At 37.2% G+C, this 123,897-nt stretch overlaps 7 protein-coding genes, 1 long non-coding RNA gene and 1 pseudogene across 11 annotated transcripts; 5 read left to right on the forward strand and 4 right to left on the reverse strand.

The window, feature by feature from the left end:
* Positions 1-11,783: 11,783 nt before the first annotated feature.
* Positions 11,784-16,278, forward strand: LOC115972056 (annotated as a pseudogene).
* Positions 16,279-25,248: 8,970 nt separating this feature from the next.
* Positions 25,249-48,211, forward strand: LOC115970968 (protein ENHANCED DISEASE RESISTANCE 2). Its single transcript, XM_031090610.1, has 22 exons — positions 25,249-25,862; positions 26,002-26,076; positions 26,215-26,268; positions 26,722-26,787; positions 27,043-27,146; positions 27,859-27,926; positions 28,014-28,130; positions 28,299-28,339; positions 28,432-28,532; positions 33,204-33,299; positions 34,190-34,254; positions 34,343-34,414; positions 34,542-34,697; positions 38,682-38,917; positions 38,995-39,034; positions 39,160-39,314; positions 39,424-39,525; positions 42,227-42,271; positions 42,374-42,514; positions 45,871-45,966; positions 46,101-46,202; positions 47,822-48,211. Exons 1-22 carry the CDS (start codon positions 25,716-25,718, stop codon positions 47,927-47,929), a joined length of 2,187 nt encoding a protein of 728 aa, XP_030946470.1. The 5' UTR covers positions 25,249-25,715; the 3' UTR covers positions 47,930-48,211.
* Positions 48,212-48,665: 454 nt separating this feature from the next.
* LOC115971614 lies at positions 48,666-49,373 on the forward strand. The gene is made up of 2 exons (XM_031091616.1): positions 48,666-48,921; positions 48,967-49,373. The coding sequence occupies exons 1-2, from the start codon at positions 48,666-48,668 to the stop codon at positions 49,371-49,373; spliced, it is 663 nt and encodes a 220-aa protein (XP_030947476.1).
* Positions 49,374-49,795: 422 nt separating this feature from the next.
* Positions 49,796-53,459, forward strand: LOC115971439 (39S ribosomal protein L41-A, mitochondrial-like). Of its 2 annotated transcripts, none has more exons than XM_031091364.1 (4): positions 49,796-49,985; positions 52,418-52,574; positions 52,811-52,875; positions 53,111-53,459. In XM_031091364.1, the coding sequence occupies exons 2-4, from the start codon at positions 52,430-52,432 to the stop codon at positions 53,177-53,179; spliced, it is 279 nt and encodes a 92-aa protein (XP_030947224.1). In that variant the 5' UTR covers positions 49,796-49,985; positions 52,418-52,429; the 3' UTR covers positions 53,180-53,459. The 2 variants fall into 2 exon arrangements, with proteins under 2 accessions (XP_030947224.1, XP_030947223.1); XM_031091363.1 differs by lacking the exon at positions 49,796-49,985 and adding an exon at positions 51,685-51,903.
* LOC115971440 lies at positions 50,596-51,572 on the reverse strand. The gene is made up of 2 exons (XR_004087318.1): positions 51,486-51,572; positions 50,596-50,921 (listed from the first exon to the last, which is right to left on the reverse strand). It is a non-coding gene; the product is annotated as an uncharacterized LOC115971440 (long non-coding RNA).
* Positions 53,460-53,553: 94 nt separating the features above from the next.
* On the reverse strand, positions 53,554-55,620 carry LOC115971438 (UDP-glycosyltransferase 73B3-like). The gene has a single exon (XM_031091362.1). The coding sequence runs from the start codon at positions 55,286-55,288 to the stop codon at positions 53,852-53,854; it is 1,437 nt and encodes a 478-aa protein (XP_030947222.1). The 5' UTR covers positions 55,289-55,620; the 3' UTR covers positions 53,554-53,851.
* Positions 55,621-58,448: 2,828 nt separating this feature from the next.
* LOC115972391 (scopoletin glucosyltransferase-like) lies at positions 58,449-60,377 on the reverse strand. Its single transcript, XM_031092671.1, has one exon. The coding sequence runs from the start codon at positions 60,147-60,149 to the stop codon at positions 58,623-58,625; it is 1,527 nt and encodes a 508-aa protein (XP_030948531.1). The 5' UTR covers positions 60,150-60,377; the 3' UTR covers positions 58,449-58,622.
* A 6,234-nt stretch (positions 60,378-66,611) lies between these two features.
* Positions 66,612-73,965, reverse strand: LOC115971428 (protein LOW PSII ACCUMULATION 3, chloroplastic). 2 transcript variants are annotated; one of them, XR_004087316.1, is made up of 10 exons: positions 73,648-73,965; positions 73,185-73,232; positions 73,055-73,094; positions 72,817-72,917; positions 69,886-70,078; positions 69,717-69,815; positions 69,038-69,155; positions 68,711-68,839; positions 67,017-67,074; positions 66,612-66,901 (listed from the first exon to the last, which is right to left on the reverse strand). XR_004087316.1 is itself a non-coding variant. In XM_031091346.1 (9 exons), the coding sequence occupies exons 1-8, from the start codon at positions 73,897-73,899 to the stop codon at positions 68,719-68,721; spliced, it is 972 nt and encodes a 323-aa protein (XP_030947206.1). In that variant the 5' UTR covers positions 73,900-73,965; the 3' UTR covers positions 66,612-67,074; positions 68,711-68,718. The 2 variants fall into 2 exon arrangements, 1 of the variants encoding a protein (XP_030947206.1); XM_031091346.1 differs by having other exon boundaries at positions 66,612-67,074.
* Positions 73,966-90,921: 16,956 nt separating this feature from the next.
* LOC115972455 lies at positions 90,922-99,013 on the forward strand. Of its 2 annotated transcripts, XR_004087480.1 has the most exons (6): positions 90,922-91,295; positions 91,381-91,511; positions 91,873-91,998; positions 92,105-92,232; positions 96,207-96,292; positions 98,469-98,554. XR_004087480.1 is itself a non-coding variant. In XM_031092747.1 (5 exons), exons 1-5 carry the CDS (start codon positions 91,079-91,081, stop codon positions 98,779-98,781), a joined length of 915 nt encoding a protein of 304 aa, XP_030948607.1. In that variant the 5' UTR covers positions 90,922-91,078; the 3' UTR covers positions 98,782-99,013. The 2 variants fall into 2 exon arrangements, 1 of the variants encoding a protein (XP_030948607.1); XM_031092747.1 differs by lacking the exon at positions 96,207-96,292 and having other exon boundaries at positions 98,469-99,013.
* Positions 99,014-123,897: the final 24,884 nt, after the last annotated feature.

Raw genomic sequence — 123,897 nt, forward strand, 5'->3', positions numbered from 1 at the left:
TCTGTGAGAATTAGGGCCAGGATCCTCGTGACTGAATCATTCTCATGAAATTCACTTACATATATGTATATGTATTAATATATATATATATATATATATATCCTAATCTAAGAAACTAACAATTATTTGAAGATATGTGCATTGTATAGTTGTTCTTGTGTAGGACCTATAGAGATAAAAGGAAAGGACAAAACTCCATTGCATAACAAGCATGGAGAAAGATTGTATAGTGCAGAGAACCAGAGATTCTGGGTTCTTACAGGCCTCATACGCCCCGGGATCCCACGACAGTACATCCCGGGATCCCACGACAGTCCGGGGTACCAAGTGAAGGAATTCTTTAAAATGTTTATACGATAAAAGATAAGCCTTAAATATTCTATTTCAATCTCTTTCTCATTGTGAATATTATGAACATCTATTTTACTTATTTTGTAAGAGTAAAGGGTCATTTTATGATATAAAACACTTATAATGGTATTTTATTGCTTAGGAGGAATCGCATTTTTGCCTTGAGGAGATTTATGTGACTTGTGCACAACTTGGTTCGTAATCAGCCCCCATTTAGCTGCGGTGAACCAAGCCTAGTCCACCAAAATACAACTATTTAGCCCAGGATCCTTGGGCCTGTGTGCTAAAGAAAAAAAGCACTCTCACATTTTGGCGACTCCGCTGGGGACTGGGAAAAAGGAGAGGGAAAAAGCAGTCCCTTCGCAAGCATGGCTCCAAAGCTAGGAAACACCTAGAGGAAGGAAAGTTCCTCTTTGTGCATTCAACATCAAGATCCCAAAAGTGCCGGTTCCTCCAACAAACGTTCTACCGAGGGACTCTATATGGAATTTTGGGGAATTTCCCAACACAAGATAAGTTTTATGCATCATTATTTTCTCCATTTTATATTTTGAACATAATGGACTGAAATCTATGGTTTTCAAATGGATAGCTTTCACTATGTTGCATGAAAGCAAAAGCATTGTATTGTTTAGTAGACACTTGTTCTACACAATATAGAATCATAGATAAGTTTGGTTGTCATACTCATCCTCCAACTAAATGGACCTCATTTTAAAAATATTCATAAAAGATACTGCAATATTGTTTTATTTCAACTTATTGGTGGTTGAGACCATGTTGCTAAATGGTTTTGACATTGATCAAAAGTTCACAATGTTTTGAACATGGCATGGGATTGGCTGCTAATGACTCCACACCCTGAGCAATTGAAAGGGTAGGAAGGAGTGATGAGAAGAAAGTTGGTCAGTTTGATTAGCATTTATGTAGTTAGTTTAGTCCTAAACTTTGAAGTCCAAAACTTGAAGATGCTTGTTAAATGAGGTATTGGTGGTGTGAAATTACTTTGTACCACTGGTCTCCAAAGGCAACTCATTGGTTTCATAAAAACTTAACTAATACTAAAGGTGTTTTGAGAGTACAGCCAACCTATAGAGTACAACCAAAAGGTTGAAAAAAAATAAAAAAAATAAATATTAAACTCAGCTAGAAGAAGCAAAATCATTTTTTTCTCATGAGGATTCTACTCTTTACAAAAAGGGGTAAGAGGGGTCATGTAATAATATTTTAACAATCAAAACATTGTCTCATTATTAAAAAAAAAAATGGAGAAGTGTGCAAAAAAAAAAAAAATAGAGATTGAGGAAATGAAGATTGTATGAGCTACATAATAGAGAAATGGCCCCACATTTGGGGGCTAATGTTTTCTTTCTTTAAAAAAAAAATTCATGATATTGTTTCATTTGTTTAAAAAGAAAAAGAAGAAAGAGAGGTAAGTGAATCAATGAGATTTGATGAAATGTAAATTACATAGCAAAGCAATTTCCTCACGTTGTGGGGCTAAATAATTTTGCAGCAACTTGATAATAATATCATATGACGCTAGTTAACAAAATGGACAAGTTCCTTGACTCCACCCACGGGTTTAGCAAAATGGAGTAGTTCCATGATCCCAGCAAAGCCTTGGAGATCCTTGATCCCAGCAAAGCCTAAGAAATCCTTGGTCTCAACAAATCTGAGGAGATCCTTTATTCCAGCAAGGCTGAGTACATCCTTAATTCCAGCAAAGTCTAGGAGATCCTTGACTCTAGGAAAGCAAAGCTTGGGAGATCCTTGATCCCAACAAAGCTGAGGAGATCCTTTATTCCAGCAAGGCTGAGTACATTCTTAATTCCAGCAAAGTTTAAGAGATCCTTGACTCCAGGAAAACAAAGCCTGGGAGATCCTTGATCCCAGCGAAGCCTAAGAAATCCTTGGTCCCAACAAATCTGAGGAGATCCTTTATTCTAGCAAGGCTGAGTACATCCTTAATTCCAGCAAAGTCTAGGAGATCCTTGACTCCAGGAAAGCAAAGCCTGAGAGATCTTTGATCCCAATAAAGCTGAGGAAATCCTTTATTCTAGCAAGGCTGGGTACATCCTTAATTCCAACAAAGTCTAGGAGATCCTTAACTCCAGAGAAGCAAAGCCTAGGAGATCCTTAATCCCAAAAAAGCTGAGGAGATCCTTGATCCCAACAAAGTTGAGGAGATCCTTTATTCCAGCAAGGCTGAGTACATTCTTAATTCCAGCAAAGTCTAAGAGATCCTTGACTCTAGGAAAGCAAAGCCTAGGAGATCATTGATCCCAGCAAAGCCTAAGAAATCCTGGGGCCCAACAAATCTGAGGAGATCCTTTATTCCAGCAAGGCTGAGTACATCCTTAATTCCAGCAAAGTCTAAGAGATCCTTGACTCTAGGAAAGCAAAACCTAGGAGATCCTTAATCCCAACAAAGCTGAGGAGGTCCTTGATCCCAACAAGGCTGAAGAGATCCTTAATCCCAACAAAACTAAAGAGATCCTTTATTCCAGCAAGGCTGAGTACATCCTTAATTCCAGGAAAGTCTAAGAGATCCTTAACTCCAGGAAAGTAAAGCCTGGGAGATCTTTGATCCCAACAAAGTTGAGGAGATCCTTAATTCCAGCAAGGCTAAGTACACCCTCAATTTCAGCAAAGCCTAAAAGATCGTTAGTTCCAGCAAAGGCGACGTATTTCCACGAATCCAGCAAAGTAAAATGGTTGTGAAAAAAAAAAAATGGAGGCATCCGGAAAATGGATAGAAGTTCCATAATAGCATCAAGAGAAAGTGGATCAAGCATGATTCAACAACCGCCTCATGTCTTGGGGGCTAAAGCCTATTATGCAGTGGACCTTAAATATATTTTGAAGAAAATTAATAGAAACGCTATATTGCAAGTCAGCAGCAAAATGAACATTATTGAAAGCTCAACAACTATACAATGCATCTATCATTTCTTATAGCTCAATAATTGGGCTCACCTATGGAAATAACAAGGTTTGGAGGAGATACAAAGACCACTGGAGGACACCTACAACTAGCTCTAAAGGCCAAACATAACATCACAACTACTGCTTAATCCTCTCAATGTACCACTAGTACGTGAAAAAGGGATTGAATGGGAAGCCCACAAAAGTCGCTGCCAATCTTAGTCCTTTCATCCAGTACAAAGTAAACTTTGTGGAAAATATACTTTATGGTGAATCAGCTCCAACTGGAGAATATCCCATTGTTAGGATCCCGAAGGGCTCTCATCTCTAGGATCCCAGGGGGCTACCATCCCAGAAGAAAGAAGCAATACCCATGGTTTGAGGGATCCCTTGGACAGAAAAAGACAGAAGGAGGAAGGTTAATATACTGCTTATGAAGGTCCTGGAGAAACTTACGGATATGGAAATGAAGGCATAAATCCTACCAAAGGAAAAACTAGAAGAGGTGAACTTGGGGGCTGACCCAAGGAACCCGGGGCCCATCCTAATCAGCAGTCAGTTATCAGTACAAAAAAAAGAAGAAGCAACTGGTGGAGCTATTAAAAAGAAAAATATATGAAGATTTCTTGGCGTGAACTCCTTCAAACTAAATAAGGCGCGTCCAAAGGATAAATTTCCTTCGCCTAACATCAATCTCCTCATAGATCCAACTAAGGCAACAACAATATCAACCATGAAGAGGCATACCACGATCAGGGAACTCAAGAGCTTCTTAAAAAGAGTTTCTTACATTAAGAAGTTCACACCAAGACCAACCTTGGTCATTAGTGGACTATCCAAACTGTTGAAAAAGGGAAATGTTTTCATATGGGGAGTTGAGCAATTAAATGTCTTTCATAAAACTTCAATAGATCATGAGTCATTTGCCTACCATATGGGTACTAGTCCATGGCAAAATCACTATTGTTGTATCTGGGATCTTGATCCCAAGCATACAAAGTATTGAAGGACACTGAAATGAGGTATCCCAACATAGAAAGGGCGTGTATGGCAGTCATGCATCTCAACAATTGAATCATTACTTTTCATCCCACCAAATCCTATTGGTGACAAGCTCTCATCCAATAAAAGCCCTCCTCAATCAGCCCTTACAATCTTGAAGAGTAGCCCGGTGGTTAATATTAATTTCCCAATACAACATAGGTCTAAAGGATCCCCAGAGTTATCAAGAGCTAAGTTGTAACAAACTCACTAACCCAGTTCCCCGAAGAAGAGAAATTCCTATTAAGTGAGAAGATCTCTAAAAAAGTAGTAGCAGTAGAGATCCTTGTAAAGAAACAGACTATGAGGTTTGTGAAGACAGCCTTCAACGAGCATGCCTAGAGGAAGCCATCCTCTTTCAGGATCCCCGTAAGAAGATCCCCCACTTGAAGAAAACACCATGACAGAATCATCTTGGTGGAGCTCCTGGCCATCAGTCCACCAGTGAGAGCAATCTTAGATGACTCATAAAAGAAGATTATTTCCATAAAGGATTTGTTCACAGCTAAGAGGGGATATTTTAGAAGATCTTCGGAGAAGAAAACAAATCCTCAACCCTTTAAAGAAAAGAAAAGAAATCAGTTTAGTGAGCCCACTTGAAAACGAGGGGCTATGAAGGAACTTTTTCTGAAGATCGAAAAATTCAATGGTCATGAACAAATTTTCCAAGTGGCATGGCCTAGGACTTGGGAAAGGGAAAATTTTCCATGTACCTAGCCCAGGACTTGAGCAAAATAGAAATTTTCCAAGTGGCATGGCCTAGGACTTGGGAAAAGGTAAATTTTCCATGTACCTAGCCCAGGACTTGAGCAAAACACAAATTTTCCAAGTGGCATGGCCTAGGACTTGGGAAAAGGCAAATTTTCCATGTACCTAGCCCAGAACTTGAGCAGAGCAGAATTTTTTCCAAGTGGCACGGCCTAGGACTGGAAAAGAGCAGACTTTCCATGTACCCAGGACTTGACCAAAATAGATTTTCCCAAGTGACATGGCCTAGGACTTGGTAAGAGCAAACTTTCCATGTACCTAGCCCAGGACTTGACCAAAATAGATTTTCCCAAGTGACATGGCCTAGGACTTGGGAAAGGGCAAATTTTCCATGTACCTAGCCCAGGACTTAATCAGAATAGAATTTTTTCCGAATGGCATGGCCTACGACTTGGTAAGAGCAAACTTTCCATGTACCTAGCCCAGGACTTGACCAAAATAGATTTTCCCAAGTGACATGGCCTAGGACTTGGTAAGAGCAAACTTTCCATGTACCTAGCCCAAGACTTGGCCTAGAACAATTTTTCTAAATACATGGCCCAAAAATTTGCCAAGAGCAAAAGTTTCCAAGTACGACCAAGAAAATGGTCAAAAGCAAAAGTTTATAGGTACCAGCCGTAGCATGTCCTAGCAAAGGATGCAAATTGTTAGCAAAACCTAACGAGGGGTACAAAGAGAAAGAACCTTGAGTGGGTATGAAAACCCAAAAGTGGGTGTGTAAACTGCACAAGATTGACCTCCTTGAAAGGAATTGGTTCAAGGGAGCCTAAAGAAGCAAGGAAGGTGTAACTTAAAAAAATAAATAAATAAATAAATAAAATAAAATTCTAAGAGTACATCACTCAAAGCCGCACAAGCATGGATACTTTTGCAAGTCTCTATACAAAGTAATTAGTCAATGACATTGCAAACCAGCTAGCGACATTTCCCTCCCCCAACAAGGTGCAAACTCACCAAAGGTTTGGAGGTATTTCGACTCAACAAAAGAAAGTTCATCCCATGAAGGAAGTGTAGCAATTCCTTTGGAGTTTCCCTCAAGAATTTTTTGATCTACACATTGGTTCTACAAACCAGAAAAGTGTCCAAAAACAATTTATTTTCTCACGCATGGGCTACAGGTAACCCACGAGCTCGGGGGGCTAATGTTGAAGGCTAAAATTTCACAAGAAAACCCATTCCATGAAAAGTAAAGAAGACCCAATTCAAGCAGCAAGAAGAATCAACATTAAGGCCCTATTTATGTTCAGATTTCCAGCAAAAATGTCATTAAAAAGTCCAGCAAAATCCAGTAAAAGAACTGGACCGGGTATGTACCGTCAGTAGGAGTGTATGGCGGCCAGAAGAGGGCCGGGATCCTCAGGTAAATGCATGGCTCCGGTGGTACTCACATGGGAATGAGTGTGTGCTACTTAGTGGGAGTTGGAGAATACTGAGGGCTCAAGAGATGAGATGGTGTGACGTTATCATTGAAGAGCTGACATGTAAGACAGACTGAGAGAAGCCTACGAGATGTATCCGTGTAAGTACAGTAAGCTAGGACGTTAGCGGAGGCTCGCAGGTCAGCGTCCTGACTGCCTGGATCTGTCAGCGACGCAGTTCATCGTTTCATGTATTATTGGTGATCGCATCTGAGGCGCATCTTGTCGGTAGGTTCTGGAGAAGTATTTCGGAGTGGTATGACTTTGGTGGAATGATTGTGTGAGGCTAAGATTATTTATATAAGGCGAAAACATCTCATAGGGAATCCCACACGGGAGCTGCTGTACGCTCACAAATGTAACCTTAAGAATGAGAAAATCATACGTAGAAGCAACTGGAAGAGAACTTTCAACCCAACAGTAAAAGATTCCAACTATTTGGGAATAATGACAACAAGAAAATAACACCGACAGCCAATTCTGAAAAAAGAGAAACCTTGAAAGAAGAGAGATTGAAGGCTAATTGCTGAGGACGCCCCGGAATGGAAAGTCAGCAAATGACTTTTAGAGAAAACAACAATAAAAGATGAAAACTATGAGAAAAAAGGGAAGAGACCAGCCCTTGAGCAACTGTCGCAGCACGAGCTCTGAGGGGCAAAAGAGAGAAATCACTAGTACCATGAAACCCTAGAAAACACACTATAAAAGGAAGAGAAAACCCATGTTGAAGAGGCAGAGGATTTTCAGTAGGAAGAATATCATAACAGAGTCATTAGAACTCTGTAAAATTTAAGAAAAATAGAGGAATGTCTCCCGGTATCCTAGAAACAGCCACTATAGCACATACTTGGATTCAAAAGGATTCAAACTTTGCAAGTCTTAGAGGCTTGAATAGCCATCAAAGTCTGTAATTTTTGAGCTTATTTGAACCTTGTATCACGTCTTAGTGAGCACATTTGTAATCCACAATCAAGAAAAATAATGAAATATCTCATATTGATTTGAGAATTTCTAACAATTACTTTGCATATTTCTTTACTGCTTCTTGCTGCTCAATACATATATATTTTTGCTTGTAAAGCTGAGTCCCTACCCAAGCAAAGCCACTCGGACTTGAGTTCCAAATCCCACAAGTCTTGTGCAAAAACATAAGTCTGTGAGAATTGGGGCCAGGATCCTCGTGGCTGAATCATTCTCATAAAATTCACTTACATATATATATGTGTATTAGTATATATATATATATATATATCCTAATAGTGCAGAGAACCAGAGATTCTGGATTCTTACAGGCCTAATACGTCCCGGGATCCCACGACAGTATGCCCGGGGTACCAGGAGGAATCGCATTTTTGCCTTGAGGAGATTTATGTGACTTGCGCATAACTTGGTTCGTAATCAGCCCCCATTTAGCTGCGGTGAACCAAGCCCAGTCCACCAAAAATACAACTATTTGGCCCAGGATCCTTGGGCCTGTGTGCTAAAGAAAAAAGCACTCTCACAAACACATTAGAACCTAAGACTTAAATACAAGTAAAGTGCTTCTCTGTATTGGGATATGCCAATTACAAATATGACCCTTATATGTTTGGCCCAAATTTTTAAATGGAAAAGGTAAAGCACATGAAATATAAGGCATTGTCGGATTTGCCAAAGATGAGTTTCTTAAGGTTAACAGCGAGGGGCATTGTGTTATCACAAATCATAATCATTTGCTTAGTGTAGGTGCCTTTTTTGTGTTGTTTATAGGCTTAAGCTAATGGTCTGTTTGGATTGAGGGAGAGGGAGGGGGAGTAGAGTAGAGTAGATTTAACACAAAATTAGTTTATTTTTACCCAATTATACTCTACTCCCCTCCATTCTCCCTCCTTCCCCCCTCCATCCAAACAGGCCATAAGGCTTTTCAAATTTGAGGGAGTTGGGCTTATTTCTCTTTGCAGGATGGGCCTTATGAACCAATCTATACACAAAACAACACACTCTAAGATACTTAAAAACAATATAAATATAACCCATTGGTTGTTATTTTGGGTATTATTAGCCCACATATTCAAAGAAGCAAATAAATACACTAATACATATGTAAATACTTATGAAATGCACACTAGAGGAAACAGACTAAACATATCTCAACCCCAACTCACAAAACCTTATTGCCAACAAGGGGCTATAAAGTCGTGGGGTTTGGAGCGTGAGTCAAGATAGTTATTCTAGTCACTAGGAAATCTGTAGAAGGTATGACTTTTTGTGAGGGGGGGAAAGATTTCTTAGTGTTTTACACACAAACTCTCAATTGTTCTAGCCATAAATACCTTAAGTTTTTTTACCATGTCACTTAACGATTTTTCTTCCTTTCTCTGTTTATTTCCTCATATGTTCACCTCAATTTCTGTGTTACCCATTCATGGATACTGCTCCTCCTTTTATACCCAAACTCAAGTGAGTGCTTTCACCCTTTTGCCCTTTCTTCTCACCCACTCTTTTATTTGTTCTAAACCCTCCTTGGGCATCAGGCACCCCACAAAGGGATCTTTGGTTTTGGCTGTAAGACAAAAAACTCACCTATTTTGGATTGATGCTAGTCTACAACAAAGCCACCCACTTCATTCTTCCAAATTAAAACGATAGGGAAGTCATAAATGCTATTTGGCCATACTCTCATGCATGTATCACACGACCCCCCACCGGCCCCATTCATGGTAAAGATATCTTCCTAGAAAAGCATCTCCCAAAAGAAGTCTTGGCAGGATGTCAAACTAAGACCTTTCCCCTCTCCACCAGATCATTCCCTCTGAGCCTCAATAGTTGTGGGCCCTAATCTCATTACATGGTTGAGATGCAGAAGGGCAGAGCCCAGACCTTAACTTACTCATATGTCTTGGAGTTTTGGCTTTACTTGATGTTATGTGTTCTTCATTTTCCTTTCTCTTTCTCTTTCTTCATATTTTTTTTTAAATTTTCTCTTTCTCTTTCCTTTACCATGCCCATTTTTTGGAGACAAGGGTTTGATTCTCATCATTTTATACAAAAATAGTTGGGCCTTCGTGGGCCAAATATCACTAGAAAATAATGGTATCGGCCCCAATTTGCTCAAGTTTGCCCAAGTAGTTTTGTAAAATGGGTCTTTTACACTAGCTCTGGACCTAAGTTAAAAGAGTGAGTTTTTTTGTGAAGTTATGGATTAATGTAAATGTATTATTACAATATGCTATTGAAGGAATGTAAATATAGTGTAAAGAAAGTGAACTATGGTTAGTTGTATGACACTGTGATGGATCTAAATGTATTAGAAAAACATGCTTTTGAAGGAATGTATATATGTTGTTGTGTATAATTATGTAAAAATAATCTCCCAATTTGTGTTATTAACTTATTATGTGTATAAAATCAAGGTAGTGTTTATAAAAATAAAAAAATAAAGGTAGTGACTTGGGCATATTGATAGGAAGCAATTTATTCTTTCCTATTTGTACATTAACTTGTATATGTTCATATTAATGGTCAATGGAATATATACTTTTTAGTCAAACTGTCATATATGCTTGTCTTTTGACTTCAAAAAAATGTTTACGATGATGATTTGTTTAAAAACAATTAGTTAAAAAATGATATGCTTTAAAAAAAATTTAATTTCAAATTATATTAAAATTTTTTAGAATGATAATTTTTTTTAAATGGTTAAAAAATGATGTTACTTTTTTTAAATAATTCCAAAGTAGATAAATATAATGATCAATCATATAACCAAACTCAAACTTTGAAAAGGAAAAAAAAAGGTCAAAGAATTTGCAAAAAAATATATAATAAAAAAGTGGAAAAAATGTCATAGGTAAATAAGGGTATAAAGGTAAAAATCCAAACATTTCATTTCTCTCCCCTTTATAAAACCAAAGAAAGTTTTCTTTAGCGTATCCCAACACACCTAAGAGTATCTCCAACAGTCTTTGTATAGCTATTTTTGGAGCACCAAAGGCTACTATTCATGCTGCAGCCGATTCTCCAAACGTCCAGATTCTCCAAATTTATTTTTGAAATTGCTACAGTGATTCTCTTAATTTAGAGAACACTGTAGCAACTCTAAACCAATTTTTCTACTTAAAAAATTATCTCAGCTACTATTATATCAATTATTTCTCTCTTCTTCGGATTTCTTTTTCTTTTTCATTTTTCTCTCATTCTATCCGTTTCTCACATAATCCAAACACAAAACAAAATCCAATTCTTAAAATAAAGTTGAATCAGAACAAGCAAATATGGGAAAAAAAAAAATTCATAACAATTCTTTCTCTCAAACATCTCTAAAAACTCAAGCATAATCAAAATACAACTCAAAACCGTAATCTTAAAATTAATCAAACCATAACAATAAAAGCTAAAAAAAAGAAAAAGAAAAAAAAAAGACACAAGCTATCTACCATCTGGGCTACATTGGGAGGAAGATGAGCGATGGCAGCGGAGGAGTGGAAGGCGCGGCGGCACAAAGAGCGAAGTGAAGGCGCGGCAGCACAGAGAGCAAAGTGAAGGCGCGGCGAAGCGGAGCCATTTAACCCATCTGTTCTTTCTCTTTCTACCTCTTTCTCCGTTTGGAATGAAGTAGAAAAAGAAAAAAAAAAGTAGAGAAAGAGAGTTGGAGAAAGAAAGGAAGAGGGAGGTTCTGGAATGAAGTGGAAACTAGAAAGTAGAGAAAAAAAAGGAGAGAGTGGGGATAAGGGTATACGTGTGTGGTGGAGAAAAATCAAGAGAAAAGGAGAAAAAAAAAAAAAAGGGAACGTATGGCCAAGTTAAGAGATACAAAGGAAAAATACAATTTAGAAATGCTATTATAATATTTTCATAATAAATTTTCAGTAATATATTGTTATTTGCTAATATTGGTGAGTAAAAATATATTTTCAGTTATGGATTTAAATTAGAACTAGTAACAACTTTCCACATAAGATTTTGATGTGATTCTTGTGAAAATATTGTGAAAAATATTATGAATATAACAATTTTTTATTGAAAAATATAGTTGTTAAAAAAGAATAAATAATGATTAAAAAAGAATAAACAATTAGTAAAAAATAATATTTAAATGAGATAAAAAATCGATTGAAAATATATTTAAAAAAAATGATTTAGTAAAAAGTTAAATACCAGGGTTTATTCCCCAAACCGTACACTAGATACTCTAAGGAAGCTTCCTTTCTTTTCCTTTTTTTTTTTTGACTGAAGAAGGTAGAACCTTTCTTTTTCACTTCTCCTGATAAAGTAGCAGACATCCTGAGGTTGAAACTCAACCAAACAGTATTAATCTTGTTAGTGTAGAAGAAGTCACGTGCCAAAAAAAAAAAAAACTCTCACAAGACTGAAGAGGGAGAGATGCAGAAGGAAGAAAGGGCGGTGCAAGTGCAAGGCAGTGTGCGCCGAATGCAAGCGAAAGACGGCAAGAGTGAAGAGTGAGTTTTGTTTTGTATGTTCACACAGACACTCTTCATTTTGCTCTTCTTCTTTTTTTTCTTCTTTTTTTTAAAAAAAAAAAATTTATTTTAAATGTGTTACTTTAATAACCATATCCCTGTTTCGAATTTGTAAACCTGAAAAACGTCCTTCTTCTTTTTCTAGGATTAAGGTTTTGTTATTTAACCGATCTTTCATTTCTTTATATCACCCACCTTTGCTTTCCCACCATTGTCGCTTTGTTACTCCTGCCGAGGATGTCCCTAACCCAACCCCTTCATTTTCCACCTTTATTCACTCTTTTAAGAATTTTTTTATTTTTTTTCACAACAACCTCTCAAATTTACTGCCACCCTCTATGCAGACTATGCCAAACTCTTTTCTTCTTCAGCATTTAGTGATGATGAACATGGTGTGTCTAATTTGACTATGGTTGATTCTGAATGTGATTTTGATGCTGATGTTAGGAAAACTGCTGAATTGCATGGTGTAGTAGATGATGATGAGGAGGAGGAGGGTTGTAGCAATGTTGGTGATTCAACCACGGTTGAATTGGAAAATGGTGATTGTATGGTGGCTAGTGATGATGATGATGATGTGGGTTTAGAGAGATGTGAGGGTTATTTGCACATTGCATCACGGAATCCTGTCGAAGTGTATCGCGAGTTAAGAAATGCCGAAAAGGGTGCAAAGCAAACGCGGTGTGATTGGGAGATGATGCAGCAAGTTTTCAATTACTTTGGAAAATCAGGTTCTCGCCATTTACATTGGTATGTCATTCTTTCCTACTGCAGTGCATAAGTTCCGGAACTTTTTCTTCAAGAAATGTTCTGCTGACATTTTTAAGTATGTGGCGTCACTCGGTCCATCCAATGATTCTGTCAAGTTCTTGTTTCCTATATTTGTGGAGTTTTGTCTAGAGGAGTTTCCTGACGAGATTAAGCGGTTTCGGAATCTGCAGACCTTACCAAGCCCCACACTTGGTTTCCGTTTGCACGGGCTATGAAACGGAAGATAATATATCATTGCAGTCCAACCAACAGTGGTAAAACTTACAATGCTTTGCAACAGTTTATGGAAGCCAAGAAGGGTATCTGTTGGAGACTTCTCAGATTATTGGCTATGGAAGTCTTTGACAAGGTGAATGCACTTGGGGTTTACTGTGCTCTACACACAGGTCAAGAAAAAAATTTGTCCCCTTTTTCAAACCATATTGCCTGTAATGTGGAAATGGTGTCGACAGATGACTTGTGCGATGTGGCTGTTATTGATGAAATTCAGATGATGGCAGACCCATGTAGGGGTTATGCTTGGACACGGGCATTGCTTGGATTGAAGGCTGATGAGATGCATTTATGTGGGGATCTGAGTGTTTTGAGTATTGTTCGAAAGATCTGTGCAGAAACTGGTGATCAGTTTGCATGAACAGCATTATGAGAGGTTTAAAATGGCAATTGAGAAACACACCAATCACCGTTGTTGTGTAATTTATGGTGCCTTGCCACCAGAAACTCGTAGACAGCAAGCTACTTTATTCAATGATCAAGATAATGAATTTGATGTGCTTGTTGCTAGTGATGCTGTGGGAATGGGTTTGAATCTTAACATTAGAAGGGTTGTTTTTTATAGCCTTTCAAAATACAATGGAGACAAGATTGTTCCAGTTCCAGCATCACAGGTGAAACAAATTGCTGGAAGAGCTGGTCGTAGAGGAAACCGCTATCCAGACGGACTCACAATGACCTTGCATTTAGAAGATTTAGACTACTTGATTGAGTGTTTGAAGCAACCTTTTGAAGATGTAAGGAAAAACGGTCACTTTCCTTTCTTTGAACAAGTACTATCTGCTGGGCAGCTGCCTAATGTTACATTCTGCCATCTACTTGAAAAATTTGGTGAAAATTGCTGTCTAGATGGATCATACTTTCTGTGTCAACATGATCATATAAAGAAGGTCGCAAATATGTTGGAGAAGGTACGGGGATTATCTCTTGAAGATCGTTTTAACTTTTGTTTTGCCCCAGTTAATATAAGAGACCCAAAAGCAATGTACCGTCTTCTTAGGTTTGCTTCAGCATACAGTCAGGATGTTCCTGTCAATATTGCAATGGGGATGCCCAAGGGTTCTGCTCGAAATGATGCAGACCTCTTGGATCTTGAGACTAAGCATCAAGTGTTGTCTATGTATATGTGGTTATCACACCACTTCAAGGAGGAAAATTTTCCATACGTGAAGAAGGCTGAGGCAATGGCAACAGACATTGCTGACTTATTAGGTCAGTCTTTAACTAAAACCAATTGGAAACCAGAATCAAGGCAGGCTGGGAAACCAAAGCCTTAACAGAAGGAAGATGGTTATGAGAGGCTAAGATCACTTATTAAATTATATGAGAAGTAAGTACCTCTAAACTGTAATTCAGTTTGGGTTCTTCTTGAACTGAAAGAATTTTCATTTTAATATATATATATATATATTTTTTTTTTTTTTTACGAGGCACTATTTTAATTTTTCTTCTCAAATAAGCACTATTTTGTGGTTTCCATCATCCTGTGGTTCTATTGTACTTTGCCTTGTATGGCTATAAATGGTCAAATTTCAATTAAATACTTCCAAGATTTGATGTTCTTTCTCTTTACCAACTTGTGGTTGACACAAGGCACATATGCATCCATGTTTGCAATGGGGTAATGGTGGGATAGGTTGATGTTGCATTTTTCTTTTTCTTTTTTGAAATGCAAGGATGGTATGCAGTTGTGGTTAATACAATTGCAGGTGGCCTGATGGCGATGTGGTAAGGATGATGATGGTAGTTGGTGGAGTGATTGTGCTGGGGTAAGGGGGTGATGGTGGCGGTGTTTGCTTGGATATGATTGTGTTGGTGAATGGAATTCATTATTTAGATCCTCTTTGACACAAGGTTAGATGCTTAACAGTTGAGGCCATTATAGAAGAATAAAAAATTAGTTAAATAATGTTGATAGCTACCAGTGTTTTAATGATTCTTTCAGTATTTTTTTCACATTCATTTTAGGTGCAACAATAGCTTCCAAAGGTTACAAAACTTATAATCTTATGTGTAAAGGATTTGCCTTAGTCCTGCTCTCCAAATCACTGTTGCAACTGGAAAAGAAAATTAATGGTCCTATGTCATTGATTACTTGCTTTTGTGGTAACCAATTGCATCATAAAACTCTCTCTCTCTTCCTTTTGTTAACATTTTCTTTAGTTTACTTGCTTATGTTAGGCAACAGTAATTAGCATTTGCAATTTTCTCTTCTCTAAAAAAAAATGGATTTATTTCCTCTACATTCTTATATGATCATTTTTATTTTTTGATAAATAATAACTTTATTAGGAAGAGAAAAGCTAATGTACACAAAATGTGTACACAGCCTTTCCTTAAAAATTACAACAGAGTAAAAATGAGCCATATTATGCTTTCACATTGATATATAAACCTGAGCACCATTTAGGTTAATTCACCTTCATTGTCAAATAATCTCTCCTATATCTTTTCTGCCAAAGGAATCCACTGTGTCTGCTCTAATTGATGGTGTTCCATCCTAATGAGGCTCAAAAAATAAAGGGCATTCCGTTGCCTATTTATCCCCAACCTGATGCCTTATATTGGCCTTTATGTACTGATGGGTTATACTCTGTTAAGTCAGGTTATAAAGCTGTGTGTGTGGAGACAAATCAGGACAGTGCTTCTAGTTCAGTTTCGGTGCCTTCAAAAAAAATTTGGTCGAACCTATGGAAGCTTAAAGTGCCAGGCAAGGTGAAACCGTTGTTATGGAGAGCATGCACGGACCCACCAAATCAAATCTGTGTAAGAGAGAGATTCTCGGTGATCCAACTTGTAGTACTCTTTGTTTGAAGGAGCCTGAAACCATACTTCAAGCACTGTGGGGCTGTGAAAAAATTCAAGTGGTACGGCCGAGAGGCTTTGCTGGGCTGCAAAGATCCCCATGCCATCTTCAGTACTATTATTGGAGACTTTGGCGGCTAGAAGAGCTGTACTATTCGTTCTTGAACTTGGCTTTCGTAGTTCCAGCTTTGAAGGTGATTCGGCAATCTCAATAAAGGCTTTATGTCAAAATAATTTGCTGCAGTCTTCCTTCGGACATATTATTATAGATAAATTGTCTTGTGCTAGTTCATTACGAAACTCTTTTTTTTTTCTCTCCTACTTTTCGGCAAAGTAATGCTTTAGCTTATGCCTTCACCAAAAGAGTGAGAATTTTTTTTTCTTATTTTGGTCTGGATGGAGTCTGTTTCTCCTAACCATTATGACTGTTTTGTTCAAGATGTTTCAACTTTGAATTAATATCAGTAATCATGTTTTCTACCCGAGAAAAAAAAAAAAAAAAAAAAAAAAAAACCTTTCATTGTCAAATTTAAGAATTCATTGAGCTTAGGAATAAGCGCTTAATTTTCAAGTACAATGAATGATAACCTCTAATAAAAAAAATCCCCAAAATATAATAAAAATAGTTAATAAACTCAAACTAGTAATATATTTGACCTATTAGCTCAAATTGATGGTGCATTTGCACAAAGTTTATAAGTTGAATTTTCCATAATTATTTCAGCTCTTAAAAAATTTAGTAAATTTGAATACAATTATCAATGGAAAATATGATAATAATTGTAGTGGGCCTTTTTTGTGTGATATGGTATGTTGGGCTGCCTCCTGCGGTGATGGGTCCTGATGTTTCTGAGTAAGGGAGCTGAGGCCGGTCCAATTGTAACTCAACTTGGGCCGGTTTGTGCACAAACTTATGCCTTGTCTGTCAGGAGCAAATTTACGACAAGCAGAACTGTTACAGAGGAGTTATGGCAGGCAAATACAATAATAACTAAAACAGAGTATTTTGACTTATTTAAATAAACGGCTATGTATTTCCTACTGATAAAGCATGATTACAGTCATAATGATATCAATCATAGAGAAGAACAAATAAAATAATACTGGCTAATTTAAATGGGCATAAATTAAGTTTTAAGCTTAGTCTGCTGCAGCAAAGCCAAAGAGGAGAGAACGCCTCTTCTCAATGCAAATAACCCCCTCAGGAAAAGGATCCTGCCGTGGGGATTAATGGCTTTGAGGGAGTCAAACCTGAATGGTTGTTGCCCAAAAGAAAAAAGTCCTTATTTGCGTTTTGGAAGAAGGTAAGATTTGAAGGGGGAGAGAGAGGAACCGATCTATGGGTGCATGCCCTATTGAACTAACTCTCATTTTTCTTAGTTTTTCTTTATTTTCTTTTCTGTTTTCTTTCTTATCTTTTTTCTTTTCCTCTTGCTCTGTTTTTTCCTTTTCTTCCCAAAATATGCTCTGTTTTTCGATCCCCATTACAGGGCACGGCAAGAGCCTTTTTATAGTACCTGCCGCGACCATGGTTTTACCATTTTGCTCCTTAACCGCCTTTGTTTGGTCTGGACGTACTTGCCGACCACCAGAGGCGTGTGCCACTCACCCTTGCCAGACAGAGGCAGGTTTCAGTTCTCCCCCTACCGTAGCACTTATTTCCTGCCACGATATAAATACTTTCTCTCTCTACTCTCAGAGCATGTACCAACAGTTCCCCCTCAATCTTGCTTCTTTTGGGTGGTCTATCATCCCAGCAGGATGTACCTCCCAAAAGAGGCTTGGGCAGGAGCCGTAAATAGATTTTTTTCCCTCTCTCCACCACCAAACCACACCCACTTTACCTCTTACCTCTAGCCCATGGCCCCACCATGTCCTATATTGGCTAGGTACAGGCTGGTGGTGCCTGGGCTTTGTGCGTGCTTCCCTTTCAAGTTTGTCCAAGAGTCTACCTGCTACTCATGCATCTACTGTGACCTGGAGACTCTCTGTCTGCCTTTCCTGGCCTTTCATGTGGGTTTTCCTTTAGTTTTTCGCTCCATTCAGGAGTTGGGCCTCATATGATAATGGGTTTCACATTTCCTTGGCCCACTTTTGATTTTCTCTACTGCCTGCCACTTTGAATTGTTATTCCTGCCATAATAACTTAATCCTGCTGGACCTCCTTTTGGACCAATCGTTTATCCCTTTTCTCAGTGGCCTATTATGGGCACTGTTTTGCTTTCTACTCATACGCTCCTATGTCCCTTTGGGCATCCATAACCCGATTGCTTTCTTTAGGCTTTCTCGGCCCTTTTGCTAATTCTACACTCCCATGGGCTTTTTACTAACTTCATTGGGCTTCCCCGGCCCAATAACTTTATCCTTATCTTTGGGATTCATGGACCTGCCATAAACCCCTTAGTCTCTTAGTTTACACTGTTTTGGGCCTGCGGCGGCCCTTTCTCACTTTTCTAACTCATACTCTGCCTATGGGATGCTATTTCTTTCTTTCCTGGCTTCTTTGAGCCCGCTTGCCTTTTCAAGACCCATTTATATATTTGTCGGGCCAATGACCCATTATTCTTGCCGCTTGGGCCTAATGGGCTTTTTTGCTATTCATCTTGTCAATTCTTTGTGGCCCTCATCATTGGGCTATTCTGTCTGTTGGGCTTCCACAAATGGCCCTCAACAATAATATAAATAAAAGGGGGAATTGGTCTATGGTCTCTTCAGTAACAAATGAATAGGAATTTCTAGTTCTACCTTGTGATTAAAAAAAAAAAAAAAAGACTTCTTTTGTGGAATTAACCATTCCCTTTCTTTTACTTTATAAAGAAATGAAATTATGTTTATTAAAATAAGCAAAAGTCATTTATGGCATATAGGAAGGGCTCGTGCAACTACAGTAGGATTTGAAAAATGAATTGATTGTGATTTTTAACCTGTTCCATAACTCCTCTTAACTAAGACAGGAGATCTAATTCTAATGCTTGAAGTCAAAATCTATTTGATTTCATCAAACAGATTTGTTTCGGTGGGTTAGGTCGTACGTATTGAAAAAAAAATCCTTTATTTTCATTTTTGACTCACATATTGAACCCTTTTTTTTTTGGCTTAGCTAGGGGGATAGCCGAGCCATTCCCTTTTAGAATACTAATACTTATCCATACAAAACCAATAAATAAAAACAATTTTTCGATTTGACTGTGATAGGGTCCGTTCAATAAAAGATTATATATTTTAGCTATTTCTTAGATTCATGGACCTAATTCAACTCAGTGGGATCTTTCATTCACATTTATTCGATCAAGAATGTTTTATAAAACTCTTTGACTCCCGAGTTTGGAGTATCTTACTTTCATGCAATTCACAGGGTTCAACAAGCAATCGATATTTCATGATCAAGGGAGCTAGGATTGAACTCTCCATGAGATTCATAGTTACATTACTTATAGCTTCCTTGTTCGTAAACAAATCGGATTCAGAATTGTCTTTCATTCCAAGGCATAACTTGTATTTGTGCCCTTCAGATTCGCCTAGAGTTCGGTCCGAGAAATATAGCCGTCCCTATCCCCTCACGTCAATCCCAGGAGCCTCTTATCCATTCTCATTCGATCACAATAGGAGAGCAGGGCAAATGGAATCCTATACATAAATCAGTTACTAAAAGAATGGAAAAAGGCTTTGATTGTGTCACTTAAGTTATAGAAATTCTTGAATCCCAATAGTTAAGAATGACAAGTTCTTCATTACCTAGCATGGAATAACCACTTAGAATAATGAAACAAATCATATAAAGTTAAAAAATAAAATTTCTATAATTCTTTATAAAAATAGCCAAGAGCTATAACTCAATTGGCATTTCTTGGTGTTTTCTAACGGAGGTGTCTAGAGTTCAAAACTCCCCTCCTTTTTGTTTCAGCTATCTAATTAGATATATATAAATAAATAAAAATACATAACTGTGATAGCTGTGATCAAAATGAAGTATATGGTTCAATCAAAATATATCCAAAAGTCAAAAACCAAAAAGCACAAGATTTGTAAATATCCTTGTTCATGCCTTTTGGTTTTTTTTGGATAGGTAATAAGAATTTTATTGATATATAAGATCATCGTGTTCACAATGATAAACACTCCCGAAAATAAATAAAAACATAGAAATCAAGAGCTAAAGGTAGCAAATCGTAGAAAAGTAGAAATGGAGATACATTGTGTAAAATCCCATATACAAGCCCACTGAAACAAAGTCCCAAGAAGAAGAGATCTTAAAAGATCCACAAATCTTTCCTTATCTTCAAAGGTATGGCTTCCAAACTTACTACATAAGACATGCTGGAACCATATTCCAGGTATTTGACAGATTTTGTCCAAACTAATTCCTCCATGCAAACAGAAAAGAGCCATTATCTTCAACATCACCCACTGGATCCCAAAAACCCGAAAAACTTTACTCCATAAAGTATGAGAAAACTTAAAGTGGATCAAGAGATGATCCATAGTTTCCCCCTCACACTGACACATACAACATCAATAACTAGGGGTTGGTGTCTAGATGTGGCAAAATAGGCGGGTCGGGTCAATCGGATTTGCGAATCAATCGGGTCGCAAGTCAAAATGAGTCATTTTTAAACAAGTCAATCGGGTCATAGGTCAGGTCGAGTTGACCCGTATTTTTCAAACAATTATTATTATTATTTTTGAAATAGATACAATCTATCAATTGTTTATGAGTTCCTTAACTGTAATTAGATTCTCACTTGTGATACTGTTACCACTTACCAATTACTACTAAACACTTGTTACCCAAATTTGGTGCAACTCTTGTTCCAGCTTTCTAGAGACTAATTTTGGTATAATTTTCGATCTATTTAAAGCAGAAAGAGAAAATGAAGGTGGTAAGTAAAGAATGACAAACTATAATGGAGTATATAAGGACTCAATTTATAACGACCCCAAGATGGTATTGGGTTCGTACGTTAAAGGCCCAAACAATATAATTTATAGAGCGTGGGTTTGAAAGGCTAGGCTTTGATCACTAGACAGCGGTTTAGGTGGCTCCGGTCACTGAACCTCGTCTGAGGAGTTTATGGAGCTTCGTGCTCTTATTATCCTCCTTCTTTAGGACTCCATGGTTCGGGAGACGATTTGTCCCCCCCTTTTCTGTATTGCTTCTCTTTCCTTTTTATACTAGCATTTACCCTCTCTCCAGTGTCCACGTGTAAGCTCAACTTTCTGGGGTTGAGACTTGTCCTATCAGTCCATACCTAGAGTGGTTAGGGGTGGTTGTAAAAACTGAAGAGCATGGTGAAGAGCATGGATCTGTTAGACGCAGAGTTCTTTATTGCAGTATTGGCAGCCTTTTACTTGGGCCGCTGCTGCACTGTGCTCGCCCTTTCTTTTAGGGGCACTACGGGATGCCGAGCACAAGATTGTTCTCGGCCATATCCTTAGGCCTTTTTGGAATTTCATTGTGCGTCCTCAGCAATATCTCTCCTCGGCTCGAGCCTTGGGCCTTAATATAAAATGGGCCAAGGTCATAAATTCTCTGACCCCACAGAGTACAAAACATATTAAGTAAATATTTTATAAGAATTACACCTCAATCTCAATGTACTCAATGTTGATAGACGTGGCAAAACGGATGGGTTGGGATGGGTTCGAATTGGGTCAATCGGGTTTGCGGGTTAATTAGGTCGCGAGTCAAAACGAGTCATTTTTAAACGAGTCAATCAGGTTGTAGGTCAATCAGGTTGGGTCAAAAAATTCTGATCCGTTTTGCCATGTCTCTCTTTTAACAAGATTATCAATGGCAAGTATCGCACCTCGAGCTGTCCATAAAAAGAAAGATACACTTTTAGGCACCTTTATAGACCAAATGCTCTTCCACGGGAAAGCATTAATAGTAAGACTAGTCAACAAAGAACAATAAGAGTGCACATCAAACACACCAAACCAAGTGACGTGGGACAAGGGGGGACAACAAAAATATGACTTAGAACTCTTGTGCAGATCTGGTAATGCTTCTATTTTGAAGGTTTAGAGTTAGGTTTTGGTGGGGAAAGGTTTGGAAAATAATATGGATTATGGTTTCCATGAGAATAAGGATTAGTAGGGTTTAGGGATGAAACAAAGGAGCTCAATCAAGGTTTCTTGTGTTGTGAACAATAAATAGAATGAAATATAAATTCTAGGCATCACACCTAGACTTCTTAAGCACCACACCTAGGGTTCCTTTCCATCACACCTTGGAGAAGGTTGCAACACATAAACTATAAAAGAAAGCTTCATAGCTTTTAAATTCTGAAAAAATTAATCATCTCTATAGAAAGTATTACAACTTCTTAAATAGAAGACTAGTACCTATTCCTAGTAGAACTAGGATTTCTTAAAACCCTAATAAGACTTGAACTTGGACTCCTTAGGCTTTTACTACTAAGCCTAACTAAATCACCAAACTTAAAATAAAAGTAAAGTAAGACCCAATGGACTATAAGCACAGCCCATTCCACAATATTAGGAAATTACAGAATTGCCCTTGATACATAAAATCAAATAAAATATAATAAATCCTTTTCACTGCCTTGTGCATCATCGAGACAACTTCCAAGTTAGGGTATCATCCCCCTCACCCCTTGGCATGTTGGCATAAAGAAGCTCAGAAAAAGAACATACACCTTCCAATTCCTAAACATGAAAAGGTTGATGCGATTGTAAATTCCAGCTCTTACTTACCCCATATATTGTAGACACAACTAAGTTAGAAACCCAGGCTTCTTTAAACTGAGAACAAGCAAACTTCTCTCTCTCTCTCATAGCCATCAGTGCCTCCAAACAGCACACGTTGCCACTGAATCAACCTATCAAGTCACCACTTCCATTAAGACCTGACCCATATACAATGAGATCGCTAACTCTAAAAACGCAAATTGATAATCTTGATATTATGAACCTTCTATCATTGTTCATCGTTTTCGTCTTTTGTATTGTGTCGCCATTGGAAATCCATTGAGAAGTTGAGATCTTGTTGGAAGTTGGAAACCCAAATTAATGATCATTTTCGTTGTGAGTATGTGGTTAGTTTTGTGGTTGTGTGGCAGTTTTTGTGGGTTGTGGTTATGTGTAGGAAAGGCAACAATGCAGGTATAGGGCGGGTTTACTATTCCTTGCCCACGCCCCACTTCCTCTTTGAGGTGGGTATTTTTTTCCTTGCCCCATTCTAGTGGGTCCCATAGGTGCCCATCTCGCCACACCCAAATTTTTTATACATATAATTTATTAAAATTTTATCTTGAATGCATTAATTAAAACTCATAAAACATTAAAAAAAAAAAGGTTCTAACATTACAAAACCCTCTCAACAATACAACAATTCAAGAAATAAGAAGTAAAAAAACAATTCAAACATAGCAATACAACAATTAAAAAATATAAACAACATAAATATTAAAACATAAAAGTATAAATTCAATAAAATAATAAAAAAAATCATAAATTTAAAATTAAAAGGTTAAAAACACATACTTATGTCTTATTAAAAACTTGTAAATTTTTTTTAATTATTTGAATATAAATAGGCGGGTGTAGGGTGGGTGCGGGGGAAAATGTTAACACCCATCCCCACCCTATGTGTTATGTGGGATGGGTAAAACTTGTCCATTAAGGGTGGATGAGACGGGTATCCATGAGTGCGGGTTTAAATTGCCATCCCTAGTTGCGTGGGCATGAGTTTTGTGACTTGCTGTGAGATCATAAGTATCGTCCTGCAGAAGTATGCAAAACTCTATTAAATGCTTAACTAGTTTGCCCACTCTGATAAAAAGAAAAAAACAAAATGCAGTCCCTAAAATAGCTCTGAAAAAGAAAAGGTAAAAAGGTTACACAACTTTGACTCATCGCTACACCATTATGGTTTTAAAAATAAACTTTTATCAAGTCCTAGATTTAATCATGTCACTACTAATCATGGAAAGTTTTTCCCAGCTTTCTTTTCTTTTCTTTTTTATTTCATAAATTTTCAATTGATGGTGGATCTTATATCTTAATATTTTATACGAAATAATTTTTTTTTTTTTTAAACTAACTAATGTCCTTGTACATTGGTACTATAGTCTTAGAACCTAAACCTCCACCTATCTTCTTTCTCCTCCATCTCTTAGACATTTCAATTTTAAACTCTAGGTCTAGGTTTCTACTACGAACCCACATTTAGGCAAAAATGGCCCACTACCACTATTTAACAAAAAAACTAGTAATTTACCACTATTTTGGAGATATGTAGGAATCTACCACTTTTTTGAAACTCAAGTTTGTGAAACTCAAGTTCTAAAAACTCGAGTTTGCCATGAAGCTCGAGTTCTTTGAAAAAATATACTCTGAAAAATTTTGAAAAATTTTCCATGGTACTCGAGTTAATGGAATTCGAGTATAATGGAAAACTTGATTTCAGCAAACTCGAGGACCCAAAAAGTGGCAGATTCTTACATATTTCTGAAACAGTGATAGATCGCAACATAATTTGTGAAAAAGTGCTATTTGGCTATTTTCATCCCCAAATTTGAATACTTTGAAGAATAGAGAACAAAAAATTTGAATTGTACATATTATTTAAAAGCAATCAAAAGCAATAGACATGTATACAACTTTAGATATCTAAATTTTAAAGAATCAAAGTAGATATCTAAACTTTATGTAATTATATTAGTCTCTTACCTTAATTGTTAGTAACTATGAATTTGTTATATCTGTTTCGATATAAAATATATATTTGTACTTAATTGAAATTATGAAAAGTCCTAAGTATAATAATGAGTCCAAATCAAGTTCCAATATACAATTGTTTTTTTTTTTTTTTTTGTCTTTTTAAAAATACTCTTTAAATCTTGCCCTCCCTAAATTGAAATTTTGGCTCCACCATTGTGTGAGATGGTTTGAGATTTCAATTTCCTATTTGATGGATTAGATGATGAGAGAGAGAGAGAGAGAGAGAGAGAGTAAAATGAATAGTGTTTACTATGATATGAAAGATAAGAGATGAGAAGTAGGACGAGTTTTAAAATGATGTGTTAAAATGAGGTATTTTTTTACAACCCCATGCACAAATGCTCTTAAGTGTTGCTGCATGTGAATAATAAATTAACTTAAAAAACAAATTTGGGTTTTTAAGCTTAAAATGAGGTAAAAAAGAAAAAAGAAAAAAGAAAAAGAAAAAAAACCCTATTAGGGTGATGCAAAATTATGGTTTAGGGAAGGCGGTAGATTTAAGCAATGTGTTCAAAAATGAAAGGCAATCGGAGTTACATGTATTGATTCAAAAAATGAAAGCACAACGGCGCCAAGATAGACACAGACCCCACCAGCCAATCAATCAACACAGTCCGCTTGGTGCACACCTTCCCAGGACACTCACCCTTCTTACGTGGGATCTAGTGAGACTTGCGAGTAGTCACCCACCCCACTTTCTCTCACCCAAAATTAAAAAAAAATCAGTTCCTCACGCGGTCCTACTAGAGTCTAGCTTCTAATAAGTCTAACTAACTAATCCCCCCGCCCCTTCCTCCCTATACGGCGTCGGTCACCGATCCCCGCTTGACACGTCAAATTAAAATATTAAAGATTATAGAAAAACCTCTCTCTCTCTCTCTCTAGATTTTCTTCTGCGAATTATATTTAGTAAAAAACGAAAATCAGAATTTGGATTCCTGGAAAAGAAATTCAATACAATATTCTGCGGAATCTGAAATCCTAGTCCTGACTCCTGAGTGAGCGACGAAGAATAAGAAGAAGAAAAAGAAATGAGCGATCAAGTCACTTAGTTAGGTTTGTTAGGTCTCTCTCTTTCTCTCGCGCTGATCTGATCTCGCGGAATCCACCTCATAAAACGATTCCGCGAGAGAGAGAGATTATAAGAACCGAAACGATGTCGTCTTCGTCGAAGGTAATATACGAAGGATGGATGGTCCGATACGGTCGGAGAAAGATCGGAAGGTCTTTCATCCACATGCGCTATTTCGTGCTCGAGTCTCGCTTGCTCGCTTACTACAAGCGAAAGCCCCAAGACAATCAGGTACTCTCTTCTCTTCTCATTCTTCTCTTTTCATTCTTCTATTTACCTTTTTACTCTGCTTTTTTTTATTCTGATTTTTTTGCTTTTAACAAAAGAAAAAAAAAGTGATTTTTTGTTGTTGTTGAAAAACATGATATAGGTTCCAATTAAGACTATGGTAATTGATGGAAACTGTAGAGTGGAGGATCGAGGGTTGAAGACTCACCATGGGCATGTAAGTTGTTGTCAGTTTCATTTCACAATCAATTCACCTCGATTATGACTAATAGACTATATTGAATTGTATCAATGTATTGTTAATAATTGTGAGTATCGAACTGAAAATCTATGTACTTATTATTCGTTGCTGCAGATGGTTTACGTTTTGTGTGTTTACAACAAGAAAGAGAAGCACCATCGAATTACGGTCTGTGGTTTATAATCATTGTCAATTACTTTTTACAAATCACACATTTATTTTATGTGCTTTTTACACTTATTTATTAAGTTATGAGAGTATTTAATTAGTCATTAGAGAAACCTTGGACCCTTTTTTTTTTTGGTTGTTGGACAATTCGATAATAGGAGGTGGGGTGATTTGAAATTTTGAACCCTAGAAGTCTCCATTGGAAACATTAGAAGGTGCCAGTTGAGCTACAATGCTCTTGGTCTACTGTGTGGATATGTAATCAATAAAGGAAAAGAACCAAAGTGGGCACAGCACAAGTATATGGTTCAATTAAAAAAAGAGACCCCCTTAGGCCTTTTCAGTCCTTTCAATTCAATTAAATTGCACTTTGGTCTATGGAAATTTTTTTGGCTAGCTTTGTGTACTTTGTCGTTGTGTGATGATATCCGTTGGGTCGTGTTCTTGTTCCAGATGGCAGCATTCAACATCCAGGAGGCATTACTCTGGAAGGAAAAGATTGAGCTTGCCATTGATCAGGTCTGTTGTTTTCAAACTTCATGGTTTTAATTTTCCAACTTACTTGCTTCGACCTCCAACTAATCTGTGTTGTTGATCTGCTCTTTGATATTGTGGCTCCCATTACGTCTTTTGGGTGAAAATAAGAATGTCCCTGGTGAATCATTAAAACTTGTTGTTTACCAAATTTTTATATATTTATGTGCAGAAGAATATATGGTTCCTGCATTGTAAGTTTTGGCGCATATGGTACTCATTGAATGTTCATGTGTGCAGCATCAGGGATCACAAGTTGCAAACGGTAACAAATATGTTTCTTTTGAATATAAACCTGGGATGGATAATGGGAGGACTGCTTCATCATCTGACCGCGAAAGTCAGTAAGTACTTTACTAAATTAGCTTTTCTCTTCTTCTTTTAGTCGTTATTATTAGTAGATGAAATTTATTTCGATCCCCGGCAATGGTGATATTTTTTTAATACCTATATAAAAAAAAGAAATTTATGTGTAGTATTTGCATTATGTTACAATTCTATTAAACGTTTAAAAGATTTGACTGATATAGATTAGTATTTTAGCTTTGTTTTCTGCACTTGTTTTTGTTATAAACTTTAAACTGCTATTAGAGAAATGCTTCTCTGCATTTTATGTGCAATGTTAGCATAATTATTTATGTTTCTTGATTTGAATATACCCATATTAGATGTTTCATAGACTTGACAGATGTAGATTTAGATATTTGCTAGTAATTAATTTATAAATACCTTTTCCCTTTTTTCCTTTTAAAATCTTGTATTAAATTCTTTTTTTTTTTGATAAGTCAAAATCTTGTATTTAATTCAATTTATCTCTGGCCTAAGATTAATTTTTGTCATGTTGCTTTGTTCATGTGTAATTGGGTAATGTTGGTTTGTCTTGTATCTGTTGCCTTAATACTGTTTATGCAGCTTATGTTGTGTTTTTGATTGCATTACTGAGAAATTGTTCCGTATTCAATATTGTACTCTTGTACTTTGTATTGCTTATAAAATACATGATTTTTATTTGTTCTCCCTGCTTCATAAATAATAATCTTCGATTCTTTTGTGCAGGTTCAGTGCACAAGAAGATGAAGATGATTCTAATCCAAATTTGTCGCGGAGAACAACGATTGGAAATGGTTTTCTTTAAATCCTTTTCTTTTTTTTTTTGTTCCAGTAGATGCATTCTTTACTTGAATCTCATTATCTTTATATAAGTGGCACAGGTCTTCCGGATTCAGTGTTTGACTGGACGCGTGAATTAGACTCAGAATTATCGAACCATAATACTAACAATCAAGCATTTTCTAGAAAGCATTGGCGTCTTCTTCAATGCCAAAACGGCAAGTATTTTCTTACATCCTTTATTAGCAGTTTAGCTTAGAATGAAAATTTTTAGAAAACTTGCTTAAGGAATTGGATTTGGTGATATGATTGGTGTATGATGCAACATGTAATGGCATAGCCAAATAGATGAATCACTTATGATTTCTTTTTGTTAACATTGACAGGACTTCGCATTTTTGAAGAACTTCTGGAAGTTGATTACCTTGTATGGCATTGTTTCTTTCTTTCTCTTACATGACATGATTATAATTCGGTAGTTTTAGTTCAAGATCATTACTTATGGTTTTCCTTCTGCAGCCACGAAGCTGTAGTAGAGCAATGAAAGCTGTTGGTGTTGTGGAGGCTACATGTGAAGAAATATTTGAACTTGTTATGAGCATGGATGGGACACGGTTTGAGTAGGTGTTTTCCCTTTTCAAATAATTCTTTTACAGATAACCCTAAAAGCGCATTGCTGTACTGCCCTTGTTGTATGCAGCAAGAGTTCACTATTTATACCTGCATGTGTGCATGTTCATGTTTAGGAACATTTACTTAGACATCTGGACCCTTTGTGCTATTTATACAAGAATATATAAAAAACTTTGGTTGGAACATTTAGTGGTTCCCTCACAAGCAGTAGGAGATAAAGACCTGTACAGTAATACTATCGTCTAAAATGAGTGTTGCTCAGTGTATTGAATAATTACAAAGGGATTTTCTATGGGGAGGGGTGGGAGATGAGTTTAAATATCACCTAGTTAGTTGGAGGAGTGCCTGTGGACCACTTCAAAATGGGGGATTAGGCATCCGAGACTTGGTCCTTTTTAATAAGCTCTGTTGGGGAAGTGGTTGTGGTGGTATGCAACGGAGAGGGATGCTTTTAGGGGACGGGTAGCGGACACTAAATATGGCAGTATGTGGGGGGTTGGGGTTCTAATAATGTATAGGGGCCTTATGGGGTTTGCCTTTGGAAGAGTATCAAGAAGGGGTGTGATATGTTTAATCATTTTGTCAGCTTTAAGGTGGGTGATGGCTCTTCTATTAAATTCTGCCATGATTCTTGGTGAGGGGGGCTTCCTCTGAAAGATAATTTCCCAGAGTTGTATGGCATTCCACATATAAGAGCTGCATTGTGGCAGAGCTAATATCTTTCTCAGGGGATAGATATCATTGGAATGTCATTTTTACCCAATTGGTGCAAGATTGGGAGTTAGCGTTGATTGCCTCCTTTATGGATTTGATTTAAAGGGTGGTTTAGGATGGAAATAGATTATGGGCATTGGGAAAAGCAAATAAATATGCAAAGGTGGAAGTGCAGCAGTTTGGAAATCCTTGTAGCGCAATTGGCATTTCCTGGTGTTTCCAACAGAGATGAGGTTTCAAATCTCCGCTCCTCCATTGTAGCTATAGAACTACCCAAAAAAAAAAAAAAAAAAAAGAGTTATGTACTCTATTTGAAGGACTATCTGAAAGCTAGAAGGTTTTAAAACAGTATTTCTGGTGGTCGTTGAAATTGTTGCTTTTCAAGTTAACCATATTGTTTGGAAAATTAAATTACTTTTTGTGGGCAGGCTTTCATCTTATTATATGCTTTATTCCTCTCTTTGGGATAAATTTGATCTTCTATTGGTTAACCAGTCTTGGTTACTTTTCTTGGATTATACTTTTCACCTCTTGGCTAATCTCTTTTTGTTTAGAAAGCATTTTATGGAAAGTTGACCCATTTTCCTCTGTTTAGTTGTGACTCTGAAAATGAGATAGAAAACATTTTCTGTTGTTGACTCGGATGAAAAATCATTTACATTTTTTGTAATTTCAAATAATTATTTGAACAAAAACTTTCATTCATGGAACCCTAAATTGGAAAACAATGTCTATTTTTTTGGGCCATTTAGGAGCCTCAGATCAAAACAGATCCCAAATTCTGAATTTACGTGACCAATTGAATGAGAAAATAATTGACTTGATTAAAAAAATTCAATGGTGGTCAATTGTCAGTCTATGGAGAGAAATTCTCATGGTTTGGAGATTATTTGTGGTGATTTGTTGAGTATGTGACATTCTTGTGAAATGTTTCCACTCTATTGAGTTTGTTTTCTATAGATCATAGAAAATATATCATCTTGGCTTGCGATTTTTATTGTACCGAACACCCGGATATGCAGAAAATACTTTCCACTAAAACAAACAGAGCCTTAATTGCCACAGTTGTGCAATCACAACTAACATCCTTTTGTCACTTTTATTTTTTATTTATCAAACAAATTTTTTATTTATTTTTAGAATTCGATAGTTGGAGAAGGGAGATTTGAACCCTAGGTGTCTGTTGGAAACACTAGGAATTGCTAATTGAGTTACAAGGCTCTTGGCTTAACATCATCTGTCACTTCCTATATGTTGAAGCATGCATTATATTGAAGATCAAGCGTCTTTTTTTTTTTTTTTTTTTTTGGAAATTTCATTGTTGGTCCGTGTGCTTCTATTTTAATTAGTTTTCTGAGGACTATGCCAGATTACCTCATTATGATCTTAACACTCATCGTATCATAAATCTCCTGCCTTCCTCATGTACAAGGAAGACTTGCTGTAATATTTATTGCCCAAGTCATGTTCCATGGTTGCAAGTACTTTTGAGATGCATGACCACATCTTTCTCTGATGCCTTTCAGACTAAAATGAGGAAGCACAAGAATTAGTTATAATGACTAGCAATTGTGTCTTTAAAAAATTGACTAGCAATCAAGTATGCCATTTTCTTATAGGTTGTCCAAATACTACCTCATGCTTATTCTTAGTGATTGATAATCCCCTTTAGAAATTAGTTCATGATTAAGGGATTTTCCCCCAAATGGCATTTACTACACTGTCAATAGCTACTGAAAATTGTTGATCCATTGAGATTAAACCAGCCAAAATTGCATGGACCTGATGTCTTGACGATAGAAAATAACTGCAGGAAGCAATTCCTTAGGGGGTTTGTTTTGGAAGCTTGAAATCTCTTTAGGGGGTTGCATACAAGATCTTTATTATCCTTTGTTTTTCAATGTCATAGGTAGTTTACACCCCAAGTGTTTTCTTTTAAATCATATGCTGATCTGTGAACTAGAGGGCTGTCATATGCATTGATCTATATGATTAGGGGTTGTCTACAATGTTAAATTATGTTGTTTGGATTTCTTTTTTGTCTACAATTCTTTTTTTACCATCCCTTCGCATGTGGCTAATAAGATTGAGAAGATTCAGAGGGACTTCTTGTGGGGGGAATCCAAGCTTCATTTGGTGGGATGGGATAAGGTGTGTGCTCCTAAGGTTAATGGTGGTTTGGGTATAAGGAAGTTATCTACTTTTAACAAAGCTTTACTAGGAAAATGGCTATGGCGGTTTGGGGTTGAGGAGACTTGTCTTTGGAGGAGGGTGGTGGCTCTGAAGTTTGGGGAAGAGTGGGGGGGTTGGTCTTCCAAACTGGGCAGGGGTGTTCATGGGTGTGGCTTATGGAGAAGTATCCGAAAAGGATGGGAGGTGTTTAGCAAACACATCCGGTTTGAGGTAGGGGTGGGGGATAGAGTGAAGCTTTGGACGGACTAGTGGTGTGGGGACTCACCACTCCATCTTTCTTTCCCGGTGATGTACGGGATTGCTTCTAATAGAGAGGCTTCGGTGGCCTCGTCTCTTGAACGTTTGGGGACTGAGGCTCGGAGAAGTTGGAAGGTTCTTTTACTTAGGAATCCAAATGATTGGGAGACGGGTGTGGTGGATGACTTCCTTCAAATCATGGGTTCTAACTTACCTCAATCTGAGCAAGGAGACCGCATGGTTTGGAAATTGACGAAGAAAGGGGTTTTTGACATCCGCTCGTTCTACAATAAGCTCCGAAGCTCCCTGCCTATTACCTTTCCTTGGAAAGGTATTTGGAAGGCTAAGGCTCCTACTCACGTCTCCTTCTTTGTTTGGACTGCGGCTTGGGAGAAGATTCTTACAGGGGATATTTTGCGGTATAGAGGATTCGATTTTGTAGATTGGTGCATTTTGTGCCGTTGTAATGGGGAGTCGGTGAATCATTTGCTTCTCCATTGTGACAAAGCTTATCTGTTGTGGAGCATGGTTTTTAGATCCTTTGGGATTTCTTGGGTTTTGCCAAGATCAGTTGCAGATATGCTTTTAGGTTGGTGGAGTTGGTTTGGAAAGCATTCTTCTGGCGTTTGGCATCTAGCTCCGTTGTGCCTAATGTGGTGTATTTGGAGGGAGCGTAATTGGCGTACGTTTGAGGATAGGGACAAGTCTGATGACCAGCTGCTCACTTACTTTAGTGGCTCTCTTTTTGATTGGTCTAGGGCTTGGGGACTCACCTCTAGTGATTCTATCCCTATGTTCCTTAGTTCTCTTCTCTGTAATTAATTTGCTTGTTGTTGTCTCCGTTTGTTTTCTTTTTCTTCTTCTCCTTTTTTTGTTTGTTTCCTTCTCTGTATTCTCTGTTCTGCCTTGTGTTTTCATGAGGTAGCTTTTAATATATTTCTTTCTTACTTATCAAAAAAAAAAATTTCTAGGATAATAAACTCATATGCAGATGTTGTAGAATGGAATATAGATTAGTTTGCACATGTGGTACTCAGACTCTCAGAGGTAATTCAAAATAGTTTAAACTGATATATTTTTTCAACTTTAAAAGCTTTATTACGCATGACTTGCATTTTATTCTATTTTGGATCTTTTGTTGCTTCATTTTGTTATTGGCGGTCTTCATTTGCTATTTAATTGGAATATTTTGGTGATTGGCTTCTGTTGTAAAAGGTGTTTGAATATTTATGTTTAAATCTCAGTGTTTCATGTCTGTGTTTAATACAACATTCAGACATGTATTTCTGTCCTTGTGTGCACCTATATGACTATGCCCATGTAACGTGATCTCATGTGGCTTTAGAGCATTTGAATTACTCTGTTTTCTTTTCTAAAAGATTTTCTTTGTGGATCTAAAAAGCTCCAGAATGTTTTGACTTAGCCCCAATTCCATGTTTAAAATATAATTTTCTTGTCTTGTTTGTACTCCTAAAGTGTGTTGTTTTTTTCCTCCCTTTCCATGCGTTGTACAGGTGGGATTGCAGTTTCCAGTATGGTAGTTTAGTTGAGGAGGTAGATGGACATACGGCATTACTTTATCACAGACTTCAGTTGGACTGGTTTCCGATGTAATGTTCTCTCCAAATTAATGCGTTAGAATTTATATAATTTTTATATTACTGCAAGCATGAGTTAATAGATTTTTGAAGAAAAATTATCAAATCCTGGTGCTCCTTTGCTTACCCAATTACAGCTTCCCAACTGATCATAAAGTGAGCATCTGGATGTGTTCTAATCTCTGCAAGTTTATTTCGTTGTGTTACAAATTTTTTTACACCCCCAAAATAATGGTATTTGTGTGTGTTGTGGGGATATACCTAATATGCATTGTTATAGTCATGAGTAGTTTGCTATTAGTGTTTTATTTGAAGATTGCTAACTAGAGAGGTTGCTCATTGGAGTTGGGAGTTTGAGGGATACTCCCAGTGGTTCCACCACCTCTTGTGGTGCCTGGGCACTAGGGTTTGAATCCAACCAGCGCCCCTCCCCCTATATAAAAGAATTCATTATACTGTATGGAAAATGTCATAATTCTCTCTAAAAGTTGTTCCTAGTCCATGTTTTTAACTTCAGCTAGTGCTTTAGGAACATCATTTTGTTAATTTGTTTTTGTCTAGGTTGAATGTTTGGATTAACTGGGCTCTTTTGCATTCTTATCCTTGAGAACTACTTTAAAAATGCTTTCCCCCCCCTCTTGTACGTCTTCTAGAGGACTTTCTATCTATTATAATTTCATAATTAATTTTGAAGACCTGTTGTTTTAATTATTTGTCTTTGACTCTTTGTTCAAGGATAAGTTTTTTTTTTTTTCCTTTTAAATGTCATATCATAAAATTTTTTTTGTTGTAGTTTTAAGTTTTAGTCGTTTCAGTTGTCAGGAAGAAAGCTTCCTCCTTCCTTTCTAAAATCGTATGCATAATATCTCTTTAACTGTACCTACCAATCCATGCTGTTGCAGGTTTGTGTGGCCTCGTGATCTTTGTTATGTGCGATATTGGCGCCGAAATGATGATGGAAGTTATGGTAAGTGTTCTGGTTTTTTACCTCTTATTTGGTCACTATCATTTCTTTTATTAGAAAATTTCACGTTTGCTTTCTTCTTGTTTTGCAGTTGTCTTATTTCGTTCTAGGGAGCATGAGAACTGTGGTCCACAGCCAGGATATGTACGGGCACATATTGAGAGTAAGTTCCTTGTTATCTTCTTTGCTTATGCCTGAGGCATAATTACTAAGAATTTAAGAGATGGAAACCATTTGTTTCGTTCTCTATATTGAACCATGTATAACATTATGTATTTGAACTTTCCCAGGTGGAGGATACAACATTTCGCCTTTAAAACCTCGAAATGGGAGACCAAGGGCACAGGTACAGCATCTTATGCAGATTGATCTGAAAGGATGGGGTGTAGGTTATGTATCATCATTTCAGCAACACTGTCTCCTTCAAATGTTAAATAGTGTCGCTGGTGAGTTCCTTCCCCTGCTTTTAATTTGTAAAATTTGGAGTGTTATTGCATGTTGTTATCATTTTTCAATGTCTTTGTTATGTTTATATCTAACTTCTCTCTGCTTTGGCTATTGAGGGGAGGTGTGAAAGGAATTTGTGATTGTGGGGTTGGAATTTGGGTGATTATTGTTGGATTCTGGGTTTTCTTTGGTTCTGTCAGCATCTAAACTATTAAAGTTTTTGTATTAAAAAAATAATATAACTTCAATAGAATTTAGAATCCCCAGTTTCTCACGAATAATACAAAGGAATGCCTTATTCACTGGTAATGTGGGTTTGCAACTTTTTTGTTCATAGTTGCTTGTCAACCCTTCAAACCCAGGCCATCAGCAATTCCAACTTGTGCCAAATTTTTTTGCATTCACATGCTATACAATACAAGAGCCTGTGACAGTCCAATTTTTTTTAACACTGTTACTATAGCAACAGTGTTCAACTGGAGTCCGCAACAACTGCTGTTCATAAAGTTTTTCTTTTGTATAAATTGAATTGCAGTTTGCATAAAATTTAGCTTTTACTATTCGTTCTTGTCCTAGGTGAGATTCCAGCTAGAAATCATGATGCAGGCAGCAAGAAGCCAATATTATTTAATTCAATTTTAAGAGCCAAATAATTTGTAATTTTCTGGTTTATAGGGATGGGTTGTACTAATAGTCCATTGGGTCTAATTTTGGTTTTATTTGAGTTTAGTTATTTAATTTGGGTTTAGTAGTGAAGCCCAATGAATTTAAGGCCAAGTCCAAGTCCTATTAGAAGTTTCTAGAAGTCCAAGTTTCATTAGGAATATGTTTTAGTTATCTATTTTTATGGATGCAATACACTCAATTCAAGGAGAAGAATACTTTTATTTATTTTTATTAGGAATAAGTTTTAGTTATCTATTTTTTTTTTGATAGATAATAACAGTTTTATTGATAAAAAAGCACAATGAATTTACGATAGTAAACGCACTGCATTGAAAAGAATACAAACCAATCAAATAGAAAGGCTAACAGAAATAAGGAAATCAAACAAAAAGTGACAATGCGTAAACCCCCAAACCCGGGACCACTCAAACAAAGTCCTGAGTAGCAAAGACTTCACACAGTCTACAAGTCTCTCAGTTTCCTCAAAAGTACGGGCATTGCGCTCCTTCCAAATTAACCTCATAATACAAGCTGGAACCATATTCCACACTTTTGAAGTGTGACTCCCCAACCAATTCCACCATGCAGTAAGAAAAGAAACAACATTCTTCGGCATCACCCACTGAACCCCAAACGAACGAAGGACTTCAGTCCACAAAGTATAAGCATACTTACAATGGATCAATAAATGATCCACAGTTTCCTCTTCACATCGACAAAGGCAGCACCAATTCACAAGAGGTAATGTCTTCTTAATGAGGTTGTCTATAGTAAGAAGCCCACCCCTGGCAGTTGTCCATAAGAAGAAAGCCACCCTTTTAGGTACCTTAACACACCAAATGCTCTTCCAAGGAAAAGACACCACTGGAGTTGCTAGCAATGAATTATAGAAAGAGCGCACATCAAAAACACCACTACGATTCAATTGCCATATCATGGTATCATCACCCCCCCTAGGTAACTTAGAAGAGATATACGCAAAGAAATCATAAAAGATCCCTGTCTCCCAGTCTTGAAATGCACGACGGAAACATAAGTTCCAGCTTCTACCACCCCCATCCGAATCATAATCAACCATTTCTGAAATCATAGCTTCCTTCTTCACCGCAATAGCAAACAGTGCTGGATATAAATCTTTCAAGGCAGTAGGGCTACTCCAAGGGTCGTGCCAGAATCTGATACGAAAACCCTCTCCTGCCGCATACAACACATGACCAAAGAAACTCTCAGCCCCCTTCCTAATGTTCTTCCACATACCACAACCATGAGTCCCTCTAACAACTCTAGTACACCATCCCTCACTGGCCTCCCCATATTTGGAAGCTATAACCTGCCTCCATAACCGTGTGACCTCATTTCCAAATCTCCAGAGCCACTTCCCAAGCAAAGCTTGGTTAAACAGCCCAATTTTCCGGATCCCCAAGCCACCAGACTCCACTGGCCATACAACTTTCTCCCAAGCAACAAGTGAGAATTTAAAGACCTCATTAGATCTCCCCCAAAGGAAATCCCTCTGAATTTTCTCTAATCTGTTCGCCACATGTTGTGGGATAGTGAACAAAGATAAATAATAAGTAGGGAGACTTGATAAAGTACTCTTCAATAAAGTAAGTCTACCTCCTTTTGACAAATATAACTGCTTCCAACCTGCAAGCTTTTTTTCCATCCTTTCAATGATAGGGTTCCAAATTGAGGAATCCTTATAATGTGCCCCCAACGGCATCCCCAAATAAGACATGGGTAAACAGCCTACCTTACAACATAAGATATGAGCTAAAGCATCCAAGTTCCCAACCTCACCAACCGGCACAATCTCACTCTTGCCAACATTTACTTTCGGTCCTATGATAGCTTCAAAGAAAATTATGGATGTAATACACTCAATTCGAGGAGAAGAATACATTTTTTTTAATAAAAAATTTAGAGGCTATGAAGCTTTATTTGAGGTTTGTGTGATACAACCTTCTTCCAAGGAAGTCCTATGTATGATGCACACATGGTGATGCAGGAAAAATTTAGGGATTTGTCTACATTTAGTTGTGGTGGGTTTAGGGTTAGGAAAGAAGAAGAATTAGAGAGAAGTTAAGGCTGTTTAGGGGTTGTGTGAACAGTAACCCTAGAAAGAAAGAAGAGAGAAAGAGAAGAAACAAAAAAGGCCAACAAGCCTATTGCTCAAAACACTCAATTTTATTAATCAACTCATTCTACCCCTTTAATACATTGAGCACCCTATATATATAAAGACTTTTACTTGCACTAGGTAGTATTAGGATTCCTAATAGTACAAAGACTACTATTTAACCCTAATAAATTAAACCAAAGCCCATACATAATGACCCATAATTAAATAAGACTCGTTAATAAAACCTATGACCTATAACTATGGCCCATACTCAACAATTGTAAAATTACTAAAATACCCTTGACTTAAGAATAACCAAATAAAATATTAAAACTTAATTAACTACCATAGACACTTATTCTTGGGCTTTGCCTTGTCCTTAGGCTTCCAAAGAGAATATCCTTTCTTTAACCATGTTATGATTCTGCCATCACATGGACATGCACCTATTTTTTTCTGGCTAAGTAACACATGGATTTTTCACCTTTTAAACCCTAAAATCCAAATTTCAAAACCCTAAGCCTCCCATCCATGTGGTTAATGTTCACAGCCCTGGAACAGCAACCCAGATCTTGGGTTTTCCCCTTTGTTGCATCCTCAAATCTTTACTATTACTTTTCCCAATTAGAAACTCTCTATATATATATAGTTATATTTTTTTTACTATGTTCTAGCCATTAAATTTCAGCAATGATACAAAAGAAGACATGAACGCGTGCACGGCCCCAACTGCCTCGGGGGGGGGGGGGGGGGGGGGGGGTGTGTTAAAATTTGTTACTTTTTTGTGAATGAGCGTCGGCTCAAAAGGCATTTTTCTCTTCCCACAAGAATGGATGGATGGTGAGGTGGTCAAAGGCCATTGGTGCATGTGTAATTTACTAATAAGAGAGAATGTTTGTAACATTTTAAAGACTTTGTTTGTAATTTCAGAGTTTGATGTACTGCTACCCATGTACACCCCCCAGTGTATCTGGAATTTTAATTAATACAATTTCATTATTTATCCAAAAAAAAAAAAAAAAAACATTTTAAGGACTTTGTATCTCTTTTACTTATAAAAAAAGGGATTTTCTTTTCTCTTTCATCTTTGTTTCAATTTAAGTGCACTCTTCAGCAGATTGCTGCCACTTTTTTGTATTACTACTGATCTTTTGTGTTTTTTTCCCTTTCCTGCTTAAAATCTTGTTTGTGGTAGGACTGCGTGAATGGTTTGCTCAGACAGATGAGAGGAATGCTGCTCCAAGAATCCCTGTTATGGTTAATATGACATCAGCTTCTGTATCCTCAAAGAAGGGTGGGAAGCTGCATGAATCTTCCCTTCATCCTAGTGCACCTACTGATCAAATAAATGGTGTAAACAGAAATTCAGTGATGATGGATGAATACTCTGATGACGATGAGGAATTTCAAATAGCTGAGGCTGAACAAGAGGTTTGATTTGCTCAAATGCCTGGTATTTTCTTTATTCTCTCTCTGAAGTCTGAATGTAAGTTATTCCCATTTTTCAGTCAGACACGCCTGGGCTTGAGAGTGATATCAAGAGAACAGGTAGATGATCACTAGTTCTTTTGTTTTTTTTTTTTTTTTTGTTAGAAAGAAAAAAATATTGTAGCAGATATATAGATATGGAACTAAGTGGAAGATCTGATCACAATATTTTTCTTGAATTGAAGCCTTGGAAGAAGAACCAGTGGACCAAATTGATTTGTCCTGTTTCTCGGGAAACCTCCGGCGTGATGATCGTGATAAAGCTCGTGATTGCTGGACGATTTCAGATGCAAACAACTTTAGAGTCCGAAGCAAGCATTTTTGTTATGATAAAACAAAGGTTTCCTATTAATTTGAGCTATTGGTTAGATTATTGGTTTTTTGTGGTTCAACTTTTAAGACCTTGTTTGCCTTGCTCTAACCAATTGTTGTCAAATATGTATTTGAAGATTCCTGCAGGAAAACATCTAATGGATCTTGTAGCTGTAGATTGGTTCAAGGACACAAAAAGAATCGACCATGTTGCTAGGCGTCAAGGATGTGCAGCACAAGTAAGTTTAGAAGCTAAACATTGTTTGGTTGTATACTATTTTGCAGTGGATTGAATATATACACTACCTTGTTTAAATGTATCGTTGTTTGTGAGTACTGAGTATGATGTAGAGCAAGCTTGATATGAAAACTAATGCAGCACAAAATTCTCCTAAGAAATTTGCCTTAGGAATCAACACTTAAGAGTTGACTAGAGTTGGCATCAAGCAATTGGAATAAATTCCAACTGAAATTATTCATCATGAACTTGTTTCCATAAGAGTGCAATAGCTTGCTTATGTAGACTATTATGACTAATCCTAATTGACTTGAGTCAATGACCAATTATTGAATTACAAAAATAACCATGACTTTAGGAAATAAAATAAAATACTAATAACTTAATTAACCAATAATATCTAAAATAAAATTAAATGGGTAAGTAGTAAAAACACAATTTAACAATTTACTAAACATAGTGAATTTTTTGTTCCTTAGATTAACGCTCACTAAAATGCATGATATTCAAAAAATGCTTTGTTGATTTTCAAGGAGATATGGTAATGGTTACAAAAAGCACCAATCCAATATCCAAGAATGCTGGTCCATACAGGATATTGGAGAAGATAAGTTCTAATGCTTATGTCCTTGAGTTACAATAAGACATGGGCATTAGAAATGTGTTTAATGTTGAAGATTTAACTTTTTATACTAAACATTATGTTAATGAGTATGAGGCACATGCTGTTGTAATTAGGTTGTCCCCAACCTCTAACGTAAAGGAAGAAATTTAGCATTCCCCTAACATAAAGGAAAAAATCAAAGATGTTTTTTTTTTTTTTTTTTGATAGATAAAAAAAAAAAAAAAAAAAATCAAAGATGTTTGGTAGACATCGCAACATAGATTTGTGGAGGGCTGTCCAACATTGTGTTTTATGGTGTCTTTGGCGAGAAAGGAACGGTAGATGCTTTGAGGGAAAGGAACGGTCGATTCTCGAGATTAAATCTCTCCTCCTCCACTCTTTGTTTGATTGGAGTACTGTTTTTACTTCTTTTTCTTGTTCTAATGTTTTTGTTATGCTTGATCATTCTAATTTACGAACTTGATGTACTCCTATCCATGTACACTACCAGTGTACTTGGGTATTTTGATTAACGAACCTTCGTTATTTATAAAAAAAAAAATTAATAATAAATAAATAAATTGTATCAATAAGAGATGGTTGGAACCAGAAATATTTGGTTAAATGGAAGAATTCTCCTATCTCAGAGTCTACTTGGATTAGTGCTAATGAGTTTCTAGGTATCAATGGTGACCTTTATGAGTGTTTTCATTCCCTTTTTTTCCTTGCAAGCGTCAAAGATTTTACAAGTTGGGGAGAGATGATGGGGAGCCTAATTGACAGCTCCCTCTGAATACTTATAAGTGACTAGGGAAAGTTGGTTTTAGTGCTCAAACATCTATTTGGGATATTTTGGATGATGGAGAGCTCTCTTGGGAGCTTGTTCAATTAGTCCAAGTTAAATTGAGTTTTTTTTTTTTTAAATTTTATTTTATTTATTTTATTTATTTTTTTAAATTTTTTGTAATTCGATAGTTAAATTGAGTCCTTTTTGATTTAGAAGTTCTTAAGAACTTTTCCTTTGTTATTATGATACTCAAAGAGGTTTGGATACCCTAGTTTCTAAAACATAAAATGAAAAAAAAAAGGTAATCCTAGTCTTTCTAGGAATAGGTTATATTAGAGACCCAATCCTCTTAGGAAAGGATTTAGCAATAACCTATATAAAGGATCTATTATAGTTGATAACATTCATAGTGGGATTATTTTAATAAAATTCCAACAACTTATTCAAGTGTCATTGCCTTCTTCTTGTGGTTGCTTAGTAAGGTGAGATTGCCTACTATTTTATCTTTCTTTATTTCTCATTCTATTCACCTGTTGTAACACTGAACAACTATCAAACATGTTCAAGATCCAATCTTTTTATTACCCAAACCCTTAAACCTCAGACCCCATTTAAGAATCCTTCAAGATCTCATTAAGAAATCTAATTTAGTGCTAAATTACTAAAGATTCTACATCACCTTCTCTCATCTTGTAAGATCAAGGTGGAGGGTGAGGTTTTGGATTGAACATCTGCAAAATCAGAGGACAGGTGTTGGTACTATGGCGAGTGCCTTCCACCAAAAGAGACAGGTCTCTAGTTTTAGTTTGGGAATCAGCCTCTCCAAAAAAATTTGGGAGCATGGCTGCCTACCATAACCTCTCCCATTCCCTGCAAAAGTGGGAGTTTTGTGCACTAGGTACAACCATGTGGTCTCATGTGTGTGTACTTTCCTTTCTCAATGACGTGTGAAGTCGAATAAAGATTTTATTGACTGGAATATTTCTAAAACGTCATCAGGCATGATACTATAGTATAGTCATTATTGCACTACCACTTTAATATATGGGGAATTGACAACAGGTGTGGATTATTTTATTTTGTTCTACTTGCACTTGGATGTTTCTCATGAACTTTGGGGAATTGAGTCATTACTAGACCAAGATGATATGGTTCAATTTATAGTTATGCATGCTTAAATTTCAGCAAAAAAAAAAAAAAAATTGAAAACTTGATTAAGTGATCAATCCATTTGATTTCAACTACAATTTATTTGTTGTTAATTCTTGAATAGGCTCTATTGATGTTTCTTGTTTTCAAACATTGTTATAGGTTGCCTTGGAAAAAGGGCTTTTCTCTTTCATTGTAAATTTGCAAGTAAGTTGATTTTTTTATCATAAATTTTCATTCAGCTTGTTGTGACTTTTATGCTTAAATGTATTGGGAGTTTGCAGTTGAATAAATGCTTTAATCTTACAGGTACCTGCATCAACACACTATAGTATGGTATTTTATTTTGTGACAAAGGAGTTGGTTCCTGGATCACTCTTGCAAAGATTTGTTGATGGTGATGATGAATTCCGTAATAGTAGGCTGAAGCTCATCCCATCAGTTCCCAAGGTATTTCGTTTCATTTTCAGTTCTATTGTGCTCCTCTTGGGGATTGCGTTCTCTAGAAACATCCTTTCATGCACTCTATCACACTCATGCCTCTATGCAGGCATAGATTTTATGCAAGCATGCCATGTGGATAATAATGCTAAGATGTTTAATTCCCAAGGACTCTTTAAATATTGGCTAGCTAATTGATAAATTACAAGTTGTCCCAAAAGCAAGTTTAAGTTGTTAGGAAATTGTGAATTTAATCATTTAATCGTAATTCTAACACTTTCTTTCCCGTGTGGGCCTAAACTCCCCCTTAATAAATGGGGCCCAATATGTAGGATTTTTAACATTTTAAATGGGAGATAGAGTGGAGACAGGATTCGAACTCAGAATCTCTTGCTCTGATACTATGATAAATTAATGATTGTCCCAATAGCTTAAACTGTTAGGAAATTGCGAATTTAATCATTTAATCATAATTTTAACACTAATAATGCTAAGATGTTTGATTGTGTGATCTCTCAATAGTCAATACTTGAATTTTAAGATATTGATTCCAAGATCACTTGTTGATTGGCTGAAGGTGTTAGGGGATTGACTTTTTTGTCTTTCTTTAATTTCATGGAGTTATGTAAATTTAGATTTTAGTTTTGTATTTATATTTTCCTTTTACCTAATTCTTGTATACTTCTCTTGTACCATGGCTACTGCCTTGTTGTTTTATGAATATAATTTCTGTTTTCAATCTGAAACTGAAAGGCATCACATATAAAAGTTTATAAAGTCTTGGTGACAAAGCTTATCATCAGGGATTTGTATAAATGTTTGTTGTATCATGGCACATCCTTTTTTTTGATAATCAGAAACTTTTATTAAGAAGGAAACAAACTACAACAAGCCACTGGACTCTCTAAACAGAGCAGAGGAGAAACAGTCCGGGCTAAAGCTGACATCAAAAGAGCCATAAAAATTGCAAAACAAAGACCACTTGGCTAAAATGTGGGCAGCCTCATTACAGATCCTAGGCACCCATCTAACAGCTACATTACTATAACCAGACGAAAAGGACCTCAAATCAGAGCATAAAAACCTGATTCTCCAAGAGGGAGACGCTGTTGTATCATGGCACATCCACTTTAAGGATATTACACTAATTAAATTTTAATCCTACTAACTTTGATGTAGCTATCATTTTGGTCTCTCAAGTTTCAAAATTTGCACCTCAGCCCTAATGTTGGTAAAAGTGTCAAGCGCAATTAAGCACATAGGCTCCAAGAGCCTATGCGCAAGTACAAGCGTGTGCACCTGATTGAAGTAAAGTGCATAGTTTCCAAATGTAATATCTCATAACTTCTAATAGAAATATTCGTAACATTCAATAAAAAATAATAATAACTCAAAATTTGTATACTTTACCTATTAGGTATGTGCAATTGTATAATGTTTTTAAGTTCAAATTTTACCTAAGTTATTTAAATTCTTAAAATTTTTTATAGTAAATTGAAACAATTTTCAATGCTCAATATCATAATAATCTAGTCGTAGAAAGTTTAAGCATAATATTTTATATAATTCTCTTGTGCTTTATAAAAGTACATAATCATGATAGTTATCATCAAATGATGTATTTGGTTCAATCAACATACATCTAAAAGTCAAAGACCAAAAACCACAAGAATTTTATATTAACCTTGTTTGTATCTTATGACATGTAAATAAAAAATTTGTTTGTGTAATACAACTCACATAAGGATAGTGGTTGTGTAGTAAATCATTGGTCCATGTCATTTCTTTCAAGATCAAGCAATTAATTTTGATGATCCATATCTTTTTTAGCAATAAAATAAAAAAGCGTGCCTAGGTGTGCTTTGTGCTTCTTCAAAAAGCTCTAAAAAGGGGTGCCTAAAGCGCCCTTCATTAAATGAGCCATTTTTTTGCCCATCAAAGCGTTGAGAGCTTGGGGCTTAGAGCTTTGAGCTTAAGCGAGTCTAAAGCACGCTTTTAACACACTGCTAAGCCCCCTTAGACTTTCAAATAGTTGTCATTTGGTACCTTAAGTTACAAAATTTGCAATTAACCTTGTAAACTTTCGAATTGCTATCATTTTGGTCTTTTGAGGGCTAATTGCAAGTTTTAACACTTAAGGGGCTAAAATGACAGCGACGCTAAAGTTAGACAGTAAAACGTGTTTTACCTTAAAGTATATATTATTACACATGTTTTTTCATTGACTCACTAATTAAAATTTATATTTTTAAGAGGCTAACTGTAAAGTTTTTACTCATGATTTTTGTAAAAAAAAAAAAAAAAATTTATATAATTAATATTGTAGGTGGCCTGTGAATTACATGCATTAATTCACGTACACACAATTTTGGATTTTGGACACTTCTTAAAGACTAAAAATTTGAAGCTGTCAAAGGTGCAATGGTGCATCTATCATCCAAAGCCAAATCCTAGCCCCTTGCCTTAAACTCAAATGAAGTTCAACCTAAACCATGAATGTTTTTTTTGGTTTTTTTTTTTTTGGGGGGGGTTGGGGGTGGGGGGTGGGGGAGAGGTGTTTAAGGAGAGCTCTGCTCGTGCCGTTTCCCGTGTCTTATCTGAATGGAGATGACTGTTGTGGGCCATTGTTGTTTATTATTCTTGACACCATTTACATTTTTAACTAGATTAATTGTAATTCAGTTATATAACTTCTTCAGTTTGCTTAAATGCTTAACAGCAAGGTACCTGGCCAACAAGCTCTAGCTCAGCTTTCTCTTCCCACAAGAATGGGGGAGGGGGTGAGATTGTAGGTTCAAAACCCTTTAGATGTGTAACTTAACAATAAAAAATAAATAAAAACATGAAATAAGAGGAATTGCCTACATAAGTAGTTGTGTACTATTTTGCATTCAAAATGCTATGCTTATTAATATGGAGTAAATTTACTTTTTATCACTTCAAGTTGGCTCTTGTTGGTATCCATTTTTAGCTCTCAAACGTAGCTCAATTCCAGCAAAAACAATTAAACCAGTGGAGTGGCCTGACCATTGGATTACCATATGCTTTTAAGTCATTCCATGCGACCTCTAAATTGTTTGATGCGTTTTTGTTTCCCCTGTACCATGTATATGCACACGGCAGGACAATCTTCAGTGATGATAATTTTTTCTGCAGTTTTCAGGGATTGCTTTTTTATTTTTATCCCCTTATTTTTTCAAATCGACAAAATTTAATTTTCACTTATATAAGAAATTGCTTTTCCTTTAGTCCTTTCTAGGGCTCTTGTGTCTGCTTTTTGTTTCTTTCCTTTTTCTTCCTTATTGACCTATCAAAAAAAGAAAGAAAACCTAACTCTTTGTTATCTCATGTGTTGAATCATGCAGGGCTCATGGATTGTGCGGCAGAGTGTTGGGAGCACCCCCTGTCTATTGGGAAAAGCAGTTGATTGTAACTATATCCGTGGTCCTAAGTACTTGGAAGTAAAGCTCCTTCAATGTCTTTAATACATAGTTAAATTCTTTTTGGCTAGTTTTTAAATGAGTGATTTAATAGTGAAGCTTATCTTAAACTTTTATTTTTATTGATATGGTTGAACATTGTTAATCTTCTGTAGATTGATGTTGACATTGGTTCTTCAACTGTTGCCAATGGAGTTTTGGGTCTTGTAGTTGGTGTAATTACAACATTGGTGGTAGACATGGCTTTTCTTGTACAGGTATGGTTATTTTAATGATGATATTATCTCAGCTTTTAGTTTACCAGGGGAGACTGCCTCTGAAGTCTTATATCGTCACACTTATACATTTGAGCAATCAATGTGGTTTAATTAAGTGCAACATTTCATATGGTAGCTGGCCACTAAAGTTAAATGAATTATTGGGAAAACACTTGGTAAAAAACTATATTGGATTTGATATCTTATTTGGGACACTTGGTATAAAAATAGTGTACTAGTTTAATCCTTTTTGGAGCTTCCACTATTATTGGTATAGGTGGGTTAGTTGGGTTAAACTTGGTTATTAAATGGACTTCTTCTGAAGTTTGACCACCCAACCAATCCAAATTCGTACGACACCCTTACGTCTATTGAGGCTAAAAGAGAAGCTACAAGCATTCAACTATATGAAGGAAAGACAAATTGAATCAAGAAAAATTACAAATTTTTTGTTTTAAGAGTTTTAATTTTTTATGTGGATATTAAAAATGAAAGGAAGCACAATGGATTTCTCTTTTTAGAGCTTTCTTTGGAACTCACTCATGGACAAAGACTTTCATGCTTTTGAAATCCTTTAGTCCTACAATATCTCCCTCATGTTCTAATTTATTATTATGAGCTAGATGATTAATCCAGGGGAAGTATAAATACCAGTCTAAGAAGGCCTAACTTTATAAATTTGTTAGGCTTGCATGCTTTTGGAATCCTTTTGTCTTCAATTTTAGTTTTACTCATTAAACTTTATCCTCAATTTTTGTTGACTATGGGCTGAGTATTATAACATGCCTAACTTTATAAATTTGTCATGTGAGCACACTGATGCTGCCTGTAAAATGCTCGATAGCAAACTCTGTTTATTTAACATTAGATTTACATTACAGTTATAATCTATTACTAGCAGTATGTTTATGCAATGTGCAGATTAATAAAACTTTTCTAATATTATCAAAATTTAAAGCTTAGTAAATAGTTTTTTTTTTTAATTTTTTTTATATTAAAAATATGCAGTTAAGTTAAATGGAAGAAGCACTTAGTTTTATCAAAACAAAAAATTATGGTAGATGATTAAAATAATATAAAATAAATAATGAAACTTGTATAAATTTCTTAAAACTCTAGTTAGAGTTTTGATTGTAGTAGTATGCTAAATCTTTTGAAATTTGGCAATTGAGCAAATTAATTTCTAATTTTAATAGTAATTATAGTGACCTATGGTGAAGGAAAGTCATATAATGTAATTCCTTATGATATGATGTTCCAGTATAATCTATGATAAATATTTATCAATAAATTAGCCATTAATTTTTTAAATTGAAAATATTTCTTTCCTTTGAAGAAGAGCACACTCTCACTCGAAAGGAATGGCCTTTTGAATTCTATTTTTAAATTCAACTTCAGAGGCAATAATTGAATTTAAAACAGGATAGATTTATAAATATTCTTTTTAATGTCCAAAAAGTTGATATGATAATCTTATAGGCGTGTTTGATCACTGAGGTGATGTGAGAGAGGTGACACTAACATGTGATTCAACTGACTTCTGCCTTTCAGGGCTTGATACAATTTATTATATTAATCTAGAGCTAAAGAAATGGTTAAATGACTGTTTTAATTGACAGGCAAATACTACTGATGAATTGCCGGAGCGGCTGATTGGTGCTGTCCGTGTTTCTCATATAGAGCTTTCATCTGCTATAGTCCCCAAGCTGGATCTAGATCCATCATGACAACCCAAGAATAGAGAAGATTGACCTGTATTGAATTTTTCAAAATCATTTGTTCAGATATAAAAATGTATTTCATTTCCCATTAGTTGCCTTATTGTGATTAGCAGAATGTATGTTTGTCAACGTTTTCCAATTGATTTTTGTATAAAATAGTAAAAACAGAAGCAGGGTTTTTTCTACGTACGGTATTAAATAAGATTACAGGATGGGGTAAATTGGTTTGTCATTATTTCTCTTTACTGAGTTATAATTCCTGTTTTTTTTTTTTTTTTTTTTTTTTTTTTTTTTTTTTTTTTTTTTTAACACACACTCCCACCCACGAGAACTGTTTGTGACATGGAAATTTATGTGAATTTAAGGTGTTTTGAGCCTTTGAGGTGTGTTTAGTTAATTTCATCGTTTATAGCGCCACACCTTTTCCCTTTTGTCTCTGGATCTAATTCCTACTTTAAGATATCGATATGAATAGAAAAGGCAGTGAGTCAATTTTAGTTTTGTTATACTTTTGAGCCGATAAAAACGTGTAGTTGGATTGGTGGTGGTTTTTTTTTTTTTCAGTAGTATTATTCTTTCATTTTGTGGGTTATGTGCAGAATCTTTTTATCATCTGTTTTGGGAGTGTTCAAAAGCTAGAGACACTTGGGCTCATTCACCTTTTCTCAGTTCTTTATCAGTGGTTCCTTTTAGGAGCTTTTTTGATTTTTTATGGTATATCATCTTGGAAGCAGATTGGAGTATGGAAGATATTGATCTAGCTATAACTATTGCATGGGCTCTATGGTATAATAGAAATGAAGTGATTCATGGGAAGCCGAGGAAGGCAGGTCTGAAGTTGGTTGACTGGTGTAAGAACTACCTAGATGAATATTGGTCAGCAAACAGAACATCAGTGAATCCACCAGCTCATTTGGAAGTAGCTTGGTCTCCTTCTAATTTTCCTTCTTATAAAGTTAATGTGGATGCTGCAAGGTTTATGGCTCAAAAGGCTGTAGGTGCTGGTGTTATTATTTGAGACCATGAAGGAAAATTCATTGCAGGTTTAAGCAAGAAATTCCATGCTCCACTGGGGATTATCGAAGCTGAAGCAAAGGCATTTGAAGCCGGTATAATCTTTGCTAAGGAGGTGGGAATCAGAGACTTGGTTTTAGATGGGCTCAAAGACTTGGTTTTAGAAGGGGACTCATTGTTTGTTGTACAGGCTCTAAAGCAAGTTTCGAATGCTCCATCAACTGTTTCTAGTCTGATATATGGGATGCTAGCTGAATGTAATGAGTTTAGGAAAGTGTCTTTCTATCATGTTAAAAGGCAAGGCAACAAGCCTGCTCATTTACTAGCAAAACAAGCTCTTGACTTGGATGATTTTTCTGCTTGGATTGAAGAGTGTTCTTATTTTTTAGAACAAATTCTTGTCCATGATGATGTATCTGTTTCTTTATCTTCATAAATAAAGTTTTAGTCTTTCTATCCAAAAAAAAGAAAAAGTCCTTCGGCTCGTAAAATAATCATCCGCTCACCCATATGTTTCCAGCCTTTGCATACTTATCATCATCATTATTATTATTTTTATGGTGAGAGATTAATTAAAGACAAATGTGATGATTTCTTGAAAATTTACAAGGGGTTGCGGCAAGTCTTCTAAACTAGTGGTGGGTTGAGCCAAGAGGTATTAATTTTTATTTATATTTATGAATCCGTTCATTATTTACCTTGTTTGGATAAATTTTAATCCAACTAATTTAAATATTTAAAGTAAATGAGTAAAGACGTATTTGATTATTTAATTAAATAAGTCCAAATGAATAAATTCACTGATACCCACTAAATAGTAAACATTTTCCCTCATATTTTCTAAGCCAAAACATTCGGCACTCTCACTCGCACTCTCACTCACCTTATACTCTTTTCCTCAGATTTTCTCAGTAACCAAACAAAAGTAAGGAAATTCTAGAGAGAGATGGAACGTACCTAAATAGCGATTTGAGGTCGGGCTTCAACGGTGGCGTAGAAGGTTGTTGAAGGCATCGTTGAAGATCGTTGAAGGCATCAGATTTCTCAGGTAAGTCACTCAATTCTTGGGTTGATTTCTAAGTTAAAAGTTTTCGAGAATTTTGGGTTTGGGGTTTTCGGAGACAAAAAAATTTCGGGTTTGGGGTTTTCGTATTTTTTGTTTATTGTTTTATGATTTTTGCTGACCATGAATTTTTTTGGGTTTTCGTATTTTTTTTAATTGTCATAAGAAACATTACTGGAAAACAAGTTCAATGGGCAATATAATCTCTGTTTTATTTATTTATTATTATTTATGCGTGATAGCCTCTGGAAATGTTATGTTGGGGCTGCTGCTATTTTGGTTTATGTGGGCATTTTATTTTTGTTTTGAAAGTTGTGGATGGTTAGTATAGCTGTTTGAGATTGCCGACCAGGTGTTTGATAGAATGCCTGTGAGAACTATACTCTCATGGAACACAGTTACGGGTTGTTCTCTGTTATTAGTGTTGGTAGTAATGGTTTTAGTACATGCATTTTTTGTTAATGGAATCTTTTAACCTCATAACCAAGAGCTTTGTAATACAGTGTGCCTTTTAAGCTTCACGTGGGTGTCTAAGGTCTAAAGGTTGATGCCCATAGGTGTCTCTAGCATTCTAAACTGATTGTTTGTATAATGATTAATGTAATGCTTAATAATTAAATTTTAGCTGAGAATACAAATATATAATAACTGTAGCAGAGAAATTGGATGCAAATAGTCAGCACTCTGCATGAGATTGTGATACTTCAACTTCATACTCATACTTTCTCAGTTTTAGTGACACATAAGCCTTCCCTTGAGATTTTGGGCCCAAATCTTTTCGCCATGTTTTTAATTGACCTTCTTTCACATTTCTTAACAATAATTCCACAAGCCAGTGAACCGGACAGTTGGGTTATTTCCATATTGCAATAACCAAACTATGAAAAACTTTGACTCAGGAGCAAGATCCAAGGAAATCTCCTGCAAATGATCAAACAGCATGTAAGTGACACCTAATACCACATCCAAAAAAGAACAAGTTACTTATACCATACCGTACCTTTCTTCTCATTCTTTCTTTGTTCTCATTTATTCATATGAAAATGTGCTCTCATACGAAGTATGGTCAGAATTTTACAAAGTTCTTCCAACTCACTACACAGCAATTCAAAAGACTGTCTGCGCATACTTCTATCACACTACCTACCGAATAGTCACGTGACTTGTTTAAATTATTTAATGAATCATGTAATTTAATACAAGTGGATGGTCTTTTGAACTGCCACATAATGGGTTGGTTGGAGGAAATTCCTCAGATTTGTCCTTTGAAAACACTGAGAACATAGGAAAAGGGCTACCAGGAAAACACAGACCTCCACCAAAATGAACAAAACTACAATGTGGCATAGAATTCTTCCATATTATGGATTCCAAAACCACTCACACAGGTTACAGCAAAAAACTAATTTAAAAAATTCAATCTTTTCCCTCAATTTTCTCCGAAACCAATTAGACAACTAAGTAACTAGCGGATATAGCAATTACCTCTGCAAAGCAACTGTTAACTACTTCAAACCCATTACTCAGCCTTGTGAATCATGTTCTCCAAGAAGATCTTGAGCATCGCGAATCACGTTATCCCACAGGACCTTACGGTGCCGTTTCGCTCCACCCTTTCCCAAACCCTTGCCTCCTTTTCTTTTCCTGACATTTCTCTCTCTCTCTCTCTCTGATTCTTTGGTTTTTCTTTGGGGTTTGATTGGTCGTCGGCCCAGCTGGCCCAAAAAAAAAAAACTTGACACCTGGCAAATTTCCAACCATCGATCGGCCCAACTGGGTTAAAAGCCCTAAATCTCTCTCACACGATCAGTCTCTACCGTCACTCTTGTTCTCTCCTCAGTCTTCCAAGCTCAGCCTCTGCGCCTCTGCCTCTGACCGGAGCTCCTCCTCCCCCTTCTTGCCGGTAAGTCTCTCAAACTCTCATTCTCTCTCCTGGGTTTTTCAAAAAATATTGTATCCCTGTACCCGTACCGGTATTCGTGCATCATAGACTAAGTCTTGAAACGACAACCATACTTTCCATCTTGTTTATGGAGGAAGTGTAACTTGAACTCGCTTGTTTGCATATTTTCAAACAAAATTCCAGAAATCTAACTAACTTACCCAAAAAAAAAAAAATCTTAGATTTCTAACTGTAATTTGGGTCTGACTGCCCCTTGTACACTCTTTTTTTTTTCAATGAAATCTAACTGACTTACCTAAAAAAATGTTATGTACACATTCTTAGATTAGTATGAGGTTTTATAGCAAGTTCCCTTCAAATTTCTGTCATGTTATTAGGTACAACATGAGTGTATTGTTGATATATTATGCCACTTTTTTTTAATCTCTATACAGTTCCATAATTCCATTAGTTTCTTTAGCATTTAACTGTCGAAAGATGATGTATAGTACTTCAATTGTTTCCCTGCTTTTAGGGTGAAAACAAAATGCCACTGGGGTTGATATTAGGCTTAGGAAGGGCATTTCGAAGAAAGCGGCCATCATCCCTTGACATTCTCTCTTCAAAGAGGGCGCCGCGAGATTACTACAAGGGGAAGAACTGCAAACCAACTGGATTCCATACCCGCAAAGGTGTGGCCATTTAGCCCTGCATATACAGTAATCTGATTGTGGTTTATTGGTTCATTGAGCATTTCTTTGTTTGTTGAACATTTAGCGTTTTATCCCAACATAAGTATTATGCGCAAAAATTCATTTGTTACTATCCATGTAATGTGTGCTGAAATACTGCAAAGTAGAAAGAATGCTTATGCTACGTTAAGTACTTCGTTTGCTTCTTTTGTAATGCATTTGGAATATTGATGCAGGTGGATATGTTGTGGTGAATGAAAAGCTGCCTAATTATGTAGTCCCAGATTTGACTGACTTCAAGGTACTCATTTTTGTAAACTTTAAAGACTATTTGTATATATTTGAATGTTGTGAGTCTTCAAAGGGAAAGGTTCCTTTGCAGCTTCACATTGTACAGAATGCTTATTGACATGGAAGCTTTTTGAGGCCTCGTTTTATTTTTGCTCAAGAAATCCCAGCATTTATGTTGCTTTGCTTCCATTTCTAACGTTTATAAATGGTAAATTCACTCATGTTGTCCCTCCCTTTTGGTGCAGCTAAAGCCTTATGTCTCACAGTGCCCAAGAGAAGTTAAAACTGCAGAGGCAACTGATGCGGCAAAATAAAGCCAACATGTCCACTTCTAATACTCTGGTGATTTTTGTGCCGAACAACTTTTGAGTATTTTTGAGAAAAAATAATATCAAATTTGGATTTTACTTCCCAAATTAGTAGATTATTAGCCTAATGAGTACTTTCGCCTCTTGTTTCATAATTTTAATAGTTGTCTCTCTAGAATGAAATAGACAATGTGAAAAATTTGGTTGGATGAAAGTACGTCACTTGTATGCCTCCCTCATTCCCCTCATTAACTTTGAATGGAAGGAATACTATTTAATGTCAAAATATTCCAACCTAGACTGAATTACACAACATATGGATTTTCCTTGCGTTTCTGATTTTTATTTTTTGATAATTCAATAGTTGGGGTTCTTTTTACAATTGTCATCTTAGCTTTAATAGATGCTAAGTAAGTGCTCTCATAATATCTTAGCGATGTTGGTTTTTATATACAAGGATCATTGAATGGGGACCAATTCAGGTTCTCAAGACTGCATCTAATGTGCCAAATTCTGTGGATACTTCTATATGCTCATTAGGCACCGATGTTGGTGAAGAATTTTTGAGCAACAAGCTATTGCAAATGAAATTTATATATATACATATGCAAAATAGCTGAGATTTGAAACTCAAAAAGTACATATGCCTGGATTACAAGGCGACCAATATAAGAAAAGCTAGGCCGCTGCTTTATGTTTGATAAAATCGCTAAAAGCATCCAAGGAGGCCAATGAGCTTGCTGGAAAGCCTTGCTCAAACTTGGCACCAAGTTTCTCAGACTGCCTTCTGATCTCATTGTCTTTCAAAACCCTCTGCATCCCACCCAATATATCATCTTTGTTTACCATATCAGCTGGGTACTTCTCTGAGACCATGACCCCCACCTTAAGATGATTCACCACCAACATGGCATTATAGTATTGGTCACCCCTAATGGGCCATGCCAAGAGTGGGACCCCACGCACAATTGCCTCTACAGTAGAGTTCCAACCACAATGAGAAACAAATCCACCTGTTGATGGATGACTCAATATCAACAACTGTGGTGCCCACCCGTGTATTATCAAACCCTTCTTCCCTACTTTCCCATCCAACCCGTTTGGAAAATAATCAGATTTCTTTTGGATGACCCATATGAATGAGTTTGACCCGGTCAACTCCTCCAAGGCCTCAGTCAGCTCAGGGTACTCCTCCATTGTAGGACCCACTTCACTCCCGAATGACACGTACACCACAGACCCACGTGGCTGCTGATCCAACCATTCAATTACCTGCTCCTCAGTGTAATTGGATTCTTTACTGGGTCGGATCTCTTGGTCCTGGACCCGGAGCAGCAACGAATCCGAAGACTCCCAATACTGATCAGGCAACAAGGGACCCACACCCCAAACAGGCTTGCCTGTCAAGTTTGCCACGTAATCGAGAAATGGACGCTCGAGATCATCACACGTGTTGATCAAAATTGCTGCAGCTGATTCCACTTCTTCCACCCAAGGAGCAGGCTCACCCGGAAAAGGTGGGCCACGTGGAGGACCGCCGCCGCCGCCGCCACCACGACCACCACCAACATCACCTCGTGGGCCCTCCTTTTGTTTATGAGGAGGGCCCCCCATCTTCATCCAATGACGCCTTTGCTTAAGATCCGAATACTTGAGAACCATGTCTTCGGGTAACCCGGGTAGAGTCCGAACATCGCCGGGTGTCATGTCTCCGGGTCGGACAACCCAAATAGCGTGCTGGACGGCGGCCCAGCAGGCTCCAGAAGTGATGAAAACCACAGTGGGGATGGAGAATTCGGAGAAAACATGGTGGGTGTTCTTGTTGATGATGTGGTCTATGATGGCACAGATGGGTCGGGTCGTAACCCCCGGGTCACGTTGGAGATACCACCCATGAATGTCTTTGGTGAGTTGGAAATGGAAGAGAGGGGAATGGAGGAGAGAGGAAGGGATAGAAGAAGTAATATCGGAATCAACAAGAAGGGTAATGCTGTAATTTCGGGAGAGGAGGAGTTTGCAGATCTCAATACAAGGGAAGAGATGGCCTTGCGCATTTTTGGGCACCACCAAAATCTCACCTGAGCTTGAGCTTGAGCTTGAAGTTGAAGAAGACATCTTTAATTGAACTTGTTTTTCATCAACACAACTGAACAAAGCTGGTATTTGTGTGTTGAGATTTGAGTCAGTGTAATAAAATTAACTTTGGTTGGATAAGATTCTCCAAAAAAAAAAAAAAAAAAAAAAAACTTTGGTTGGATAAAGTGACCGACAAGTCTCGGTGGAAAATGCAGTCAGATAAGGAAAAAGGGCTTAATAGTATAGTCGGACTGTTTGGTAAGAAAAAAATAAAGAAAAACAAAAGGGTTGGACTGTTTGGTATATATTAGCAAGAAAATGAAATGAATAGGGCATCAATGTGAAATGGGATTGCTGGACGGTGAAGTGAGAAGATTCCAGAGTCCACTCCAGAGTCCAGACTAGAAGCTTTATGCCATGAGTCTGTTACAGTGGCAAAATCCTAGACCAGACTCATCAGGTAACAGACCCTTGTGCGCCTTCTTACCTCCTGTCATCGCGTCAAAGCTTATACGTGTGTATCTTCAATCACTTTTGTCAAAAAAAAAAAAAAAAAAAATGATGATTCAAAAAATTAATTATTGAATTTTTTATTTTAAAAATTATTTCTAATTCAATTAATTTATTCTCATTTCTAAAAAATAAAATTAAAATTGTAAATTAACAAAAATTAAAATAGAAAAAAAGAACTTCTTAACCTTCATAAAAAAAGGCATTCAAAACACTCTTATCTAAGTGACATTATCTTCTTCTGCATTCACTATTTTATATACAAAATTCTTCAGAATGATTAGGTGTTTAACAAAATTTATATACTATTTTTTCATTCGAATTATATTATGTATCGTACTTTCTCAACTACATATATTGTGAATTAGTAATTTTATGACATTTTGTAATGCGTGTATATACACAATTTTCGTAAAAGATAAATCACACGATCACGAAATAGTGTAACAAATTATCAATTTATATTAATTTGTATATGTGTGAGTACAATTCTCTGTGTGGTTCTTTACAAATGAAAGAATACAATAAACTTCTCTGATTCGATCTCCAAGAAACTTTACGATTCGAAGGGCCGTGAAACTTGATCTTGAATTGTGCCTTAATGCCTCCAAGTTGAATATTCTAATGTTGTCATATGACTTTTTTCATTTGATGTTATCACGTGGCTTGATTTCATTGGTTGATCATTCACGTCATCAATTGGAGATTAATTTGATCACAAATATTTGATTATGAACAATCAGACAGTTGTGAATACATCATAAAATTTTGACGTTTACAACATGAATTATATAAAAGGTGTTATAAAAAATTTGGTAATGAATGAAAAATTATGATACTAAATCAAAAAAAAAAAAAAAACTTATTACACACGCAAAGCGCATGTGATGAGGTTAGTATATATTGAGGGTTAGATTGAACAGTTGAAGTAGTTAGGATTTTCACTATATACATATTTAATATATATATATATATATATATATGAAAACTGACGAAACTGCATCGCATCGCATGGTTTAAAGCCACATTGCACTACACTGTGACCGATCTATTAAGATGCAGTATTATGGCCCAAAACAACACTATAAATGCCTCTAAACACGAGATCTTTATTCGAGCCCTGCCCTGAAGGGAAGGGATGAGATATTTATATAGTAATATTTTTAATTAGTTAGAAAAATAATAAAATCACTATAACTTTTCTTTACTATTAAAACTTCTATTTTTATTTCTCTTCCTTGTATTAAAATAATCCATAAATACAATTTACCTGTCATTTTTATGGATTCTCTCTCTCTCTCTCTCTCTCTCTCATGAATGGCAACACTATGAGTGATCACCATTAGGGGTGTGTCAGTTCGGTTTCGGTCGGTTTTCTAAGTGTTGGCCAACTGAAACCGAAATTTTCGGTTTGTGAAATTCTCAACCGAAACTGACCGAAGTAATTGGAAATCAATTGATTTCAGTGGGTTTTTTCGGTTTCCTTATTATTTATTTTCTAAGAAAGCAAACAAAGAAAAAAAATAAACAAACCCAGAATATAAAATAGAGAGAGGAAATTGAAAAAAATAAACAAACCCAGAATATAAACAATGGGTTTTTTCAAAACCCTAACTTTATTTGCAGATAAAAATTGAAACAATAGCATTGATTCAATATTAAACAAATCCAGAATATAAAAAAGAGAGAGGAAATTATGGAGAAATTAAAAAGAGAGAGAGAGGGGGTCATTGTGACTCCGTGAGAATGAAAAGATTAGGCCGGTGTGAAGAGCCCGGCGTGTGGATACCGGCGTGTTGAGGCTAGCGTGTGGAGGCCGGTGTAGGAAGGTTGACATGTGGAGCGGCGTGTGTAGCGATGAGAGAAGAGGAGGGCTGAACTCTGAAGAGTGGACATTGTGAGTTGTGAGAAAGAAAGTGGGCTGTGGGTAGGGAGTCAGGGAGGGGGTTGGTGCTGAGAAGAAGAGAAAGGAAAAATGTGCTAGGGAGAGAGAAAAAATGTAAAATGGTGAGAGAGAAAAAATGGTGGAGGGGCGGCTGTAAAGAAAAGGGTAGGAGGGTTAGAACATAAGATGCTAGGGTTTTTACTTTTAATGGTTTCAAAAAATTAAAAAAATCCAAAACGTGTAGGTGAAGGCTCGAACATCAGAACACTTAGTCATTAAAGCCACATCATACCACTAAGCTACAAACTCGAAGGTGACTTAGTGTTACATAAATATATATATCGGTTTGGTTTGGTCGGTTCGATGCATTAAAATTGGCCACCAAAAACCGAACCGAAATTTTCGGTTTTATTATATAAAAAACCGAAACCGAACCAAAATTTTTGCATTGATTCGGTCGGTTTGAAGCGGGTTTTTTGGTTCATCGGTTTTTTGCACACCCCTAGTCACCATATTGTGTCAGCAATGTGGTTAAGCATGGTTTGCCAAATCGGTGAAGGAGCTTAAATGCAGAGGATGTGGGTAAGTTTGGCTATTTGTAGTTAATGACTACAACTCTAACTAAAAAAATTAATAATATTAAAAATTGATTGCATGTTAAAAATAATAAGAATCAAATTGACTGCTAAAAAAATGTAGAGATTAAATCAAATATGATTTCATAAAGTAGAAATCAAAATGGTATCTTTGCTGAAAATAAGTTAACAAAATACAATAACTTGCTTCCAATACCTATGAAACAGATTCCTGGAAATTGAATATAACATTCAAGTATTTTATAAAAGCCATACATATTAGTTTGTTTCTCTTTTTGTGGGGTTGTCTATACTGTCTATTAGAGTTATTAAAAATGGATGGGAAAAAAAAGAAAGGAAAACACAACATATGATTGCGTGTACATATATAAAATTAGAAGGCCTAAGCAGCTTTGTGGTTGATAAAATCTCTAAAAGCATCTAAAGCAGTGACTGAACTTGTTGGAAAACCCTGTAGAAATTTAGTGCTGAGCGCTTGTGCTCTATTTTTCATATCTTCATCACCCATTAATTTCTCTATTCCCTTCACTATATCTTCTTTCTGAACCATTTGTGACAAATCATCAGAAATCATGTACCCAACTTTGAGATGGCAGACTACCAATTTGGCATCATAGTATTGGTCCCCTCTAATGGGCCATGCCAAAATGGGGACCCCTCGACCAATGGCTTCCACAGTTGAATTCCATCCACAATGCGATAAAAATCCAGCCGTTGATGGGTGACTCAGTATCAACAACTGTGGTGCCCATCCACGTATTATCAAACCCCTATTGCCGACTTTGCTATCCAAACCATGAGGAAAATAACCGACCTCCTCTTCTTCTTCTGAACCGGGTTGGCCCCCTAGGAACGCACGTGGTGGACCGGACCTTCCCGAACCGGGTTGTATGACCCATATAAACGTTGTTGACGATGATTCCAACAATGCATCAGCTAAATGTGGGTACTCCTCCATGGTGGGACCCACCTCGGTACCAAAAGAAATATATAGAACAGACCCACGTGGCTTGGAATCCAACCATTGGATCACATCGTCTTCGGTAACATTCGACTTCCTGTTGTTGGTACGAAGTTCACGGTCGTGAAGAAGTGAGCCCGCTGCTGCTGACTTCCAATACTGTTCGGGCAAGAGTGGGCCCACGCCCCAGACTGGTTTCCCAATCTGATCAGAGAGGTAGCGAATGAATGGACTTTCCAGATCGTCACACGTGTTGATTAACAAAGCGATGACACCCTCTACCTCCTCCACCCATATTGGCTGGTTTCCTAGTTTTGGTGGACCCATTTTCTTTGGGCCACCGATGAATGGTTGTTGTGGTGGTGGTGCTCCACCACTGAGTGGTGGTGGGCCACCTGGTAGTCCATGAGGGCGTTGCTTAAGATCGGAATAGGAAAGAGCCATGTCTTCGGGTAACCCGGGGAGTAAACGGGTCTCTCCGGGTTTTATTGAATCTACTTCTATGTGGGACTTCCACGTGGCGCACTCGATGGCTGCAGAGCAAGCACCAGAGGTGAAGAAAGCAACAGTTGGGATGTGGAATGTAGCGAAGACTTCAGTGGACCAGCCCATCATGATGTCGAGGATGGCACAAACGGGCTTGGGTCCGGGTCGGGTGGAGAGGAGGTTTTGAAGCGCGAGGGCCATTTGTTCATGGTGTTTACGGTGTTGGTGCATGGGGTCAGAGGCAAAGGCAGGCTGTGGTGGTGGTGAAATAGAGGATGGGATTTCGAAGACTTGGATGTGAGGGTGTTGGCGGAAAGAGGAGGGGATGGAGGTGGAGAGATTGGAGGAGATGATGAAAGTGGATTGGAAGTCTCTAGAAGCTATGTGTTTGCATAGCTCCATGCATGGGAACAAATGGCCTTGCCCAAAAAATGGAACCACCCAAATCTCCCTTCTTGACATTTTTCACAATCTATCTTGACTCACTACGATCTAAGGCTAGGCTAAGAGATTTCCTTTTTTATAGAAGAAAAAGAAGACTTAGTTAGAAAGAAAAGAAAAAGAACACACAGTAATTGCATTTGTATTTGTAGGATTAGGAAATAACTTTGGGGAGATGGGTTTGCAATTGCAAAGCGACTGGTAGGTGATTGAAGAAGCTGCGTTGTATAGTGTTAGGTGTGAGATATCAGAGGCGAGATGCTTCTTTTCTTGCTTTTTATGTCGGTTGAAAGCAATACTTACGCTACCATTCGTTAATTAAAAATGACTGGGGCCGGTAGATTTGACTTTTATGCAAGTGTAGTGTTGTAACTGAAAAGTTTGTTCAGCTGAAGTAAATAGTCATGTAAGAACTAAGAACAGAACTAATTAAGAACTCGATTTCTGTACAAACATAATAGGATACGGCAAACACGTGTCCACATTCGGTCTTGGGTTTCCCGTTTCAATGGGAAACGAGTCGGTTCCTGATAAGTGATATATATAAATCAAGCTAGTATTTGTTATGCTCACTTTTCTTTTCTTTTTTTTTTCTTTTTTTTTCTTTATATATATATATATATATAATTGAAATCTGAGCTGAAGGCATGATCATAATTTCAGTTTAAAAAATATTTGTATAATAGTGTATCTGTTGTAGCTTTTATCCATAAATCAATGCAACACTCTGGAAGGCTAGAACAGTAGCATTGACATTGGAGGGCCAAAATTGTCAAATAGCACTGATTTTGAAAATATTTTGTAATTTATTACTGTTTCTTAAATATGTAAGGTTATATTATTAATTGGAAACTTGAGTTTGGAGAACTTGAGTTTTTCATGGTATTCGAGTTTCATAGAAAAATTTTGAATTTTTTTTTATGTAATTCATGTTCCAAGAACTCGAATTCCATAAAAAATAACACGACAAATTTGAAGGCTATTTTTTCAAAGAATTCAAGTTACACGGCAAACTTAAATTTCACAAACTTAAATTTTTAATATGTGGTAAATTACTAAATATTTCGCAAACAGTAGTAGATCTATATATATTTTCCCAAACAGTGGTATATGACATTTTGGCCGACATTGGAGGTTTTTTTTTTTTTTTTAGAAACACACATTGGAGTACCAAATAACTTGCACACCACCCTTCCCATTAAAAATAAAAAGTCGCTAAGAGCATCCACAGCAGTGGATGTAAAATTTTAGCTATTTAGCTATACAAAAAGTCACTTTATCTATTTTACCTACATACATGCTACAGCAGTGGATCTATTTTAGCTTTTAACACAATAAAATAATATAAACACTACAATAAAATAATATTTCTTTCAACCACCAACGTTCAGCCACAACCACCGCCAAATCCATAAAAATCACTGCACAACCACAACAACCACAACACGCCGTGTCCATCAAAACCAGTGAAGAAGAACAAAACAAAAACCCAGAAAAATCAACACATCCAAACTGAAACCCATGCCCGATACCCTGTCCATTTCGGTACCGGCCGACGAGACCTGCGCCAAGGGGCACGGTTTCACGGTCTTCACTGACGAATCGAGCCCTAACTGATACTGACCGCCCGATTTCGCCGCCAACGGCGTGGCTTGGTCCTTCTCGATCGAAACGGAATGAGTGCAAAGCGAAACGGAAGGGTCTGTGGCGGCTGGGCTTATGAGATCGGCGATGGAGAAAAGGGTCGGCGGCTGGGCTTATGAGATCGGCGATGGAGAGAAGGTTTGTGGCGGTTGGGCTTGTGAGATCGGCGATGGAGAAAAGGGTCGGCAGCTGGGCTTGTGAGATCGGCGATGGAGAGAAGGGTTTGTGGCGGTTGGGCTTGTGAGATCGGGGATGGAGAAATGGGTCGGCGGCTGGGCTTGTGAGATCGGCGATGGAGGGAAGGTCTGTGGAGGAAGAAAGAAGAGATGGAGAGACACGGAGAATGGAGAGACAGTGAGGAGAGAGACACGGAGAATGGAGAGACAGAAATAATAAAAAATAAAAAGGTAGTGTGAACGTATAATAAAAAATTAATATTTTTTTTTAGCTTTGATGAACAGTGCACATCTATATATAGATGTGCACTGTAGCAATGAAGCTAAATTTTTTAGATTTAGCTCCACTGCTGCAGCCAAGTTTTTGTGTTTGTGGAGCTAAATTTTAGCATTATAGCATTATAGCTCCACTGCTGCAAATGCTCTAACGGATAGTGAAGTTAAAATTTACTTTAAAGCCGGAATCAATCACTAAATTTTATTGGCAAGACACATCGTTTAAAATGCATGTTAGTTTACACTTTACAGTATGTTAAAATTTGCTTTATAACCATGTCGTGATCAATGACATGAATTAAATTGATGAGTATTCTAAATATGTTGGAATGATTTTTCTGTTCATAAAAGCTAATAGAAGTTAACATTGGGCTCAATTGGGTGAATATGAAAATCTTAGGTATATAAGGAAGAGTTAGGGCCTGTTTGGTTGTATTGTTTAAACAACAGTTTTCGGTATTTAAACAACACAATACGTATTTCCACAGTATTTTTTCACTTACACATATTTTCACACCACTTAAACAACATTATTAAAACAATATTATCAAACGGGCCTTTAAAACCCCAAGGGATGTTCTTGAAGCTAACCCAAATCCCAATGCCTTTCTAAATTTTTGCATGTTTTAAATGCAAAGCATTCACATTTGTGGTGCTAAAAAAAATAGCTTTTAGCATCTTCCAACCTCCAAATTGCTATTTTATACCATCAAACCACAAAAATGGGGCATTACTTGGAAGGTTATTTTTAAAATATTTTACAACTCAGTTACAGTAATATCTTATAAGTGGAATGTTACTATAGCAAGATGATTTTTTTTTTTTTAAATTATTTTCTATCAGCTCTTTTTTTTCTTCTTCTTCTTCTTCTTCTCTCTCTCTCTCTCTCTCTCTCCTCTTTTAATTTTTTTTATTGTCTTTCACCTTTTTTGGGTTATATTATTTATTGTATAGATATATTATTTTAATGTGTTGTATAGTAAAATAAAAATTAGGATGTTGGGTGTATTGTAAAGTGAGATGGTATAATAGATAAAGTTTTGGTAAAATAGAATATTTTTTGCAATCCTAGATGCTAATGCTCTTAAAAAGCTACTCTATCTATTTTAGAGTAACATTTTACAACTTACCTTACATCTCATCTCTTATTTATCATATCACATCATGTTTTGGCCATGTTCCACGCAAATGATTGAAGTTGTGTTATTGCCTCTCAAGAGAGGGTGGAGGTTCTACTGTTGTTATCATCCTTCCTAGGTCAAGGATTTTACAATGGAGTCGTTATTTATTTTAATAGAGAAAATAAGAAACTAAAAGAATTGAAAAATATACATCATTGTTATTGATTAATTGAAATAGTACATCTCTTTGATAATAACCAAAAATTACATTGCTTTAACCCTCGATACAACGTTTTGATTTCTACTTACAATCTATAAAGAGAAGATTACAATGATAAGTTTAATCTACTAACCTTTGATCTAAGTTCAGAGACTAGATTACAAGATTGGGAAGGTGTCAGACACCCAACTTGCCTAATGAAACCAGTCTTCTAGATTTTGGTGGGGCAATAATCATATCACATCATTCAAATGGTTTATGTTATCCAAAACATGTGATTACAAAGTAAAAATCCAAGAGTATGATGAAACCCTATTCTAGGCACGCATAAATTGATATTGAAAGAGATGGTGAATATGTGTGATGTGTGACCCTAATCTAGAGAATGTGAACATATCATTTGAATTGAAAAACTATAATCTAAGAGCATGTGAACATGTTATTGAATTTAAAAACCCTAATTTATGCAAAGGTTATGAACATCCTAGATCCAACATGATAACAAACAAGAACATGTGAAAAACATAGAAACCAGGACATGTTTGATCTTATCTTTGTGGAAACTTGTATTTCTAAGATGCCAAATAATATCCAATATATTGTAGCTAGGATGGTTACACTGCTGCTGTTTCTTTCTTGTGGCTAGAAGAACACCTGCTGCTATTCTCCATAGCATCATTTTGTGCCTCTGGTGAATGTCCAACCACCACAATTTCCTTCATAAATTACTTTCATCAACATGACTTCCTTGCATATCCAGCAAAAAAAAAAAAAAGGAATTATTTGCATATGATAAACCTGGTGGTAGGAAGACCTAATGCAGTATGCATCTTGCATGTTTCCAACCCATGTTTTTCTCTCAATGAGAGGTTGGTGGCAAGATAATTTTTTGAATAACATCTATGGATTGCTTTTACAATAGCTGGTGCAGCTTGTTAACATCCCAGTTTCTCCAATTGCATCAATTAGGTTTGCGACCACCAAATCTTGTTGAGGTGTAATCCATCCCTTGGTTTTAGCTTGAAGTAATCCAACAAAGGCACCCATGTGAAGAAACATTAAATTAGAAATTATCTGAACAAAGATTCTGCAGATGATTAATCATGTGACTTGAGAGAAGGAAGAGAGTAATTGAAAGATTTGAGATGATTTTTTTTTTTTTTTTGCTTCTTATTCTTGTTAATTTTGATACGAGTACAAAGTTTTATCTAGAGGTTAATATTCTACACATGGTTAAAGACATAAACTAGCTCTATAATAACTTGTAACTGATTAGTAACTGACTGTAACCTTAACAATAACTGAAGTTTTATCATTTTGAGCTGCGTTGGAAGGCGCTCAGTTGGACAAGGTGGGCTGAGCTGGAATGCTATTATGAGCTGGAGCTTTATGTGTATAATTGCTAGCTTTGGACTGAAACTGAATGTGCATGCTATCATCTTCCCCTCAAACTGATGGCCACGAGGGAAATGAGTTTGGCACGAAGATGAAGGAGCTGAGTGGTAGAATGGCCTTATGTGGAGAATATCTACCAATTGATCTGAACTAGAGATAAACGTAACTTCAAGGTCCTTGTGAGTTAATTTCTCACAAACAAAATGTTAATCCACATCGACGTGCTTCGTACGAGCATGAAAGACAGGGTTGAAAGCTAAAGCAAGGGCTGTGACAATTATTGCACCAAAGGCGAGGCAGATGAGGGATCAAAAAGCTCAAATTCCTTAAGTAGCATGCAAAGTCAGCATAGCTCAGTAGCAGAGGCTAGGGAACAATACTCTGCTGAGGTTGAGGAGCAGGGGACCATAGATTTCTTTTTGGAAAACCGTCTAACGAGATTAGAGCCCAAGACGACAATAGAATCAAAAGTTAAATGACGATCGTAGATCACCTAACCCAATCCACATCAATGAGGGTAGATAGGTGAAGAGGACCAGGATTAATGAGGATGCCAAGATCAAGGGAACCTTGAGGTAATCAAAAAATTATATTTGGCTACAATGGAATGAAACATAAGGGACTGCATGAATTAACAAACTTAGTTAACAGCAAAGACAATATCTGTCTAGTGAAGGTTAATTATTGAAGAGTTCCAATGAGAAGATGATAGGATGCAGGATCAGATAAGGGAGAGCCATTTGATTTGTTAAGTCAAGTGGAGGGAATGCAGGGTTTATTGCAAGGTTTAGAATGAGACATGTTATGTTGAATAAAAAGGTTATTGGCATATTTTGATTGATGACCAAACAGACCAAAGTATGGTGGGTTTGGAGACCAAGGAAGTAATGAAGTGGACTAAGGTCCTTAAGCTCAAAGATAAACCCCAAGTTCTGAATTAAGGAAGTGAGGTAGGATGAATCATTGCTTGTAAGAATGATATCATTAACGTAAAGTAGTAAGAAAATTGAAGAGTAGTGATGATAGATCATAAGAGAAGGATTTGCACTTAAGGCATGAACGCCCTAGTGTAAAAGATAAGAGTGGCCTGTTTGAAACCATAGAGACTTGGTGCAGTAGAAAAAACTTGATATGGGTGAGTAGAATCCACAAAACAAGTGAGTTGTCACAGGCTTCTTCCTTTAGAATGCATTGTAAGAAAGCATTCTTGACATCTAATTGGTGAAGAGACCATTTGAATTGGAATACAATAGAGAGAATGAACCAAACTGTTGTAGGTTTAATTACAAGACTAAAGGTCTCATGAGTCATGACTCTCATCCAAATCAAGGTCTTGTTGTTGATGAAAGGCTTTAGCCACTAATCTGGCTTTGTATCGAGCTCTGTTTCCATCAAGGTGACGTTTGAGTTTGACAAAAGCCTTTAGCCACTAATCTCATGAGTTAACAATTGGTAGATGGATTGAGACATATGAATCCTTTTGAGCATGGGCAAAACCAAGAAAGACACAAGCCTCATTTAGTAATCTGCAATATGAACTTGTTAGGATCAAAGAATTCTAGGTACTCCATTTATACTGTCATTTGAAACAAGCCTCATTTCTCAAACGGGATGGCAGTTGATAAGAAAATGCATCTTTCATCGCACGTCATTTAGTAATACTACTGAATTAATAAAATATCATGTAAGGAACTTAAAAATTATAAGAAATATCAGTATCTAACGCTATTGCTTTTCTTCATATGTTAGTATCAACATATCACCAATACATTTGGTATTTACATTTAAAAGCCATTGAGCAATACCAGCTTTTGTTCTCCTAGATTTTCTGCCCATGCTTTCTCATAAATAATACACAGAAGAATGATGTAGCTGGAAGGTGATTTGATCCTCTTGGAAAACACCCTGTACAAGTATTCCAAGCACTCTGTGCCCCCATATCTTGCAGCGACCAAGATGTTCAATTCAAATTAAAATTGAATGCTTAAATTAACTTAGCTGAGAAAAGAAGAAACATGACTGCTAAAACTTGCATATGTCAGTCTGCATGGTGTACCTTAGCTTTTGTCTCAACAACTAGATATTAATTGAAAAGACCTGCTGAGTTCAAAAAACTGCACATAAATCAAAAGATTGAAATGAATGAATATTCAGTTGGATCAGGAAACACATGTACAACACGGCTCAAAAACAAAACATGCAGACAGAAAGCTCATTATTCAGGAGCTAACGGAGATAAATTTAAGTGACAATAGAAAAATGTCATAGTACCATAGAGTGACCCAAATACTAAGAAAATTACCAAACAGGAAATTTATTTCAAGACACTGGCCGGTAGATTGCTCCACAAAATTTTATCTAAGAAAACTATGAAATCAAAGCATTTGATCATTAAGCTTAGAAACACACATAAATAAAAGATGGTATGTGATCTTCAAGAAAATTCCTTCCTTGACTGTGCAGCTGCAGCTAGCGTTTTCATATTGATATGGGTAAAACTTAGATATAATGCCTTAGCTATTGTTCCTTAGGAACCCCTTTTAAAATTCACCCACCTATCTATTTAAATAATAGATATAACAGAGCGTTAACACTGTCTAGTTCTTTTGTTCTCTTAAGAAATTAAAACCCATTTAGAAAAACCACATAGCCCCAATGTCTTCCAACTTATCACTATCAATCTTCTCATACTTCTTTTGGAGAATCACAACCCAGAGGAGTGACGAAGTCCACTGTCCAGTGTGAGGCAGTGGACAAGTATCTGTATATGAATCATGTTGGAGTCCTAGAAGCAAAATCTCCTTGACATTGCTATAAAACCCATTGAATCATTTGTCTTAAACTCATATTCTTCTTCATTGTCGCTTTAGGAAATGGTGGCATAAGGATCGGGGTATATAATACGAATTTTCCTCATAGATTTTTTCTTCAATTGCGGTCAGGCATGTTGAGTCAAACCCCCCTAAAAATCTCCCAAAGGAAATGAATTAAAATCTGGAAAACAGGAACCCCAAAACCCAGATTGAGAAAAACAACAATGTTTTCTTTGATTAGTCCCCAAGTACTAAATACAAAAAATATCCAGCACCAAAAAAGAAATATTTTTGTTGTTTCGCCGACTTCAGGTAAAGCTGCCAACTCTTACACAGTCTCTTGCATCCAGAAATCAATCAAACACGATGGTTCGTTTCCTTTCTTCATGTTCGCATTTCGAAATGTGGGAGCTTCATGAGCCCAACATTGAAGAGATTGTAATCAACTTTGAAGTTTAAAACTCTCGTGTGCCCAACAAATCCAGCCTGCAAAGTTTCTAGATTCATTTCACAAGCCAGAACTTTGAGAAAAATCAGCTTTGGGCGGGGTCTGTGGTGAAAGTTGTTCCCATTTCTTGAGATTGATTTAGAAGTGTGAGATTGGGGATTTTGGGTAAGAACTGAGAAATTGGAAGAGGATGGGATTCAGTGATTTCCTAAATGGGTTTTAATGTCTAACAAAAAAAAGAAAGAAAGAACCATATGGTGTTAAATGGCTGCTAGCTTTTTTATTTAAGTAGACAGGTGGCTAAAATTTAAAAGGGGAACCTAAAGAACAGAAATTAAGATACTATATAAAAGTTTTGTCCTATTAATATTAGTAATTTTTAAGAAGTTATTTTCTGTTATATTGACAGGTCAAACATATAAAAGGAGCATGGAATTTCTTGACTACTAATGTATAATAAACTGAACTTGCTCAAAGAATAGTTTGTACCAGACGTCTCAAGCTGAGATTAGAATATCCAAGGCAACTTCCTTGAGGGATGGCATAACTTCCTGCTGATGTAGACATATATATTTACTCCCCACTTTTCTTAGGACCTTCCAGGGACCAGGGTAGCACCTAAAGAAACATTTTAAAAAATAAAATAAAATAAAAAGTAATGTTCAATGCAGCAGTAAAATAGTACTACCCACAATTTTTTTTTTAAAGTGTTGAAAGCACTAAAAAATAGCAAAATTTTTTTTCTTGACAAGTAAAAGAAAATAGAAATTCTACTATATAAAACCATGTAATTTGCGGTAATTGGCATTACAAGACCTGAAAAGGATTCCTCCATTGCGTCCCTTGAAATTGTGAATGTAATATACAGTCTCCATCATAGGCAGGAGGGTCTTGGAAAGTTTGGCCAGCTTCGGGTAGAAGAAAGATGGATAATCTTAATTCATTCAAGGACATTGTTGTGTGAGTAGATCTTAAATCACAATTTAATACTGCAGATGCTAACAAAAAGTCTACATCATGGGCACTAGGCACAAGGTTTTGGAAGTTTGGCCAGCTCAGGACAAAGCGATTAATTCTTCGAGAACAATTGTTGTCTGAGTAGAGCAAAAAGGCACTACAGAATCCGGCAGGTGGACCAACTTGCTTCTTATAATTCATTTGCAAGTTGAAACACTATACAACTTAATCAACTCTTCATTATGAATCTTTTAATATTTTGGGACAAATCACCAATAAGTTCCAGTGGGCACAAGTATGTGAATTTTCAACCAAAAGGAAAATCTTTATTTTTCACTTCCAAGTGGTGCTTTTGAAGAGGAATGGAAGAATGCCAATCATGGACAATTAGTGAATTGAGTGCTTGTTACTTTAGTAAAATCCAATATAATGGTGTGTATCGAAACTTTTACCTAGCACCTAACTTGAGCAAATAACTGAGTACTCTAAATTCAAGATCAAGTATATAAAAGAAAAAGGTAAATTTGATGTAGGATACATCCAGATCTTATACGGTCAAGTTCTCCATTAAAAATTATCAGTTTTCTGGCTGTGTTCTCAACAGCTTCTTTGTACAGCTCTTCTACCACAAGCATTTCTGAAATGCAAGAGAATACCAGACATAAAAATTCTGGGGTGATATAAAAAGTTGGGATATTTGAAGCTACCATTGACATTGAAATATGGATAGGCAACCAAGAACAGTTCATCCTCTGGCTTCACTCGATCTGCCATTTTCACCTTTTCGGAAAAACCAAAATCCTCAAAAAATGATGGCTTCGTCAAATAGTCCAACTTAAAGGAGGCTCCTTCAAAGGCTGATTGTCTTGCAAATTGAACTTCACTGGCCTCCGGGAAGAACTGAAAATTTTTATTTAAGGTTTGTATAAATAAATTAGCTGTAAGAATTAAATACAGCGAATGAGACATAACAATATTGTGCAGTAGCATTTCAAGGATTCAAACCAATAACAGTTACAGAAAAATAAATCAACAAGCACACACGCAGAACACAAGAATTTATTTAGTTTAGCAATATGCCTATGTCCAAGGGTGGCAAAGAGGAGAAAGTCACCAAAAAATAGTAAGATTGCAAATATGGCACAAGAACTCTTTCAAGAAATTCATAAGCCCATATATACCCAAAGACTTTCACAAAAGCACGCTAACAAAGAAACCTAGGTGCTGCGGTTTGAAACTCTTTCCCACACAGCTTACAAGAGACAAAGTATATTCAGAGGAAGCCATCCATAGTCAACTAGGGTTAACAGAGAAATAAAGCCTTATTTGGTCACAGCTCTTTACTGATGCACAAAAGAAGGTTAGCATTTAATGGGATTTTAGCCCGTGTTACTAGTATGGTGCTTATGATGCATCTTAAATTAAAGTCACATATTATAAAGTCACATATTATAAACTATGAAATAATAAAATGATAATAAATTTAGATAACAGACAAAAGCAAAAGAGAATTTTTAATAAGACAAAAGATTGCAACTAGTGTAAGTAACTACACATTAATCAATAAGGCCAACCTTATAAATAAATAAAATGCCTTGAAACCAATTGTCCGATCAAACTTTTGGCCCTTTCCATGGCTAAACCCCATCTGCAATGATGCTACTCCCCAATCTTAATTTGACATTTGCAATCCTAAGGGTTGATCTTTAGGAAAAATATATAACAGCAATTTTTCCCTCCTCTTATTTATTTCTTTTGTTTCCTATATTTTCATCATTCCTGTACTGAAAGAGATCCAAAAAACTATTTTGGAATTCTTAAGGAAAAATGTAGATTCAATAATATATATCATTTTATTAAAGTTGGCCAGTCACTAAATGTTGAATCAGATGCAATTAATAAAATTTTTGACCTATTTAACATTAAAAAAAAAAAAAAAAACTGTGGCAAAGAAGTAGAGGAGGGAAAGTAAAAGAGAAGAAAAAAGGAGGAAAAAGACCCCAATATGAGCTTCCAGTAAACTAATTAATTAACAATCCCATTTGATAGCATATCTCCAAAAGTCAAAAACATTTTAAGTTGGTTTCCCAATAACTATTCAATGTTTGTGTAAAGATTCCATGTATCATCGTTGTCACTACCATGATCCCAAAAGGTAGCAACTGCACCAAAAACTGTCATACCACTCTTTTAGAACTTGATCTGTTGTTAAAGCTTTCAAATTCCAAAACATATTCTTGGTAACTTTCCCAAATTACTTTCACGTACATCTTTTTCATTTTTCTTTCTCTTTTGGGTTGCAGAACAATGTTAGAAGTATCACTTCCCCACACAAAACCATACCTATGGAGCCCCTCACAAAGGAAATGTCTGTAGCAACTAGCAACGCAATGGACATGGAAGCTCTCAATGTCTCATCCTCTCCTAATTCCACAGTATTACATAGAACTGAAAAATATTTCAACATGAAATTCTATTGCTGCCAATTTCAAAGAAGACTATGAGGGAACTGAGATGGGACAAATTTAACTCACATCCAAACCTCTACACATCTAATGGTGATGTTGAAACAAGTTGAAAAAAATAAGAAAAGGAAAATATCCTTTCACACTAGTTTACATCTAGGAAGCACAAACACTTCATTTAAAGTGCCATACCCATGTCGTACCTGTGTCATAATGGTGTCGTACTGGTTGTTTCATGTTATAATTTTTCATAAATTGCTTGTGTCACCGTGTCGTATTTGTACCCGTGTCTGTGTCTGTGATTCATTTCATTGGTTTACATCCATTATTTCACACACATATCCATAATTGATGTGAGAATGTCCACATTTTAATATATAAAAGTGGATGTGCAATAACCAATGTGAAAAAACTGACATGAGAGAATAAAAGCCAATAAGAAAATGGCTAGAATATGAAATGTTGTTGTGACTTTCACACAGGAATAAAATATACTAGTTAATTAAGATCATATGTTGAAGCATCCATAATTACTGCCATTTCACAAACCCCCCTTGCATCTGCAAGCTTTGCCATAGATTGGTCTAGTATCAATAAAAACAGTCCAACTAACCGAGGATATGAGTCAAATAAAATATGCAGAGAACATTACACTTGGATTTCATTGATTCACAATTCTCGTTCTCGAGACAACATTTAGATAAAGCTACAGAATATAATTCATTCACAGTTAGATTTAGATCTTTATCATATCTATAGTCATTATTTTACTCCTTATCGTTCCTCAATTTATATAATTACTTACTTGTTAATATAAAAACTGCTATAGAATCCATCATAAATAAGTTCAAAAACACTATAATTCATGTCAGAAGTAATTAACAGATCAGAGAATATATAATTTTCAATTACATATCATTTTACAATATGAAAAGTAGTCTCTTTATCAGTTATGGGAAACATACATAGCTTTTGAAATATTGATCAATGAGTTCAAACAGAAGACACTGAGCTGGTCAAAGAAAATAGCATCTTCTCTAATATGTAATTGAAAGGATTCTAAAGTCCGATTTAATGACTCCCATATCTTGTACTTATTTTCAAAATAATGTGAAGTATTGATTCATCACAAATGACAAAGTAGAGAGTACTGATCTAAACGAAGAAGCTTACTATTCTGGTGCGTGTGGCTTTCTCTGGATTTATGAAGCTGTCACAAAATTCACGAATCAATTGCATACTTCCAGTCATTTCTATTCCTCCTTCCCCATCACCTGACATATACGAGTTACATAGAGTTATTGGCAATATAAGATGATGGGAATATATGAGTTACATAGAGTTATAGGCAATATATGAGTTATATATATATATATATATATATATAAAACACAAGGCAATTGGAGAGAACCTGGTACAGATTCAAGTCCGGCAGTTGGAAATTCAATCTCCTGTAATACATACTTTTTTGGTCACAACCCACAATTGACCTTGTAGCTTTCATTTTTCAGTCAAATGGAAATTACCCAGTACTAACTCACCATCAACTGTCTGTTATCCTTTAAAGCCAATTCAGTTGCTTTTCTGGCCTGTCCATTGTTAAATAGCCCAAAAAGATAAAATTTTAGTAACGCAATAGCTACTAAGGAAAGATGATTCATTCAAACAAATCCTAATCAATTAATTGAAGATTCCAAGAGGTTCCAACCTCATATTAAAAAGGAAACTATTTGATCCACAAGTCACCACAACACAGTTTTTCCCTGAAACACCAATCTTCAAAAAAAAAAAAAAAAAAAATTCCCTTGTATACAACTAATCATGATGAAAAAGAAGCCTGATACTACTTACGGCTAAAGATCAAATGGGTACATGCAAATAATGCAACACAACAACAAAAACAACAAATTGACTCCCAAATTCGAAACTTGAACCAAAAAGTTTATTATTATTATTATTATTATCACACACCAAAATTTATGAATAAATTCAAAAGAAGCTTACTTGTTGAAGAAGCTCAAAATAATCACTAGGGAATGGCACATCAACGTCAACTGAGGCACTGCTATCCCCAGAAACCGAGTTAGTGACAAGTCTGAGTCCGAGACTATTAGTTTTAGACGCAGTGACTCTTTGAAGACCAATTTGCCCATCATTGTTTATTCCGCACGTACTTACATATGGATTTGGTGGTGGAAGAGAAGGAAAAGCAATCGGAACCTTGGAAACAAATGCAGTTGTGGTTGCGGATAACATTTTTTAACCTCTGTTATGTGTGTCGCACGAGCCACCGAGTGGGGTACTACGCTTATAAATGCCTTGAACACTATTTGTTCCAAGATCGTGTGATAAAACCAAATGAAATATAACGCTCAATTTGTTTCCGCAATTTTTAGAAAATTCTTAAAAATATTTTCTATAAAACTATCTTATTTTTCTAAGTTGCACTGCAACTTTAAATAAGTTAAAAAACAGTCTTTTAACTTCTCTTATTTAACTTATTATGAGATAAAATTGTTTTCTAAAAAAATTTAATGAAAAACAATCTCTAAAAATAAATCATACTTTTTCTATTAATCAAAAATAGTTTTCCTTTAACTCATTTTTCCTTATACTACCAAACAGTAAAAAACATGGAAAATTATCTTTACACAAAATTTTCCATTGAAACAAATAAAGCGTAAATAAATAAAACTAACTTCATCACACATAAAGGAAATTTTAAGTGAAAAAAATAAAACTATTTTTTTTTTTTAGTTTAATATAATTTTTCAATTTGAATTTATCTATTGTTAATGAGATTACACATAAAGGAAATTTTAAGAAACTAAAATTTAGAATTTGAAAATGAGTAAATTACTGGGTTTAGTGTATGCTAGTTTTTAGGAAAAAATATATTAAATATGCGTGAGATATATCTATACTACAGTTTAAGGAGCTTCCTCCGTTTTTCTATTTATACTACGTAGAATGTACTATTTAAGAGGCTTCTCCTGTTTGAGATCCTCATTTTTTTATTTTTATTTTTAAATGTCTCTATATCCCTATGTTTGAGTAGAGATAAAATTAAAGGACAATTTGGTAAAAATACAACTCTAACTCCTACTAAAATATTGCCTAAAAAATAGGATCACTCTCTTACTGATTTTCAAATTGCTTTATCCACTTACTAGCCTCTAAACACACGCTCACAAGTATGCTCAAAGGCTCTTCTATTTTTTGGGTAAAGATTAATTATTTGAATCTATTATAATTTGAGATTACTATATTTTCTAATCATAAAATACCTAGGAGTGTGATGAGTGTTATGCATTTGTGGATGAAATATTTTTCTCATCACACCTCTAGGTATTTTATGATTAGAAAATATAATAATCTTAAATTATAATGGATTCAAATTATTAACCTTTGTCGGGGGCTAAAAAGTTCTTTCTTTCGACAAATGAGATTTGTTTTGGGTTAGGGGCCTAAACCGAAACTCGAGGATGGGCTCGAGGCACGACCCAAAGGCTATCGGTGAAGATCCAAAGAATTCACTTTATTTTATACCTTGGGCTTAGGTTGAGACTGACAAGAATGACCCATAAACAATTCCTACAGCAGACACGTCAACATGATTAAAAAGCATACTGAAATAAATAGCCCAGCAGTAAAATATTTCTACAGTAAAATAGCTTAGTGGTAAAGTAAGACAAAACAGAATAAACCTCCAACTATTAGCTATTTCACAGATTAAGAAAAGTATCCACATTTTCAAACTCATAATCCATTGGCTCTAGAGAAGAGTCTTCTAACACAAAAATATGAGGGAAAAATTCTATAGTGACAGTTACATTATAACCTTCAATAGTAAATGAGTAAATGAATATTATGAGCTCCATTATAATAAATAATAAGGAAAACTTAGTGTGAGATGAAGGGAGAGAGAGAGAGATTCCAGCTAACGCAGCAAGATCATTAGGTGCCAAGGTATGCTCATGGATCTAGTATGAGTAGTAAGTAATGAGGGACATCTCAGGTAGTCTGAGTAGTGAGAGAGAATGTTTAGTGAAACTGTTGGGACTTTTTGCTGGGGACGGGTAAAGCTTATAAGTAGAGAAGTGAAAGGTGTTTGTGAGCTATAGGCTTAAGAGCTCAGTTTCTAAGTTTAAAACTAAGAAGTCAGAGACTCAGAACCTCACTAAGAGCTTTTAGAGAATTAAGGAAAAGAGAGTAGGGAAGTTTTTCACAAAGTTCTTCCCTATTTTTGTGTTTCTTCATCCGTCCCTCCTCCGAAGTGTTGGTGGAGAGTTTCTATTTATAGTTGAGTTTTAGGGGGTGATTAGCAAATAATCTCTGCTAAATCAGCCCTGATCTTCAGAAGATCTCTAGAGAATCGTTCCTAGGATTTGGACCAAGAATGGTAAGCTCAGCTTTTAGAATGTTCTTACTGTTTTTGGTAATAATAGCTGGGGTTTCGACTTGGTATTAAATACTGATTTGTCCTCAGCTAATGGGATTAAGGCATATATTAGGCTAATGATCTTGATTTTGCTGCTACTAGAATCAAAGCTCCTAGGGCAGATTGTATCACCCCAAGCTAGATGTCAATCTTGGAGCCCTATGCTGGGAACTCTGCTGGGATCCCTTTGGTGCCCTCCAAACCACATTTCCCTAAGTTTCCCCATTTGGTTTCATGTGTTTGGTCCATGAACCAAAAAATACACGTTTTTTGCATGATAATGAACTAATTTCAAGTTGTTCCAAAAGCTTTCATGGCCCGGTTATGGCTGCCCTTAGTCCTTGACCGAATGGGTTGGAGAAGGAAGGAGATACAACTGGCTGAAGCTTCCCAGTTTTTTGTCATCTCACCTTAGCTTTATGTCACATGAGAAATGATGAAAATGAACTTGGCAAGGAAGGGTTTAACCCTTACTGAACACATGTCCCTCTTCTGATCTGATTGGACAAGCTGGAACTGATGGTGATGAGCTCCAGCTATCAGGTTGTGTTGAGACTTAACTGGTCAACTCACGTGAGTTTCAGTTGCTGGAATTTGTATATGAGTTGGGCTAGCTCAGCTGGGCTTTGTAGTTGAGCTTATTTAGGCTTGGTCATCCCTACAAAAATGAATGGTTTTGCCATAGGTAATATATATGAACTTTTGTAGTTAGTTGATTGTGGAAAAAATAAGCATAGTTCCCGTACATTTTGTGAAAGAAATATTTTTGAGAGATGAGTAATCTATATTTCCCATGAGTTAGGAACTTTAGTATATATTTTGCCAAGAAATAGTTTTGGGCTTTGAGCATAATGTAATTGTTTTTGCCAAAATAATATTTTGGGCTTTTATAAATAATTGCCAAAATAGATTTGGGCTTTGTAAAATAGTGTCAAAATAATATTTGGGATTTATAAAATAGGTGCCAAATTAGTATTTAGGCTTTGTAAAATAGGTGCCAAAATAATATTTGGACTTTATAAAATAGGTGCCAAATTAGTATTTGGACTTTGTAAAATAGTGCCAAAATAATATTTGGGCTTTGTAAAATAGTGCTTAAATAGCATTTGGGCTTTGTAAAAATTTGTAAAAATATTGTCGTGTAGCAACGGGTTTTAAGAGGTGCCGTGTGGCAACAGGTTTTAGAGGTGCTGTGTAGCAACGGGCTTTTAGAGGTGTCGTGTAGCAATAGGCTTTTAGAGGTGCTGTATAGCAACGGGTTTTGGAGGTGTCGTGTAGCAACGGGTTTTTAGAGGTGTCGTGTAGCAAAGGGTTTTAGAGGTGACGTGTAGCAACGGGTTTTTAGAGGTGCCGTGTGGGCTTTTACAGGTGCCGTATAGCAACGGGCTTTTAACAGGTGTCATGTAGCAATGGGCTTTATGAAAGAGTTTTGTTGGGCCTTTTGGATTTTTCCCACAAGATAAATGATTTTGGGCTTTTTGGTGGAGATAGTATAATTTTGCAGTCCAATTTTGGTAACAATAATAGGTATTTTTGTGAAAACCCAAGTTGGATAATTGTAGGTAATATGTGTGAGAGGGCCTAAGATAATTTATGAGGCTTATATATGGAATATTTGTGGAAAATATTTATGTGGGCTCAAAATAGTTTATGGGCTTGTGTGGGTATATATTTTTGTGAGTGGGCTAATGAAATTAGGGCCAAAAAATTTGTACCTCAACAACCTTTACTCAAAAAATAAAAGAGCCTATGAGTACGCGCGTGAGCGCATGCTCAGAGGCTAGTTCTTTTTAATAGGGGTAAATTTGGAACTAATTAAGTTTGAAATGAAAGTAATTGGAGTTAATTAATATTAACTAGCTTGTAACTCCATGCATATGTAAGGATATACTTAAAATATATACATTAAAATGCATAATATAATTCTTACGTATATAATTTAAATATTATTGATAGTTATTCTTATATATTTTTAACTATTTAAAAAGTCTTGTAAGAATATTATTAGGTAGAAAGTGTAAATTACCCATATTTTTTAAATTTTTTATGTTCATTAATCCTAAAATTTTTGGTTTTTGTATGGTACTTTACTTTCAAGAAATTAAGTACTGGGTTATTTTTTTTTTTTTTTGTAAATTTTATATTATTAAGTGGATTATAAATATTTAAGAAAGTAATTAGTATTTAGATTGTGGATAGTGGAGTTATTTATCTTTATCTTTTTTTTTTCCTTTTTGTATGGTGCTTTACTTTCAATAAATCAAGTACTGGGTAAATTTTTTTTTTCACTTTTTTTTTCTTTTGTAAATTTTATATTATTAAGTGGATTATAAATATTTAAGATAGTTATTAGTATTTAGATTGTGGATTGTGGAGTGATTAATCTTCTTTTTTTTTTTTTGTATGGTGCTTTACTTTTAAGAAATCAAGTATTGGATAGTTTTTTTTTCACTTTTTTTTTTTCTTTTGTAAATTTTATATTATTAAGTAGATTATAAATATTTAAGATAGTAATTAGTATTTAGAGTATAAACTGTTGAGTGGTTTATCTTTTTCTTTTTGTATGGTATGTTACTTTCAATAAATCAAGTACTGGGTAATTTTTTTTTTTTTTTTTGTAAATTTTTTTCATTTATTCATTTCTAGCAACTATATTTTTCAAATTCTCAACCACTATTTTTTAAATCTCCCAAGGTTATCACTTTTGGTAACATTTTAATTTGAAATTTATCAAATCTATATAATTTGGAATGAAATTATTCATTAATTTTTCCCTACAAAATTCATTAATTTTTTTGCCTAGTTTTATTTTTTAGATGATTATTATTCATTAACTTATCATTATCCCTTTCTAATTTTTCTTTTAAAAAACCTATCAAATTTTAATTTAAGGGATTATTATTACTATTTATTAGAAAATATCTTAGATCAATTTGAATCCATTATAATTTGGGATTACTACATTTTTTAATCATAAAATACCTACGCGCGTGCTCAGAGACTCTTTTATTTTTTGGGTAAAAGTTAATTATGGGGATCATTCGGTCGATAGGCCCATAGGATTCAGAATTGGTTGAGGATTGTTGGGCCAGTGGCCCATCTGAGGTCGTGCACCCGTCCGAGGACGCCATCCTCCTCGGCAGTATGCGTCCGAGGACGATCGCGTCCGAAGACGATCAGGACGTGGTATCACCACGATCAGACCTCAGAAGTAGGTCATCTCAAGGGGTAGAGTAGCCGACTAAAGATGAAAGAGATAAGGCCAACAAATATCTAAAACTATAGCTGCCTCCGCATTAATGACCTCTCAACCAACTCTCTGGCCGCATTAATGTGGAGGTGATACCTGAGCAGCAGGAAAGCAGCCTTACAGCTGCCCATAGGAAGTTCCAGGAGGCACCAGATGGGACAGAAAGAAATCCCCTGGGCACAATCTACACGTGTTCGGTGAAGATGGATCGCGCAGGGGAGTATATAAACTAAAAGAGGAACATGGAGAAGGGGATCGAGAAAAAAAGGAGAACACACATAAAACTGAAGAGAAAAAAGGAAGAAGAGAAGGAGAGAGAGTAACACTAGGGATTTAAGAAAGGACGTTGATTATACCAACAAAAGAGAAGGAAAACGTGGTATGGGTTTGAAAGAAAATTTTGGAGGTAGATACCACCGTTAATCTAGCTCTTTACACCCACGCTCTACAAATCATATTGTCTGGGCCTTTTACGTACGAACCCAATACTGTTTAGGTTCGTCACCAAATCGTGTCCTTACAATTGGTGCCGTCTGTGGGAAGAGCTTGTGTTAGCTTGTACAACCTCCGACACAACGTTTTCGATGGAAGGAGTGGAATTGCCTCACCCCGCAGCGGGGCTGCATCAGGGTGATATCAGCCCGCATCAGGCGGAGTCAAGGGGCTCTCAGCATGATGGTCCTCGAAAAAGTCCCGAACGGAGGGAGGTCCAAGAGGGGAGCATACATACTACTCACACCACGAGAACCCGTACACGCGGGAAGAGTCACGTTTCCCACGTGAAGCATGATGGGGATCTGCAACGAGAAATTGCGGACTTGAAGAGAGAGTTACGTCATGCACGGCGGGAGCGTTCCCCACCTCGCTCCGAACTATCATCCGGGGAGTCGGATGGAACTAGTTACAGGCGGAGATTGAGAACTCCGCGGAGTGAGACTTTCTCCTACGAAGAGGAGCGTCGCCATAGGCGTAGGCGTAAAAGTCCAACCAGTAGGGGCGTGGGAAACGATGCCATGAACAAAGCCTTGAGTCAAATTTCCAGGTCACCCTTTACAAGAAGCATAGATGATGCTACCCATCCTCGGCGATTCAGTCAACCTACGTTCTCTCTGTATGATGGCCATTCGGATCCGGTGGAACATGTAAGCTATTACAGCCAGAAGATGGCTATTCATTCCAGGGATGATGCCCTGATGTGCAAGATTTTTCCGTCGAGCTTGGGTCCGACGGCGATGAGGTGGTTCAATGGCTTAAGGGCCAACTCTATTGGATCTTTCAAAGCACTGACCCAGGCTTTTGGTGCTCGTTTTATTACATGCAGCAGGACTCCTTTGCCGCTGGGGTCCTTGTTGACCTTGTCTATGCGAGAGGGCGAGACTCTCAAGAGTTATTCGGATAGGTACTGGGAGATGTTCAACGAAATAGGAGGGAAGAATGACGCTGTGGCCATAACTACTTTCAAAGCCGGCCTCCCAGCTGATCACGACTTGAGGAAATCCTTGACGAGTAAACCTGTTACCAGTGTGCGCCAACTGATGGACAGAATAGAGAAGTACAAAAGGATAGAGGAGGATCAGTTTCAGGGGAAAGGAAAGGCCAAGATGATCCCTCAGGAGAGGAGGGATTTCAGGTCGGATCGTTATAATAACAACCGACCAAGGCGGGACTTTGTTGGCCAGTCGGTCTCGACAGATGCCCAGGTCGTTAATGCGGTATTTCGGGAGCCTGTTCAGCAGGTTTTGGAGAAGATAAAGGACGAGCCATTTTTCAAATGGCCTAACAGGATGGCAGGAGAGCCTACAAAACGTAACCCGAGTTTGTATTGCCATTACCATCAGGACCATGGACACACGACAGACAACTGCAGAAATTTATGGGACCATTTGGAGCAATTGGTCCGGGAAGGAAAATTAAGGCAGCTCTTGCATCACTCTAGTGGAAGGGTGAGCCAAGCAGGTTCCGAGGTGCGTGGGGATGCTTCATCAAGGCTCCCTCGGGGAACAATCAACGTCATCTTTGCGGCCCCAGGGAGGACTGGATCTTGCCCCACCAGAGTGTTATCGGTGTCCCGATCCCCGGCTGAGGATCGTTCTCAAGCATGGAAGAGAGCCAAGAAGCGTGTCCCCTTGGTTTTGGGTTTTTCAGACGAAGATTTGGAGGGAACCATACAACCCCATGAGGATGCCTTGGTGGTAACGCTGAGGATCAGTGGGTACGATGTCCGAAGGGTGATGGTTGATCAGGGAAGTGCAGCGGATGTGATGTATCCGGATTTGTACAAGGGGCTTGGTTTGAAGCAGCAGGACTTGACAACCTATAATTCCCCTCTGGTCAGTTTTGAGGGAAGATTAGTCATTCCCATGGGACTAATCAGGTTGCCCGTACAGTCAGGCACGGAGGTGGTGGAGGTGGATTTTATTGTCGTAGATGTTTTTTCTCCGTATACGGCTATCCTGGGCAGACCCTGGCTTCACACACTTAAAGCGGTTTCATCTACCCTGCATCAGAAGGTGAAGTATCCGTCCGGAGACCAAGTGCTGGAGATAGTAGGGAACCAAGCGGTTGCTCGGCAATGCCAGGTAGCGGCTATACTGCATCGGCCTGAGGAAGAAACCTCGGCTACAGCCGATAATGAGTCATAGCAATTAAAGACCCCAGCATTAGGTTTAGACGTACCAACCAATGGGGTAGAGTGTGAAGATCTGGAGAAGGTGACCGTTGCTGATGATCCAGAGAAATTCTTTCGGGTTGGGGCCAAGTTGCCTCTGGAAGAGAAAGCGAGTTTGCTGGAGTTCCTTCGAACTAATGTGGACGTCTTTGCATGGGACCCGTATGAGGCTCCAGGAGTAGACCCAAATTTTATTTGTCATCGACTCAATGTAAACCCTGCCGTTCCCCCTAGAAGGCAAACTCCTCGGCGACCATCGAAAGAGCATGCCGAGGCAGTCCGAAGTGAAGTTGCCAAGCTCAAACAGGCTGGGGCTATCAAAGAAGTCTTTTACCCCCAATGGCTGGCCAATACGGTGGTAGTGAAGAAGAAGACGGGGAAGTGGCGAGTGTGCGTGGATTTCACGGATCTTAATAAGGCATGTCCCAAAGACCCATTTCTTATGCCAAAGATTGACCAGCTGGTGGACGCGACCGTGGGCCACCCTAGAATGAGCTTCTTGGATGCCTTTCAAGGGTATCACCAAATACCGTTAGCCACCGATGATCAAGAAAAGACCGCTTTCGTGACCCCGGTTGGGAACTACCATTACAAGGTGATGCCTTTCGGTCTGAAAAATGCTGGATCTACCTACCAACGCATGATGACGAAAATGTTCGAGCCACAGCTGGGTAGAAGTATTGAAGTTTATATTGATGACATGGTGGTGAAAAGCAAGGTAGTGACTGAACATGTGGAGGACCTCACTAGCATCTTCGGGATACTGAGAGAACACAGGTTGCGCCTGAATGCTTCGAAGTGCTCCTTTGGAGTAGGTTCAGGAAAATTCTTGGGGTACATGGTGACCCATAGGGGAATTGAGGTTAATCCAGATCAGATTAGGGCTATTAACAGTTTGCAAGCGCCCCGGAATCCAAAGGAAGTGCAGAGGTTGACGGGGATGACTGCTGCGTTAAACCGATTCATTTCCAGGTCAGCCGAAAGGTGTCGTCCTTTCTTCCGTCTGTTACATAAGTGGCAGGGATTCGAATGGACCGAGGAGTGTGTTGAGGCGTTCCAGCAGTTGAAAAATTATTTATCCAAACCACCGATCATGTCTAGCCCTGAAGTGGATGAGATATTGTATGCCTATCTGGCGGTAGCTCCACACGCAGTCAGTTTTGTCTTGATGCGAGAAGACAATGGCGTCCAGAGGCCGGTATATTATGTAAGTAAATCCCTCCATGAAGCGGAGGTGAGATATCTGTCGTTGGAGAAGGCCATACTGGCGGTCGTCCATGCGACACGTAAACTCCCACACTATTTTCAAGCTCAAACTGTAGTTGTTTTGACCCAATTGCCTCTCAAATCCATACTTAGAAGTGCTGACTATACCGGCAGAATTGCCAAGTGGGGAACGATTCTGGGTGCTTTTGACATCAGATACATGCCCCGCACTTCTGTGAAGGGTCAAGTACTCGCCGATCTAGTAGCGGAATTCGCTGAGTGCCCTGAAGAAGTTAGTAGGAGTCAAGAACACATGGATGAAAAATCGGTTGGCATAATATCCGCGCCAGGAGGGCCGGTATGGAGGGCATATGTGGATGGGGCCGCAAACCAACGGGGAGCTGGACTGGGATTGGTCCTGATATCTCCCGAAGAGGTCATCATTGAAAAGTCGCTAAGGTTGGGGTTCTCAGCTACTAACAATGAATCAGAGTACGAAGCTCTGATAATGGGAATGAGTATGGTCCGTAAAATGGGTGGAAAGGCAGTAAAACTGTTCTCGGACTCGAAGCTGGTCGTTGGCCAGGTGACTGGAGAGTTGGAGGCCAGAGACCCGAGAATGCAAGGGTATCTGAACCGGGTTAGGCATATGCGAACAGAGTTCGAGTCGTTCGACGTATTACATATTCCACGAGGCGAGAATACCCACGCGGACTCCTTAGCGACCCTTGCCACCTCCTCAGCACGAAATTTCTCTCGGGTAATTATCGTGGAAGACTTGCATACTCCCACTTCACCAGAAAAGGAGATTTGCCAAGTTCGTCAAGCTAGTTTGACGCCGTGCTGGATTGACCCTATATTAAAATTTCTCGACAGTGATGTGCTGCCCGAAGATAAGGTAGAAGCTGAGAAAATACGAAGGAGAGCACCTCGGTACTGGTTATCCGAAGATAAAAAGCTATATAGACGGTCCTTCTTTGGGCCATACTTGCTCTGCGTGTCTCCCGAGGCAGCAGAATTAATCCTGGAAGAATTGCATGAGGGTATTTGTGGAAGCCACACAGGAGGAAGATCCCTGTCATCCCGAGCACTAACGCAAGGTTATTGGTGGCCGAATATGCAGAAAGAAGCGCAGGAGTACGTTAAGAAGTGCGATCAGTGTCAAAGATATGCTCCGAATATCCACCAACCTGGAGGAGTTCTTAACCCTCTCTCAAGTCCTTGGCCCTTTGCACAATGGGGGCTAGACATCGTCGGCCCTTTTCCTAAAGTTATAGGAAACAAGAAGTACCTGCTGGTCGGCACAGACTACTTCACCAAATGGGTTGAGGCTGAACCCTTGGCGAACATCCGGGACATAGATGTGAAGAAGTTTGTCTGGAAGAACATTGTTACGCGATTTGGAATCCCAAGAGCTCTTGTTTCGGACAACGGGCTCCAGTTCGATAGCAATGCCTTTAGGAATTACTGTTCAGAACTGGGAATAAGAAACAGATATTCCACTCCAGCTTATCCGCAAGGCAATGGGCAGGCTGAAGCTGTTAACAAAGTCATTGTCCATGGGCTTAAGAAGAGACTAGACGACGCGAAAGGAAGATGGGTGGAGGAACTCCCACATGTGCTTTGGACGTATCGGACAACGCCCAGGCGTTCGACGGGAGAAACTCCTTTCTCCATGACCTATGGAGCCGAGGCCGTTATTCCGCTGGAAACTGGATTCCCGACATTAAAGACCAGTGCATTCTCTTCGAGTAATAATGATGCGATGTTGGAAAAAAGTTTAGACCTGATTGAAGAACGGAGGGAAAGCGCGATGGTTCGGCTAGCTTACTACCAGCACAAACTCAAGCAGTGCTACGATAGCAATGTGAGGATGAGGCCATTAGCCATAGGCGACCTGGTGCTAAGAAAGGTCCTGGGGGCCACTAAGAATCCAAGCTGGGGAAAACTGGGACCCAATTGGGAGGGACCGTATCGAATTACTTCTGTAGCTGGAATAGGGGCTTATTATCTAGAGGATCTAGACGAAAAACCTGTACTCCATCCTTGGAATGTAAATAATCTCAGAAGGTATTATTATTAGTAAAGAAGTTTTAATTCAAATATTCTCTTTTAACTTACGTCAAATATGCATTCTATGATTTCCGCATCCTGTCATATCATACTGAATTGTTAAACAGAAACTGAGTTATACCAGGTCCTCGGATCGCAGACTTAGTGGAAATTAACATCCTATCATACTGAATTGTTAAACAGAAACTGAGTTATGCCAGGTCCTCGGATCGCAGACTTAGTGGAAATTAACATCCTATCATACTGAATTGTTAAACAGAAACTGAGTTATGCCGGGTCCTCGGATCGCAAAACTTAGTGGAAATTAACATCCTATCATACTGAATTGTTAAACAGAAACTGAGTTATGCCGGGTCCTCGGATCGCAAAACTTAGTGGAAATTAACATCCTATCATACTGAATTGTTAAACAGAAACTGAGTTATGCCGGGTCCTCGGATCGCAAAACTTAGTGGAAATTAACATCCTATCATACTGAATTGTTAAACAGAAACTGAGTTATGCCAGGTCCTTGGATCGCAAACTTAGTGGAAATTAACATCCTATCATTCATATTGAATTGTTAAACAGAAACTGAGTTATGCCAGGTCCTTGGATCGCAAACTTAGTGGAAATTAACATCCTATCATTCATACTTAATCGTTAAACAGAAACCGAGTTATGCCAGGTCCCAGGACCGCAAACTTAGTGGAAATTAACATCCTGTCATTTATACTGAATTGCTAAACAGAAACTATGTTATGTCAAATTCTTAGACCACTAATTCGGTAGAAACCTACCTGTTAAGTTGTGCATTGAATTATTAAACGGCAGAAAAAGTGGTGATGAGTTTTTCTAAATCATAATCCTAGTAAAAGTAATGCCTTATGAACATTCGTTAAGGAGTCAGAAAGAGAGAGCTTCAAATGCAAGATTGGCGTACAATGAAAGAGGCGTCTGAAATAAATCCATCCAAAATTACGACGACAAAGTAAGTAAGTGTAAAGATAACTTAGAACCATTAGAATGATAAGAAAGTAAGTAAGAAAGTCCTCTATTAAGTGTCTAAACTAAAATTACAAAGCAGTTTCTATCTTTTTACTTTTTGATGATGCCCCCAGCCGATTGAACTGTAGAGTCCAATTCTTGTTGAAAACCCTGTGAGACCGTATAGGTCTTCGAAGCAGTGATGGATTTGCTTGGGGAAGCTCCTGGAGAGGAGGTGTGAGGTAAAACCTCCTCGCCGGGGTTAATGGCTGGGGCTGGAATATCAGCTTGGTGTGGTTGAGGAGCGGAGGGGCGTATCGCTTCGGGGTAGTATACGTTCTCTGGCTTACGTAGTTCAGATGAGGCTTCAACCCCAGCGCGGTTAAGAGCCTCGCTCCAGGTTCTCGCACAGAAAGTACGGCAAACCTCTGGAACTTCGGCTCTTAACGCTTTCTCAGTTTCAGCTATCCCGATTTCGTAGCCCCTCTGCTCGGCTTCATCCTTTGCCTTCTCAGACTCTATTTTTGCTTTCTCGGCTTGTTCTTTAAGCTTTTCAGCTCTCTCCCTTAACCTCTGAGTTTCTTCTAGATGCTTCTTAAAAACAAGAACTTGCTCCTGAGTCTTCTTCAGCTCGGCATTCGCCTCGCGCAGAAGCTTGGCCTGTTCCTCGGCCTGCTTCTGGTAGCCTTCTGATGACGATTCAGCATTCTTGCGAGCTTCTTCCTCGACCAGTAGCTTTTTCCTTGCGACGGTTAGATCCTGTTCAGATTTGGACAAGGTCTGAACAGCCATTACCCTTCTTTTCCTTTCACCATCTAGCTGGTTAGAATAAGCATTAAGCATCTCATCTAGCTTGAAGGTATTTTGGATGATCTGTAAAAAATAAAAAGGGGGGGGGGGTGAGTTAGTGTTATAGTTAATGAAAAGTACGCATTAGTGAGTAGCAGTCACAGAATAAAGCAGTATAAAAGATAGCTTCCCACCATGCCCAAATATCGTTTATTGTCAAGGATGAGTTGATTCTTCCTCACATTCTTTAACTCGGCCATATCCTTTGGGAGCAACAAGGCCTCCTCTATGGCCGAGGCCACATGACACCCTATGCCGCCGTTATAATCCCTTACAGAGGCGTCGTTTCGCAAGGGTTCCCCACCGAGTATAGGAACTGGCAGCCATGCTTGTGAATCGGGATGTGGGGAATCGGATTTCTCTTGGCCCCGCGTAGAAGATTGTCTGGTTTTCTGCTGTTTCGCCGCTCGTTGGACATCTTCCTCTCGAGTGGGGCGGGATCTGCTCGCATCTGCCACCCCCTTACTTTTTTGCTCTCTGCGCTTCTCTGGCTCGGCAATGCTTGGCGGTGCTGTTTGCGAGGATGATTAAGGAGGGTGGCGGGGGACTGGAGGAGGAGACCTGGCTGGAAGAGATGAAACCTGGGATGGTACTGTTTGGGCAGGTGCAGACTTTCCCTGTTGACCTCCTATCAGCTCCATTAGGCTTTTTTGGGGTATCCTTTTCACCCCCATCTCGTCAGAACTTTCCTCGGGGTTTGAGGGCTGATCGAAAATCTCAAAATCGTCCGTGGATTCCGATACTGTTACAACGGTTTGCTTGCTTTTTTCCCTTTTCCTTCTCCTATTGGTGCCCTTTTTCTTGAGGGAAGGTGAGGGTAAAGAAAACCCCGCTGAGACGCTGGCCACGGAAAGAGGTTCTGTGAGAGGTGTGTGTTCGGGAAGTGGAATACCCTCGGGGACAATGAATCCTTCGTAGGCAACACTGATACGGCGAAGCCGAGGATCGCGTGCCCTAATCACGCACTTCGGCGCCTGAAAGCCAAAAGAAAGGGGGGTATATCCGAGAATTAAATGTGCTGCTCGTAGTTGACCATCAGCCTCGTTCACGTATATTTCAGCTCTCAATAATCTGTCTAGGCTCGCTTTATTGACCAATCTGAGATTGGGCTTTGTGTAGCGTCTATCTGCAAGACCGTTGATTTTAAAGTTAAAAGTTGCGAGACGCGAAAATAGTAAAGGTGATTAAAATGTGATTATGAGCTAAGTAGCATAGGTCTATAACTTCGCACCCACCTGGCGTTCCCTCCACAGTCGGGCAAGATAGACCATCATGCCATTCCCCAGAAAAAATGAGGAAATCTTCTTTTAGGTGCTTATTTGAAGTAGGAAGGCACTGAATTAACCTTACTTCAGGATATCTCGACTTGAGATAGTAGTCCTGGTCAGCTAAGCGGTGAAGGCTGTACACCCAATTCACGTCGTGATGGGATAGATCTAGACCCATTCTCTGATTCAGAGCGTCTATACTTCCCAGAATCCTAAGCATATTGGGGGCACATTGGGTGGGGGATAGCCTAAAGAAATTAAGGTAACCCCTGGTGATACTACCCATGGGGATGGTCATCCCTCCTTCAATAAAGGCGATCATGGGGATAACCACTTCCCCAGTTTGCCTGGCGTCAACCCACTCCCCTTGGGCCGCATACCTCATCCCTACCGTTGGTGGGATACTGTACTTCATGCGGAAGTTTCTAATACCCTCCTCGGAGTCGACGAGACACCGAAAGGGATTCCTCTGCTTCCCCATTTTTTCTTTTTCTTTTTTTTCTAAAGAAACTTAGTAGAGAAAAAACTTTTTGATTTTGAATAAAAATGGTAAAAGCTTCGAGAGGACTTACAGGTTCAAAGGAAGGACCTCGGACAACGTACGATTATTTGTAGTCGCCAGGAGAACAGTGAAGACAGGAAGAAGGCAGGTTCAGTGTATAGGCCTTGGAACCGCGTAACCATTAAGGGTAAGGTACAGGTTTAATCTGGGAACGCCTTTATAGTCATGTGAAGATTGTGAGCGGCGAAATTCCCGCTCACAGAACAAGAGAAGCCCCCTACCGTTCGATTTGGATCTAACCGTCGAACGTGGGAGACAAGGGAGTTGTCAGAATTTAATGCTGCCAAAATCGGGGCGCTGAAGCGTCAGGGGCATGCCCCGAAACGCGCACAGGTGCAGGCTCATGACGTCAAAACCCACCTTTTCTCTTGAGGAGTCGAAAAGTAGGATTTTGAGGGGCTATTGTGGGGATCATTCGGTCGATAGGCCCATAGGATTCAGAATTGGTTGAGGATTGTTGGGCCAGTGGCCCATCTGAGGTCGTGCACCCGTCCGAGGACGCCATCCTCCTCGGCAGTATGCGTCCGAGGACGATCGCGTCCGAAGACGATCAGGACGTGGTATCACCACGATCAGACCTCAGAAGTAGGTCATCTCAAGGGGTAGAGTAGCCGACTAAAGATGAAAGAGATAAGGCCAACAAATATCTAAAACTATAGTTGCCTCCGCATTAATGACCTCTCAACCAACTCTCTGGCCGCATTAATGTGGAGGTGATACCTGAGCAGCAGGAAAGCAGCCTTACAGCTGCCTATAGGAAGTTCCAGGAGGCGCCAGATGGGACAGAAAGAAATCCCCTGGGCACAATCTACACGTGTTCGGTGAAGATGGATCGCGCAGGGGAGTATATAAACTAAAAGAGGAACATGGAGAAGGGGATCGAGAAAAAAAGGAGAACACACATAAAACTGAAGAGAAAAAAGGAAGAAGAGAAGGAGAGAGAGTAACACTAGGGATTTAAGAAAGGACGTTGATTATACCAACAAAAGAGAAGGAAAACGTGGTATGGGCTTGAAAGAAAATTTTGGAGGTAGATACCACCGTTAATCTAGCTCTTTACACCCACGCTCTACAAATCATATTGTCTGGGCCTTTTACGTACGAACCCAATACTGTTTAGGTTCGTCACCAAATCGTGTCCTTACATTAATAATTTGAATCCATTAAAATTTGGGATTACTACATTTTCTAATCATAAAATATCTAGAGGTGTGATGAGTGTTATGCATTTGTGGATGAAATATTTTTTTCATCACACCCCTAGGTATTTTATGATTAGGAAATGTACTAATCCCAAATTATAATGAATTCAAATTATTAATTTTTACTCAAAAAATAGAAGAGCATTTGAGCACGCGCTCACACATGTGCTCAAAGGCTAGTAGAAAGTAAAGATTACAACTTAGTGATATTGTCATTGGGGAATGGGGACTTAAGTTGGGTACAAAATAAGGAGTCTACAACTTCTTTCTTTTAAATTCCTCTAATTTGGAATAATAAAAAGAATAGGTTTTTTTTAGAAACAAAAAAAAAAAACAAAAGGAAAAAACGAAGAAGAAGAGAGGTTTAAGAGTAAAAATTTATTTTATAATACATTCTTACGAGACATCAATCTTATAACATGCTTCATATTGTGAGAGAAAGATCATAATAAAAGACTGTTTGATGAGATACATTTTCAATAGTAAAGATAAAATATCCTTTGCAAATCCCTCCTCCCCTTCCATTAGAAAACAACAAAACAAGGTTCATTTAAGCCTCTCTATTGAATTCTATTTTTTTTTTTGGGTTTTGTTTTATTTATTTATTATTTTTGAGAAGATTTTAATAAGAGTTAAAGAGTTACAAAAAAAAAAAAAAATTAAAAAATTAAAAGGGCGAAAAAGGTGAAAGAATGAAGAACAGTGTCTTAAATTAACTAAAAAATGCACTTTTAAATACTGTATAATAAGCCATCACGGGTATAATAAAACAGACAAAAATCCCATTAAAAAAAAAAAAAAAAAGAGACAAAAATCCCTCTGGACTCACTCTGGTCTCAGAAGCACCGCTCACCGGATAAATGGTCCGGAGGTCGGCACTTTAACTCAACTCCCAAAAAAAAGTCATTATATATTCGTTGAATTTGCTTTAGCGGAGAAGTAAAGTGTTGATGGATTCGCAGGAGGCGGAGGTGGAGGTGGAGGTCGGTAGGACGAAAAGGAGGGGAGTAGCCTCTGCGGTGCTGCGATGCACTCTGGGCCTTGTCTTTCCTTTCATCCTTATTTTCTTTGCCCTTTGGTTTTACGTTGCTTTATCTTCATCTTCATCTTCAACTGATAGTGATAGTACAATTTCCCTGCCCTCCCAGTGCAAGATTGTATCCAGCAGTGAGTATTTTTTATTATTATTATCTATTTTTTTTTGGGTTATATGATTTGGAAATTTATTCTAAGCAATATGAATATATTGAAGGTGTGGATCTTAGGTCGTCTCAGGTGTGTGAACTTGGACTGTTAAATTATAAAGCCAAGAATGTGTTTTACCCATTTCATACCAATAAGTTTCGCTGCCGCTATGATTACTATTGGGCTTCAGTTTTTAAGGTATCTATCTATCTATCTATCTGTCTATGTTGTTTTTATTAATTATCAGTACTAACTCATCTCACTGAGATGTTCCATTGTCCTATTCCTATACTGGTGTTTATTTTTTGTTTTGAAAGAAAAACCACTTCCTTTGAAAACCAAGTGCTGCTTTAGTTTAGTGTTTGAGCTATCAATTATACATACATACATACCCTTTACTTTGTTCTATCAAGTGGAGGACATCTTGTTTGAGGTAGAGCTCATCGGTGGCACGTATAATATATATGTACATGCATTTGAATATATGTATGAATTTGTATATTTATGTATTTAGGTAGCTACGTTGCTCAGTATCAAAATTTCTTTGTAACAATTTTAGGTGGAGTACAAAGATCATTCTTCAGGACAGACGCAGCTTGCGTTTGCTGAAGCTCCAAATGAAGCCCTTCCTCTTAATTGCAGGCCTAACTTTGGTGCTGCATGGTTGACCAAAGATAAATTTAAGGTAGGGGGTTGCAAAGCTTTGTGTATCTATGTTTAAGCCATCTTTATTTTTTCATTTTTTCCTCTTGGATTAGTTGATAATTATACACTTGTGAACTTGCTTTTAGGTGAATGGAACGTATGACTGCTGGTACCAATCTGGCATTTCCAAAGTGAGCTTATATCACGATGGTTTTTTCAGTTGCCAAGCAAAAGATCCATCTACCATTGAGATGATTAGACGATATTCCATCCTGTAAGTAGATTCCCTAAAATTCCCCCAATAATTGTTTGTTCTATGTATGGCTTGATTTGGATGGAGGGTTTCTTTCATTCACATTGCTGGTTTTTTATCCAAGTGGTTTTGCCATTTTGATTGGACTGCTTGGAAAATTGAACCTAGTGGCTTCTTCCTCCTTAATCTATCTCCATCCTTCATCATTTTTTTTTGTTGTTGCCTTTTTCTCTCTTTCTTCTTTGGTATTTCCCCGTTTTCCTTCTTTTTGTGTTCTATTACTGTGTTTCTGGCTGTACTGATCTTTCTTCTATAATTTTCATGATATCAAAGATTATACATACTCCAAACTTGGTGAGGCTTTATTTTCCACTCTTCTTGGTTCAATCTTTATTTTCTAGACCATTTTTATTTTCTCCTTTACCTGCTTTTATTAGTTTCTTGTGGTTGAAAATTGCTTCCCACTGCTTTACTACTGTTAAGGTTCTTAAGGGCGGGTATTTAACTCTTTGGTTAATTATGTTCCCTCAGATTTCTGTTTTCACGCCAACATTTCCTGCATAATTAATTGGCTGAATAGGTTACCTTCTCCATTTCTTTTGGCTGTTTTTTTCTGATTGCCTGCTCTACTTAAGTTTTTGTTTTATATAAAGTTCTCCAAACTCTAGTAAAAAGCAATTGTGAACTCTGGGGCTGCAATTTAGACTTGCGGTAGAGCGTATGTCAGTTATTTGACAGAGAATGTCAAATTATGGCTCTTGCTATGTGATGATCAGGAATGATCTTAGATTAGATCATCAGGTTATGAAATTGGTTGGGTAAGAGAGTCTGAGGTCAATGATAAAGACTGGCTGTACTTTCTGGGCTTGGAGGGCATATGCCCTCATGCTGCTCATAGAAGGGATGTTGTACTGACAAATGATATTAGAGTGGAAGCATTTACTATGCAGACCAGGCTGATGTTCCATCTAGCAGATCTGCATCCATGTGTCGTACTCTAGTTGAATGGAACTTATTGATGTAGTGAAGTAAAGATAGTCTACCTTAGCAAGGTCAAGTGCAAGGATTGAGATCCTCTCCATTTGGATTGAAAAAGACTAGGCCCAGTTAAAAAGATCGGATCTTGCTGCATCATTTGTGTATAGTTTGACGGAATAAATTTAGCCACCTCAATGGCGTGGTTGAATATTTTAGAAAACAGACATTTTATGCTGGCAACAGCAGTCAAATCAACATAGGGGAAGAGGGATAGAGAGACTTTAAATTTCCATTTATGAGGATTGATATGGTGTGTGGCTTGAAATTCAATAAAATCATTGATTATATTATAGTCTTGTGGAGCAGCATTGCTGCTGTTACCTTTTGGGACTGACTGTTAGGCATAATTTCTGATACAACATTTTGCTTAGTTTTTTTTTCTTTGTTTTTTGTTTTTTTTTTTTAAATTTTTTTTAGGCACAACATTTTTTTTAATTCTTAAAAAAAGAAAAAGAGGAACAATCTTGTGTGTTAGATATCATTTTTTACTTGGTAAAGGTCCACTCCCTTTGGTGTCCTCCCAACATTTCTAGAACCAAAAATATCGTCTTCGGCGGCACACACTAGCCCTTGGCAATTTGTGGGTCCGGTGCATCTCCTTGTCTTTGTAGTTACCGTCTTTGTCCACATCCGTAAATGATACATTCCTCTTCCTTGGCATGGCCTTTGAGTCTTTGACAGCATTGATCAACAAATTGCATTTTCTGTGGTCTTTCTCTGTGAATTTTATATCTTGGATAAAACAACAGTTTTTTTTGGGTAATATCTAACCTTATGATTGATGTGGCTAATTTAAGTCTTATCTATTTACAAACATATCTCATGGCAAATAGGGAGGATGACGTAGGAAAAAGAGTAATATAGCCAAATTAGGTCTGGCAGTTCTGGACTGCTTGGAATTTAAGCTTTGGTTTTGGTGGGAAAAAGGCTAGAAAATAGTAAGGAAGATAGGGCTTCTAATGGTAAAAAGAAAGAGAAGGACTTGGGGATGAAATGAAGGGAAAATTTTGAGAGTTGGGTTGCTGTTCCAGGATTGTAAACAGTAAGCCATTAACTGTGTTTGGTTCTTTATGGGGTATTTGGGGTTGTTTGACGGTGAGTGATTTAGGGTTTTGAAGTTTTGGGTTTTAGGGTTTGAAAGGTGACAAACCAATGTGTGTTTGTAAGGTTTTAAGTTGTTGGGAATTTAAGAAACAAAAAAGGAAAACAATAAAATTCTAGGCATCGCACTTAGGATTTCCTTGGCATCACACCTCAGAGAAAGTTGTATCACGCAAACCTCAAACAAAGTTTCATAACTTATAAAAATTTAGAAAACTTGTTCTTCTTCGCTATAGAATAGAAAGCATTACATCCATATAAAGAGATGGTTAATACCCAACCCTAATAAGATTTGGACTACTTGGGCTTTGATAAATAAGCTCAAGCTTTAGAACGAAACTCACAAATAAAACCCAATAAAATAGTCAAACCCCAAAATAAGACTCCATGGACCCATGTCAAGTAAGTAAAAATATTATATAATTGCTCTTGACAATTAAAATAAATTCAAAATTATATTGACTTCTCATTGCTTACGTAATTCTCCCCTAGTTGGAGAAAACTAATCATCGAGTTTTGAAGTAAAAAAGAATCTTGGTTTCTTGAAGTGCATCCTTGACATTATATAAAAAGATTGAATTTAAATTTCTTTCTTTTCTTTGTTTGAGGTAGCAATGATGATAATAATGATATACCCACCATTTCAACTAAATTATTAATCTTTTCAGGTATGACAAAATCAATATCTTGAAAAATTGGTGTAAGCAATAAACCTTGCTACCTCAGATGCTTTAATATGCAACATGAGCTTGGGAATAACACGCTTGGGCCTTTATATACTTTGTCTTTGCATTAAGTTTTTTTTTTTGGATAGGTAATAAGAATATTATTAAAATAAACTACAAACAAAAGCAAGCCAATACAAGGTGTTCATAATGGTGAACACAAGGAAAAGCAACAAACACACAAACAACAACAAAGAACAAGAAAAAACTTAAAGAGCAATACTAAGCGAAGAAATAAACTCAAATATAGTGGAGCAATCCAAAAAGCCCCAACACCTAGACCAATCAAATAAGGTCTTCTGGCATAGAGCTTGTAATTGAACCAAGGATTTCTCGGTATCCTCAAAAGAGCGCCGATTTCTTTCCGTCCAAACAATCCACATCAAATAGCCAGGAACCATATTCCAAATGTCTGAATTAAATTTTCCCAACCCAAAACTCCAATAATACACCAGGCTTTTCACAGAGCCTGGCATGACCCATTGAGTCCCAAAGATCTGAAGCATATAAACCCACAGAGAGTGAGCTACCAGACAGTGGAGGAGAAGATTATCCACAGTTTTCTCGTTCTGATGGCACATACAACACCTATTCACCAAAATGCGCCCCCTAAGTATAAGATTATCCAATGTAAGGATCTGCCCATGAACCGCTGTCCACACAAAAAAGGCCACCCTTCTAGGGATCTTAGCTTTCCAAACACCTTTCCACGGAAAATTGGAGGCAGCTGCACCCCTAATGATATTGTAATAGGACCGGGTTTCAAACTTGCCATTCCCTTTGAGACACCAGTGAGAAGTGTCACTCCCACCAAGCTGCATTAAGCTTTTTATATTTTGTTTGTTCAATTTTAACCTCATCAGCAGTTTCCATCTCTTTAAGGTCTTACTTCTTTACAAGATCTTTTGTTTGAACTTTGACTTTATTGAGAATGGTATTTGAGTGATTTCTGCCCTTCTAATCCTTGAACAAATGGCACCTTTTGAATACATTGATTATTTAACATATTTGCTTTGATTGTGACTTCAAGCTTCCCTTGTTTATCTACATGTTTCTTCAACTTGACATGTCCTATATTACTCACTAGATAACTCGTACCTATGGAAAAATCATTGTAGTTTTCATGTGTAGGATGTAAGGGCTTTGATAAATCTTTCAAAGAGAAATCAGTGCAATCCTTGGAGGTTAGCTGGAATTCAAGGCATTTCTTTAGGCTGGTTAGTTGCTGGTTTGGTAGCTTTTATTTCTACATTAAAAATTTAGGGGGTGTTTGATATATGCACTTAAAAACATGTTTTTTGTTATTTGAAAACATGTGTGGAAATACGTGTGGGTGAAAAAGTGTGTGGAAATACGTGTAATGTTGTTTAAAAACTGAAAATATGTGTTTGAGTGGGTGTATCAAACGGGACCTAGGTTCTTATTTCTCCTTGATTTTCTTGCTGTTCAATGTTAAAAAAGGGTATTCTACCTGTCTAGTGTGTCGTCTTGGAAATTTAGAGCCTATTTGGTCATTGTTTTCTAGGTGTTTTGTGAAACTTGTTTTCTAGGTGTTTTGTGAAATTCTTCTCAAAAACAGTATCTAAGTGTTTCTTAACCCCAAAAATCTGTTTGGCACTCAATTTCTATTTCTCTTAAACAAAATAAATAAAAATTGCACTTTACAATTACCCAACCACCCACCACTGCAGTTTTTGTCCATGGGTCTTATTTTGGATTTATTATGTTATTAGAATTTCATTTATGGGATTTTACTAGTTAATTTGGGTTAGTAGTCAAAGCCTGTGGAGTCCAAATTTTATCAGGGTTTGATTTAGTTTTCTATAAATATTTATTCATTCCTTCTCTAACGTCTGATGCAAGGAAATGTAATGCTTAAAGAAAACTAGGTGCAATGCCTAGATCTATGTTCTTCTGCTTTTCCTCCTTCTACTTTACTATTTAATTTCCAAAAATTCCTCCATCCTCCAAACAATACAATCTGACCTTAAAATCCAATGGATGGAAACCCTAGGCTAGCACAACCTACCTTTATTATTCTCCAAATCCACAAATTAGATCTACAACTCCCAATTTATTGTTCACAACCAAGAACCAGATCTGATTTTCTTCCTTACCTCAAAACTCTAAAACATATCCATCTATTACTTCGTAATTAAGCTTTGATCCAATTTTTCATTCCAGCCTTTTCCACCATAAAATCCTAACTCAAGCAAACCCCAATTCCCCTCAAATACATGCTGCCCATGCAAAATTCCTGCTATCATAAGTTTGTTACCAATCACCTTTAGCTTTCATGATTCAGTCTTGTCAAGCCTAAAATCCATGTTTTCAGCCATTGGACTGGCTACCACATATTTTTAACCTTTGTCATTGGAGTCTCTTTGTACTACATCAAGATATAATATATGTATCTTGGGTCCACATCCAGAATATTTTTGTGAGATCATCTATGTGACACTTTATTCATTGGTGTTGTATAATATTCACATCTTAGGGCCATCTTCCTGTTTCTTTAAAATTTTCATAAAGATATTGCTTTTTCTTCAGCTCTAACAAGGGAGAGGTTTGTTCAATCTTCTTCTTCCCTCCCATGTCCATTCAGAGCCTGGAAAAAGCTACAAATTGATTGCTATGTATTTAGCTTTATTAGTAAAAGACTTAAAATTTTAAGTTTCTCCAGGAACTTCATCCAGTGACTGTCGCATAAAGCTTTGAGCATCGCTATTTTGGTTGGAGATAATCTTAACTAGTTCCACACTTTTTTTTTTCTTAGTGATGATTTTGTTGTCTATACCTTCCAGATTGCAATGTAGCTATGTTTCCTCAATTAGATAATCATCTTAATTGGTAATATTTTTTTCAAGTTTCAACACCAAATTAACCAATCCTTTTTCCCAATTAAATTGGGATTGGCATAATTCTGCCCTATAGGACTTTGTAGGGTGCACTTTTATTGAGTTCTTATATGGTTCATATGTTTATGCCATCAAAGATGGGCTTTCCACAATTCACTCTGCCAGCCACATTCTAGGGTGCTGACTTTGTAGTGTTTCTATGGTTCATATGTTTACAGGGTTTAGATCGGAGCCTTTCACCATTTACTGGTGCATATTGCTATAAAATTCACACCCCTGCCGTCTTTGCACCAGAATTCAACGTTTTTGATATTTGTATTTTAATATTCTATTTAAAAAGAATAAGAATGGGAAAAAAAAAAAAAATCTGATTAAAGATTCTCTGATATTATCCATCTTCTTTATAAATGTTCAGTAGCATATCATGTAATTAAAATGTCTGTATTTAGTAGCATGAGTGCATGTTTTTGTGTGCGGCTTTTGAGTGATTCTTTCTTAATTATTTAATAATCATTTGTGGTTCTTATAATGTCAGGTCCATAAAAATATTACAGTCCTCGTTTTCCAGCAGGGGAGGAGCCAAGTATTGGAGGTGGGAAATGATTGCTGGAGTTGTTGCTGGTTTTTCAACTTCCTTGATCACCATCAGCTTCATTAGGCTAATACATCAAATGAAATTGTGGTTGCCCCACATCTGGTCACCAAGGGTGCTCCCTCAGGCTATGAATTCAGTCCACTTGAGGCGTGCTGGTTTTCTTGTGATATACTTCTCTTTTGTCATTTGGTTGGCCATGCAGTATGGGAAAAGGCTTGGGATCCTAGAGATTTTCACAGCACTGAATTCTTAGGCAGCACCTTTTTTCTGTGTCCCTCCGAAGACCTCATTTCTGCAATATTGGAATTGCAGCATGTAACATCCCATGTGTACTGATGTACACAATTGAGTGTAACACAATGTATGGCATCACATGTAGAACATAATGTATGTAGCACAGTGACAACTTCATGTATAGGATTCTTATAGAATAAGAGAGTTGTGATCTGATAAGAAAAGGTCGATATGTTGTTTGATACTCCTTTCGTCCTATTTAGTTTTAAATGAGGGTAATCTTTGAAACAGGTAACTTTTATTTAAAAGATAGTGAATGATGCCCTCTAAAAAAATTGGTCATTTAAAGAACAAATGTAATATCTTGGGATTTACTCTCCGATTGTTTCGCTGTAAAATATATTGCACTGAAAATATCTTTAATAAAACATTTTCATTTTACCTTGGTTGTTTAAATGAAAATGCTAAGGAAATCACTTTCAAGAGTTTGTTTCTTAGTAAAAATGTAAAAACATTTTACCATCTCTAAGCCTACTGGGTCAGTGCAAGTCGAACCAAATCAGAGTAAAATTTGGTCTATTTGGTGCTTTTGAAGCATCAAACCCAAGCCTTCTGTCAGGCTACCATCAACCAACCATTGACAAACAAAACCCATACCCGAAATCCATCAAATAACCCACCCACGTTGTCGGTCAAGCTACCATCACCCCTCCACCATGGACAAACCCAAATCATACCCAAAATACATCAACCCAAGCCATCTAATCACTAGATCTGCCACAATCCAATCCACCAAAAGCGGCTCCGCCACAATCCAACCTCCAAAAACCCAACTCAAGAAAATCCAAGCAGGTGGAGATCTCTTCGATGAACTGTTCTAATCTCTTTAATCTCGGTTTTGAAAATGTTTTCCGAAAGATATTTTATGGCTGAACAAATGGAGTGTTAAAAACATATAAGAAGAATATTGCATCAATATGTTGCATAAGATATTGTTTTTTTTTTTTTGGGTGACAAAGAGGCAGGGTATGGTTTGATTGAAGTGTGTGTTCTTTTAATTCAATATTAATGGACTCGAAAAGATTAATAATGGTTCTACACTTTGAAAATGCTCAAATCACTTTGAAAACAATATTGAAAATGCTCACTCTTTTGATCATAGCTTTTCATCCACAAATGGCAAACATGTGTGCGCACCTTCAATTCTAGAATTGTGTATTTTCATATTTAGGGGTCCAAAATATCAATCTTTGGGTTAGGCCACCCCTCGTACCTTAGAAACGTCCAAAAGCCTCTAAAAGACCTTGGAAACCCTAGTTTACAAAAACACACACACACACACACTCATATTATGTCTCCAATTCAAACCCTAGCTAGAAAAAGTGCCTCCATCTTTTCTAAACCCTAGTTCATCTTTTCTAAACTCACCACAACACCTTTGCACATTTTTCTAAGTTTAAAAAATCTCTTTCTAGCATTGATTCTAAAGTTGAAACTTGTTTTCTAATTGGTTTTACAAAATTAAAGTTGTTCTTGAGTTGTGATTATCTAAGAATTGTTGTGCTCTAATCTCAATATTGTAGGCATTGAAGGGTCGGTTAAATAATCTCAAACTTGTGATCCTAAGTGAGTGTTCTTTCCATGAACTCCTATTTTGCTTAATATGATTTACTTGAGTTCTTAATGTAGTTTCTTTAATTGTTATCATTGTTTTATTTGATGTTTTTCATTCATTTTCATATAACTCGAGCTTCACTTGAAACTCAATTCCAAAAAAGTGCTACATAACTAAATAAGTTTGGTCAGGTTCTAATTAGCTATTTTTTCCTAAATTATGCTATTTTGCAAAATTTTCCATTTGTATTGCCAAGACTCCATTCGTAGGGGTTAGCGTTGAAATTCGGTGTCAACAGCTTGACAAGACTTAGGATGATTTTTGCCCTTCACTGGCTGAGAATAATTTTTTCCCTTCACTTTTGTCTTTCATTTGGCCGATGATACCTCCGTCTTTAGAGACTTAGGATAATTGTTGCCCTTCAGCAAGAATTTTAATCCTTCATTTGGATGATGATACCTTCGTCTCTAGAGACTGAGGATAATATGTGCCCTTTAATAGGACTTTGGTCCTTCATTTGGACTATGATTTTGTTTGTTAGGGACTTAACCATGTTTGGAATTTCGATAAAAATATTCTGAAATTGAGAGGCCATTTTCATTGATTGAAAAAAAAAAAAAAAAAAAAAGCTAGAAAAATTCAAAGTGCATTCCTACTTGTAGTACCTTTTCAAATGTTTAGGATTCCATTTATGGGATAGTTGCTGCCCGTCCAGGGTCTTTAGGTGGTAAGTCCCCCTTACATAGTACTCCATGAATCATACTTTTAGAGCAATAAAATAATCAAGGCTCAAGACTATTTCCCAGTTGTGCATACAGAATTGCCCTAAAATCTTCTTAATGTATTTCTCTTGAGACAGACAGACAAACCAGTCTAAAAGCGATCTCTCATAATATTTTTACTCCCAGCACATAGTTTGCCTCGCCCATGTCCCTTATTATCTCAAAAGTGGAAGAACAATTATCTCCATGTCATTTCTAGCTAATATAATGTCATCATCATATAAGGACAGTACGAGGAAAGAAGAAACTTGTATTGCTTTGTATTTATCATAGTGCCAGCAAAATGGATTTTGGGGGGGTGGAAGGTGACCTATCAAAATTAAATGAAGATATATGAGTTTCTACTACTTTGGGCCTGGAGAAAAAGTCTAATATTCCAGAATGTTAAAAACATAATTATTGACAAAGGAATCAGTTCTCTCACTGCCAAACAGACACTTAGAAAGCATAATCCCATTAATAGCTGGCAATGATAACATCTTTCATCTGCACCTCGGTCATTATGAGAATTCTAGAGATTTAACAACTATCTTTACTTAGATATACTGCACTGAGATTACAATAGCCTTACAACATTAACAGTTAGAACGTGAGGCTGGCAGTGTAGTACTCCATTATAGCCAATGAAGCTTTGTCTTCCCTGGTCCTTGCTATCCCAAGTTGCAAAATTAGGATGGCAATCATAGTTAGATTTATCCACATATGACATTCAGATCGAATGTACTGAATATTTGCAACATTCATACAAGTATCTTTAGCAAAGAAGCAACCCAACCTTTATTGGTACATCAAGGTTTGGCAGAGAGTATTGTCTGTCTTTTAATCAGGGTGGAGTTTCCTTGGTATCTAATTTGAATCTTTAGAAATTCTAGTTCTGTTTCTGGACTTTGCTGCTTCACAAATCAATGTGTCTAAGATGGACAAGAATCCAACAATAACAAAATAGAATTAACAAATTTTGCCACTTTCTGAAACGATCCTTTCTATCTCTTCTAGTAAGCGCTCTTTCTCATCCACCAATTCCTCATTCTGCTTCTGAAGCTCTTCTATCTGCTTAGTCTGCTCTGAGTCCTTCCTGAAATTTTATCGTACAACATTTTTATTAAAAACTATAGAGACTTCTGCCAAATTTTTAATTCCCTATGCAGAATAGAGATTCCTGCAATGACTAAGATAATAAAACAGAACAAACTTCAGTCTTTTCTAGGCAATCAAAAGCAATTAATCATCACAATGCTGCCCAGACAGTGAATGAAATTTGGTTTACAGAGCACTTCTAATATTGATTATTGATTTTAAACTTTGGAGCTTCAAGATATGCTCAGTTACTTGGAAAACTGCCCCTTGCATAACATTCAGAATGCTTATAATGCAAGAGCTAAGGATCATAACAAGCTCTAAGTGTCATAGCATTCAATATTGAATACTATCATCTGATTATAAGTGGTCATAGAAAACAATTTCCTAATCAAGGCATTGAAACACATGCAGGTCTTTGGAGAGAAAGAACTTCATCACATGCAGTGTGTCCAGAGCCCCCTGATCCTACATGGTGCATTTGCTAGTGGAAAATTCCAGGACAAGTGGCCCAATGGCATTAGTCAATTCATACCCAAATTGATACTAAATAAAACATTTAGCTTTTGAATTTGTTGAGTTAACATCAAGAAAATGGAAACCTATTATAAATTCTAAATGAGAGAGAAATTTGGCCAGTTGCTTGGCCAAGTTCTTTGGATGAAGCTTGCTTCATTTGCCAATTCACCCAAATGACCAATGTCGTATTGACCTATTCATGGTTAATCAATCTCTTTTCTTCCTTTTTTTTTTTTTTGGATAGGTTAGGGATTTTAAATCAATCTCATGAAGAAGACCATTATAGTTCAGGTCCACCCTTGTTAAAAGAAAAGGCCAAAAATGGTTCTGAATAATATGGTTAATTTTCAACTTGTAGCATTACACATCAAAGAGTCATACCAAGTTCAGTGAGGAAGAAGTCATGTCAGGACCTCTCTCTCTCTCTCTCTCTCTCTCTACACACACACACATGAAAGCAAGAACCTTATGTGTGAGAGCATGAGATTCTGTCATGTGATACATCCTTTGAGAATTCTTTCATTAGCCTTCCACCTCATCCTTTAATTAATGTCATGTGTCGGTCTTCTTTAAATAAAAAAATTTACTATTCATTTAACCTTCCACCTAAGCAAAGGTTTTAATGAATTGATTCATTTTAATCTTCCACTTAAGCAAATGTTTAATGAATTAACTTGATGGCTGATAAATCTTCAAAATAAAGGTTTTGTCTAGTATATGTTATCCCAAGTGCCAACCCAATCCAAAAAAAAAAAAAAAGTGCCCACCTAATACTTTCTTTTTCCACATGTTTAATTTCAAGCTACAGTAGCCTAAGATTTTGCTATGTGGCACATGCCATTCCTTGAGAAGGAAAAAAAATACTCTTCTTTTTTTAGTCTTCCTCTTTAGCAAATTTTGTAATAATTTATTTTATTATTTTCTGTTCAACCAAAAACAATGGTGTTTTCTTTTATGATTTATTTACATGTATTTAATGAGGTACATTACTAATTATTAATATAGAAAGAGAATTTATATTCTCAACAAAAAAAGAAAGAGAATTTATATGGTTTTTTTTTCCCTTTTGCTCACAATAAGTTGGGAGGGGGGATTTTTATTTGGGTTCGTCCAGGCAATAGACACAAGGGACTTGATAATTGATAAGGTTATTTTGCTAAGATTTATTTATATATATATATATATATATATATACACACATATATAATTCTTGCTCAAGGGTTTTGGAATATGGCAATAGACACAAGGGTTTTGGAATATGAAATTCTTGCTTAACTTTAGTTGCTTTAGGAACAATTGAAACAAAAGCTAGTAAAACGCAAAAGTGTAGTATAACTTGTCCACCCTCCCTTAAAAGTTATCATGGCTTTTGAGTGAAGTTGTGGTGTGCCTTTATGTTAAAACTCATTTCTCTCTCCCTTGTGTGTGTGTGTGTTTGTTTCTCAAAAAAAAAAAAAAAAAAAAAAAAAAAAAAAAAAAAAAAAAAAAAAAAACCAAAACAAAAGCTAGTAAAACCCAAAAGCAAATTTAATAATACACACAATGAAAACTAGTATCACAAAATAATTCACATTTCCTCTCTTTAAAATGACATGTAATATAATCAATTCTCAAATATAATTCTACCAAATAATTATTATGCATGAATTATAAAGATAATTGTAAGGACACGATTCATAACGAACCGTAGCAGTGTGGGGTTCGCACGTAAAAAGGCCCAAAACAATATCATTTGTAGAGCGTGGGTTTAGAAGGCTAGGCCTTAGTCACCAGGCGGTGGGTTTTTCGTGGTATTCATGCGTGTCTAGGTTATCTTCACCCATGGAGTCTTTCTCCTGGAGGTGGGCTAGGAGGCTCTGGTTTTTGGCCATTTTTCCCAGCCTCTTCTTTAGGTTACTTATTTTTCCTTTTATATTTGCCTGCGTTCATTTTCCTTCGTCCACGTATAGGGTCAACCTTTCCAAGATTGATACTTGTCCCATCAGCCCATATTCAAAGTCGTTGGGGGTGGTTGTAAAAGCCAAAGAATGCGGCTCTGTCAGGTTCAGAGTATTGAATGGCAGTAAAGGCAGCTTTCCCTGGATATTTTAGATCTTTCTTCCAAGTTTCAGTCCTATACCGTTTTTACCCCTCTTTCAGGGGGGACTTTGGGTCTGCCGAGGACTGAACTGCCCTCGGCGGTATCCAAAGGCTATCTTGTCGAGCTTGGGCCATAGCCCTCCTTGACTTGGGCTTTTGGGTTCTCCCCAGCGGTATCCATAGGCTATCTTGTCGAGCTTGGGCCATAGCCCTCCTTGGCTTGGGCCTTTGGATTCTCCCCGGGTAGATGGGTCTGGCCCATAAATCGTTTGGGCCCCACAATAGCCCCTCAAAACCCAGCTGTCCAACCTCTTGGTTGGAAAGGGGGTTTTGGTAATGCCGAGCTTTTATGATGGCTCCTTTAACTCGGCCCTTCATTAATGCTGGCGGTTTTCCGTCTGTCCAAGAAATATACTGATCTACGAGGCGTTTTTTGATTTTACTCCTGACACGTTCTCGTCGTTTGATTATTCAAAACACGCTTTTAATGACTTCCCTTTACGAGACTCATTTACATTCGACGGTTCGTCTGACGAGGCGGAGAAAAGGAACGGACACCTCTTCGTTTTCAGATTCTTTTGGAAACCTGAACGAATTCAATGCTTTCCGTTTTGCCCTTCCTATAAGAAGACAAGTAGGAGGCTATCACTTTCGTACAGAGACCCTTTTATTTTTCTGAGATTTGAAACCCTTTGCCTCCCTAAGCGTTTACTTAACCCAGTAGTTATACACTAAATCACAGTACATTCGCCATAACAAATGATGAAGAAACCACACCCCTCCTCAAAGCGTCATATTCTAATAAAGTTCGAAATGGCTCGGTCAGGGCAAGGATGGCGGAGGCTTAAGATTCGTCTTACCTTCCTTTCAGCCAAAATCCGAAGAAAGGACTCGTCACGTCAAACTTTCGGCGTGACTGAGTCGAGAACACCCATCATCAGTACCAACCGCGCTCTCATGAGCATACCTAATATGGCTCCAGTGTGTTGGGAGTCAAGATCGAGGCAAGGACTAAGTGCCCCTGCTTCTTCCTCTCTTCGTTTACTGGCGCCTCCTTTTGCCTCCCTTTCTTAGTCTTCCCAGCACCAGTTCCATCCTGGTGCTTTTCTTTCTCCCTCTTTTACTCCTTTTTCTTTCTTTTCATCTCTTCTCTCTTCTTCTCCTCCTTCTTTACTCATGTCCTCCATCTTCTTCATTCATCTCCTCCATCTTCTTCTTCCTTCTCCTTCAAATTCTTCTTCCTTCTCCTTCATCTTTTTCCAAAGAAGGTTCTTCTTTCGACATAAGCAATACTGAGGCAGAAATTGGAGAGACTTTGAAGACGAATTTAAAAGACACCCAGCTGTTTACTTATCTGTACTGCGAATGTTAGTGTTGCTTCGGCAGCTCACCTTTTGTATAGGCTTGTTTGAGTCCTTCTTTGTACGTTGTAATAATTTTTTCATATTAATAAAAAATTGTTATTATTTTACTTCGCATGCTCTGTCTCTATGTTTTTACAAATTTGCAAACGCTGCTCAGCACGATAATATAGCATTTGAATCGATGACAACTAAGGCCAAAATGCTTGCTAATAAAAAGAAGTCACCACAACTTTAACAGAATTGCTTGAACTAGCAATGCGTACCTATGAATAACGGCAATTGCCCGAAACAATGCCGAGATTAGAACTGGATGCTCTATGCGGTGTAGGAAGTAATCATTCGAAGACATATCACCCGCAAAAATGAACAGCCCCCTTAGGCTACCGAATAGTGGAGTGCCCCACCATCATTCTAACACTTTTATTGGCCTTAACATTTTACAATATCTGAGTCGGGGACTCTTCCCATCCGAGCAGTTATAAAACTTGTAATTTTTCTTTCTCTTTTTTTTTTTACTTGGTTTCCCCATAGGCTTGAGTCCGAGGACCATGCAAGGGCTTGGTTCTGTCCAAAACTTGTAATTTTTCTTTTTTGTACTTGGTTTCCCCATAGGCTTGGGTCCGAGGACCATGCAATGCCTTGGTTCTGTCCAAAACTTGCAATTTTTCTTTTTTGTACTTGGTTTCCCCATAGGCTTGGGTCCGAGGACCATGCAATGCTTTGGTTCTGTCCAAAACTTGTAATTTTTCTTTTTTGTACTTGGTTTCCCCATAGGCTTGGGTCCGAGGACCATGCAATGCCTTGGTTCTGTCCCTGGGCCCCCATGCAGAACGGGCCTGGGCCGCGAATTTACTGGGCCCACAAATTAAGAGGTATTTCCGTAGTCTTTGTTCACGCGGTACTTTTTGGCGTCCCAGTGTTCGAGGTGCGCCTTCACGAGACTCCTTTAATCTCATGGTTGCAGATGGCGTGGAAAATCGAGCCGGAGACATTTTGTCTGTAGCGTTCCTTGGGACGCTGCGTGAATTAAATGCCACCACCTTATCTTTTTAAATAAATAGGAGAGAAAGTTGCCTTACCTGCGCGCAAATCCTTCAGTTTCCTCCCTTAGTATATCATGTTTGAGGCTGGGGTTGGGGAAAAGGAACTCTGTCCGCCACGGAGGCGCCGTGTCCTCCTGAGACTCAAAGTAGTGAGGTATGGGCAAAGGAGGCGTAAATTCAAGGGAACATTCCGTTTCGACAGAGGGGAAAGGGTGTTTCCCCCCCTTTTAGTCAAAATCCGAAGCAGGTTCTGTTCATGCCAGAATTTTGGTGTGTCAGAAGAAAGATTCTCCGCCATCAGCGCCTCTGCCTTGTTGCAGGCAAATTTTTGGTGAAGGCTCCTCAACTTCCGGCTCCCTGCACCTTTCCTTCAGCGGTGTGAGGCTCAAGTTGGGTTCTTTTGCTGCCTGAGTTATGGGCGTGCAAAAGCATTGAGGAGGAATAAGGTCTCGAAGAAGTAGCCAACCTCTTCTCTGTGCTACCTCCTCGGCTTTATCTTCATTTTCTTGTATTTTCCTTTACTTACGTAGTTAGCTTTAATGTAAGCTTGTTTCAGCTTTTCATTGTACACTGTACTGTTCCTTTGCCTTAATAAAAGATGTGTTTATTTCTTTATACATACTTTTCTTCTCTGCAACAACTATTTGGTGCATGAATATTAAATGTAAGCTTGCCCTTAATGATATTCCGGACAGAAAAATGCCTTAACACAGATTCCTACTGGTTTAAACTCACAAATATTATCAAGTATAAGAAGGGTAATCCTCAATAAATTAAACTCTTGGAACTAACCGGGATAACCGCCGAGTGCTGCGCGATGCATGCTAGACCACTGTCCGAGAGCGATAAACTCTAAATAATTCGTTCGAGAGGGTAGCCGAGTAGCGAGGGACCTTGATTGTGCTTTTGGGTAATATATTGCACCGTATCGCATCAACCCCTTTGGTACTGGGGATCCGAAGGTAGACCGGGGAATCCGTGCAATTAAGGGATTAACCCAACTGTTAACGAGGAGTTCTCTTCGGGTGGATTTTGAGGTTTATGTGCCATAGTTTTTTTTTAAATAGTTGGTTTCCCCATAGGCTTGGGTCCGAGGACCATGCAAGGCTTGGTTCTGTCCAAAACCTAGTTTTACACATTCAGGTAGTTGGTTTTCCCATAGGCTTGAGTCCGAGGACTATGCAATGCCTTGAATCTGTCCAAAACCTAGTTTTCCACATCCAGGTAGTTGGTTTTCCCATAGGCTTGAGTCCGAGGACTATGCAATGCCGGTTCTGTCCAAAACCTAGTTTCCCATCCAGGTAGTTGGTTTTCCATAGGCTTGAGTCCGAGGACTATGCAATGCCTTAGGTTCTGTCCAAAACCTAGTTTTCCACATCCAGGTAGTTGGTTTTCCCATAGGCTTGAGTCCGAGGACTATGCAATGCCTTGGTTCTGTCCAAAACCTAGTTTTCCTCATCCAAGTAGTTGGTTTCCCCATAGGCTTGAGTCCGAGGACTATGCAATGCCTTGATTCTGTAAAAAACCTAGTTTCCTATCCAGGTAGTTGGTTTCCATAGGCTCCGTGGACTATGCAATGCCTAGTTTTCCTGGTCCACTATGCAACCTTGGTTCTATCCAAAACCTAGTTTTCCACATCCAGGTAGTTGGTTTTCCCATAGGCTTGAGTCCGAGGACTATGCAATGCCTTGGTTCTGTCCAAAACCTAGTTTTCCACATCCAGGTAGTTGGTTTTCCCATAGGCTTGAGTCCGAGGACTATGCAATGCCTTGGTTCTGTCCAAAACCTAGTTTTCCACATCCAGGTAGTTGGTTTTCCCATAGGCTTGAGTCCGAGGACTATGCAATGCCTTGGTTCTGTCCAAAACCTAGTTTTCCACATCCAGGTAGTTGGTTTTCCCATAGGCTTGAGTCCGAGGACTATGCATGCCTTGGTTCTGTCCAAAACCTAGTTTTCCACATCCAGGTAGTTGGTTTTCCCATAGGCTTGAGTCTGAGGACTATGCAATGCCTTGATTCTGTCCAAAACCTAGTTTTCTCTTCGTGTGGGATCTTGGCTTTAGGGGAGTTAGCTCCTCAGCCAAGCCCCTAGAGTTTATCCATACGATTAACGCTACTAAGTGCCTAGTTTGCTCTTTACGGGGGACCTTGGCTTTAAGGGAGTTAGCTCCTCAGCCAAGCCCCTAGTCAAGAAACGTAGCCCCCAGCAGAACTTTATACTAGAACTCTATAACCAACGGTTAGAAATAACAAAGAAACTCTATCGACCCACCTCCTATACCAACACACAAGCCTTCCCCACAGACGGCGTCAATTGTAAGGACACGATTCGTAACGAACCGTAGCGGTGTGGGGTTCGCACGTAAAAATGCTCAAAACAATATCATTTGTAGAGCGTGGGTTTAGAAGGCTAGACCTTAGTCACCAGGCGGTGGGTTTTTCGTGGTATTCGTGCGTGTCTAGGTTATCTTCACCCATGGAGTCTTTCTCCTGGAGGTGGGCTGGGAGGCTCTGGTTTTTGGCCATTTTTCCCAGCCTCTTCTTTAGGTTACTTATTTTTCCTTTTATATTTGCCTGCGTTCATTGTCCTTCGTCCACGTATAGGGTCAACCTTTCCAAGATTGATACTTGTCCCATCAGCCCATATTCAAAGTCGTTGGGGGTGGTTGTAAAAGCCAAAGAATGCGGCTCTGTCAGGTTCAGAGCATTGAATGGCAGTAAGGGCAGCTTTCCCTGGATATTTTAGATCTTTCTTCCAAGTTTCAGTCCTATACCGTTTTTACCCCTCTTTCAGGGGGGACTTTGGGTCTGCCGAGGACTGAACTGCCCTCGGCGGTATCCAAAGGCTATCTTGTCGAGCTTGGGCCATAGCCCTCCTTGGCTTGGGCCTTTGGGTTCTCCCCGGCGGTATCTATAGGCTATCTTGTCGAGCTTGGGCCATAGCCCTCCTTGGCTTGGGCCTTTGGATTCTCCCCGGGTAGATGGGCCTGGCCCATAAATCGTTTGGGCCCCACAATAATTTTTTACAAAATATTTCATATGAATTTCTAATATACTCACGCATTTCTAATATACTCCCTTAAAAGTTACCATGGTTTTTGAGTGGAGTTGTGGTGTGCCTTTGTGTTAGAACCCATTTTCCTCTCCCTTGTGTGTGTTTGTTTCTTCCAAAAAAAAAAAAAAAAAAAAAAAGAGCTAGTAAAACCCAAAAGCAAATTTAATAATACACACAATGAAAACTAATATCACAAAATAATTCACATTTCCTCTCTTTAAAATGACATGTAATATAATCAGTTCTCAAATATGATTCTACCTAATAATTATTATGCATGAATTATAAAGATAATTTTTTACAAGATATTTCATATGAATTTCTAATATACTCACGCATTGCATGGGACAGCCGCTAGTTCCATTAATTGCTCATCTAAGGCATGTTTATTACATAAGAATTCAGGATGGGAGTTTTTAATATCCTATAATTTGTAAAAAAAATTTATTATTCTTTTGAGAAAATTCTTGAGATTACAGTTCCATAAATATCTCAACTGCCATTCAACAAGAATTCTAACTTTGGGCGACTCAGATAGAAAAACTTCTCACATATATGTCTTTGTGAGAATACTGACTCAATACTTAAATTCAATTTTCACCAATATATATATATAACTACAATGTAAATTTTAGACAAAGAAAAAGTAAATTTCACCCAAGAAAAAAAACTAAATGTTCAAGGGTATTTTTGTCATCCACACGGGTCAAATTATTTATTCTACGGCTACTAAATTAGTATGTATAAAACTAGTTTAGATTATCAAAATTTATAATTTAAAACATAATTTATCTCAATAAGATAAAATTCTATGTATAACCAAACAATAACCTGGAAATTGTATTCTTTTGAAATTCTCAAGAATCAATAACTCTCAATATTTAAAATTATCAACAATTAAGCAGGCCTTAAAAAAAAAGTGCTGGTTTGGCTAATCTTCTTTTTCCTTCTGATAGATAAAAATAACTTTATTAAAATGAGAAGACTCAAATATACATGGAGTATATTAAAGCTTCTTTTAACAAATTACAATCTCAAATTCAGAATAATTATATGTGGGCGTGGGTGTGTGTGGAATGTATACTACCTAAAGTAGCTATCTAATCATACTTGCAGCTCTCAAATTGCTAAATGTAACAATTGGATAATGTTAGAGATATATATTGGACATATTGAGGCTAATATGTCCAATATATATCTCTAGCAGATAATATATCCAAATCCATATTGAAGAAGTTCCTGTGCTTGCAATAAACAAAGACAATTCTGTCCAGAATCATAATCATGCACCATTATTTTATTGAGGCTGGTATAGAGGATTAGAAGAGAGACCTACGTTCCTTTAACTAGAGCATGGTAATGGCTTATCAGAAACAAAAAATATACAAAGTAAATTCAGCTCAAGCCAGATATGCCTACCAGGGAGGTGGGTGAATTGGTGTATTAGAGCTTTCCTCTGTAGCCCTATGTTTCTCCCTAATAAACCAATCTCTGTGCTTCATATGACATGGAATATTCCATCACTTCTCTCATTGAAATGTGTCTAGCTTAGAATTTGAATTTCTACCATATTTTAGCCAACACCGTTTGAAAATATAAAATTATAGTGTTTATACTAATAGAATACATACCCATTTAGCAGTTACATATAGAATACATAAGTTGACCATTATGGATAATATTCTAAAAATGCTAACCGAAACAAGCCGTTCACTTTGATCAAAGCCACTTGCACTTGCCTACCCGACTAGCTTGGAAAGCAATTCTCTCTTCGACCTTCCTCTAACCTAAATTAGTCGTAAAGCTCTACCAAAACAGATATATTTCTTGATTCTATAACTCACTAAATGTTAGAAATCAATACTAACTCTTTTGCCTCTAGAAACTTCTAGAACTTCTCACACAATCTCTCTTTCTAGAAACTTCTAGAGTTCCACTCAATTTACTTCTCTCCGGAATTCTCTAGTAAGTTCTCTTGCATTCCGGAAATTTCTCCATGATGCTCTTTCCGGATTTCTCTATGAGATATCTCTAGACACTTCTATAAAGAAGTAAATCTTAGCCACATGTTTATAAAATAGTCTAGAAGGTTGGTAAATAAAGTGTTCAAAAAGAAGATGCTAGAAGCTTCAAGTTGGTTTCCTAACCAACATACACCTAGTATAAATAGATGTGGTGGTATATGAAGAAGTGTGTGAGATGTGTGAGAGACTTGTGAAGAGTGTGAAGTGAAGAAATAAGTAAAAGCTATTGTGTAATGTCAATACATAGGTGTCTAGAGAGTTGGTGTGTGTGTCTTGTAAAAGCATTAGTGCTTGCAAAGTGTTGTAATTTAAAGAGTCAAGTTTTCAAATAAAAGCTCTCTTGTTCAGTTATTTGTTCAATAATCTAGTGTCAGAGCTTCTGCTAACCCAACAATCGAAAGCATTCTTTTCATCATCCATTTGCTTGACTAATGCTTCTTGGTTAGCTAACAAATTTTCCAACTTTACTAATGATGGTTGGACAGGCCAACCTTGAATGGCAGCTACAAAACTTCTATATTCAGGTCTCAACCCATGAATGACTATCCTTCTCATGCTTGCATCAGAAATATTTGATGCAGGATCTAATTTAGAGATTTCGCGACAGAGAGACTTTACCTTGGTGAAGTATTGCGTGATCGTCATATCTCGTTGTGCCATTGACATTAGCTCGTTCTCAAGCAATTGTAGCCTTACATCATTCTTCTTTGAAAATAGTGTTGAAAAGGTGTCCCACGCAGCCTTTGGTGTGTTTACATGTCTGATGTGCTATAGCATCTCTTCCTCGATGCTTGTCTTGATTGCAAACAAAGCCTTCCCGGCTTTAATCTTCCACTTCTGCAATGCTTTAGCATTCTCAGGAGGTGTGGTTTTGCCACTAGTCACGATCTCCCACAAATCTTGCCCTTGCAAGTATGACTCCATACAAGTTGACCATGTGTTGTAATTTTGGTTATTGAGCCTTCTAATGCTACCGACAACTTGGAGGTCCACCATCACAACTTGGTGAAGTCTTTCGCTCTACCAAATAAGCTTGGTCCCAGACCACGAGCTTCACAGTCCCAGACTGTACACGAGTAGAATGAACACCTCTAAAAAATACTGTTTTCGACACCACAAACACAGTCCCTGACCGCCTCGCTCTGAGGATTCTCTCAACAATATGGGCTAAATTATGATGAAACATTTAGCCCAATGGCAAAGATCACCACAGTACATGTCCTGATAGCACTTGCAGCAAGTAAATCTTGGAAGCTATGGCAGATGGATGTAAAGAATGCTTTTCTGCATGGAGAATTGGATTGGGAAATTTACATGGAGCAGCCAAAGGGATTTGAGAGCAAAGCCCAGCCAGATTATATCTGTAAGTTACGAAGAGCACTTTACAAGTTGAAACAAGCGCCAAGGGCATGGTACGGTAAGATTGCAGAATTCTTAATTCAAAGTGGTTATTAACTTATTATGTAGCTCCAGCAGATTCCAGTTTGTTTGTTAAATTATAAGGAATCAAAATAGCAATTGTCCTTGTATATGTTGATGATTTGATCATCACTGGAGATGACGAAGATGAAATTCGTCGAACAAGAGGAAATTTAGTAGTCCGCTTCCAAATGAAGGAGCTTGGAGAGCTTAAGCACTTTCTTGGACTTGAAGTTGATCGAGTTAAGGATGGCTTATTCTTGTGTCAGCACAAGTATGCAAAGGACTTACTTCAAAAGTTCAGGATGCTCAAGTGCAAACCAATCTCTACGCCTGTGGAGGTTAATGCTAAGCTCTGTGCACAAGAAGGCAAAGAACTAAAAGACCCAACCATGTATTGACAATTAGTAGGTAGTTTAATCTACCTAACATTGACACGGCCAGATATTTCATATGCAGTTGGAGTGGCGAGTCGATACATGCAAAATCCAAGGAAGCCTCACTTGGAAGCAGTTCGCCGCATGTTAAGGTATGTAAAAAGGACGAATGACTATGGTCTCTTGTACAAGAAAGGTGAAACTTGCAAGCTTGTTGGTTATTGTGATGCTGACTACGCTGGAGATCATGACACACGTCGTTCAACTACTGGATATATGTTTAGCTTGGGCACAGCTATAGTATCTTGGAGTAGCAAGAGACAACCAACAGTGTCCCTATCAACCACTGAAGCAGAGTATAGAGCAGCAGCGGCAGCAGCTCAAGAAAGTACGTGGTTGATGCAGCTTATGGGAAATTTACATCAAACAATTGATTATGCAGTGCCACTACACTGTGATAATCAATCAGCAATACGCTTGGCTGAAAATCCAGAGTTCCATGCAAGAACCAAGCATGTGGAGGTGCACTATCACTTTGTAAGAGAAAAGGTACTACAAGGAGAGATAGAATTGTGCCAGACTAAGACAGAGGACCAAGTTGTAGATATATTCACTAAAGGACTTAACACAACAAAGTTTGCAAACTTTAGAAAGCAACTTGGTATGACGACCAAGGATGAATTGAGGGAGAGTCAATGTTAAGGGGGAGTGTTAGAAATCAACACTAACTCTCTTACCTCTAGAAACTTCTAGAACTTCTCACACAATCTCTTTCTCTAGAAACTTCTTGGGTCCCACTCAATTTACTTCTCTTTGGAATTCTCTAGAAAGTTCTCTTGCATTCCGGAAATTTCTCCATGATGCTCTTTCCGGATTTCTCTATGAGATATCTCTAGAGACTTCTATGAAGAAGTAAATCTTAGCCACATGTTTACAGAATAATCTAGAAGCTTGGTAAATAAAGTATTCAAAAAGAAGATGCTAAAAGCTTCAAGTTGGTTTCCTAACCAACATACACCTAGTATAAATAGATGTGGTGGTATGTGAAGATGTGTGTGAGATTAGTGAGATGTGTGAGAGACTTGTGAAGAGTGTGAAGTGAAGAAATAAGTAAGAGCTATTGTATAGTGTCAATACATAGGTGTCTAGAGAGTTGGTGTGTGTGTCTTATAAAAGCATTAGTGCTTGTAAAGTGTTGTAATTCAAAGAATCAAGTTTTCAAATAAAAGCTCTCTTGTTCAGTCATTTGTTCAATAATCTAGTGTCAAAGCTTCCGTTAACCCAACACTAAATGCCCTATAAATGACAAGATTTCCTTTGAACATTGATAAACATATTTCTGAATGAATTATTAAACTTTCTTTTTTCTAAATTTTTTGTAGTTACTCTTTCAGTGAAAAAATAAGTATCACATTAGTAATTCTCATAAATATAAGATATATGGAAACTGGCATTCCCAACTTAGAATATGGGAGTTGAATTTTTGCATCTCATTGGGGTGCTCATGACAATTGTAATTCTCGGAAACTGTCAAATGAACAACTAAAATTTTAAAATTTCAAGAAATTAATAATTCATTTCAATTTCACCAATAAACTCACCCTTACTAGAATTCAAGAATTTAAGATTTTAAATATAATATTTTTATCAAAACATGTTGTGGAGAGGCTCCGTTGTCTCTACAAGTTCCCCAATCAAGGGGTTCATTATATGTCCATAGACTCTGCTTAATCTTAGAAAAATACTTAAGTAACAATTTCAAGCATTATAATTGCAAGATACTAGCATGTTTCTAAAAATCTGAAAAGTTCACAAGGAATAAAGAAGCAAATAATTAGATTATAAGCATTAAATATCTAGAATGCAAGCAAATAGATGTTAATTTTCTTTTGGTAAGTAATAAATGGTAGTTTTTCTTGTTACTTATTCATGAAGGACAAGTTAAGTTTGAGGGAACGCACTTCCTTCTCAAGGTTTTCACACCCCTTCAAGACTGATTGCATATCTGATGGAATTGTTGGTGTCAAATTCCTTTCCTTTGCCTCTGCCATTCTATATTAACAAGAAATTCAATATAAAACCAAACTAGCCAGCTATGACAGACAGTAGCACTAATAGACAAATATGACTTTCCAAGCTCCCAATGTGCGACTATTTCTTCAAATTTATTCAAATGTTCAGAAATAAACACACAGGTCTATTCTTTTACAAGATGTAATTCAAAAAAAAATTGGAGAAGGGAGATAGCAATCAAGTAGTGGTTATAATTAAACACTTATGTTAGAAGTATTAGATCACTGATACAAGTGGGTGCAATGTCGTTTTATCAACTGCACTACATATGGACATTTTGCATAATGCAAGATGCAGGATGCAAATTGAAGGAATTTCACCATGCAATCAGAAGAATAAGAGGAAGAAGACTTGAGATCAAATAAATATTAGGGAGAATAATAGCAAGGAACAAGAAAGCTTCAAAATTATGCATGGTGTTAAGGATTGAACTCAAACAAACAGAAATATCAGATATTCCTATAGTATGTTTCTATACCATGTGATTCATGGAACTCAATTCTGATTAGCATCAAATTGTCTGACTGTTCTACTACTAACTAAAAGTTTTATATATGATAACCTTCCCATTTTCCCCAAAGCTTAAGCTATTAGGAATGAGTGAATTTAAACATTTATCCATTATTCTAACACTCTCTTAATAAGTGAGGCCAACATGTGGAATTTTAAACTTTTTAAATAGGAGGAAGAGTGGAGATAGGGTTCAAGCTAAGGACTGCCTGCTCTGATATCATGATAAATTACCAATTGTCCCAAAAGCTTAAGTTGTTAGGAATTTGTGAGTTTAATCATTTAACCACTATTCTAACAAATTGAAACTGTTCCTAGCCACTAGTCCCATGTACAGTTAGTGATTCAAACCTTTAGAAAATCATGGAAGGAGAAGGATTTCATTTCCAGAGGTCTGCAACTGACTGCATCCTTCTTGGAAGAGCTCAAACTTGAATTTTCCCATAGAAGGAAGCAGGGAAGGGTTTCACATGATCGGATGAAGATCATGAAAAATCATGGGCAACTTCTCCTCTTTGAATGAATGGGGTAGTTTATAAGGCACTTTATGATAAGTCAAGACATTTGGGAAATTTAGTGCATTGATCTCTAAAGTATGTTGGGTCTGTCACCAACATGGTATCTGAGATTGATTACCTATGAGGTCCTTAGCTATAGTCTTGTTGATTGCCATTAAGGTAATTTCTTCTCCACATGGAGTTCAACCTTATTGGGCAAGCCTGAACATGACGGGTGTTACAGTTAGTGTATTTGTAAGCTTGATATAAATTGTTGGCCTACTTCCTTATACCTTAAGCATTTGGTGGAATTTCTGTCTACCACCATCAACTCCAAAAGCTTATAGGACGTGAGTCAACAATACATATCAAGCATGACACACAATGCCTCACCCCCCCCCCCCCCCCACCCCCCACCCCACCCTTTTTTTCTCATGTGCAGGCCCACCAAATTATACTAAACCAAACTGACTCAAGAAAGGCAGAAGGGACTCGAAATTAGAGTCTTAACCCGAAGTGCCGATCAGCAATTGGGTCAAAGGACTGACTGCCGATTGGCAGTCAGAGCATGGCTGGCAGCACTAGAACTTCAAGTGCTGATTGATATAGGGTCATTTCCTAGCTTCTATCTTTGTAGAGCACCCTCTTGAGAGTCTAAGACAAGTATTGGCTGCCTGTGATTGGGGTAGAAGGCTTATCTTAGGGTGGACAAATGCAATAAAGTCAAATAGTCAAAGTAGTTAGTAGTTAGTTACTATTAGATAAGCTAGCGTTAGTTAGTTCGCACTAATCACATTTATTACAGGTGTAATTTTTAAAACACATGCTGGAATTAATAGTTGTACAAGGTAGATTAGTGAACCAATGAGATGGATCCATGTGGGCCAATTTGATTAGAGAGATGTTAGTATAAATACATGCCTGCACTCTCATTTCTACTCATTGAATAATAAATTTGCTAATTTGTTTCTTAGACTGTTGTATCTTGCTTGGAGGTAAAGATTCCCTAGAAGTAATCTCAATCAGATTAGGAGCATTCTTCCATCCATCCTTCCACCAACATCATTCAATCTCGTTCTCTATACATTCCTCCTCTCCATTCGAAACCATAGTTTCATCCCATCATCCTTATACGGTTATACCATTTTCCCTTTAACGAACTCATCTCAAAACACCTCAAGCCATCTCCATAGTTGCTGCCCTAGCCATGGCCAAACCTACCCCCTTGCCTAAACATCTTATCCGAGCCCTCACATCAATAAGAATCCGCTTCCGCTACCTCCTTGCTCAAACCCTAAACTCTCATAAATCCTAGTTTTCTCATCTTTTCTATTCAAGAATATACTTGAATTTCCAAAAGAACACCAAACCCCTATTGTGTTCTTATCACCTACCACAACTGCATAATCCTTTTTTTGATCAATTATAGATCCACAGATAATCCTATCCTTCTACACACCACAAGCATATGTAGGCAAATTCCCCAATTTGTCCTAAGATAATGGATTGACATGACTTCAAGGAAGAACTCACAGACAAAAAGGTTCTGATATTATGTTGGAAAACCATCAGCCCAAAAGCTTAAGTTGTCGGGAAATGAGCCAATAATATGTATTAATGTACCACACATTAATAGGTCAAGGCTTAGATTTTCATGCATATCAACTTTTTTTTTTTTTTTTTTGAGAATCAAAAAAGGGGACTCACATGTGCAGTCATTGTCCCACGCCCCATGGTACATTTGGGTAAGCTCATAGGTGTCACCAGCTTAAACCGAAGCTCGGAGACCCCAAACTCACATACACCCCAAGCTCTATTGGTTTCTGGGACTTCCAGAAATTGCAATTGCAATCCTCGTGAGAACTCGAACCTGAGATGTGGCGAAGCCTCAGCATTCACCTACTAGTTGTACCACATTTGCTGGTGATTCATGCATATCAACTTAAGCTTTAGGTTTTCTCAGATTTTCTTGCTTAATTGTCTTCAGGCTTTTATTTTTAATTCTTATCCTTTGATTACTCATTTATGGTCCACTATGATGCGTGGTAACCTTGTGATTTCAATGTTAAAGTTTATGTTATTAGTCCAAAAATTAACATGTTTTGAATTAGATAGAAAGTCTTGAGAAAAGAAAATGATTAATTATAAAGTGTAATGTGATACCGGATATTATTTTGATAGTCCCAAAACTGAACAGTATTAAATTACAATAGCAAGAACTTAATAAAAGATCACGCACAGTTTTCCACAAGGGAAACCTGAATTGTTCAAGACAACGAAATTGTCATCATTTCTTTTGAAGTTATAAAAATATATGAAAGCAAGACTAATGCTTCAGACTTATATGTGGAATGAATAAAGGCTGGGTTTTCTTGGTGTGTCCACATGCTTTTAGCATGTGTCTTATTAACTTCAAGTACATTTCTTATATGAGAATCAAAGAAGTATGAGAAAAACAAACAATGGGTAACTAATTAAATCAATCATTCTAGGCACAAAAATTGGGAAAAGAACAAAAAAAGAGTACGAAACTTTTTCTGGAAGTAAAAATAAAGTTAAAATGAAGAGGATACTCTTCCTAAAATTGTAGCAGCTCATTTTACGTACTTTCGTGAACGCTCCACCCTACACTTTTTTGCGGAATCCCCCTTGTCCACTGCTGCACTGCACAACTTTTGTTCATCAGAGATTATATGACTGAATACTTGTTATACTAATGCATCTTTGAAATGGAAATTCTCTATGTTGTGCAGATAAATAAGCATTTCTGATGAGCAGACAAAAGTTTCACCCGTGCAGATAAATGGGCAGCATGCACACACGCACATGCACCCGTACACTCTCACACACAGAGGAAAAGATATAAATGTCTTGATTCAATTTTGCAGAAAACATTGTAAACATTTCAAACATGGTTTCTAAATTTTTCTCAAGCGTAAATATTAGCATTTCTGTTGCAAGAGTTGCACCCACAACTGGATCAATTTTAGTGTCTCAAAGAAAAAGCTTTCAATTTAATAACAAATACTGCATACAGACTCAGTATTAACATATTCAGCATATTTAGAAGTGCCTTCAAGTATACAGGAAACCAGACATAATACAGTTTCCATTTTTAAGAAAAATTTCAAGGTTTATATTCTGTTAATGAATAGATCAAATTCTGACAAATTGCACTGTTCAATTAAACCTGTTAATGAGCAAATTGTATGAAGTGTATGGCAAAGTTTGTGTCCACCGTTCTTTTTGGTTAAAAATTGCAAATGATTATTTTGTTAGTCCACTACTAGTAGGACAGGAAATGGTCTATGGCTTTATTTACGCCTATGGGTCCATAAACGGCACTTTCACCAGAAAGTTACAGAATTTCACTTGAGGTTGAGGGGGACAACGACAATCAATCAATACCAGAAAATCAAAATGTTACTAATATTTAAAGATTGCTTAATCCGACTTTTATACTCTCTCACCGCCTTTCTGCAATTTATTTAACCAAAAAGAAAATTATAAAGTAAGCCTATTGATGTCAAAAAAAAAAAAAAAAAAAATCTATTGATGTTTGATGAATCACCCTTATGGACGAATGTTATTTGTTATAAATCACCATCAATGTTTGTTTTTTTTTTTTTATATATATATATTTTTTGAAAGGTATTGCTGTTTTTAATTGTTATACAGTTATGATAACAGTATATTTCAATTTTGCCCCTTAAAATGTGTGGTCAATTTACTAATCAAGAATAAGGTGGATAGGAGGACTATTTTGAAAACGAAATCAAACTTGATTAACCAAAATAGAAATTTCCAAACATTAAAGATCAAAATAAAAACTACCATAAAATTTAAGAGGCAAAAGTATAATTTAATCTTATTAATACGTTCATATCCTAGTGTTATGGAAATACAAAAATCTCTCGGATTTAACCTAATAAATATTTATGGTGCTTTATTAGAAAACCCAACAAAATTGTGTAGTTGGAATTAAATTAGAGACCAAAATTGATTGTGGTTATCATGTATCTTGAGATTTATAAGGTGTGCAATTAATGTTTAAGTCAAACTTGGGGCAGCTAAAGATGGGCTTCAACTTATTAAAATACTTGGACAGTTGGACTCACCCATTTGATTGTGAACTTGATGCTTAACTAGTTTTACATTTTCTACCCATACTATCATTTGGGGAACTTGATGCTTAACCTAAATGATAGTCTGGGTAGATTCTCAAAAAAAAAAAAAAAAATGATAGTGTGGGTCCAACTTTTAACTATTTTTGCTCCTTATTATATTGTTGGTACCATTTGTAGTTCATTGGTAAATTATCCTATTTATCAACCAACAAGCAAAGATTGGGTCCAATATTCTAATAAACTTCTATTGAGATGATAACATATATCTACTTTTAGTTATGTGTTGCCATCACAATAAATCTAGTGCATTGGAGGCACTGAACCCTAGTTAAGTCCTCAATGTGTACGTGTGTCTGTCTATATATATATATATATATATATATATATAGCAAGATTTTCCAATTCAATGCAAAACCTTTAAAAGCACAATGAAAATTTATAGAATTTGTGTCCACATTTTGACTAACATTGTCAACTGCCACAATATGCAGTTGAAAATAATTAGTGAAAATATATTATTAGTTCCTAGAGTTCTCCTATTAAGCATTATTGGCCCCTTAAGTTTCAAATATGCACTATTGGTTTCTAAATTTTAAAAAATGAGTGCAATTGATCTTTTTGTTAATACTGTTAGTCTCTACATCTATGTGGCTAACCAGACAATAGAATGGCAAGTTTTGAATGATGTGAGATCAATTCAATATAATTAAAAAATTAAAAATTTTAATATGACTTGTTATGAAACAGGTAACCCTGACCACACCTTACCTGACCGTTATGAAACAAGTCTCCCCGAATCACATGTCATTTTGGAACCTTAAACTAAAACTGAAATGAGAAAGAGCCAACGACGAGTGAGTGGGAATAAGTCTATAACATTACTTTTCAATTGGTGAAAGAACTTTAATTGTGCAGCATTGCGAGTTATTCAGATTGCCTTTGATAATTTGTATAAACTTGCACAACCGTGGTTTCAGCTTCAAACTGACAAAACCCTTCACAATTCTCATACCCATTCCTCGTACAATGTTGCTTTCGCTTTCAATTTTTATTATTCTGCTGATTTGTATATAGGGAGGCTGGAGCCGGCATGGTTTTATTTTAGCTGGGGACAGGACAAATGCTAAATACTAAATACCAACCAACCTACTCAACAGTCAAGTCAACACCACTAATTAGCCGAGCTACTTCTTATTGCTGACTTCAAATGTGACATTTCTAGTCTCAATTACATTTCTAAGAGATTCGATTTTACTTTGCATATGATATGAATAGTTTTTTTTTTTTTTTTTTTTTTCTTGATTGATTGAGTGAATGTAGTTTTGCTGCGACCAGTACCAGCAGCAAAGAATTCAATAGAATCAGAGATCTCCTTCATACAGAACAAAAGGAATATAATAGTATAATTATAATTATAACCTTCCAGCAAAAAGTAAATAACCTTAATAGATTATAAGTTAATGATATTTTTTTTATACAAAAAAAAAAAAATCTTAATAGATTATTATTTATGATGACATTATAATTAATTAAGTAAAATATAAATAAATATTAATTATAAAGATTAGTTATGGATCAATGCATTTTTACATATACCCAAATAATAACGTAGTAATAATTTATTTATATGATAAAATAAGACAAACATTGTACTATGTACCTTCGGCATATAAAAATAACCGTGGACTCTATACCGAACAACTTTAGCCGAAAGGAAAAAATAAATAAATAAATGCAGAGTGCACCATTCAATTTCAGCAACATTTCAAGTAGGGATGGCAATGAGACAGGACCGAAAAATGGGGTCTTCGTCTCCACCCTACATGGTTTTGTCTTACCCAATCCTCGCCGCGCCCCGCATGACAGGAAAAACTTTCTCACCCTATCCCCGCCTCTTGGGGCCCCGCGAAGCCCCGCCCCATCCCATAAAACTTTACTTTTTGTTAATTTGCCCTACAACTAGTACACTTTTTTTAATAAAAGCTATTTCATTAATAAAAATATACTTGAAATTACAACTAAATTTATCCCATCAAATCAAATCAATTTTTAGAAAAAATTGAATACTATCCCCAATCATTTAACAATACAATCACAAAAAAAAAAAATAAATAAATATATAAAAACTCATAGTATAACACATAACAAAATAAAGACAAAAAACCACATTGGGTAGAATAAAATAAGTTAATATTGATATGTTTGTTTAAATAGTAGTCTTAGGATATGAAAATTTTACATTTATAACTCTTAACAATGAAGGTCGGAGAGGGGAGAGACGGGATAGATCTAAAAAGTCTAAACCCATCCCCGCCCCACCCCGTGATACGAGGCTAAAATCTTACCCCATCTCTACCCCACCACCACCTTTGTATGGCGGGAAAACCCGCGCAGAGCAAAACAAGGAGGAGCAAGTTAAGCAGGACGGGACAAAATTGTCATCTCTAATTTCAAGGCTTCAATCACAATATTGTAATTCCATTTCTCACACCTATTTTCCTTTTCATTTTCACTCCATTTTGTAATGATTAAAATTGGTGGGCTAGGATAGAAAACTCTAGACCCACCATTTTCT

The sequence above is a fragment of the Quercus lobata genome, chromosome 12, assembly GCF_001633185.2.
Source record: "Quercus lobata isolate SW786 chromosome 12, ValleyOak3.0 Primary Assembly, whole genome shotgun sequence".
Taxonomy (NCBI): Eukaryota; Viridiplantae; Streptophyta; class Magnoliopsida; order Fagales; family Fagaceae; genus Quercus; species Quercus lobata.

Coding starts and splice junctions, on each gene's coding strand:
- LOC115972455 (XM_031092747.1), top strand. CDS start 91,079: ATGGATTCGCAGGAGGCGGAGGTGGAGGTGGAGGTCGGTAGGACGAAA. Junction 91,512..91,872: donor ATTGGGCTTCAGTTTTTAAG/GTATCTATCTAT, acceptor TAACAATTTTAG/GTGGAGTACAAAGATCATTC. Junction 91,999..92,104: donor TGACCAAAGATAAATTTAAG/GTAGGGGGTTGC, acceptor ACTTGCTTTTAG/GTGAATGGAACGTATGACTG.
- LOC115970968 (XM_031090610.1), top strand. CDS start 25,716: ATGTCGTCTTCGTCGAAGGTAATATACGAAGGATGGATGGTCCGATAC. Junction 26,077..26,214: donor TGAAGACTCACCATGGGCAT/GTAAGTTGTTGT, acceptor TCGTTGCTGCAG/ATGGTTTACGTTTTGTGTGT. Junction 38,918..38,994: donor TAGCTGAGGCTGAACAAGAG/GTTTGATTTGCT, acceptor CCCATTTTTCAG/TCAGACACGCCTGGGCTTGA.
- LOC115971439 (XM_031091364.1), top strand. CDS start 52,430: ATGCCACTGGGGTTGATATTAGGCTTAGGAAGGGCATTTCGAAGAAAG. Junction 52,575..52,810: donor TGGATTCCATACCCGCAAAG/GTGTGGCCATTT, acceptor ATATTGATGCAG/GTGGATATGTTGTGGTGAAT. Junction 52,876..53,110: donor CAGATTTGACTGACTTCAAG/GTACTCATTTTT, acceptor CTTTTGGTGCAG/CTAAAGCCTTATGTCTCACA.
- LOC115972391 (XM_031092671.1), bottom strand. CDS start 60,149: ATGTCAAGAAGGGAGATTTGGGTGGTTCCATTTTTTGGGCAAGGCCAT.
- LOC115971428 (XM_031091346.1), bottom strand. CDS start 73,899: ATGTTATCCGCAACCACAACTGCATTTGTTTCCAAGGTTCCGATTGCT. Junction 73,095..73,184: donor AGGATAACAGACAGTTGATG/GTGAGTTAGTAC, acceptor TATGTATTACAG/GAGATTGAATTTCCAACTGC. Junction 72,918..73,054: donor CGGACTTGAATCTGTACCAG/GTTCTCTCCAAT, acceptor CGTATATGTCAG/GTGATGGGGAAGGAGGAATA.
- LOC115971614 (XM_031091616.1), top strand. CDS start 48,666: ATGGAAGATATTGATCTAGCTATAACTATTGCATGGGCTCTATGGTAT. Junction 48,922..48,966: donor TATGGCTCAAAAGGCTGTAG/GTGCTGGTGTTA, acceptor AATTCATTGCAG/GTTTAAGCAAGAAATTCCAT.
- LOC115971438 (XM_031091362.1), bottom strand. CDS start 55,288: ATGTCTTCTTCAACTTCAAGCTCAAGCTCAAGCTCAGGTGAGATTTTG.